Source organism: Procambarus clarkii, chromosome 39 (genome assembly GCF_040958095.1).
Source record: "Procambarus clarkii isolate CNS0578487 chromosome 39, FALCON_Pclarkii_2.0, whole genome shotgun sequence".
Classification (NCBI taxonomy): domain Eukaryota; kingdom Metazoa; phylum Arthropoda; class Malacostraca; order Decapoda; family Cambaridae; genus Procambarus; species Procambarus clarkii.
The window spans coordinates 5,772,135-5,889,472 of NC_091188.1; the positions used below are offsets into that span (position 1 = coordinate 5,772,135).

Here is a 117,338-nt window from a genome sequence, read left to right on the forward strand (position 1 = left end):
ATTAATAATGGCAGGTACAGAGCTTCTACTCCTTTCTTTAGTATCCATGGTGAGATTCCATCCGGCGCCACAGGTCCTATGAGGTTGACGTGATTTTGTTTTGCATCATAGGTGTTATAAGGTTGAGGTGCTCACATCTCACAATTGAGGGATCACAGACTACATAATGAACGTCTCATTCCTTAGTCGGGGAATACTTGAACAGACCAAGAGCTGGGACATGATGACGAAGTACCAACACCGGATGAACGGTACCAACCCTTTTGCACCATTGGGGAATCGAACACCGATCTTACAACAATCGAGGCAATGACTCTACTGACCATGGTGGCATCAGTGATAAATTAATGAATTTCACCTGATTATTACTCACACTACATAAGATCATTTTCTTAAATATCTCTGATTCTATTATATTACCTGACTCATATAAATGATTCCACAGGTGAAGGATGATGACTGGCTGGGTGACCTTCCTGGCGTGGGTGGTTGTGTTGCTGCTCTGTGGCGCTCCCTCACCGGCTCTGTCTGGTAGCTACCCTAATGCATCTGTCCTCTTATATGTTGCCGTAATATAGCAACAAAAGTTATAACCATACGATATGCATCTGTTTTCAAATCTTACAAAAAGTGCTAATGTAATATTAGTAAATGTAGATTTATATTAGCTTTCACCGTAACCTTCTCTATAACACCGATGTTAACACTGATGTCTCCTGCTCCCAGACGAGCCGCAGGAGATACAGGTGATCGTACGTGTCATCTCTCTCTCTCTCTCTCTTCCTTACAGAGAAGGTAGGGCGGCCAGGAATTCCTGGAGGCGGCGCCAGGCGGGCCAGACACGCCCAGATCAGTGGTGCACGCCGTCGTTCTGATGATCCTCATCTTTTGTATAAAAATAGTATTAGTTGTATTAGAGGTGGAGATGATGCCTGCGAACCGATCGCGGTAATATTGCAGTGTCTTTCTTGTAGACATATATTATTGACTATAATACAAGGAGGGGGGTTGTCCCAATGTTTCTAGCACGAATCTTTTCTATGCTTTTAATGTTCTTCACTAGAGAAGGAAGTTAAAAAATAAACTCTCCAAAGTTCCTTTTACAATCTTATACTGTTTGCCGCTATACAAGAGAGTGAATGATGGACTGTAAGGAAAACACAAATGATGCTAGGTTAAAAATTTGTTGAAATATCGCCTACTAAATTGATATTATTATTATTATCATCTCCATGCACTGTTAGTATGTTTGGGGATTTGATCTTTTCATGTGTGTTTATTTTCTTTCCAGGGAGCGGCATTTACTTTGAAGTTAGACAATGAGCCTGTTCGGATACCTCCAATCAGGTTTGGGCCCAGTACTCCATCCAGGCCAAGGTTTCCGTTGTGGCACTGGGACTAACTTCACGTCATCTGGCTGAGGCGTCACCTGGCTGATGGCGTTACCTGGCTGAGGGCATCACCTGGCTGATGGCGTCACCTGGCTGAGGGCATCACCTGGCTGATGGCGTCACCTGGCTGAGGGCATCACCTGGCTGATGGCGTCACCTGGCTGAGGGCATCACCTGGCTAATGACATATACTCAACACTTGCGGAGTTCAGAACAAGCAAAACTCCTCCAACATTGCATTTTCTATATATATAAATAAAACATAATAAAACGATACATTTCCCGTTTCTTTATTTGTGGTGAAGGTGGACCTGCCGGAGGGCGCCGCTGTTAGGCCAGTGTACTGTTGTTAGGCCAGAGTACTGTTGATAGGCCAGAGTACTGTTGATAGCCCAGAGTACTCTTGTTAGGCCAGAGTACTGTTGATAGGCCAGAGTACTGTTGATAGCCCAGAGTACTGTTGTTAGGCCAGAGTACTGTTGTTAGGCCAGAGTACTGTTGATAGGCAAGAGTACTGTTGTTAGGCCAGAGTACTGTTGTTAGGCCAGAGTACTGTATCTAGTACACAAGGCAACTATGAATTGTCCCCACCGTCTCATAAGCGTCAAATTTTAAGTGGTTTTGTCTAACCAAAAGCTATAGACGACAGGGTCAAACGTCCACCACGGAGGATCAATATTATGGAACTTATACTTTCATAAAGCACTGGGAATATGACGCTGTGATCTATAGCGTATATATTGACGTGCGTTAAGTGTGAGGACAGGAGTCTTTATCACACTTGTCAGTATAGTGATGATGTTCATTAAGAACCTTGTGGTGTTTAGTGATGACCTGGTGGTGTTCAGTGATGACCTGGTGGTGTTCAGTGTGTTCAGTGACCTGGTGGTGTTCAGTGATGACCTGGTGGTGTTCAGTGTGTTCAGTGACCTGGTGGTGTTCAGTGATGACCTGGTGGTGTTCAGTGTGTTCAGTGACCTGGAGGTGAAAAACATCTTTTTTTTTTAGTTACACTCAAAATCTTCTTGGGACATATAGACCCCTTAAAACATTACATCCAGTACAAGGTGATGGGAAATTCCCTGAGAAACAAGATTGTAGAAAATCCGGAGAGACGAACACTAGCTAAGGTTTAACAACAACTAATATTGCCTCACAAACTTTATATAATTCTATGACTGAGAGACAGAGATCAGATGAGACAAAATTCAGATCTAGACAAATAATCTCCCAGAAGGAATGTACTACTTTCTCTCGATGTTTGCTGATGATGCAACAATTGTAAAGAGGAAACATATGGTGGAGAAGTATAATAAGCTACAAGATGATCTGGAAAAAATTGAAAAACGCGGTCCCCAAAAAGTGTAGCTTCTAGACTTTAACACAGGCAAGTGCAAATTAATGTTGAGGCAACATGAATCCAGACGCAAAGTATCAAGAATCGAACATAGAAAAGTCCTGAAGAGTTGATATAACATCGAACCTGTCACTCGAGGACCACATCGAACCTGTCACTCGAGGACCACATCAAACCTGTCACTCGAGGCCCACATCAAACCTGTCACTCGAGGCCCACATCAAACCTGTCACTCGAGGCCCACATCAAACCTGTCACTCGAGGCCCACATCAAACCTGTCACTCGAGGCCCACATCAAACCTGTCACTCGAGGCCCACATCAAACCTGTCACTCGAGGCCCACATCAAACCTGTCACTCGAGGCCCACATCAAACGAATATCATTAGCTGCACATACAAGACTGACCAACATAAAAACTTCCATCAGAAACCAAAATACAGATTGATTTAGGACCCTGCATACCACATACCTGCATACCACATACCTGCATACTACATATACATCAAACCAGTCAGGTTTGGAATATGTGGCGAGAGCATCTAGCGGTTATTTTGTTAAACACGCATTAAAAAAAAAGAAACTCCAGAGGCATACCGATAGACAAGTCGAAGAGTTGAGAGAAATGAATTATGAGGACAAAATAGAAGACTTAATCTATGTCACTGGAAAGACAGAAAAGTTAGGAAAGATATTTTTACAATAAATGTCTCATTGACAGTGACGAGGTAGAGACAAGGACATATACTTGGAATTGATGCTACACAAACACAGGGGACACAGCTCGAAACCAAGTACCCAAATATGAAAGACAAACAATTGAAAGAATTGTTCATTGTCAGAAACAGTAAACAAAAGGAATGGATTAGAAAGTAAAATAATGTATGCGAACTCTATTCGCTGCTTCAAATGTATATACAACATATGAGAGGCAAGACAAATTAGTTGAAACTTAATAAGGGAACACACAATTAGGTGAGTACACATATACACTCGCACAAACACACGGGGCCCCACGAGGCAGTGGGGGGTTTCGCGGCTGAGTGGATAGATCTAGGGGGGGGGGGGTTGTAGTCCTAAGGGCCCGGGTTCGATCCCCGGTGGAGGCGGAAACAAATGGGCAAAGTTTCTTTCACCCTGATGGCCTGTTCATCTATCAGTAAATAGGTACCTGGGAGTTAGACAGCTTATACGGGTCGCTTCCTGGGGATATGTGTGCGTGTGTTTGAGAGAAAAATATATGTAGTAGATATAAAAGAGAAAACAAGGTTGGTTAGAGAGGCGGGGGTCCAAGAGCTAATAGCTCGACATTGCAGGCACAAATAGTAAACACACACACACACACACACACACACACACACACACACACACACACACACACACACACACACACACACACACACACACACACACACACACACACCTATGGGGCCTCGTAGCCTGGTGGATAGCGCGCAGGACTCGTAATTCTGTGGCGCGGGTTCGATTCCCGCACGAGGCAGAAACAAATGGGCAAAGTTTCTTTCACCCTAAGTGCCCCTGTTACCTAGCAGTAAATAGGTACCTGGGAGTTAGTCAGCTGTCACGGGCTGCTTCCTGGGGTGTGTGTGTGTGTGGTGTGTGGGAAAAAAAAAAGTAGTTAGTAAACAGTTGATTGACAGTTGAGAGGCGGGCCGAAAGAGCAAAGCTCAACCATCGTAAAAACACAACTAGTAAACACAACTAGTAAACACACACACACACACACACACACACACACACACACACACACACACACACACACACACACACACACACACACACACACACACACACACACACACACACACACACACACACACACACTCGAGAACTGTGAAGAACTCAACAAGAGATTCCAGGAGGTCTTCACAATAGAACAAGGAGAAGCCCCTGCACTAAATGAGGAGAAGGCTAACCAAGCTACCTTGGAGGAACTTGACCTCACCAGTGATGAGGTCAAAAGGTGTCTGTTGGAGCAGGATGTGACAAAGGCTGTAGAGCCTGACAGAATCTCACCATGGATACTAAAGGAAAGTGCAGAAGCACTAAGTGTGCAACTCTCTATGGTGTATAACAGGTCACTGGAAACAGGAGACCTACCAGAAAGTTAGAAGACAACTAACGTAATCCCACTTATGTCAGACCAATCCTGGAATATGCAGCTCCAGCCTATAGTCCATACCTAGTTAAACAAAAGACAAAGTTAGAGAAGATTCACTGCTCCGTGGGACCCCGTGTGTTTGTGTGTCTGTATATGTGTACTCACCTAATTGTGCGTTCCCTTATTAAGATTCAACTCACTCGTCTTGCCTCTCATATGATGTATATACATTTGAAGCAGCGAATAGAGTTCGCATACATTATTTTACTTTCTAATCCATTCCTTTTGTTTACTGTTTCTGACAATGAACAATTCTTTCAATTGTTTGTCTTTCTTATTTCGGTACTTAGTTTCGAGCTGTGTCCCATGTGTTTGAGTAGCGCCCAATTCCAAGTATGTCCTTGTCTCTACCTTGTCACTATATTGTAAAAATATCTTACCTAACTTTTCTGTCTTTCCAGTGCAACCCGTTCTCGCACTTGCTTATAGTCAATATTGGCTTATTTAATAAGTGCACATGTGACATACTAAGTGATTGCGAATATTTTAGTTTACCTTGAAAAGCTTCATAGAAAACACCGACTTCACCTAAAATTCTTAGTATGTTAAGATAAGCATCTTATTGCTTCTTATTTACAATTATTACTTAACATATCAACGGTATAGGTTAAGTAATAATTGTAATTAAGAAGCAATAAGATGCTTATCTTAACATACTAAGAAGGTTAGGTGAGGACGGTGTTTTCTATAAAGCTTTTCAAGGTAAACTAAAATATTCACAATCAATTAGTATGTCACATATCCACTTATTGAATAAGCCAATATTGACTATAAGCAAGTGCGAGAACGGGTTGTCCAGTGACATAGATTAAGTCTGCTATTTTGTCCTCATAACTCATCTCTCTCAACTCTTCGACTTGTCTATCGGTATGCCTCTGGAGTTTTTTTTTAATGCGTGTTTAACAAACTAACCGCTCCATGCTCTCGCCACATATTCCAAACCTGACTGGTTTGGTGTATATGTGGTATGTAGGTATGTGGTATGCAGGGTCCTAAATCAATCTGTATTTTGGTTTCTGGTGGAAGTTCTTATGTTGGTCAATCTTACATGTGCAACTAATGATATTCGTTTGATGAGGGCCTCGAGTGACAGGTTTGATGTCGGCCTCGAGTGACAGGTTTGATATTGACCTCGAGTGACAGGTTCGATGTCATAATATAAACTCTCCAGGACTTTTCTATGTTCGATTCTTGATACTTTACGTAAATTTGTCCATTTCATTGTGTAGCTTAATATACTTCTCCACTAAATGTTTCCTCTCTATAATTGTTGCATCATCAGCAAACATCGAAAGGAAGTAGTACATTCCTTCTGGGAGATCACTTGTCTAGATCTGATCTTTGTCTCATCTGATCTCTGTCCCTCAGTCATAGAATTATATAAAGTTTGTGAGGCAATATTTGTTGTTCATTAACCTGCGCTGGTATTTGTCTCACCGGATATTCTACTATCTTTTTTCTCAAGGAATTTCTCATCACCTTGTACTGGATGTAATGTTTTAAGGGGCCTATATGTCCCAAGAGGTTTTTAAGTGTACTCTGTACGTAAGTGTTTTTAAGTGAACAGTACTCTGGCCTATCAACAGTACTCTGGCCTTTCAACAGTACTCTGGCTTATCAACAGTACTCTGGCCTAACAACAGTACTCTGGCCTAACAATAGTACTCCGGCCTAACAACAGTACTCTGGCCTATCAAAAGTACTCTGGGCTATCAACAGTACTCTGGCCTATCAACAGTACACTGGCCTAACAAGAGTACTCTGGGCTATCAACAGTACTCTGGCCTATCAACAGTACTCTGGCCTATCAAAAGTACTCTGGCCTAACAACAGTACTCTGGCCTATCAACAGTACTCTGGCCTAACAAGAGTACTCTGGGCTATCAACAGTACTCTGGCCTATCAACAGTACTCTGGCCTAACAACAGTACACTGGCCTAACAGCGGCGCCCTCCGGCAGGTCCACCTTCACCACAAATAAAGAAACGGGAAATGTATCGTTTTATTATGTTTTATTTATATATATAGAAAATGCAATGTTGGAGGAGTTTTGTTTGTTCTGAACTCCGCAAGTGTTGAGTATATGTCATTAGCAAGGTGATGCCCTCAGCCAGGTGACGCCATCAGCCAGGTGATGCCCTCAGCCAGGTAACGCCAACAGCCAGGTGACGCCATCAGCCAGGTGACGTCATCAGCCAGGTGAAGTGAAGTTAGCGTCTGTGCCAGGCCGAAGGCCGTGGCGGAAACCATTGCGCAAATCTGATTATAGGTCTTCTATTGTTACTGATGTCGTGCGAAAAATATACCGCTGCCTGGAAAGAAAATAAACACACATGAAAAGATCAAATCCTTGAACATACTAACAGTGCATGGAGATGATAATAATAATATCAATTTAATAGGCGATATTTCAACACATTTTTAACCTAGCATCATTTGTGTTTTCCTTACAGTCCATCATTCACTCTCCTGTATAGCGGCAAACAGTATAAGATTGTAAAAGGAACTTGGAGAGTTTAATTTTGAACTTCCTTCTGGAGTGAAGAACATTAAAAGCATAGAAAAGATTCGTGCTAGAAACATTGGGCTAACCCCCAACCCCCTTGTATCATAGTCAATAATATATGTCTACAAGAAAGACACTGCAATATTACCGAGCTCGGTCCGACGGCATCTTCTCCACCTATAGCTTGAACAAAAGCATCGTCCGGGGCCTGTCTAGCCAGCCTGGCGCCGCCTCCAGGAACACCCGGCCGCCCTACCTTCTCTGTAAGGAAGAGAGAGAGAGAGATGACACGTACGATCACCTGTATCTCCTGCGGCTCGTCTGGGAGCAGGAGACATCAGTGTTATAGAGAAAGTTACGGTGGAAAGCTAATATAAATCTACATTTACCAATATTACAATAACAATTTTTGTAAGATTTGAAAACAGATGTATATCGTATGGTTATAACTTTTGTTGCTATATTACGGCAACATATAAGAGGACAGAGGCATTAGGGTAGCTACCAGACAGAGCCGGTGAGGGAGCGCCACAGAGCAGCAACACAACCACCCACGCCACGAAGGTCACCCAGCCAGTCATCATCCTTCACCTGTGGAATCATTTATATGAGTCAGGTAATATAAAATAATCAGAGATATTTAAGAAAATGATCGTATGTAGTGTGAGTAATAATCAGGTGAAATGCATTTATTCATCACAGATGCCACAATGGTCAAAAGAGCCATTGCCTCGTTTGTTGCAAGTTCGGAGTTCGATTCCCCGATAGTGCTAGAGGGTTGGAACCATTCCATTACTCCGTCATCATGTCCCAGCTCTTGGTCCGTCCAGGTATTACTCGACAAAGGAATGAGACGCTCACTATGTAGTCTGTGATCCTTCAATTGTGAGATGTGAGCACCTCAGCCTCATAACACCTATGATGCAAGACAAAACCACGTCATCCTCATAGGACCTGTGGCGCTTCCGGCTGCACCACAGGTCTAACTCATCACACCTGTAGTGTAGTATGAAAGTGCGTCTACCTCTTAACACACATGGTGCAGGTGGCTATCTTCAGGTTATCTTCCGATGATTTCGGGGCTTTAGTGTCCCCACGGCCCGGTCCTCGACCAGGCCTCCACCCCTAGGAAGCAGCCCGTGACAGCTGATTAACTCCCATATACCTATTTACTGCTATGTCACAGGGGCATCAGGGCTAAAGAAACTCTGCCCATTGTTTCTCACCGGCGCCCGGGAACGAACCTGGGAACACAGGATCACGGGTTCAGTGTTCTGTCCGCTCAGCCGCCGTCTGTGCAAGCACAATTACCATATAACACATATGGTACAGGAACCAAGCACCTTCATCTCTTAATACTTGTGGTGCAGGACACAAGCTCGCTTACCTCGTATTACCTGTGGTGTAGAACACGAGCACTTCTACTACATAGCACCTTTGGTGCAAGACGCAGGCGCGTCTACCTAATAACACCTGTGGTACTGGACGCAGGCACGTCTACCTCATAACACCTGTGGTACTGGACGCAGGCACGTCTACCTAATAACACCTGTGGTACTGGACGCAGGCACGTCTACCTCATAACACCTGTGGTACAGGACGCAGGCACGTCTACCTCATAACACCTGTGGTACTGGACGCAGGCACGTCTACCTTATAACACCTGTGGTACAAGACGCAGGCACGTCTACCCTATAACACCTGTGGTAATGGACGCAGGCTCGTCTACCCTATAACACCTGTGGTACTGGACGCAGTCACGTCTACCCTATAACACCTGTGGTACAGGACGCAGGCACGTCTACCTTATAACACCTGTGGTACAGGACGCAGGTACGTCTACCTTATAACACCTGTGAGACTGAACGCAGGCACATCTACCTCATAACACCTGTGGTACCGGACGCAGGCACGCCTACCTCATAACACCTGTGGTACAGGACGCAGGCACGTCTACCCTATAACACCTGTGGTACTGGACGCAGGCACGTCTACCCTATAACACCTGTGGTACAGGACGCAGGCACGTCTACCTCATAACACCTGTGGTACAGGACGCAGGCACGTCTACCCTATAACACCTGTGGTACAGGACGCAGGCACGTCTACCTCATAACACCTGTGGTACAGGACGCAGGCACATCTACCGCATACCATCTGTGGTTCAAGATGCTTGTACGTCTACCACATCAAGGCTGTGTTGCAGGATGCAAGCACCAATAACATTACAACCTCTCCTCTCAACTATTACTCATTCTCATTCCGGTCGTTATGGTCCTCAACGTACAAATTACAAAGTACTATGAAAAGTTGTTAGCACACAACTATCCCCATCTTCTATGCATCGGCAGGAGAGGTTAGGTGGGGGGCATGAGTGCATTCGTTACTGGTTAGGTTAACACTTTATATATAAAACTTTGTGTTCAAGTAAGAGACCCGGGCAGACCACGAGCCACTTGCCCAGTGTCGTCCAACACCGCGAAAAGTTAATTTCTTAAGGTGAGGCCACGAGCAGTCGTGGCGGCCCCCGGAGCGAGCGTGGACGTCGTGCTCCAGGGAAGCCTAGCGAGGAGCATCCACTTTGAGGTATGCTCTTAACACTGGCACACCGCCCTACTGACTACCCACTAAAATGGAAAAATAGTGCTACTAAAAAGGAAAATATGTATGCACGAAGGTTTTAAAAAGTTAAGTTTACCTTTTATCGTTGGTAGTCAAGTTTTGATGCCACACTTTGGTCTGTGTGTGTGGGGAGCGACCTGCCGGCTTCACTGGCGTCTCTACCTGTACTGTGCTGGCTGGTCTTGTGCTTAAATGTCTTACCGTGGACGTCAGTAGGTGGAAAAACTCGTTTCACTACTTGAGTCTCGAGGTTTCATTTGTTACTACCTGCAAGAATTTTCTTGTTTTCTAAGATCTTGTCTGGTGCTTATATTCACTCACCCGACTTTCTTTTGTTTTCTCTCCCGTAATGTAAGCAATATGGAGGTGCGCGATCATCGTTTCCTATCAGCGTTTATTTTTGTTTGTGGTTCACAGAGCCGCTCAGTTTTCTGGTGTTCCTTCATCCTCTGTTCGTTTGCTGGTTCACTCTCACCACTCACGGGCATTATTACCTCGTCCTACAGTGTGACTTACAGATTTCCACAACTTCATTGAAATGAAACGATCTATGAATCTTTTTCTTACTATCTTCCATTTGTTTTCTTCCATCTCGTCTTTGTTTTACCCCGTACAAAAGGTTGAGTACAGATATTGGTACGAAATTGTACATTGTTACAATAAAAAAATATATATTTGTAACATGGCATTTTAGAGCATTGAACAGTGGAATCGGCCAACAATTTAATATTCGACCCGGCCAGGCCAGGACGGCATGTTTTGGTCCATTTTCGTACCTCCTGATTCCCCCCCATTCATGTAAGAGCAATAGGTACACCAGGGAGTTAGCCAGCTGTTGTGGGTTGCATCTTGAGGACTACCTGTCGCTGGGTTTGACGACTTCCAAGAGGCTAACAAGCTTTCTGTCGCCGACGTCGCGATACTAATCCAATTATATGATGTAAATTCAGACCCGAAAACTGTCCAATAATATTCATGTGAGTTCATTCTTAAGTATATTTTAGACTATAAAAATTCGCGAAATTGTGCTTCTAACTAAAAGTCAAAGATTGTACTTTCAATCGTACAGGAGTATAAAACAGATGTCGTTATACTACGGCAACATATAAGAGAACAGATGCATTAGGGTAGCTACCAGACAGAGCCGGTGAGGGAGCGCCACAGCGCAGCAACACAACCACCCACGCCAGGAAGGTCACCCAGCCAGCCATCATCCTTCACCTGTGATGAAGGTGAACATTCCCGCAGAGCGTCTTGTTGGCGAGCTTAGTGCTCTCCCTTACCACAGCTCACATTGAATGTGGGCACAGAGCGCTCCCTTCCCACAGCTCACCTTACGCTTGACTCTAATATGTAAAGAGCTTAGTCATGTTTAGTTCAGGGCTTTAACTACAGAATTCAAGTATGTTAAAAATAACTGCAGCTCTTACTTTTACTCATAACTCTTTTAACGAAGGATACACATAGACAGAAAATTATAAACATACAAATCTCGCCGTTTGGCCACATTTTTCAGTGATGTGTGCTTAGAAAAGAACTTGTTCTTCATTAGGTAAGTTGCAAACCTGATAAGTTACGCATCTCTGAGTCTCTAGCGATGACAACACATTCGCTTCTGTTCAGTAATTCACTAAGATGGCTGATATATTCAACTTTGTCACATAGAAGCATCATTAAGCAGACAGCTGAAGTGACCGGCGAGTACTGCACTACCGTGGCTACAATATATGAGACTAGAACTCATTATCTAATATGCAGTGACTTTGAATGAATAAAATATCAGCAAATTTTGACAACATATTAGTTAGTCCTAGTTTCCCCAGGAGCCGAGAGTATGAGGCTCATGCACACTGGAAACTATTCTTACCACAGAAAACGATATCTGTGTTGAGTCTAGGGGCGTCAATCTTATCAGAACGATATCTGTTTTCATGTTAAATATTCAGTTTATGGACGCCTCACTGACTCCATTTGTCCTAATTAAGTCCCAGATTTTTGGACGGCAAATTACGAACAACTGCGGCAGGAGCTGAAACAGACCACAACGGAATACTCGGCCGTGGAAGTTAATACAAGCCCGATTGGGGACCAGAATTTTGTGGTCTTTAGCACATGGAAACTTTGTTGAACTTATATATATATTTTCCGAAATAATATCACTAGCAAACAAAATAGATCAATTAACAATGATTTTTAATGAATGATAAGCAAAGTTAATAATTTAATTCGACAAGGAAGAGTACAGAAAAAAAATTAACTCAGAGCTACACTTGCTACTATAGGTAAGCTCGATGATAAGTTACTGTAATTTCTTAATTATTAAATTTCTTAATTCATTAAAAATTAAAATAACAGATCAAGCAGGAAATACGATAAGTCAAAAGAGCTTACGAAGCTAAGATAGCCGGAGATGCAAACTTGACAAATAAATGTTTTTTCCAATATATATATATATATATATATATATATATATATATATATATATATATATGTCGTACCTAGTAGCCAGAACGCACTTTTCAGCCTACTATGCAAGGCCCAATTTGCCTAATAAGCCAAGTTTTCATGAATTAATATATTTTCTCTAATTTTTTTCTTATGAAATGATAAAGCTACCCATTTCATTATGTATGAGGTCAATTTTTTTTTATTGGAGTTAAAAGTAACGTAGATATATGACCGAACCTAACCAACCCTACCTAACCTAACCTAACCTATCTTTATAAGTTAGGTTCGGTTAGGTAGCCGAAAAAGTTAGGTTAGGTTAGGTTAGGTAGGTTAGGTAGTCGAAAAACAATTAATTCATGAAAACTTGGCTTATTAGGCAAATCGGGCCTTGCATAGTAGGCTGAGAAGGGCGTTCTGGCTACTAGGTACGACATATATATATATATATATATATATATATATATATATATATATTTATATATATATATAACGAAGATAACACAAATGAGCATTATGCTCAACAATTTAATGTTATCACAAAGGTGGCGCTAAAAAAAAAATTTTAAATCCATGAAGACGTTGAAGAAAACAGACTGTGTAACAACGAACGACACACTTAAATAGTTCGAGAGACTAAAATCCATCAAATCTCCTGGTCCTGATGAGATATTCGAGAGAGCCCTTAAAGAAGGTAAGGTCGAACTGATTCTGTCCCAACTACCTGGAGGGTCACTTACCTGGTCGATCACTAAATTTAAGAAGTCGGGGGGATGTTGGTTAACTCTTGCTACTTAGGAAGGTCGAAGAACACGCCATCAGAAGAAACATGCTGAATTGGTTCGGAGAATGCCTCACAGACATCAAACAAAGGGTTAATATGAATGAGTGAAGTGAGAGAGAATGGATGCTACTAGCGGTGTTCCGCAGGTCTCTAGATGCTGCAGTTACCAGTAATATCAGCAAGTATGCGGACCACAAAGAGATAGAGCGTGTTGTAAACATGAAAGAAGACCGATGAACTCAAAGGAACCCCACGGCCAATCACTAACCCTTTCCAGGAATAAACCGTCAACAGTTACCTTGTACTCAGGAACATATTTAGTGTTGGGTGAACAGGAATCATTTTTTAAGTTTTCTCAGAGCTCATTAATGCTTAATTCTTATGCAGTGCCTAGTAACTTGAGAAGTGCTTGCATCTTCCCTGCTCCAGACCTGTGTTCCAGTCTTTACTGAGCTCAAGATTAAATACGCAGCATGTTCGTTGCCTGGTTGTTTATCCCTCCAAGCTGTGTACTCTCAGAGCTTCGCATCCAATAAGTTTTATTTATTTAGTTCCATTTGTCTGGAACAGGAGAGTTCTTGAGTCACCTTAATCGAAGCAGCTCCACTGACAGTTAATAACAATATTTTGGTGTGAAGACTCGGAGATATCGATGCTGCAGACGAGAGCCTCAGGTTCACATTACACGCTATTCATGCCCGTGCCACCTCTTGGGGAGGCTTAATCTTCATCAATCAGGCTCACAACACCGAGGGTCAAGGTCAGTCACGCTAAGTCTCAACCATATATTCAGTCTTAGGTTGAGAACAGAAATATATAAAAAACTAATTAAATTATTTGAGCATTACCCAGAATCATGCTCAGTTCTTCTTCTGGAAAAGCCCGAATAAAAATAATTGCGTTAAAGATAGTCTTTACCTTGCGATTAGCAAATACAATTTTTTGTTGAAACCAGATATGTCAATTTGTAGCTTATTATCAAGATCAAATTACCTCACCATTAGCTAAAATCTGAGAAAGAAAAGGCTTAGAAATTTTCGTTTGGATCATGTTCTTGCCGTTGTCAAAATAAAGGGTTGTGAGGTTCAAAACTTATAAGTCAAATATTGACTACAAAAACTCTATAATAAGTTAGTATTTGAAGTTATAATCCACCTCGCCATGTTCAAGGCTGTGCTTCGTTCACCTTCAGCCTGTAGTGTAAACACTCCTTAAATCAACGTCACCACACCACCTAACCTAACCTAGACCTAACTATACATAAACCCACAAAGTAAATAATATTAATTTACACTTCAGAAAACAAATAGTTTGTTACTCTAATGTATGGAAGATACATCCTGTCAGTTAGTTGGTTGCTGATTAAGTCAAACATTGCAATAATTTGGTAGAAACAAAGCCAGAATTTAACTTTTTGCTTGGACTGGAGGAAAGGTTGCGCTCCCACCTGTGGCTGGAAATACATCGGGTTTTCCCTGGATGATTACACTGCCAGCACGACTATATAAACATGGCGCCGCCCGGCAGAGTGAGTATACTTTAAAAGGAGCAGCACGTAGTAACATCTCCTTGGTAGATGATTCCAGCGTCTTCAAACACAGTCTACAGCAGTGTAGTTGACTCCAGTGATTTCACATACACTCTTCTGCAGTGTCGTTGATTCCAGTGACTTCACAAAGTCTTGAGACTGGCTGGACCCAAAAACTGCAAACTCTACACAGGTGATATACTCAACGCAAATGCCTTTCGCTGTTCCTCAAGTAACCTGTTCTGTAGAGCTACACTATTCAAATATATTGTTGAATAAAAGGCTTTCAATAATCATGCTTGCCAGTACAGAAGCAGTACAAATTACATTCACAAGAACAAAAGAAACAGGAAAAATGCAGAAGGCCTGTTTGATGAGACGAGGGAACTAGTATTTATACTTAACATTGTTATTTTTATACATTTCTAAGCTGGGGTTGTAACAATCCTGCGATCACGTGTTTATTTGTACAGCCTTTAATTTATTTCGTAAATTGAATAGGACCTCATCATGAGATACGTGAATTCCTTCATCACAAGAGTTTGACCTGAGCTTAATAACAGTTTGTATCATGTAATCAAGACATAAGCTGTAATTTGTAAATAAGATGCGGAACTTATTTGATTAGACGTTGAGATGTAAGTCTCGTCCTAATCATACACTCAGACCTTGATAAAGCATTTAGGAGAGTGCGAAAGACGTTATGTAAATTCCTTTCATAAATTTCACATATACGCAAATGTTGATTTTTTATCCAATGAGGGAGAGTTATGAAGGAGTATTAGGAGAGGGATGCGAGGGAGGGGAGATGTGATTGCCGGTCCGGGAGGCTGTTTGGGGTAACTGAGAGGAGGATACAAAGGTGGAACAATGGTTAATTGCTCTCTGTAAGCCCGACTGGTTGATTGTAACTGCCCCACTGACTGATCTTGCTGGATTCTGTCAATCTCTTGCATCCATGTGGCGTCATTTATCCGTGTTCGACGCTCTGGAGGCTGCTGGGAAGTTCTCTTCCACGTGCTGATGGCCTCTCTCTCTCTCTCTCTTCCTCTCTACCATCAACTCCTCTTCCCTCCTCTTTGTTTTTCCTCTACATTGGTTTTGGTTCGTTTCCTTGCATCTGATGCCTCGGCTCATGTAGAAAAAAATATTGATATCATAGAGGTATAGCAACTGTTGACTGTTGTTGCCGGAGGCTGGTAGTGTATTGTGCATCCCTTACTCATCCTGTAAGTGGTAGTGTATTGTGCATCCCTTACTTATCCTGTAAGTGGTAGTGTATTGTGCATCCCTTACTCATCCTGTGACTGGTAGTGTATTGTGCATCCCTTACTCATCCTGTAAGTGGTAGTGTATTGTGCATCCCTTACTTATCCTGTAAGTGGTAGTGTATTGTGCATTCCTTACTCATCCTGCGAGTGATACTGTATTGTGCATCCCTTACTTATCCTGTGAGTGGTAGTGTATTGTGCATCCCTTACTTATCCTGTAAGTGGTAGTGTATTGTGCATCCCTTACTTATCCTGTAAGTGGTAGTGTATTGTGCATCCCTTACTTATCCTGTAAGTGGTAGTGTATTGTGCATCCCTTACTTATCCTATAAGTGGTAGTGTATTGTGCATTCCTTACTCATCCTGCGAGTGATACTGTATTGTGCATTCCTTACTTATCCTGTGAGTGGTAATGTATTGTGCATTCCTTACTCATCCTGTGAGTGGTAGTGTATTGTGCATCCTTTACTCATCCTGTGAGCGGTAGTGTATTGTGCATTCCTTACTCATCCTGTCAGCAGTTTACTATGCGTCGCTTACTCATCGTGTGAGCGGTAGCGTCCTGGGGGAAAGTAAAATCGTTGGCATAGGAGATAAAGAAAAAGGCATCCGGCACCTCACATGTTTAGTATGGCTTGCATAACCTTTGGTTCCTTCAAATATTTAATGTGTTAACAGTAACAGTAACCAAGCTGATGTTTCATCTCCACAGTGAGTGATGGCTGGCTCCCCAACCTGCCTGATGCTGGTGGTGCTAGTGCTCTCTCTCTGCTGGACGCCCTCGCTCCTTGAAGACCGTTAGTATATGTGTGTGCATGGGGGTAGAAATAGCCTAAGCTACTCTATCCCTTTGAGATGTATTTCTTTCTTATCTCAATAAACATATTTGAACTTGTGTGTGCAATATTTTATGACAGTGTTAGCGTGCATTTTTCCTGTCTTTCAGTCACATTAAATGATCCAATGAGTGTGTCTGTGCTTGCTTGAGTATATACTCAAGCAAGTACAGACAGTGTGTGTGCGAGTTGCTTACACACACTGTGTGAGCAAGCTCAGTGTGTTTTTATTATAGTTAATCAACCCCCTCCCCATTTCCCCCTTCTATTAAGTTAACAATGGAAATTTAACAAATCAGTTCTTTGGCATCTTTACATGTATCTGTGTATAAATTTGATTATAACTTTAAGGTTTTTCTATACTGAAAAACAGCAGGTTTTCCTTCTTAAGAACCCTTTTACTCATCCCATCATGATGGAGTAAAACGAAATGCATTTTCTTCAATGTTTTTGCGAACTGTAAGGATATGTTGTTCTGAATATGTAGATCAAGAAATTAGTGTCATATATCGTAAAGCCTTTATTACAAAACTCCCTTGAATAAAATTGGTTCACTTCATCATTCGACTCACTGGACCAATTCATGTACTGAATGTACATCTGTTATTTCAAGAAATTTTATTAAATCGTTGAATAAAAAATCCAAAATTAATTAATAATATAAATTTAACTCCAGATTTGTATAATTTAGACAGCTCCATATTGATCAGATTTGCTATATATATAAAAAATTATGTATAATCTATATGTATAATCGCCTGTATATATATATATATATATATATATATATATATATATATATATATATATATATATATATATTTATATATATATTTATATATATATATATATATATATATATATATATATATATGTCGTACCTAGTAGCCAGAACTCACTTCTCAGCCTACTATTCAAGGCCCGATTTGCCTAATAAGCCAAGTTTTCCTGAATTAATATATTTACTATAATTTTTTTCTTATGAAATGATAAAGCAACCCTTTTCTCTATGTATGAGGTCAATTTTTTTTTATTGGAGTTAAAATTAACGTAGATATATGACCGAACCTAACCAACCCTACCTAACCTAACCTAACCTATATTTATAGGTAAGGTTAGGTTAGGTAGCCAAAAAAAGCTAGGTTAGGTTAGGTTAGGTAGGTTAGGTAGACGAAAAAACATTAATTCATGAAAACTTGGCTTATTAGGCAAATCGGGCCTTGAATAGTAGGCTGAGAAGTGCGTTCTGGCTATTAGGTACGACATATATATATATATATATATATATATATATATATATATATATATATATCGTACCTAGTAGCCAGAACTCACTTCTCAGCCTACTATGCGAGGCCCGATTTGCCTAATAAGCCAAGTTTTACTGAATTAATATATTTTCTCTAATTTTTTTCTTATGAAATGATAAAGCTACCCATTTCATTATGTATGAGGTCAATTTTTTTTTATTGGAGTTAAAATTAACGTAGATATATGACCGAACCTAACCAACCCTACCTAACCTAACCTAACCTATCTTTATAGGTTAGGTTAGGTTAGGTAGCCGAAAACGTTAGGTTAGGTTAGGTTAGGTAGGTTAGGTTGTCGAAAAAACATTAATTCATGAAAACTAGGCTTATTAGGCAAATCGGGCCATGCATAGTAGGCTGAGAAGTGAGTTCTGGCTACTAGGTACGACATATATATATATATATATATATATATATATATATATATATATATATATATATATATATATATATATATATATATATATATATATATATATATGTCGTACCTAGTAGCCAGAACGCACTTCTCAGCCTACTATGCAAGGCCCAATTTGCCTAATATGCCAAGTTTTCATGAATTAATTGTTTTTCGACTACCTAACCTACCTAACCTAACCTAACCTAACTTTTTCGGCTACCTAACCAAACCTAACCTATAAAGATAGGTTAGGTTAGGTTAGGTAGGGTTGGTTAGGTTCGGTCATATATCTACGTTAATTTTAACTCCAATAAAAAAAAATTGACCTCATACATAATGAAATGGGTAGCTTTATCATTTCATAAGAAAAAAATTTGAAAAAATATATTAATTCAGGAAAACTTGGCTTATTAGGCAAATCGGGCCTTGAATAGTAGGCCAAAAAGTGAGTTCTGGCTACTAGGTACGACATATATATATATATATATATATATATATATATATATATATATATATATATATATATATATATATATATATATATATATATATCCGAATGTCTTCACGAACAGAAAGGGGGAGGGCCGAGGGAGGACGTTCCGCCGAAAGTCCCCACACGGTAATGTAGACAGCATACGTTGCCATGTGTTTGTTCTTATATATCACATATAAACATAAATACACATCAGGAAACATGTGAGAACATTAGATCCACAAGGAAGTGAGGGTACTGCTAAGTGATGCTAGCAGCAACCCAACTGTTTATGCTGTATGAGCAACCCGTCCTCTTAAAAATAACGTCACTTTTGGCTGGTATGCGCTCTATGGCCAAATTTGGACGTAATTTGAAATGAAATCGACTCACAAAAGTAACGTACTGTTCCGTTTTCTGTTTGAGTCGTCTGGCTTACTCGGCAAGCTTAGAAGAGGAAACTTTCCATTAACGTTTTTCATACCGTTTTGAAACTTTATGAGAATTTCCTGCCCACCTAACCTATCAGAGGACCCTTAACTTACTATTGTTAAAAAAAAAATCCCAAATTTATCTACATTTTTTTTCATTTTCAAATTACGTCCATATTCGTCCATACGGGCAAACGGCCAAAAGCGACGTTCTTTTTAAGAGGACAAATTGCAATGAGTGTTCTCACCGACTGTTTATGCTGTATAAGTGATCTCACCGACTGTTTATGTTGTATGGGTGTTCTCAACCAACTGTTTATGCTGTATGGGTGTTCTCGTCAACTGTTTATTCTGTATGGGTGTTCTCACTAAACTGTTTATGCTGTATGGGTGTTCTCACCGACTGTTTATGCTGTATGGGTGTTCTCATCAACTTTTTATGCTGTATGGGTGTTCTCACCGACTGTTTATGCTGTATGGGTGTTCTCATCAACTTTTTATGCTGTATGGGTGTTCTCATCAACTGTTTATGCTGTATGGGTGTTCTCACCTACTTTTTATGCTGTATGGGTGTTCTCATCAACTTTTTATGTTGTATGGGTGTTCTCACCGACTGTTTATGCTGTATGGGTGTTCTCATCACTTTTTATGCTGTATGGGTGTTCTCATCAACTGTTTATGCTGTATGGGTGTTCTCACCGACTTTTTATGCTGTATGGGTGTTCTCATCAACTTTTTATGCTGTATGGGTGTTCTCACCGACTGTTTATGCTGTATGGGTGTTCTCATCAACTTTTTATGCTGTATGGGTGTTCTCATCAACTGTTTATGCTGTATGGGTGTTCTCACCGACTTTTTATGCTGGATGAGTGTTCTCACCCAACTGTTTATGCTGTATGGGTGTTCTCACCCAACTGTTTATGCTGTATGGGTGTTATCACCGAGTATTTATACTGTACTGTTATTATCACCCAACTATTTTGGGAGTAAATAAACGGCAACCAACAGACAGACCAGATAAACAAGGACGAGGAGTAGGTAAAATAATTGCTGAGGTGAAAACTTTTTTTTTTTTTAGTTTTTTATGAATTTACTTTCTAGAGTGACGAAATAAGACTTCCTTTACCCATTTTGCAGGGAGCGTTGATAGCTTTGAACAAATATAGCCGTTCACCGCGTGTGAGTTTTGGTCCCCAATTCAGGCGAGGCAGATGAAGCCTTGATCAACACTGTCGTCGATGTTAACACCCAGGAAGAGATTCAGCTCCAGATGTGAATTAACTTTGAGAAAGTTTTCTGTTAAGTTTATGTACAATTGCTAACGAACGTTTCCATTCTATATCAGGAATAAATTCGCCATATGTACATGAAATAAATTAAATTATAAGGATTTTTCTGTATAATGTTTGTACCTCTCTACACTTTATCCAGCAAACAATTAGTTTTTTTTTATCGTTAATGTAAGCTGAAGTTCGCCTGATCAACTGTGATATTACTGAAAGTTGAGAATGTTCCGCTTATGCTCAAGACTAACCATCCCTGCAGTTGTCGTCTTAAACTGAAACAAGAAGGTTGATTTGCATCATAAAATGTGCGTTTAATACAAGAATTCTCATGATTTTGGCATCATCGGCAAACATTGAGAGCAATGCGTCTATATCCTTAGGAAGATCGTTTGTATATATCATAAACAGGATGGGTCCAAGTGCAGATGCCTGTGGGACTCCGCTGGTGACATCTTGACACTCTGAGGTCTTCCCCACTCATAGTAACTTTGTATTTTTGTTGCTACGATACTCCCTTATCCACTGGAGCTCCTTACCTGTTATTCATGTGTGTTTTTTTTCCAACTTCTGTACCAGCCTCATATGGGTATTGTGTCAAAGGCTTTCTGGCAGCCTAAGAAAATGCAATTTGCCCACATCTTTCTTTCTGATCATATTTTTATAATAAAATTTTATTAAACCTGTGAGGCATGATAATCCCTGAACCTATGCTGGTGGTGTGTTACAAAGTTCCTCTCTAGATGTTCTACGAGCTTTTTCCTAACAATCTTTCCTTTCACAATCTTTCAAATCTTTCCTACTTAACAGAACAACAACAACAAGGCCAGTTAGAACCCGGGGTGGGGAATATATAAGGGTTTTGCCACGGGAAAATTCCCCGATAGGCTGTACACATATAACAGTTGTCAGACTCTTAAAATGAATATATAAGAACAGATCTGGAGGCCTTATACACTTGCACAAGTAACGCTGGTGAGTGCGTATACGCTCACGCAAGTCAGGCTGGTGAGTGCATATACGCTCACGCAAACACTAAAGACTGCAGACGAACCAGCAAACTACTGCTTCTTTAAACTCCTAGGAGGTAAAAAAAATAATTTTCATGCAAATTTACTACATATTCTTTTTGCAAATATTTATCATAACTCTATTATATAATTTTTGTCTAATTTTGTCTGTCTTCATACCAAGATTTTCAGTTTTGTCATTTTTTTAAAGTTCTGCATAAGAATGTGACGGCCTATGGGGGGGGGGAGAGATCCCTGACGTCACTATATTGTGGTGGCATGTGTGGAGTGATCTCTGACGTCACTATGTTGTGGTGGCATGTGTGGAGTGATCTCTGACGTCACTATGTTATGGTGGCATGTGTGGAGTGATCTCTGACGTCACTATGTTATGGTGGCATGTGTGGAGTGATCTCTGACGTCACTATGTTGTGGTGGCATGTGTGGAGTGATCTCTGACGTCACTATGTTATGGTGGCATGTGTGGAGTGATCTCTGACGTCACTATGTTGTGGTGGCATGTGTGCAGTGATCCCTCTGACATCTCAATGTTGTAGTGACGCGTAAAATATATATTTAGTTGAGCTTTTCAGGTAAACTCAAATATTCACAATAAATTAGTATATCAAATATGTACTTATTCATAAGCAAAATATTGATTATAAGAAACTTCGAGACCGGGTTAGACACAGAGCCCCTCCGGCGAGCATACTTCCTCAGGACCACGATCAAATCACGAGCCCCACCAACCTCCCCTTCAGGGTGGACCACCCCCAACACCAGGGAACCGGAACACACGGATGCGTGTGAGGCACCCGAAGCAGGAAACAAAGTCCCCGCACTAGCCCCCACCCCCACAACAGGGTCAGCAGTCACCAAACCCGCCCACGCCACTCGCCGGTACCACACAAGCCCCCATCACACCATCATCGCACTCCATAGAGATAGAGCTCGTAGAGTTCTTAAAGTTTCGCTCGTCAACCCACGCACAAGGGGGCGACACACTCTGAACCCTCCTGGATCATTTGAACACAGGCTGTTGATCGTCAAAACTGTTGCACCTCCTAGGTAGCACACCAGGAGAGTCTCTGGGCGGCCGTACCACACCATGCAAGGCACGACTCCGAATCACAGCAGGATCGACGACCGGGGTCACAAGTTCACAATCTAAGGGCTACACCGGAACCGTATACGGGGCAGGCAGAGCCAGCGGCGGGGACGGGCTTCATGCACTACCATCTCCACACCTACACCACCAACCTCAACGTTGTCCGTGCAGGCGGCAAAACTCGGCAACACCACAGAGGCATCAGATGGCAGGGAAGCCTCCCCCACCACACCATCACAAAGCAACAGGTCCGGGGCCACCAACCGGGGAAAAGTTCTCCTCCCGGAACAAATTGACCGGAGCTGCCACCACACCACTGCAGACCGCCACCTATAGCCCCTCAAGGCCACACCGGAAAAATGTCCAGGGGTGCCCAGCGTAGAAGGCACGTATGGTGTAACCAAGCAACGTGACAGTAGACGGAACAGGAGACTGGAGACGTAGAGAGACGGTCTAGGTCCTGTTCGAGACCCCCTCCCCCACCACCTGCCGGAAGAAACAAAGTTCGTCCGGTGGGACGCCACTGCACCCTATTTTCCAAAGTAAAGGCGTAGCAAACTGTCCGGGAACTCAAACGGAACCCTATGAAGCCCCACATACGTGAGAGTACAGCAGCAGTCTGAAACAGTGACGGTACCACCATCATCAGTGAGTGGGAACAACAACCATCGTAGCGGGACACTAAATCCCTGTAAATGGCCAAAGAGCCGAGCTTACCAAGCGCACGGTGAGTCGTTAAGAGCTGCACTCCACAGACGTCTGCTATCTCAACTCGCAGCATATCCAGAACCTCCACTGAGAGTTACGACGCCCGTCCAGAGAATTCTAATCCAATTGTCTCCGAATGGCAGACAGTGGGAAGGGGGTGCCCCGTGTCGCTAGCAAACGGCTGGAGGGCCGCGCCCACCGGTCTGGACACACCGACAGCTAGGACAAGACCAAAAAATGACACTAAAACTTTACGAATATTTCAGAATCACTAACAATTGGTGCAGCTTTAGGTATTTCGTGTTATGGGGACTATAGGAAGGTACTGGCCTGGACATGGGCACATGGGTGGCTGGAATGTACTGCAATCTAGTATTATTGATATAGATTTTAGAGTATGGTATGTGTTTTTAAACGTAGACTATATGTTAGAACTTAAGGCCAGAATAAATACGATTTGCCTGTACAATTAAGCTTAGGATATAAACATCTCTTCAAAATGTATGCATAAGCTGTACCAGAGCCTTAGAGAAAAGAAAAGGGAACATGAATGCATTAGAAAAAGTTTGATAATATGTATATTAAAGCTGACAGTCAACTCACATAGTTGAACCAAGAGATACTGGTATACGGGAGGTAGCAACTGTTGACTGCTAGTGTATGGTGCATCCCTTACTCATCCTGTGAACGGTAATGTATTGTGCAGTCCCTTAGGTACAGACTGGGTAGACATATAAGAGAGATTGGGGTGGGTTGAGGCGGGTCGCGCTTAGTGTGGGTCGTGGGCATGGTGCGGGGCTTCCTAATTCTTATGTTTTACGGTTATCAAGGTCCCCATATCCTAGGGCCTAGGCCAATCACTGACCCTTTCCAGGAATAAACCATCAACAGTTACCTTGTACTCAAGAACCTATATAGTGTTGGGTGAACAGTTGCATTGGGTGTAAGGAAACGTGCCCAAACACCATTTCCTTTTCCGACATATAAATTGGATCTACTTAGTTGTGAGCTGACTGTCCACTTTAACATACATATTATCAAACTTCTTCTAATGCATTCATAGTCCATTTTCTTTGCTCTAAGGCTCTGGTACAGCTACTGCATACATTTTGAAGAGATGTTTATATCCTAAGCTTAATTGCACAGGCAAATCGTATTTATTCTGGACCTAAGCTCTAGCTTATAGTCTATCCTTAAAAACAAATACCATACTCTAACCCACTAAGATAAGCACCTTAATCTACCTATTGTCTGCAAATGCGTATTTGTAAATGTTTCTCAGACAGTCAGATTCTAAACAATAATATCTTCATTTTAGTAACCAAATATGATAAAACGCTTTGGAAATAAGTAATGAGTCATTTTGGAAGTTTCTTAGTGCTCATTAATGTATAATTCTTATGCAGAGCCTAGTAACTTGAGGAGTGCCTGCATCTTCCCTGCTCCAGACCTGTGTTCCAGTCTTTACTGAGCTCAAGCTTAAATACGCAGCATGTTCGTTGCCTGGTTGTTTATCCCTCCAAGCTGTTTACTCTCAGAGCTTCGCATCCAATAAGTTTTATTTATTTAGTTCCATTTGTCTGGAACAGGAGAGTTCTTGAGTCACCTTAATCGAAGCAGCTCCACTGACAGTTAGTAACAATATTTTAGTGTGAAGACTCGGTGATATCAATGCTGTAGACGCGAGCCTCAAGTTCACATTACGGGCTATTCATGCCCGTGCCACCTCTTGGGGTGGTGTAATCTTCATCAATCAGGCTCACAACACCGAGGGTCAAGGTCAGTCACGCTAAGTCTCAACCATATATTCAGTCTTAGGTTGAGAACAGAAGTATATAAAACACCAATTAAATTAATTAAACATTATCCAGAATTACACTCAGTTCTTCTTCGGGAAAATCCGAATAAAAATACATGCGTTAAAGATAGTCTTTATCTTGAGATTAGCAAATACAATTTTTTGTCGAAACGAGATATGTTTATTTGTAGCTCATTCTCAAGATCAAATTACTTCATCATTTGCTGAAATCTGAGAGAGAAAAGGTTTAGAAATTTTCGTTTGGGTCATGTTCTTGCCATTGTCACAAATAAAGGGTTGTGAGGTTCACAACCTATATGTCAAACACGGACTACAAAAACTCTACATAATAAGTTAGTATTTGGAGTTACAGTCCACCTCGCCATGTTCAAGGCTGTGACTCGATACGTGTTTCTTTCACCTACAGCCTGTAGTGTAAACACTTCGTAAATCAACGTAACCACACTACCTAACCTAACCAAGACCTAACTATACATAAACCTACAAATTATAATAATATTAATTTACACTTCAGAAAAAAATAGATTGTTACTCTAATGTATGGAAGATGCATTCTGTCAGTTGGTTGGTTGATTAATAAGTAAAAAACTGGAATAATTTGGTAGAACCAAAGTCAGTATTTAACTTTTTGCTTGGACTGGAGGAAAGGTTGTGCTATCACCTGTGGCTGGGAATACATGGGGGTTTTCCGGGATGATTATACTGCCAGTACGACTATATAAACATAGCGCCGCCTGGCAGAGTGAGTATACTTCAAAAGGAGCAGCACGTAGTAACATCTCCTTGGTAGATGATTCCAGTGTCTTCATACACAGTCTACAGCAGTGTCGTTGAATCTAGTGACTTCACAGGCAGTCTACAGCAGTGTCGTTGATTCCAGTGACTTCACAAAGTCTTGAGACTGGTTGGATCCGAAAGCTGCAAACTCTACACAGGTGCTTTTCCTTATACCTTCCGCTGTTCCTCAAGTAACCTGTTCTGTAGAAATACACTATTAAAATATATTGTTGTATAAAAGGCTTTCAATAATCACGCTTGCCAGTACAGAAGCAGTACAAACTACAAGAATAAAAGAAACAGGAAAAATGCAGAAGGCTTGTTTGATGAAACGAGGTTGCTAGAATTTATACTTAAATTGTCATTCCGTACATATCTAACCTGTGGTTGAAACAATCCAGTGATCACGTGTATGTTTGTACAGCCGTAAATATGTTCCGGATAAGACCTGATCTTGATATACATGAATCCCTTCATCACAAGAGTATGACCTGATGCTAATAACAGTTTGTATCATGTAATCAAGACATAAGCTGTAATTTGTATATAAGATGCGGAACTTATTTGATTAGACGTTGAGATGTTAAGTCTCGTCTTAATCCCGCACTCAGACCTTGATAAAGCACTCAGGAGAGTGCGAAAGACTTGGTTTAAATTCCTTACATAAATTTCATATATACGCAGGTGTGGAACTTTTATCCAATGGAGGAAAGTTAGGAAGGAGTATTAGGAGAGGGATGCGATGACGGGAGATGTGATTGCCGGTCCAAGAGGCCGATTGGGCTTACTGAGAGGAGGATACAGAGGTGGAGCAATGATTTATTGCTCCCTGCAAGCACGACTGGTTGATTATAACTGCCTCACTGCATCGCTGCTTATGCTGCATTCTGTCAATCTCTTGCGTCCATGCTGCGTCATTAATCCGTGTTCCACGCTCTGGAGGCTGCTGGTAAGTTCTCATCCCCGTGCTGATGGCTTCTCTTTCTCTTCCTCTCTACCTTTAGCTCCTCTTCCCTCCCTTTGTTTTTCCACTACATTGGTTTTGATTTGATTCCTTTCATCTCATGCCTCGGCTCATGTAGTAAAGTATTGGTATCCGGGAGGTATAGCAACTGTTGTCGCCGGAGACTGCAAGTGTATTCTGCATCCCTTACTCATCCTGTGAGCGGTAGTGTATTGTGCATCCCTTACTCATCATGTGAGCGGTAGTGTATTGTGCATCCTTTACTCATTCTGTGAGCAGCAGTTTACTTTCCCTAACGTACTCATCCTTTGAGCCGTAGCGTCCTGAAGGAAAGTAAAATCGTTGGCATAGGAGATAATGAAAGAGGCATCCGGCACCTCACATGTTTAGTACGGCTTGCATAACCTTTAGTTCCTTCAAATATTTAATTTAAGTGTTAACAGTAACAGTAACCAAGATGTTTCATCTCCACAGTGAGTGATGGCAGGCACCAAGACCTGCCTGATGCTGGTGGTGCTGGTGCTCTCTCTCTGCTGGACGCCCTCGCTCCTTGAAGCGAGTGAGTATATGTGACCAATATTTCATCTCATTTTAAGCTCTGTGTTAGTGTGCATTTTTTTCTGTCTCTCAGTCACATTAAATGATCCAGTGTGTCTGTGCTTGCGTGAGCACATGCTCAAGCAAGTACAGACAGTGTGTGTGTGAGCTGTTTACACACACTGTGTGAGCAAGCTCAGTGTGTTTTTATTATAGTTAATCAACACCCCCCCCCCCTTTCTATTAAGTTAACAATGAAAATTTAACAAATCAGTTCTTTACCATCTTTACATGTATCTGTGTATAAATTTGATTATAACTTTAAGTTTTTTCTATATAGAAAAACAGCAGATTTTCCTTCTTAAGAACCCTTTTACTCATCCCATCATGATAGAGTAAAACGAGCTGCATTTTCTTCAATGTTTTTGCGAGCTGTAAAGGATAAGTTGTTCTGAATATGTAGATCAAGAAATTAGTGTCATATATCGTATAGGCTTTATTACAAAACTCCCTTAAATAAAATTGGTTCACTTCATCATTTAACTGACTGAACTAATTTATGAACTGAATGTACATCTGTTACTTCAAGAAATTGTATACATATATATATATATATATATATATATATATATATATTTTTATATATATATATATATATATATATATATATATATATATATATATATATATATATATATATATATATATATATATTTTTATATATATATATATATATATATATATATATATATATATATATATATATATATATATATATATATATATATATATATATATATATATATATATATGAATGTCTTCACAAACAGGAAGTTTGGCCTCTGGCAGGGACTATATCAGGATCAGAGGAGGACATAACGCCAACAGACCCCTCACGGTAATGTAGACAGCATACGTTTCCATGTGTTTGTTCTAATATATATCACATATAGACATAATATATAAGTGTATATAAATAAGTGTAATACATTCTATAGTAATTCACTTTTTTCTTCACCTTGAAATTACGAAAATTAGTTTTGGAAAACTCCTCTTTCAGCTACGCCCTGATGCCAAGAAAATAGTTAGAGGGATAGAAGCCCTAAATCAGAAGATAGTAAATACAGAATATGCGGTCATATTCAATGAGACATGTTTAAAAGAAAACTTGCTGCCAGTATACACCAATATATAGACATAGATACACATCAGGGAACATGTGAGAACATTAGATCCACAAGGAGGCGAGGGGACTTGTAGGTGATGCTAGCAGGAACACAACTGTTTATGCTGTGTGGGTGTTTTCACCGACTGTTTATGCTGTACTGTTATTATCACCCGACTTTTTGGGTGTAAATAAACGTCAACAAACAGACACGCCAGATAAACAGGGACGAGAAGTAGGCAAAATAATTATTGAGGTGAAACAATTTCTTTTTTTTTTATGAATTTACTGTTTAGAGTGACGAAATAAGACTTCCTTTACCCATTTTGCAGGGATCGTTGATAGCTGGGAACAGAAAAAGGCCTCCACCGCCTGTGAGGTTTGGTCACAGATTCTGGCGAGGCAGATGAAGCCTTGATCAACACTGTCGTCGATGTTAACACTCAGGAAGAGATTCACCTCCAGATGTGAATTAACTTATAGAAAGTTTTCTGTTAAATTTATGTACAATTGCTAACGAACGTTTTCATACCATCTCAGGAATAAATTCGCCATATGTACTAGAAATAAATTAAATTATAAGGATTTTTCTGTATAATGTTTGTACCCCTCTAGTCTTTATCCAGCAAATAATAATTTTATCATTAATGTAAGCTGAAGTTCGCATGATCAACTGTGTTATTACTAAAGGTTGAGAATGTTCCGCTTATGCTCAAGACTGACCATCCCTGCAGCTGTGGTCTTTAATTGAAACGAGAAGGTTGATTTGCATCTCAAAATGTGTTTTTAATACAAGTTTCATACCACCTGAACTGAACGAAGCTAAACAATTTCTCAAAATCACTGAAATGTGCCCGAAACGCTATGCGTGTTAGTGACTTCGCAAAAAAATGTAAAAACAGCAATGTTATGTACTCACAAAAACTCATTGTACCTTCTTGTAAATGAATAAATAAATATATTGTAGGCCTTAGACTTAAATTGTAGGTGGTGATCATGTCTCCCCTAACTCTTCCGTCTCCCACGGATATGAGTTTTAATTCCCGTAGCCTTTCCTCGTAGCTCATACCTCTCGGCTTTGAGACTAGTCTGGTGGCATACCTCTGAATCTTCTCTAACTTTGTCTTGTGTTTAACAAGGTATGGACTCCAGGCTGGAGTTGCATACCTAGGATTGGTCTGACAAATGTTGAGAACAAGGTTCTGAACTTGTGTTCGGCTTCCTGCTCCATTTGTTAAATTTCATTATTTTACACTTACTTGAGTAGCCAAGACTTTAGTAGCCACTTTCTGGACAATTCGTCCAGTTTGTCAGTTCGTCTTGTAGACTCTTTCTATCTTCCTTTGTCTTTATTCTTCTCGTGAATTTGGGCATCATCAGCAAACATTGAGAGCAATGCGACCTTTGGAAGATCGTTTACGTATATCAGAAATAGGATGGGTCTAAGTACAGAGCCCTGTGGGACTCCGCTGGTGACATCTTGACACTCTGAGTTCTTCCCTCCTCACAGTAACTCTGTTTTTTGTTGCTTAGATACTCCCTTATCCACTGGAGCACCTTACCTGTTATTCCTCTCTGTTATTCCAACTTCTGTACCATTGTCATATGGAGTACTGTGTCAAAGGCTTTCTGACAGCATAAGAAAATGCAGTTTATCCACATCTCTCTTTCCTGTCTAATTTTTGTCATAAAATTTTGTTAAACCTGATATGCATGATATACCATCCCTGAACCTATGGTGGTGGTGTTACAAAGCTCCTCTCTAGATGTTCCACGAGCTTTTTCCTCGTGATCTTTCCTTTCACAATCTTTCAAATCCTTCCTATGTAACAGAAAAACAACAACAATCTGGCCAGTTAGAACCCGGGGTGGGGAATATATAAGGGTTTTGCCCCGTGAAGATTCCCCAACAGGATGTACACATATAACAGCTGCTAGATTCTTAAAGGGAATATATAAGAACAGATCCGGAGGCCCCATACACTTGCGCAAGTAACGCGGGTGAGTGCATTTGCGCTCACGATAGTATCGCTGGTGAGTGCATTTGCGCTCACGCAAACACGCAAGATTGCAGACGAACCAGCAAGCTACTGCTTCTTGAAAAAAAAGTAATTATATGCAAATTTCCTACATATTCTTTTTACAAATATTATGTATAACTCTATTATACAATTTTGGTCTAATTTTGTCTGTCTTCATACCAAGATTTTCAGTTTTGTCATTGTTTTAAAGTTCTTCATAAGAATGTGACGGCCTATGGGGAGGGGGGGGGGAGATCCCTGGCGTCACTATATTCTGGTGGCATGTGTGGAGTGATCTCTCTGACATCTATGTTGTAGAGACGTGTAAAATATATATTTATATATAAAATTGCACATTGGAGTCAATTTACAAGTTTGGATTTAGCTTACTTTTGTATCAAAATATTATCAAATTCTTGTTGAAACCTGGTTCGTTCTTTTGAATCTCTCTCTCTCTCTCTCTCTCTCTCTCTCTCTCTCTCTCTCTCTCTCTCTCTCTCTCTCTCTCTCTCTCTCTCTCTCTCTCTCTCTCTCTCTCTCTCTCTCTCTCTCTCTCTCTCTCTCTCTCTCTCTCTCTCTCTCTCTCTCTCTCTCTCTCTCTCTCTCTCTCTCTCTCTCTCTGTATATATATATATATATATATATATATACAGAGAGAGAGAGAGAGAGAGAGAGAGAGAGAGAGAGAGAGATTATTATTATATAATATATATATATATATATATATATATATATATATATATATATATATATATATATATATATATATATATATATATATATAATTGTTTAGAAAACTATCTACAAACTAGCAGATGAGCAGTGAGTGTGTGATGGGTTCCTACCATCCCTGGACTACCATTTTGAACACGTCCCCTCAACAAGTATTTACTCGTGAGGTCAAGTCCAAAAATACACCTTACGAACGCTCTGGTACGCAGTTCCCTCCTGCTTCTCCGTGCTTCTACTTTGTCACTTAACATTAAATAAAGTGAATATGTAATGACAAATAATGAATCACTATAAGGGCCAGTATCAAGGGCCGGGCTTCAAATGAAGTGATACACGATAAAAAATTTCAGTTCGAGGTATTAACATTGAACCATCAGTGTCTTGACTATTAACACATGAGAGAGAGTGATAAACATGTGTAACTTTGGTAGTATATCTTTCCTGTGTAACAGAACAATAATAACAACCTGGCCAGTCAGGACTCATGGTGGGAAAAACATGGGTTTTCCCCCCGGGAAGATTCCCCAACAGGATAGATGTACATAAGTGATTTCTCGCCGCCAGGCTCCTAAATGGAATATATAAGAACAGATCGGGAGGACCCAAAGACTTAAGCACGTAACGCCGGTGAGTGCGTACACGCTCACGCAGTACAACGCCTGTGAGTGTGTATACGATCACGCAGTATAACGCCGTGAGTGCATATACGGTTACGCAAAATTACGCTTACGCTAACACTCAAGCCGACCAAGCACCGCAAACTGCTGCTTCCTTAAACTCCAAATAGGTAAAAAAAAAAACTAGATATTTTTATGCAAATTACCTAAAACTTACTTTTTACAAATGTTTTGCATAGCTCTGTTAAACATTATTTTAAATTTTATCTTTGTTTTCAATCAACGATTTTTATTTTTGCAATTATTATTTTTCAAAAGTTCTTGATAAGAATGAGGTAAAATGTACGAAATGATCCCTCTGACGTCATAATATTATAGCAGCAAGGAAAAATGAAGTGTCCACTTATAATACAAAAAGGCAATATTCCAAAACACACACACAGTGTATACCTGAATAATATGGCAAGTTGATTTCTTTTCAAAAAACTACCTTAGTGTTGTAGAAACAGCTATGATGATAATGAAAACATAAGGGAGTTCCAGCACTATTAACCTTTAGCGGGAAGCGGGTGTTTTTTCCTGCTCACTTTCGTCTGAGGATATATTTACACCTCCACGTCCACGGGAGACATCTCCCGTCAGGCAGGGTGCAGTCGCACCTTCACAGATCTCCAGTATCAGCTCTTGATACTGGTAATGGCTCAAAAGGGCCACCACTTACGGGCTATTCATGCCCGTGCCACCTTTTGGGTGGCTTAATCTTCATCAATCAATCACCTCCCCGTCACACAGTTCTCATTATGACGCATGCACCTAGAGTGTCAGATATGCCAAGTCCCGCGTCACATTGTAGGCGCTGTGGCGCATGCGCGTCTGGGGTTTCTATTCCACCCCCCCTCCCTCCTTTTGTCACGCCATACGCGCTATAGCAGGCTTATCTTTATATATATGCCTATTTTATGCTGTCTTTGTATTAACCTTACCCTCAGTATACTCCATTGCTTGGTGTGTATACACTGGAGGTTCACTTTAGTCCTGAACTATGTTCAGGACTAAATTATACTTGCTGATAGGTCATTAAGCTTTTGTTGTCTTGATAATTTTCTCGAGGTTGGTAGGCTGTAAGGCAGCACTACAATGATGTCCTAATCCATCAAACATAGCAAAATTATAAATTTATTTATTTATTTATTTATTTACTTATATACAAGAAGTTACATTGGGGGTTAACAGAGAATATAGAAAATAAGTTGAATTAACATTCTTGTAAAGCCACTCAAGTCTCCATATGCCCATGTTACCTAGCAGTAAAATAGGTACCTGGGTGTTTAGTCAGCTGTCACGGGCTGCTTCCTGGGGTGGAGGCCTGGTCGAGGACCGGGCCTCGGGGACACTAAAAGCCCCGAAATCATCTCAAGATAACACTGTTTTCAACTAAATGTTTTGCACAATAAAAGCATACGACGTCGTGTTGTACACTGTAACATGGATAATGTAAATTTATATATGAAATTGCATATATATATATATATATATATATATATATATATGAGTCGGTATTCATTTTTAGACGCATAGAGCCCCGCTCCTATACCAGCTAAGTCCACTACGGGCTCACCATAGACCGTGCTACTTGGACTTTTGTTCCAAGTGGCTGAATCTAAAACAACAACAACAATCAAGTTTAGAGTTAGTTTTGTATTTAAATGTAATGAAATTTATGAGTAAGGATCGTTCACCATTTTAAATCTTCAGTAATTAGTAATGCAACATATGATTTAAGCTTAACTTTGTCTTATTAGAAAGGAAAAATAAATCAGTGTATGGTTAAAACAACATAATAATTTTTTCGGTTATATTTGCCTACTAAAATACTTAAACTTCCTATGTAAAACATTGATGAATTTACACGTATATTCGTTTACTCTATAAACACGTATGAAATGATATTCAGTTGCTTAAAATTGGAGACCTGCATCACTATTTTTGGAACAATATTTAACGATTCTAAACTATTTACATATATTTTAATTTTAGGGAGACTGTCTACAGAAAGCATTTGCTTAAGGCTTTTCCATGGTATGTATAGAATTATTATCATTATTCGTATATAATTATCAAGCAGGCGAGCAGCGTGTGATGGCTTCCTACATGACCTGGACGACGCTGATACTGGTGGTGGTGGTGGCGCTGTGGTGGACGGCCGCCCCTGTTGTTGCTGGTCAGTGTCTCCGTAAACGTTGTTTGTGGAAGCGGTTGTGCATATGTGCTCTTACATGAGGGATTATTTAGAGAGGTTGAGCTCAAGCTCATGGGTCCTTTGCTTTTGGCTAATGATCCTCAGGTATAATTACTTCAGATCTTTCTCTATAATATTACTTAGCCCAAATCACACATGTATTAGTTATGTTGGGTGTATCTGTGGCATGTGTGACCTGGGTCATGTCAAGTGTGACCTGAGTCATGTCAAGTGTGACCTGGGTCATGTCAAATGTGACCTGGGTCATGTCAAATGTGACCTGGGTCATGTCAAATGTGACCTGGGTCATGTCAAATGTGACCTGGGTCATGTCAAATGTGACCTGGGTCATGTCAAATGTGACCTGGGTCATGTCAAATGTGACCTGGGTCATGTCAAAGGTCTCTTATGTTCCATCAACCTTTGTTATTATAACCAATTGATATAAATAATCTACTGTAGGTCTAATATTAACATTAACACAAATCTTTCTTTGTAGTAAAGCATATAATATTCCTGAAAATAAATCAGCTACATATAAAAACATTTTGTTGCGTTTTTCAGAGGCCCAAGGCGTCCCGCTCCTACCTAATCGCTTTGCCGCTGGAGGCAAGAACGCAAAGAGACCGTCCGCGGTAATGTAGTGAAGCTGTCTATGTTATTTTAAGTTTCACAACTGTATAGTTCTCACCCTTCCCTCACACGCACTACACACACAAAGGGAGTGTGTGTGCCCCCCCATCCTGGGGGCTAAGCGGACAGCACTCCGGGGTCGTAGTCCTAAAGGCCCGGGTTCAATTCCCGGCCGAGGTGGAAACAAATGGCCAGAGTTTCTTTCACCCCTGATGTACCTGTTCACCTATCAGTAAATAGATACCTGGGAGTTAGACACTTAGGGGCTGCTTCCTGGGTGTGTGTATGTGTGTGTATGTGTGTACTCACCTATTTGTACTCACCTATTTGTGCTTGCGGGGGTTGAGCTTTGGCTCTTTGGTCCCGCCTCTCAACTGTCAATCAACTGGTGTACAGATTCCTGAGCCTACATATAGGCTCATATCACACACACACACACAGTGTGTGTGTGTGTGTGTGTGTGTGTGTGTGTGTGTGTGTGTGTGTGTGTGTGTGTGTGTGTGTGTGTGTGTGTGTGTGTGTGTGTGTGTGTGTGTGTGTGTGTGTGTGTGTGTGTGTGTGTGTGTGTGTGTGTGTGTGTGTGTGCACGTATGTGTTAGAGAGAAATATACATTTACAAAAAATTCCTTGTAAGGACTGTAATAGGTTTTATGTAGGGCAAACATAAAAAAAATGAAATTTAGAATTTCGCAACATATATACTCTGTAGGACATCACCAATTGTCTAATGCTTTGTTAATTCATTTGTCAGAAAGTTCTCACCAAATTGATTGGGAAACGGCTTCTTCAATAACGAATTGTATAAGGATTTTCAATTGGAACATTATTGAATCTGCTTTAATACAGATTACAAAAATCATGTAATTTGAATATTACCTGTGGTTTGTATAATTTAGATCCATTTTTGATTGCTCAGTTAAAAGACGATTTCAGTAGGATCATTGATACACATTTATCTCACTAATACCTTATTAATATACCACTATCTCATTCCAAACATTGTACCTCACCTCACCTCACCTCTTTCCTGCCTATATATCCACACCTTTCATAGATGTATTATTAAATGTGAAAATACTTAAGAAAATTCCTGTCTTAATCTTTCCTTAATAACACTACCTTAATGATAGTGTCACCCTGAGAGTCGAGACACAATAACAAGTCCGTTAAACATAGACACAAACAATAAAATTGAGAATTTCAAATGAAAAAAATATATATACACAATACTACCCATAAGACACAAAATAAATGTTGTTCGTAAGTTATAGACTGACTCTACACATTATTACAATGAGTTGGATCCAGAAGAGTGACAAGGGGATTCCCTTGATAGTGGTACACTGCGAAGGGTGGAAATACTCCTATGCACTAGTTGATTATATATTTAATTGTGCTCTGCTATAACACTTGGATTCACATTTTCTAGAATGAATTATAATATGTTGATTTTCTGTTTATCTTGCAGGGATCTCTGTTTAGAGCTTCAGGTATACGTAGGAGAGTACCAATATCGTTTGGTAGTAGGTTTCGTAGGCCTAGAGGACGCGGGTAGGTGATGTGCCAACACTTCCGCCGATGGCCTGACCAAACAAGGCCATCCACAGCATATCTCAGGTATTGGAACAGCATATCTCAGGTATTGGGAAGTCTTGCGCGCAATACCTGTATCAGTGATGACGAATTTTCTTAATGTTATCTGACGATATATTTCTTATTTAACTTTAATATATATTTCTTATTTAACTTTAATATATATATATATATATATATATATATATATATATATATATATATATATATATATATATATATATATATATATATATATATATATATATATATATATATAGCAGCACAAGCGTACATCGCCAGCATCTCTGACCCAGAGGCCCTGATCAAACTAGACTTTAACATTGCCTTTAACATGGTCAGAAGTGATGTGGTTCTTTGCTGTGTACGTCGCCATTTCCTACCTCTCTACCCATTCATCATATCGTGGTACCGTGAGGAATCAAAATTTCTCTTTGCTGACCACGAAGTCAGAACAAGTGAAGGTGTCCAGCAAGACGAGCCTCTAGCTCCTCATCTTTTCTGCTTAGCCTTGAAAGGAATCCCCTAAAGTTTGTCCCGCGAGTTCAACATCTAGTTTTTGGACGATGGCACTATAGTTAGCCCCCTAGACCCCTGTCTTGGACAATATCAGAAAAATTTCGGAGCAAGAATTAAACCTTGGTGTCTCCATAAACCCCTCCAAGTGTGAAGTAGTCTCATCAAACTAAAATTTCATAGAGCAAAATCTGTTTTGACCGGAGTCCATATCATCAGACCTGCAGCAGTCAGCACTATCCTTGAATCATCCTTCGGATCTAACGCCACTGACAAGATCCTAGATAAGAAAATCTCGAACCTAAGGAGGATGGAAGATAGGATTGGCAACATCGATGCCCATGATTATTTTTATAATGAGCGTTGCTGACATGATTAGGTAATCATGCCTGACCTGCTGGCATTTCTTCCCCAAGCAGGTCTAACGGATCTAATGAATCAGTTCCTGCTGGCAGAGTTTACACACACACATAGAGTGCTGAGGATTGTGAGAATCGTCACCCGAACCTAACCTGACACAGATAAACGATGCCGAGCCTAATTGTTCTTATTACTGTCTTGCACTATCTGGTATTGTTGTGGTGTTGTTATATAAGTGTCGGGCCTAAGACCAAGCACAAGTTTAAATTCTAGTACTTTATGGGGGGGTTTGAGAGTTTGTGATTTGTTCTATCAGAAGGTACTCCTGAAAGGTATTCCTGAGAAGTACCCATGAAAGGGAGTCCTCATGTTTATAAATAATGATAGTCGTGTGATTTAGAATTAAACTAAATTCATATAAACTTCTTTGAAGGTGAAGGAAAGACCCAGTATATGTGTGTGTGTATTAAAATCAAATTTTCGGACGTAACCTTCATTCTTTCTCAAGGTACTGCATGCGATGTATAGCAAAACATTGTATACAGTACCTTGAGAAAGGATGTAGCTGACATTCGTAAAATTTTGTTTTTAATATACTTACAAATATATTGGTCTTTCCTTCAACTTCATTCAAACACTACGACAATGTAGTCAGTTTGTCAATAAACTTATTTGTCATTACATTGTTTCTTTTCTCTCAATTTATAACTTTTGTGAATCTACACTTACATCATTTGATGTTATCTTTGATTACTGAAGGTATCTTTAATTAACAAATTAGAATTAATTATTTTTTTATTTCATTGCCCTAAAATAATACTCACGGCTCGTGATGACTGTGACAAAAGAAACTTGTACAACATCTTTAAACATTTCTTACGGCGAAATTTAGGAGTATGAAACCCTTGGGTTGAAACGCCATTTGCACAGGAGATAAATACTTTACAAGTCATTCAAGTGGATTTTAGATATATTTATTAAGTTAATATTATGTTCAAATATGTATCTTATGTTATTCATTGCATGAGTAATTTCTTCAACAGGTGAAATTTTTCTTGAGACTCGGATCAGTTGATTCTTCACAAGTGATCCCTGAAGGTGTATGGGGATTCAGGGGTCAATTTCTGAATAATTCTGGTGATTCTACCATCAGCAGCAGAACTGACTATGCATAGCGCCTGTACCATGGACGGCTGGTTGTAGGCCTGTCCCTGGGCTTGATCCTGCGCTTGGTCCTGCGCCTGCTACCGCGCCTGGAACTGGGCTTGGGCTTGGGTTTGGGCCTGGAACTGTCCTTGGGCTTGGGTTTGCGCGTGGAACTGTCCTTGGGCTTGGGTTTGGGCCTGGAACTGTCCTTGGGCTTGGGTTTGCGCGTGGAACTGTCCTTGGGCTTGGGTTTGCGCGTGGAACTGTCCTTGGGCTTGGGTTTGGGCGTGGAACTGTGCTTGGGCTTGGGTTTGGGCGTGGAACTGTCCTTGGGCTTGGGTTTGCGCGTGGCTCCAAACGACATTGGTGGTCTTATCAGAGCTCCCTGAAAGAGTGTGCAAACATTTATATCTAATCATTCTTTACAAAGGTAAACTAAAGAGAACTGAAATGAGTACACTGGTTTACAACAAGGCTGCACCATAAACTTCCTGGCCTGAACTACAAAGAAGGGTTTTATGTTTGACCTCACAATATTCGGGAATAAAAGAGAGAGTGGGGGACATGATCATGATATAAAAGGTTTTGAAAGAAATTTAATTATCTGACGACGCCAAGAGACTTAACATAAGAAGAGCTAAAACAATAAGGCATAACAGTAGTCCCACTGACTTAACGAAGCAGGTTTTTACTAAGATAATATTATATAGGTGGAGGGATTAATAATAAAAAACATGATGAGCAGTTGCTCATGGCATCAGGTGATGGGCAAGATTTAACAGCTGCTGCCAGGTCATACTATCACAGCTCATAGCGGCCTGTTGGATATACGAGTGTCAAATAAAGGGAGTGCCACACTTTGAGACATATAGACATCTGGTCCCGGTGCGATTTTCATAAAGTCAAATTTGAAATGTTGCTTTTCTTATCCATAGACTTACAATATCTGGTTGATACCTGGTTGATGGGGTTCTGGGAGTTCTTCTACTCCCCAAGCCCGGCCCGAGGCCAGGCTCGATTTGTGAGAGTTTGGTCCACCAGGCTGTTGCTTGGAGCGGCCCGCAGGCCCACATACCCACCACAGCCCGGTTGGTCCGGCACTCCTTGGAGGTACAAATCTAGTTTCCTCTTGAAAATGTCCACGGTTGTTCCGGCAATATTTCTTATGCTTGCTGGGAGAACGTTGAACAACCGCGGACCTCTGATGTTTATACAGTGTTCTCTGATTGTGCCTATGGCACCTTTGCTCTTCACTGGTTCTATTCTACATTTTCTTCCATGTCGTTCACTCCAGTACGTTGTTATTTTACTGTGTAGATTTGGTACTTGGCCCTCCAGTATCTTCCAGTATATATTTTCAGTGCTAGTAATATAATTCTTCTGAGAGAAGGAGACAGGGATAAAGATAATAGAGAGAGATGAAAAGGAGAGGGAACAGACCCGGGCGCAGCCGGGTATCACCCCCTTTAGGTACATACACAAAACTAGTTCATAACATTACCACACCAGGCCTGATGGCGTCACGGCTTTTAGTAACATTTACATGAAACACTTGTCTCACAACGCGGCGTCCGTCGCCACCTCCTCCTGCAGCAGTGTCCAGCACCTCCCGCCCTGCGCACCAACCACCACAGATGAAAGGCAAGGGTTATTAGTGACAAGCCAAGCAGAGACACAATTCGTGGAAGCATCAGAGTTCTGAGTTAACAAATAGTCAGCAGCCACTGAGTGGCCCTGCTTTAATAGTGTAAAAAATAAGTATTGTAGCAATCTATAAAATATATTTAATTCAAATATGTAAATATATATCATTATTTATAATTTGGTGACGATATATAAGTAAATATAACTGGTAATAAAACCTTGACAGTTAATATATTAGCCATGATGTTTTAACGTTAAGTACTGGCATGATAACTGTAGGTCTATGTTATACCTGTAAGGGGATGCAACCCGTTCTCGCACTTGCTTATAGTCAATATCTTGCTTATGAATAAGTGCATATGTGACATACTAATTTATTGTGAATATTTGAGTTTATCTTGAAAAGCTGAATTGAAAACTACAACCTAACCTAACGGTCGTAGTATGTTAAGATATTATAATTAGAACTGAACCTATACATATATTGATATTACAGTTTTATCAAAATAATAAAACAAAACTAAAATATTTAAATAAATTGTAAAGTAACTCAGGATATTGTCAAATTTTGTATAAAATCTCTATTGTTTAATAAAACTGAGAGCAAAAGTTAGTGCCTTAAAAATAAGGCTTGGCATATGTTACATATTTACTTATTTACAAACGAAATAGTAACTATAAGTAATAAGTCATATATGTGCTGTCTTGTGCGAGCGGAGATTGCAAGATGTTGCTCTAAAGGGGGCGGGGTTAACCTGGTGTTGCTGAGTGTGTATTTATAGCTAGGCAATTAGTCTTTATATATTACTTCTGTTCTGGTGAAATTCTCCACATATTTTCTGAATGGTATTTGATTAAACCTATTATTGTAATAACTTACATTTCCCACGAATGATTGTGCTAAACAAACACACACATATAGGTATCTCACGGACAAGCTAACAGCGTTTGAGAGTCACAGTCCACGAACCAGAGTTCAATTCCCGACAGATGCCGATGCAAATAGACAGTTTCTTTCATCTGATGTCTCTGTTCACCTATCAGAAATAGTAATCTGGGAATTAGATAGCTACGTCCTTGTGTTTGTGTATTTACTATTTGTGCCCCTAGGATCGAGCTCTTAGCGCTTGGACCCCGACTTTCTAACCGTCAGTTGTCTAATGTACTAACTTGCGACCTAAGTGTCCTCTATCATATATATACCACATATTTCTCTTTCACACACATACACATCCCCAGGATGCAGCCCGTAGCAGCTGTCTAACTACGACCCCAGAGTGCTGTCCACTCGGCTGCGAGGACCTGTATGTGTGTTAATTAATATTGGTTCACAATTAGTGCAACTATGAAAGAACAAATATACTGACCAGCTTGAGCAGGAGCGGGCGTCCAGCAGAGCACTAGGAGCACCAGCCCCACCAGGCAGCCGGCCATCACACTCATCCTGTGTATTAAAATATAAATATAAACAAATTAAAACTTCAATTTCGCTGTTAAAAATTGAAAAAAGCAGGTAAATACTACATTTTACACCATTGAATAGACTTCGCTCCTGAATCAGTGGAAACCATGAAACCGGTTTCAAGATATTAGCTCTAGAAACAATGACACACTAGACTGCTTTCCTTGCACAAGAGGGCATGAAAGACACTGCTGATACACACTATAAGTAAATTTCGACGGAATATTTACACTCTCATGATGCACTCTGGGTTCTGAGCTGCAATCAATTGCAAGACTTTCTTCGACAATTAATCCCCGAAGGACTTACCATTCGTCAACACAGGAATTTCTGGTTTTAAACTTACTTGGTGCTGTAACTAAAGCTTATATTAGCCGGGTGATCCTTTCAAAGGATGATTGAAAGTAATATTATCTATCGGTATTGTTGATCGTGCACCAGACTTATCAACATTGTCCAAATTACAAACAAAAATTTAATATGTCCATTTTCTGTGATACATGAAATGTTAAGAGGTTATTCTTAGTATCCCCCTGAATAGACTTACAAAATAGCCAGCCAGTCAATGTAAATTTACAATTATCACCAGGTTAGTAAGGCAGTTACTTAAACGTTTTGCAAAGCAAAACACAACCACAGGCCTAATTCACAAGGTACACAACCACAGGATTAGATCATAAGGTACACTCACAACCGGGACCCAACGATAACAATGCGATCACAGAAGAACCAACCTCCATCCGAACTATCAACAAATCACAAAAAAAATGGTTTGATTTCACCACGTTCTTATTTTGCTTGGACTGGTGAACACAGATACACACTACACATTATGTAAACAAAATAACATTACTAATATTGCCAACAGTAATGATGATATAACAAAAAAAATTATCCCAAGAAATAATATGCACAAAAAGCAAGATAAAATGGAAATACTCCCACACGCGCCTCAATACGCTTGATCTTAGCTGAAACTCTATACTACCGCATAAGCTATACACTACATTAGTCACCCCATGCATTAAATTAGACACTCACATATTAAATGTAAACCACTTGGACGGTCGGGGATTGAACGTCGACCTGCATGAAGCGAGACCGTCGCTCTACCGTCCAGCCCAAGTGGTTGGAGCCAAAACAGGAGGATGCGCTGCCACCGCGCACCATACAACATGGACAAAAGTTATACAACCGTGGGATTCCACTTGGGAGTCCACAGGACGTCAGGAAAATCCCTACTGAAGCCAGTCGTGGTTTTACACATAATTCCCATGTACCCTGGTGTCGGTTAGTGTGATTTCCTTGTGTATTTGAAGGTGGAGTTTATGACGGCAGAACTCTTTTATCAACACCAGAGTGCAGGGGGATGTAAGATCAGTATTGCCTTCAGTAGAGGGGCTCCAGACGTCTTGTAGCCTCTGTAGCATCCCAGGTTGTATAGCTGTTGACCATGTCGTGGGCCAGAGGTAAGGTGCTCGGCTTAGAAGTGCCCAGGTCGAGGGTTCGAATCCCCCTCATTACTACCATTACTACAATTGATTTTATCATTAATATGAATGAAATCACCATAATATTTAATATATATTTCCATTCTGGAAATGCTGAAAATATATATATATATATATATATATATATATATATATATATATATATATATATATATATATATATATATATATATATATATATATATATATATATATATATATATATATATATAATTAGCTCTGAATTAATATGTATATGTTTCACGCTGGCATAATTAATCAAATTAAATAAGTTTCTTCACGCCTCTAAAACCAAAACACCACAACCACACCTTCACAACACTCCCACAACCACACATGCACAACCACACCATCACAACCACAACTTCACAACCGCACATCTGCAACCACAGGCAACAATGTTCTTCCATTTCCACCTAGTATTTCCCTCTGCAACATCATCAAGATGTTGACAGATCAAGATCAACAAGATGATCACTAAGCATGATGATCTTACAACGTCAGTACATTGATAATCTGACAACTTAAGCTTGCAACAGTTTCTGCTCATAAAAATATTTATAAATATATAATGCTAGGTACAGACAACTGCGTAAATAAATACATATGAATCACCTGTTTGGAGTTTCACAGTAGCGTTGATTGTTCAGCTCAGCTCCAGACTGTACGTAGGTGTGACTGTGTGGAAGCCAAGACTGTACGTAGAGGTGAGCCAACACCTTACGTGAGTGCGAGCCAAGACTGGGGATGTACTTGTTGAAGTCAACTATGACAATGATGCCGATTCGTGTTTGTAGTTGATAAACGCTACGACAGGGAATCCCAGTTAGATACTAGGAGGATGGGGAGCAAGTGAAGCACTCGCGAAGCTCTGAGGCTCAGAAGTGCTTCCCAGCTTAAATGTCTTCAAATTCCATTTCATAAATATAACTTGACAATGTAATAATGTTGGCCGAATGGTCACTTTAAAATCTCAATCTAGACCAGCAATCAATAACCAGCTAATACACAATAACACTCCACCCACTTCCAAACCCCGGGCCACCACAGAAGCTGGACTGAATGATCCTACAACAGGAACGGAAGCAGCCAGAACATAAGCTGTCAACATGTCACACTCTATGTTGATACATTTAATACCTTATTAATATCTCCCCATGTAATGTCCTTCATCCATTTGTCACCTATCACCTCACCATAAGAAGATATAACCAGGTAGAATTTGTCTAGACAGCCTACAGAAGGAATTATTCCTGTCCTCATCGAAGCCCCATTAGAGACATATTGACCCTCAGGTAAATTAAGGTATATGTAACTGTTTGTTAAATATCATCGCTATGCCCGAAACGCTATGCGTGTTAATGGCTTTACAATAATGTAACAACATCAATGCTATGTACTCTCATAAACCCAATGTATCTTCTTTATATATATATATATATATATATATATATATATATATATATATATATATATATATATATATATATATATATATATATATATATATATATATATATATATATATATATACATAAATAAGTAAATAAATCTCAGCCGACAGCCGTGACGAATGTTTTAGACTCTCCTGCAACACCCTTTTTGCATTTTACGTTTTCAATAATTAGTTTTAAATTATAGAGTTCGCTTGAGGGACTCATTTATACTCGTGAGGTGTTGTATCCATTATTTCGGTTGGCATATGTGCTCAGTGAGGTGTATCCCGCTTCTCAGTGTATGTAATCTGAGAGTTTACTTTTATTCTGAACTCTACTTGGCTGATAGCTGCAGCCTGTCCTCCTACAAAGAACGTCGCATTTCGCTCGTATGCGTTACTTAAGACCAAAAAAACTGTCGCACTAGAAAATGGAAGCGTCTCGCGAAAGTGACGTACTGTCCCGTATTCTGCTTTGGGTCCTCTGGCAGGTTAGGAGAGGACACTTTAAACTGTCCGTTTTTTGACGTTGGGAAACTTTAGGAGAACGGGCTGGATCAGTAAGCTATTGTGGTGGGCAGTCCACTCTCTCAAGCGTTCACAACGTCACTAAAATTGATGTACTAAATTGCCCGAAGCTAACCTACCCGTGGACCTACGAATAGAAAACGGGATATCATGTCAATTTTGCGAGGCGCTGTGATTTTGTAGTACATCAATTTATAGTCTTTGTGGGGGACGGAGTTATACGTCAAAATATGATGTACTATTGGACCAGCCACTGGTAGGTGTTGATATGGGCTGGCTGGTACTGGTGGTGGACTGGTTGGTGCGCATGGGGGGGGGGGGTAACTAGTGAGGGAGGTTCATTGGTACTAGGGTTTGTGGAACTGGTTGGGGGTTGATAAAGGTGGTTGGAACTGGTGGAGGGTAGAGTTGGGAGAGAGGGAGAGGGGGGGTTGTTCTGGTGAGGGCTGGTTGAAATGGTGGGAGGCGAGAGGTGGGGGGGGGGGGAGGGGGGAAAGCATGGAAGGAGATGGCACATTAGAGTTGACGTCATATGCTCCCCCCTCCCCCCCCCCCCCCCCCCAAATACACATTCACTATCTATCCTGTCAGTCAAGTTCCACAATTCATCTCACACTTACAATCAATAAAAAAACTTTCATTAAATATTTCCTGCATTTGATTATTTGCCTTTCTCCTCAACTTCCATACATATGTATTTGCTTTACTTCCCCTAACACAAGCTGACAAAATAAAATCAAATATTCATTGAAAATGTTCGACTACACCCAAGCTGTTTGGGGAGAGAGAGAGAGGTGAGGGGGGCTTTCCCCTTTCCTTGAAGTAGCAGAGATTCGAGGTAAGACCTTTCCCCCCCCCCACCTGACAGCTTTCTCCCAGCGGACTCTGGGTGACGCTGCTTCAGAAGCGGCGTATAACAGACTAGCGGGAGCAGCAGGTTACACAGTCTCGTGTTAGCGAGGAGGAGGAGGTGGTGGTGGGTGGGCATCAGGCAGTCTCGCTAACCAACGCCTTCCTTGTCTTTTAGCGCAACAGAGAGAGAGACGCTTCAACACTTCTTTTGGGTAAATATTTACGAAGTGTCCTGCTGACATCTGTTGACAGCTCAACTACTCTACGACTACTACTTAGTAGTAGTACTACTACTACTACTATTACTACTCTCACCCACACCTTTGAAATCCCGTCCACCGCTCATGTTGTTTATTATAACGTATCACCCACCTACACACACACACACACACACACACAAGCACAGACAAACACACCACCCACTTCAGCCCCATCCCGGACCTCCTGTGCTCTCCCCCACACTTTCTCCTCTCTCCGTCCTCTCTTTTCGTCTCTCCTTCTCTTGCTCTTCTTCTTAATTCTTCCCGACTGCCAGCCCCACCTGCCCGACAGCTAGCCCCATCTCCCACCTGCACCATTACAATCTAAAACCTGTAGTTATGAAAGTTATGACGTCATAGTGACGTCACATACTTCGAACATACCATAACTTGGTTTAAGTTAGGCTAAGATACGTTAAGTTAGACTAAGTCAGGTTAGGTTACATTAAATTAAAATTGGTTAGGTTAGATTAGCTTAAAATAAATTTGGTTAGGTTAGGATAAGTTGGGGGTTAGGTAAGGTTAGGTTAGGTTATGATAGGTTGGGGTTAGGTAAGGTTATGTTAGGTTAGGATAGGTTGGGGGTTAGGTAAAGTTAGGTTAGGTTATGATAGGTTGGGGTTAGGTAAGGTTATGTTAGGTTAGGATAGGTTGGGGGTTAGGTAAAGTTAGGTTACGTTATGATAGGTTGGAGTTAGGTAGGGCTATGTTAGGTTAGGATAGGTTGGGGGTTAGGTAAGGTTAGATTTGGTGTGTCAAAAGAGTTGAGATGATGTAAGGAAGGACATATCTTCTTTAGGTTATAGACCCTACCGGCCAGCGAACCTTCACCGTCAGTTCCAAGAAGAGGCAGCCTAGTGACGCTATGTGCCCTCCCATCCACCACACTGACCCCCCTCCACGGGTCAACCCCACTCCCTCCGTCACCACCCTTCCCCCTCCCACATCTTCGTTTATGCCACCATCTCCACATCCCCAACCCTCCACCACCCTCTCCACATCCCCAACCCTCCACCACCACCATCTCCACATCCCCAACCCTCCACCACCACCACCACCATCTCCACATCCCCAACCCTCCACCACCACCATCTCCACATCCCCAACCCTCCACCACCACCACCACCATCTCCACATCCCCAACCCTCCACCACCACCATCTCCACATCCCCAACCCTCCACCACCACCATCTCCACATCCCCAACCCTCCACCACCACCATCTCCACATCCCCAACCCTCCACCACCACCATCTCCACATCCCCAACCCTCCACCACCACCATCTCCACATCCCCAACCCTCCACCACCACCATCTCCACATCCCCAACCCTCCACCACCACCATCTCCACATCCCCAACCCTCCACCACCACCATCTCCACATCCCCAACCCTCCACCACCACCATCTCCACATCCCCAACCCTCCACCACCACCATCTCCACATCCCCAACCCTCCAGCATCAACATGTAAACAAAGCCTGAGCCCTTCTGGAGAGAGTGAGAGGGAAAGTTGTGTGGGTGTGTGTGATGGTTGGTGAGGACCGGCCGGGCACCAGTTAGTCCAGCGGGCAGTCCCGTGCCATTACCTGGTGAGTTAGGACCAGCACCTGTACCGGTGCTGGAAACACAACTACTGGAAAGTCCTCGCTACGGTGCTGATGGAAATATTATCATCCTTTTCGAAGAGGTTTAGTTGTACACTGAGCGAACCGAGGTTCTGAAATCTGTGCTACAGAGGTAAGGAGGAATTCTCAAGAGAAAGCACTAAGCCATTACGGTTATACAGCATTTGGAGAGGATTAGAATATTGGACAGGACGGAGGAAAGGAATGGTGCCCCAGGCACTTGGACGGTGTGCTTTACAGAGAAAATGGAATAGTGACTCATCAAAACTTTATTCTGGCACGCCAACCATTTTTTGCTGTGACTGTACAGTGATAAGATATCAGGCACTCTATATGTGAGACCCCAACCTGTCCTCTTAAAAAGAACGTCGCTTTCGGCCGTTTGCCCGTATGGCCGAATTTGGACGTAATTTGAAAATGAAAAAAAATTGAAAATAAATTTGGGATTTTTTTTTTCAACAACGGTAAGTTAAGGGTCCTCTGATAGGTTAGGTGGGCAGGAAATTCTCATAAAGTTTCAAAACGTTATGAAAAACGTTAATTTAAAGTGTCCTCTTATAACCTCTGCGCGTACGCCGGACGACTCAAATAGAAAACGGAACAGAACGTCACTTTTGTGAGTCGATTTCATTTCAAATTACGTCCAAAGTTGGCCACAGTGCGCATACGAGCCAAAAGTGACGTTATTTTTAAGAGGACGGGTTGTGTCATGAACCAATATAATCCGTGTAATTAAACACACACTTAACGGCTGAGTGGACAGCGCTCGGGATTAGTATTCTTAAGGGTTCGGGTTCGATACCCGACGTAGCCGGAAACAAATAAGCAGATTTTCTTTCACCCTGATGAGTCTGTTCACCAAGCAGTAAATAGGTACCTGGGAGTTAGACAGCTGCTACGGGCTGCTTCCTGAGGATGTGTACCTGTGTGTTAGAAAGAAATATATGTAGTTACAATGCATCCTCCGATTAGACTACATTTTGATATTAAATATAATAAGTACATTTCTTACAGTCTGCATTATACATTAACACACTCAATTGACCAGTCACATTCCCATATATTCTCCTCATTTTCTGTTAAAACACTCAAAATTTTTAAGTGTAATCAAAATTATAGTTATAAGAACACAAGTTTTAAATATAAAAAATTTCTTTTTCAGTTTTATTAAACAACGGAGATTTTATACAAAATTAGAAAATATCCTGAATTATTTTATAATTTATTGAAAGATTTTAGTTTTCTTTTATTAGTTTAATAATACCTTAATATCAATATAGCTATAGATTAAGTACTAATTTTAATTAAGAAGCAATAAAATGCTTGTCCTACACTAAGGTGTAGGTTTTTTTTTAAGGTTGTGGTTTTCTATACAGCTTTTCAGGTAAACTCTAATATTCACAATATTTTGCTGCGATTCTGGTAATTAAGTGTATTTATGTACTAAGCCGGTAGTCAGGATTGTACTTATTACATTTAATATTAAAACGTACTGTCTATTCGGAGGAGGGGCTGGTAGTAGACATAATCAGGAAAAATAAATTAGGTAGAATGGCGGGGTCGAAGAGCTAATAGCTCGATTCTGCAGTTACATATGGTAAATACACACACACACACGCACACAGTTGATTGATTGATTGACAGTTGAGAGGCGGGCCGAAAGAGCCAGAGCTCAACCCCCGCAAGCACAATTATGTGAATACACACACATGTGACCACCTGGGGACCACCTTGGGACTACCTGGGGATCACCTGGGGACCACCTGGAGACCACCTGAGGACCACCTGGGGACTACCATGGACACATAGATCTGTACTCTCCGATGTATAATTTTTTTACCGCTCTGGTTAGTTATTTATATGCTCTAATAGAGGGGAGGACTGGCTCTATGGTAGGTTTAGGGAACGTCTTTAAACGGACCTCGCAGAGCGGTGTCCTGTATAAGGCATATGTATACTGTGATTTATTCCCAGTATTTATTTGATGAGACTATATTTGCTGAGACTATATTTGCTGAGACTATATTTTCCAGAGTATATTTGCTGAGACTATATTTGCTGAGACTATATTTTCCAGAGTATATTTGCTGAGACTATATTTTCCAGAGTATATTTGCTGAGACAATATTTTCCAAGACTATATTGGCTGTCAGTATATTTGCTAAGACTATATTTGCTGAGAGTATATTAGCTGAGAGTATAATGGCTTAGAGAATAATGGCTGAGAGTATATTTGCTGAGAGTATATTGGCTGAGAGTAAGATAGTTTCACGAGCTCAATAACCCTACCGGTTGATTGGCCTAAACTCTACACCAAACGAAGACGTAGCGGGTCGTCCTCCACCAAAAGGGGTCGTCCTCCAGCTAAAGGGGTAGTCCTCCAGCTAAAGGGGTCGTTACTATAGCTGTAGTTACCTTATCTCTCACCCACTTTGGCCTCGGGTCCAGCACCTGACGCTTCAAAACACACTGAATAACCTCGCTTCTTGCATGTCGGCGTTCGATGCCCTTTTGAGCGCCGTTCCTTCACTCATTCCTCTTTCAGCTTCTCTCCCATCTTCACTTTCCTTCCTTTCCCATACTAAACTTCGAAATTTGTATCCCCAATCCTTTAGTTTTCAAACTTTACCTAACACTTAAATATCTTTGTTGGATGGTCAATACACTTTATGACTGTCGTGGTTTGCAGGCTCAAAGATAAACATAACCAAGATACTGCACATGTCCCGGTAGGTAAAGCTAAATATAAACAAACTAAAAGCAGTAAGAACGTAAAAAAACATATAGAGAAAGTAGCGATCCAGTACATCTACATTTGAGCAAAAAAAAAATGAATACATGGCAGTCAGAGGAGAAAGGCAGATACTGTGTGAGAATGACGCAGTTTATGAAGAAAAAAAACTAAATCAAGTCTAAACTGCATCTCATTTCTTTTATAAGCAACACGTCTGTGAGTGATTTGCTAATCTGGCTAAGTAAAGAAAGGATTCGTAGTTGAAGATGTGAGTAGCATTTAAGATACAAGAGGTCCGAGGGCCTGAATGCCTTCGGACCCTGGAGAGGCACTCAGATAATAACTGGCTAAGCAAAACCGGAGTGAGACCTGCAGAGGAAGGTAACCAGATGGGTTGGATGTGGTGAAGGTCTGATAGGCAAACATACCTTCATACCTTCGATACAACATAGGCGGCTGAGGTCCCATTATATGCAATTTGAAATACCTAAGTAGGAAATTTTAATTACCAGCTATATGGAAAGCCTCCATTGTTGCATCTCTTTTCAAGAGAAGAGTGAGCAATATCCATTTAAAATATTCACCCCAAAATTAGAGACATATAAAATAAATTCTTGGAGCATATAGTAAAATAAATTTTATCACAGAACACTATCAATAATTCAGTGAAAGGAATCAATTTCTGACAAATGTTCTAGTGAGAAAAGAAAGTCTTGGGCAGACTATTTTTTTCCAACTAGCAAAGATCATTTGACATCGTTCTCGCACAGAGGACGCTTGAGAAACTAACTGGTGTAACTGGGGAAAAAAAATAGCCAACGGGAGGAAGCAGACAGTTGCAATGAGAGAGGAAATATCTGAGTAAATAGTCTGAATACCAACATTTGTGGATGTTGCAAAGGATAGGGAGGAGAATTAGACCAATGGCTTCATTGGTAATGAAATAGGAGTTAGACACATTATAGAAAGTCTGAGAAACGATTACTGATCTTTAATGACTACCTATGTTAGGTTGCAATAACAAGCAACTTCCCATTGTCACGGGAATCCTGAGACCAAACTGCCTTCAGAATTCTACATAGAACTGATGTAAGACTCCTCGAATGATAAGAAAGTATGCAAAGAGCCAGGAATATATTTACATGCACGTAGTATAACTGTTATCCCGATACAAGGATGATGAGCATTTACTGAGGCCATGAGAGTTACAAACTAATTTGCGATATGGAATTCACTTCAAATGGCGTTACAATTAATTGTCTTCCATCTTGCTCGACAGGAGTGATGCCCACACAAGGCACCTTCCTGACGTGGGTGGCACTGTTGGCACTCTCCTGCACGCCCACACCTGCGCACTCTGGTGAGTACATTTCATTTGGTTAATATGTTATATATGAGTGTTGATTTGAATACAATATAAAGGAGCCATCAACAATTTAATGGGTTTATCTTTAATGGTGCAAAATCTTCCATGAGTGAGGGTAAAGTCTAATAGATATTTTGCTGACCATCTCTGTAGATTAGTTCATGTGCTTCAGGACCCTTCAAGTCTGATTGCCTCATTCGTTTAGCATCGTCAGTAAACATGGATATGAAGGAGTTTGCTTCCTCTGTGCAAAGTATGTTCCTATGAACTTCCTCTTTTCTGTGTATGAATGCATATGGGCGTGTGTGTGTGTGTGTGTGTGTGCGCGCGCTTATGTGTGATTTTTGTGTGTATTCTTACTGAGATATTTACACTCCAATCTCATAAAATACACAGGTAGTGTGAGACGGCAGGCACCACTGGACCCTTCACCTTCCTCTCTTCTCCAGTACCTCTCTACCCTCATATCACCAAGGCCAGCATCCCCCAACACCTGTCCCTGGCCTCTCAGCATCATCTGCGCCTGGCTGCCCGCAGCCTGGACCAGGTTCGAGCACTCGAGACAATTGGACATCCAAATGCACTTCTGAGATGAAACGTGGGGAGAGGCAAGAGCATCATCTGATGAGATGCTGTGTGAGGAAAGATTCGACAGGATTTGTCCATTTAAGGGAAAACCTGTGATAGTATCAAGTGAAGTAAGAGCTTAGGTTAATGTTTCAGCTTGACGCACTTTAAGCAAGAGGCAAGTGTCATGGCTTGTTTCTTAAGGGTTTTGTTAGTGATGATACTTTAATCACAAACTTTTAATGTTCGCGATTAAATATAATATCCCTCTGAATAATTCCTGATGTACATGAACAAATGACTGTATATTAATTATTAAGCTCAACTGATTATATATATATATATATATATATATATATATATATATATATATATATATATATATATATATATATATATATATATATATATATATATATATATATATATATATATATTACACCTTGTTATGTAATTATATTTTTGTAGAATAAAAATAAATTATTATTATTATTATTGTTTTACTATTGTTATTATTTTTAATATTTGCATTCTTACTTTTCTTAATATGCTACATATCTGATGTGTGTATATATAGTATGTAGTTATTATACGGAGCAACAACTAGCATTTCGGGCGATTCAAAAGACAAAATTAAAAAAAATGTTCAAGTCTCTCTAATTGCAAACAAAATATATTTTTGTATATCAATATACTTTTCTAATATATATATATATATATATATATATATATATATATATATATATATATATATATATATATATATATATATATTATTAAATATGACCGAAAAAGTAAGATTAATAATTCTAACACGAATTTTCTCAATCTTTCGTACATTTCTTTTCACTGTTGGAGGTAAATCAAAAATCAATTCTCCAAAATTCATTTTTATTTCTAGTCTGACGCGACACGAGCGCGTTTCGTAAAACTTATTACATTTTCAAAGACTTTAGTTCACAAATACACAACTGAATAGAACTTACGCATCTCCGATTTTATATCTGCACAACTATATTCTACCCACCTCAAGACTCCGCTCCAATATAGAAGCATCAAGAAATATGGACCAATAGGCTTTCTACAAACACTTCTATTCAATATCCATTGTTTCGTGTTCTGTCTTGTGTTGATGAAATTAATACCCTATTAATACCACCTTTTGTTCTGTCTTGTGTTGATGAAATTAATACCCTATTAATGCCACCACTTGTTCTGTCTTGTGTTAATGCCACATCACCCCTTCCACCTCACTCAAATGTAGATATAAAATCGGAGATGCGTAAATTCTATTCAGTTGTGTATTTGTGAACTAAAGTCTTTGAAAATGTAATAAGTTTTACGAAACGCGCTCGTGTCGCGTCAGACTAGAAATAAAAATGAATTTTGGAGAATTGATTTTTGATTTACCTCCAACAGTGAAAAGAAATGTACGAAAGATTGAGAAAATTCGTGTTAGAATTATTAATCTTACTTTTTCGGTCATATTTAATAATATATGTCTACAGGAAAGACTGCTACCAAAAAATACTAATATATATATATATATATATATATATATATATATAATTCATTGTGTTTCGGAGGACAGGCAGCCAGTATACAGTCTTTAGGGAAACTTTAACAAGCCGCCAGCTTCCTGTCCTCGTCGAGACTACTAGATAGTGGCCCCCCTCAGGTCAATTGGACGAGTTTCTCAGGTAACTTCGAGTGTGTAACGACCGTCCGTGTACCTTGGTTCATCGTCGCTGCCTTGGTCTCCTCCCAAGGTGATTCATGACCCCCTCAAGCGAACAACCTGCTCCCGGAACGTCTTCCCTTCAGCGGTAAGAGACAGTTGCTGGTTACTGGAAGCGTTAACTGTCGGTAACGACTCATCGACTCATAACTGGAAAACGACTCATCGACTTATAACTAGAAAACGACTCATGGACATAACTGGAAAAATATTCAATGCCCCTCAATTTTTTTTTTGTTTTCGCACTTGGTTACAGGAACAGACAACTTCTGATTCCTGTTAGCAGGCTGAGAGCTTTCCCTTCCCATAGCTCACAGTAAACCTTATCCAATAGTTTTCCCTGGAACACAACCCACATATCGGTTAACAACCAGGTACCAAATTACTGCTGGGTGAACAGAGGCGAACAGTTAATGATTGACACTCAGACAATCCTCCCCGGCCAGGGCTCGAACCCTAAATATCTAAAGGCGCCACAGAGGCATTAGAAAGACATGGGTTCAGTGTCAGGACATTGACCAAAATGTCACTGTTAAAAAAACGAAGTGGTGGAGGCAGACTCCATTCACAGCTTTTAAGTGAAGATATGACTTAATAGACTCTGGAATCTAATCTGCAGTCGATTAGTTGTGGGTTGAGAAACGAGACCCCAAGAGCCGTAGATCAACCCTTATAAATGCAACTAGGTGAGTTGAATTAGTTGAGTACGATCCATCAGGTGAATGTTTAACCAGAAAGCATCGGAGACACCCGACAGGTGAGTGCTTAATCACCGCCCACCTGATGTAATTATAGGTGACACCTTATAGACACAAATAACACGTGGGTTTTCCCCCCATTGATGACGCCATCATCACCACCTGAGCTACAGGTGGCCAGGAGCGGCCTGGACAGTCGGGCTGGCGACACCTGTGAAGGCAGTGCGGGCTTGTGAGCCGTCATATGGTGCCGGGCAGTGTTTACTGGTGACCCAACGACCACGGTGAGCTTGTTTAATGAATTAGTTCATCATTTAGGCTTGTATCGCAATGGCTCATACGTAGTGGTGGATTATTGATGTTTTTATGGCTGAAACTTAGCTCAGGTGTTCAATCATAATTAATCCACAAACACGTATGAGCAATGGCGATACAAGCCAATGTATCGTCAATGAGTGATACATTCACAATATATTGTTAATGAGTGATACTTCGATTTAAGCTTGATAGCTTTCGATGCATTTTTTTGGCAAAATTTTAGTTTTTAAAATATGGTACATTTGCTTACAAATGTTGTTTGCTTCAATGTTTTATTTTGTTTGTTTTGTTTTTATGAAGGGAATTTGTCGCTGATCTTTCAGTTTGAATGTTTTACCCAATGTGCATTATTTATTAAACATTTATTTGTAGTAAAAAAAAGTATCTAGATTATTTGTAATTGTCAGCCGTTCAGACATTGTCAGGAGACTATCCTGACAATGATTCAATATAAAGCGTCATCCTTGGCACCTTTTCCCCTTTTTTCTAATAAATATCTTTCGGTTTTCTTAAAGATTGCTCAGAATAAACAATATGTTTAGGACTTGGTATTCTGAGTATCCCGCCAGAAAACCCTGTGGTCTGGGAATCTCCAGATCTTATCTACTTGTAAAGAAGTCCTTTAAAAAACCCGTGAGAAAAAAAATAAATCCATAAATCACCCAAAAAAGCCACTAGATTAGCCACAGGGTGTGCTAAGACACTCATACACCCTCCTGATAACATCAGCCAACTTTCTTTTTACCACATCCCGACCTTATCATGGCCAATACCTTCATGTTGAGATTATTACTCCAATGTTGCGATCGTCTATAAGGGACAGTTAACAGTACCTTCTGAAGCGCCTGTATTGACCAAAAGTGAGAAGTGAGATGAAAGCCAGACCTTGTGATCTTTCTGTCACTCTCGTATATGATACTGTGAGACCAGGATATGCCCCGAGGGAGGGGGGGGGGTCCTTCGTCTGTGAGATGAGTCTGTCTAGGACCTGCAACTTTTGGCAGGCAACCCTCTCTTTTGGTCTGGGTTAAACTGGAGGTGACTCCAGTTTAACCCAGACTGATTTGGTGAGACTGTCCCTGCAGTCTGGCCAGATTAGTCCCTGCAGTCTGGCCAGATTAGTCCCTGGAGTCTGGCCAGATTAGTCCCTGGAGTCTGGCCAGATTAGTCCCTGGAGTCTGGCCAGATCAGTCCCTGGAGTCTGGCCAGATTAGTCCCTGGAGTCTGGCCAGATTAGTCCCTGGAGTCTGGCCAGATGTCACAATGGTGACGGGTGCACACACCCTCCCTGCTGGTCTTGGGGAAGTTGCTGTACTTCCCCATGTTGTAATGTCTGGCAGTACAAGACAGTAAGGCTCTTTTTAATGTATACCCATCGTTTTTGTCAAGTATTTTCATATTATTTGTCTTAAATTCCAATTTAACTATTATCTCCGTATATTTACTGGCAGGTTACACTAACATCACTGCTAACATCACTTCAGTTACATGACAAGGAAGACATCTCTAGTTCTCTATAAACTGTTGTAAATAAAACTGTAATATAGTTAAATTCACAAAGTGCAGCGTGGTAGAGGGAAGCTGTTGTTGGACGGGTGTCATGAAACGTACTCAGGCGTTCCATCCAGCCCGGGAGTCGAACCCAGGATCAATCGCCTATGAACAGACTGTGCTAATCACTGGAAGCGTTACAGAGTAGGCTTAAGGGGTGTGTGGGGGGGGGAAGCACCCTTGGGCATGCTCGGGCCTCTCCTCCCCCTCCCCTTGGGCATGTTAGGGGGGCACCCTTGGGCACGCTGGGAGGGGGGCACCCTTGGGCACGCTGGGAGGGGGGGGCACCCTTGGGCACGCTGCGCTATTTGAAGGCAGGAAAGCATAATATAACTAAATACAGCTCGAAAACAAACGTGAGGCTCCTTGAGGATTCACACGTTATATAAGATGATTAATATGTCGTATAATTTGACTGATGGGTGTCAATTAAAAATAAATTTAGTTTTTCTTAAATTGATTGAAAATTACAGTTTTTTTTTCCTGGAATCAGGAGCGTTTATGTACTTGATGACTGTCAGATGACTGGCGACTGGGACTCTACGAACATCAAAGGAATAGTTGTTGTTTTTCCTGGTCAGGAGTTGTGTTACTACCCAGGTGTTTAAAGCTGGAGTATCGTGCACACCAGAGGTGTTTGGTGGGAGTCAGTAGTCTCTTCCATCACAAGAGCGCCTCTAACCTTAAGAAAGCGCGTCGCCGACAATGTTGCACTAGGTCTGCACAGACCTAGTGTGCAGGAATAGTTTCTTCTACTTAATGTTACACCTTAAAATATGCATAAAGTTTGTAGCTCAAATATAAATAGTTACATTTACCTGACTCATATAAATTGATTCCACAGGTGAAGGATGATGACTGGCTGGGTGACCATCCTGGCGTGGGTGGTTGTGTTGCTGCTCTGTGGCGCTCCCTCGCCGGCTCTGTCTGGTAGCTACCCTAATGCCTCTGTCCTCTTATATGTTGCCGTAATATAGCAATATCTGTTGTATACGGCTGTCAAATTTGGAGATAGATAGATAGATAGATAGATAGATAGATAGATAGATAGATAGATAGATAGATAGATAGATAGATAGATAGATAGATAGGTAGATAGATAGATAGATAGATAGATAGATAGATAGATAGATAGATAGATAGATAGATAGATAGATAGATAGATAGATAGATAGATAGATAGATAGATAGATAGATAGATAGATAGATTATTGAACATGTCAGAAAGGGTGAGATTAGTGTCTCTAAGACGAATCTTCTCTATATTTCTTATCTTTTTCTTTACCTAAGAACGAAGTTAGAAAATTAACTCCCAAAGTCCATTTTACAGTTTTATTATGGCCTAACACGAAGAGATGCGTTTCGCTGATTCAGTCAACATTTTCAAAGTCAGAACAGAAAATTCTATTTAGTTGAAGCAGCCGGATATATAACCGAGAGTGAGGTGCAGTAAGGTGTTCCATAGGCATATATGCCTTATGTAGTTCCTTATTTCCTGCAACCCACCACAAACTCCTTTGGATACTTAAGGCTGAAAGTCTGTGGCTAATGATGGGTCGAAGTGAGTGTCCAGGTGTGTGGGGTCTTGAGAGCCCCATGTGCATATCCAGGTTTGTATTCTCCAGTAGCTTTCGCCAGGTGTAGTGCAGACTTGTTGACATCATGAGTTTTAACCAATCTGTTTACCTTCGTTTTCAAATTCATTCGGAATTTAGTTTGACTAGAGAGGATGAGGTTTATTTTCTCAGTATTTTAATCCATTTTGAGAATGACGTATAATGGCGACTTATCACCTCTTATGGCAGCTATATTCACATGAAAGTCCTGAGCTGCCGCTGTGAATTCTTGACACACCATGGCGCTTCTTTTCACACTTTATAAATCTGTGATTACTGATTATATTATTGATTTAAACAATTTTCCCCAGTTGACGTCAAACTAACGTCATCGTACGATAGTTCGAACAAGATGAACTATCCATCTTAAAAACAGTTAAACATCCTTAGTCCTCCACGACCACTGTACTCTATTCGTCTCAAACTACATATCCTCCAAAACCAAAGTTAACACGTTTAATTTTTCCATTCTCTAAGGACCCTCAAGAAATATTTTGCGAGTCCATGGGGGGGACTCAATGAGTTTAACATTTTCGATTCGTTTAAGAACTTTTCACTACTTCTTTCGCAGATAACAAAGTCATTATCACTCATGTCTACTGACATGAGTCGCTCCCATGTTGTGTTTCTCACCTCTGTCGTCCCTCACAGAGAGCTTCGGGAGCCCGGCTGCTCCTGAAGGCGGCGTCAGGCTGGCGAGACAAGCCCAGTTTGGTGGACAACCTGGACGCGGACGCCTCAGTGCTGAAGATGATGATGAAGCAATCAGACCTAGCTCGGTAATATTGAAAAATCTCATGTTTTACCTACCTCTAGTTTATATATCTCTCTTTAGTCAACTACCAACAGGCCACAAGTGACGACCTTTTGGCGCTTGACGAGATCACATCTGATACAGAGACGAGTGAGGTATGCAAGGAGTACCAGTTGGTTTGGGCAGCAGGAGTAGGCAGCTGACAGGGTTGACAGAAGGTTGGGAGCAGCAGGAAGCAGCTGACAGAAGCTTTAGGGCAGCTGACAGCTGGGTGGGGGGGGGTAGCAGGAGGATTTAGTACTATGCTAAAATATTTCTTGACATGTCGTACCAATATTACAAATTGTGTGTGTGATTTCCCTTAATGTTTCAGGGAGCAATACTCAAGACCCCAGGCAGTGGAAGACCCCCAATCAACTTCGGGCCCTGGCTTAGACCTAGCCCCTAACTCCACCTCACCTTATTAGTTTCGTGGATCTAACTTACATTTTGTCCAACAGATTTTATATATGACGTGAACAAAGATCCAAAATTAGTTAGTATTAATATTATGAACAATATCATTATACAACATCTACTGTTGTTTTATTTTCCTATCCTTTAAGTGCAAAACAATACTGGTAATTATGACAATATTAAAGTTAGACTTTTATGGTGATGATGATGAGGGAGACACAGTTGTGTGTGTTGGTGGGGAAGACACAGCTGTGTGTGTTGGTGGGGGAGACACAGCTGTGTGTGTTGGTGGGGGAGACACAGCTGTGTGTGTTGGTGGGGGAGACACAGCTGTGTGTGTGTTGGTGGGGGAGACACAGCTGTGTGTGTTGGTGGGGGAGACACAGCTGTGTGTGTTGGTGGGGGAGACACAGCTGTGTGTGTTGGTGGGGGAGACACAGCTGTGTGTGTTGGTGGGGGAGACACAGCATCAGTCACATGTGTAACTGGTGCAGAAGTCTATGTCGAAGGCTTTCTGACAATCCAAAAATAACAGTCGGCCCTCGCTTCTAGAGAGAAATGAAGAGAAATATGTCATTTCTCCAGTTACAGGAAGAACCCGAGGATAACTAGTCTTCAAGACAGTTACAGGTAGAACCCGAGGATAACCAGTCTTCAAGACAGTTACAGGTAGAACCCGAGGATAACCAGTCTTCAAGACAGTTACAGGTAGAACCAGAGGATAACCAATCCACACGACACATTGAAAGTACAATATTTGACTTTTAGTTAGAAGCACAATTTCACGAATTGTTATAAAGGGTCTAAAATGTACTTAAGAATGTACTCACATGAATATTATGGGACAATTTTTGGGTCAGAATTTACATCATATAATTGGATTAGTATCGCAAAGTCGGCGACAGAAAGCTTGTTAGCCTCTTGGAAGTCGTCCAACCCAGCGACAGGTAGTCCCCAAGATGCAGCCCACAAGAGCTGGCTAACTCCCTGGTATACCTATTGCTCTTACATGAATGGGGGGGGGCGGTACGAAAAGGGACCAAAACATGCCGTCCTGGCCTGGCCGGGTCGAATATTAAATTGTTGGCCTATTCCACTGTTCACTGCTCTAAAATGCCATGTTACAAAAATATATTTTTTTATTGTAACAATGTACAATTTCTTACCAATATCTGTACTCAACCTTTTGTACGGGGTAAAACGAGGACGAGATGGAGGAAAACAAATGGAAGATAGTAAGAAAAAGATTCATAGATTGTTTCATCTCAATGAAGTTGTGGTAATCTGTAAGTCACACTGTAGGACGGGATAATAATGACCGTGGGTGGTGAGAGTGACCCAGAGTCGGGTGAGTGTATATAAGCACCAGACAAGGCCGTAGAAAACAGGAAAATTCTTGCCGGTAGTAAAAAATGAAACCTCGAGACTCAAGTAGTGAAACGAGTTTTTCCACCTACTGACGTCCACGGTAAGACATTTAAGCGCAAGACCAGCGAGAACAGTACAGTTAGAGACGCCAGTGAAGCCGGCAGGTCGCTCTCACACACACACAGACCAAAGTGTGGCATCAAAACTTGACTACCAACGATAAAAGGTGAACTTTACTTTTTAAAACCTTCGTGCATACATATTTTCCTTTTTAGTAGCACTATTTTTCCTTTTTAGTGGCTGGTCAGTAGGGCGGTGTGCCAGTGTTAAGAGCATACCTCAAAGTGGATGCTCCTCGCTAGGCTTCCCTGGAGCACGACGTCCACGCTCCGGGGGCCGCCACGACCGCTCGTGGCCTCACCTTAAGAAATTTACTTTTCCCGGTGTTGGACGACACTGGGCAAGTGGCTCGTGGTCTGCCCGGGTCTCTTACTTGAACACAACGTATTATATACAAAGTGTTAACCTAACCAACAACGAATGCACCCATGCCACCCACCTAACCTCTCATGTCGATGCATAGATAATGGGGATATTTGTGTACCATTACTATTCATAGTACTTTGTAATTTGTACGTTGAGGACCTTAACGAACGGAATGAGACGTATTAGTTGAGAGGAGAGGTTGTAATGTTATTGGTGCTTGCATCCTGCAACACAGCCTTGATGTGGTAGACGTACAAGCATCTTGAACCACAGATGGTATGCGGTAGATGTGCCTGCGTCCTGTACCACAGGTATTATTAGGCACGTGCCTGCGTCCTGTATCACAGGTGTTATGAGGTAGACGTGCCTGCATCCTGTACCACAGGTGTTATAAGGTAGACGCGCCTGCCTCCTGTACCACAGGTGTTATAAGGTAGACGTGCCTGCCTCCTGTACCACAGGTGTTATGAGGTAGACGTGCCTGCATCCTGTACCACAGGTATTATGAGGTAGACGTACCTGCATCCTGTACCACAGGTGTTATAAGGTAGACGTGCCTGCATCCTGTACCACAGGTGTTATAAGGTAGACGTGCCTGCCTCCTGTACCACAGGTGTTATGAGCTAGTAGTGCCTGCGTCCTGTACCACAGGTGTTATAAGGTAGACGTGCCTGCGTCTTGCACCAAAGGTGCTATGTAGTAGAAGTGCTCGTATTCTACACCACAGGTAATACGAGGTAAGCATGCTTGCGTCCTGTACCTTATGAATTTGTGGTAAATGTGCTTGCATCCCACACCAAACGTATTATGTGGTAAGCGAGCTTGTGTCCTGCACCACAAGTATTAAGAGATGAAGGTGCTTGGCTCCTGTACCATATGTGTTATGTGGTAATTGTACTTGCACAGCCGGCGGCTGAGCGGACAGAACACTGGACCCGTGATAGTGTGTTCCCAGGTTCGTTCCCGGGCGCCGGCGAGAAACAATGGGCAGAGTTTCTTTCACCCTGATGCACCTGTTGCCTAGCAGTAAATAGATACCTGGGAGTTAGTCAGCTGTCACGGGCTGCTTCCTGGGGATGGAGGACTGGTCGAGGACCGGGCCGTGGGGGCACTAAAGCCCCGAAACCATCTGAAGATAACCTGAAGATAGCCACCTGCACCATGTGTGTTAAGAGGTAGACGCACTCTCTTACTACACTACAGGTGTGATGAGTTAGACCTGTGGTGCAGCCGGACGCGCCACAGGTCCTATGAGGATGACGTGGTTTTGTCTTGCATCATAGGTGTTATGAGGTTGAGGTGCTCACATCTCACAATTGAGGGATCACAGACTACACAGTGAGAATCTCATTCCTTTGTCGAGTAATACCTGGACGGACCAAGAGCTGGGACATGATGACGGAGTAATGGAATGGTGCCAACCCTCTAGCACTATCGGGGAATCGAGCTCCGAACTTGCAACAAACGAGGCAATGGCTCTTCTGACCATTGTGGCATCTGTGATGAATAAATGCATTTCACCTGATTATTTCACACACTACATAAGATCATTTTCTTAAATATCTCTGATTATTTTATATTACCTGACTCATATAAATGATTCCACAGGTGAAGGATGATGACTGGCTGGGTGACCTTCCTGGCGTGGGTGGTTGTGTTGCTGCTCTGTGGCGCTCCCTCACCGGCTCTGTCTGGTAGCTACCCTAATGCATCTGTCCTCTTATATGTTGCCGTAATATAGCAACAAAAGTTATAACCATACGATATACATCTGTTTTCAAATCTTACAAAAATTTATATTGTAATATTTCTAAATGTAGATTTACATTAGCTTTTCACCGTAACACTGATGTCTCCTGCTCCCAGACGAGCCGCAGGAGACCACAGGTGATCGCACGTGTCATCTCTCTCTTCCTTACAGAGAGCGTCGGGAGGTTGGGTGTTCCTGGAGGCGGCGCCAGGCAGGCCAGAGAGGCCCCGGTCCAAATTGTTTTTGCAACTGGTGGACAAAATGCCGTCAGACCGAGCACGGTAATATTGCAGTGTCTTTCTTGTAGACATATATTATTGACTATGATACAAGGGGGGGGGGGGTTAGCCCAATGTTTCTAGCACGAATCTTTTCTATGCTTTTAATGTTCTTCACTCGAGAAGGAAGTTCAAAATTAAACTCTCCAAAGTTCCTTTTACAATCTTATACTGTTTGCCGCTATACAAGAGAGTGAATGATGGACTGTAAGGAAAACACAAATGACGCTAGGTTAAAAATTTATTGCAATATCGCCTATGAAATTGATATTATTATTGTTATCATCTCCATGCACTGTGAGTATGTTTAAGGATTTGATCTTTTCATGTGTGTTTATTTTCTTTCCAGGGAGCGTTATTTAGTAATTCCTTTTGGAGACCTCGAATCAGGTATGCGCTATCCAGGCCATTCTTTCTGCCCTGGAACAGGGGCTAACTTCACTTCACCTGGCTGATGGCGTCACCTGGCTGAGGGCATCACCTGGCTGATGGCGTCACCTGGCTGAGGGCATCACCTGGCTAATGACATTTACTCAACACTTGCGGAGTTCAGAACAAGCAAAACTCCTCCAACATTGCATTTTCTATATATGTAAATAAAACATAATAAAACGATACATTTCCCGTTTCTTTATTTGTGGTGAAGGTGGACCTGCCGGAGGGCGCCGCTGTTAGGCCAGTGTACTGTTGTTAGGCCAGAGTACTGTTGATAGGCAAGAATACTGTTGTTAGGCCAGTGTACTGTTGTTAGGCCAGAGTACTGTATCTAGTACACAAGGCCACTATGAATTATCCCCACCGTCTCATATGCGTCAAATTTTAAGTGGTTTTGTCGAACCAAAAGCTATAGACGACAGGGTCAAACGTCCACCACGGAGGATCAATATTATGGAACTTATACTTTCATAAAGCACTTGGAATATGACGCTGTGATCTATAGCGTATATATTGACGTGCGTTAAGTGTGAGGACAGGAGTCTTTATCACACGTGTGTCTATATCATGAGACAAGAGGCACTGAACTACAGGCCAGTGTCCTTAACTTGTATACCATGCAAGGTGATAGAGAAGATTGTGAGAAAAACCTAGTAACACATCTGGAGAGAAGAGACTTCGTGACAACCCATCAACATGGGTTCAGGGAGGGTAAATTTTGCCTTACAGGCTTGATAGAATTCTACGATCAGGTGACAAAGATTAAGCAAGAAAGAGAAGGATGGGCGGACTGCATTTTTTTGGACTGTTGGAAAGCCTTTGACACAGTACCCCATAAAAGGTTGATGCATAAGCTGGAGAAACAGGCAGGAGTAACTGGTAGGGCGCTCCAGTGGATAAGGGAGTACCTAAGCAATAGGAAGCAGAGAGTTACAGTGAGGGGTGAGACCTCAGAATGGCGTGAAGTCACCAGTGGAGTCTCACAGGGCTCTGTACTTGGACCTATCCTCTTTCTGATATACGTAAATGATCTCCCAGAGGGTATAGACTCATTCCTCTCAATGTTTGCTGACGACGCCAAAATTGTGAGAAGGATTAAGACAGAGGAGGACAGCTTGAGGCTTCAAGAAGACCTGGACAAGCTGCAGGAATGGTCGAACAAATGGCTGTTAGAGTTTAACCCAAGCAAATGTAATGTAATGAAGATAGGGGTAGGAAGCAGGTGACCAGATACAAGGAATCATTTGGGAGATGAAATACTTCAAGAGTCAGAGAGAGAGAGAAAAACCTGGGGGTTGATATCACGCCAGACCTGTCCCCTGAAGCTAATATCAAGAGGATAACATCAGCAGCATATGCCAGGTTGGCTAACATAAGAACGGCCTTTAGAAACTTGTGTAAGGAATCTTTCAGAACATTATATACCACATATGTCAGACCAATCTTAGAGTATGCGGCTCCAGCATGGAGTCCATATCTAGTCAAGCATAAGACTAAACTGGAAAAGGTTCAAAGGTTTACCACCAGATTAGTACCCGAGCAGAGAGGTATGAGCTACGAGGAGAGATTGCGGGAATTAAACCTCACTTCGTTTGAAGACAGAAGAGTTAGGGGGGACATGATCACCACATTCAAGATTCTCAAGGGAATTGACAGGGTTGATAAAGACAGGCTATTTAACACAAGGGGCACACGCACTAGTGGACACAGGTGCAAACTGAGTGCCCAAATGAGCCACAGAGATATTAGAAAGAACTTTTTTAGTGTCAGAGTGGTTGACAAATGGAATGCATTAGGAAGTGATGTGGTGGAGGCTGACTCCATACACAGTTTCAAGTGTAGATATGATAGAGCCCAATAGGCTCAGGAACCTGTACAACTGTTGATTGATGGTTGAGAGGCGGGACCAAAGAGCCGGAGCTCAACCCCCGCAAGCACAACTAGGTGAGTACACGTACTGTGTACACGTATGTGTGTGTGTGTGTGTGTGTGTGTGTGTGTGTGTGTGTGTGTGTGTGTGTGTGTGTGTGTGTGTGTGTGTGTGTGTGTGTGTGTGTGTGTGTTATATTCATATAACTTTCGGTGTTAATTTTCCAGGACAGAGTGTGATGGCTGCCTACCTGACCTTTCTGATGGTGGTGGTGGCTCTCTGGTGGACCCTCTCACCCGTTCACGCCGGTGGGTACCCCACATGTGCCACGCTTGATATATTTATGTGTAATAAGGTTTCAAAAATTTACAACAACAACAAAAACACTTGGGCTGCAGAATGTAAATTGTGATGTATAATCGAGTCATAACAGCTTGTTCCCTCGTAACTCGATAGTAATTGGAGGACATCGTTGTAAACTGATAGGCGAGGTGGTGTTCCAGCGGGAGCTGTTCTAGGGGTAAGGTTTAGGATTACCTATGGAAAGGAAAAAGAGCTAATCCTTTCAGCAAGAGTTAGAATGTATCTACGCCTGTGCCATTTATCTGTATTTTTTTTTTTTTTTTTTTTACAAAATATCAATTTACAATTTACAATTGTCAAACGACAGTTGGCTTCGTTACCGACACATACTCGGAGGGGACCCGGGTTCTAACTGTTGGGTCAACTCGTTCTCGCACATGCTTATAGTAAATATTGACTTATTAATAAGTGCATATGTGACATACTAATTTATTGTGAATATTTGAGTTTACCTTGAAAATCTGAATAAAAAAACACCGACCTAACCTAACCTTCTTAGTATGTTAAGATAAGCATCTTATTGCTTCTTAATTACAATTAGTACTAAACTTATACCTATATTGATATTACAGTTTTATAAAAATAATAAAACAAAACTAAAATATTTAAATAAATTGTAAAGTAACTCATGATATTGTCAAAATTTTGTATAAAATCTCTATTGTTTAATGAAACTGAAAAAGAAATTCATAAAATTAAAAGTGGTGAACAGCAAATCGGTATGAAGAGTTAATACCTTGAAACCCAAATATAATTTAGAATATGCCATATATGTACTTATTAATATACCAAATATTGACTAAGCAATAAGTCATATATGTACTGTCTCGTGCGAGAGCGGGTAGGTTGGATGGGAGATGTTAGCATCATCTTTGTCTGTCATCCGTCACAGAGAACGTCAGAGGGGTGACTGCTCCAGAGCGCGGCGCCAGCCTCATCACACAACCTCCGCTAGAAAGAAGTAAGAGAAGAATCGCTGGTGGACGCGACGCTTCCAAACCTGCCGTGGTAATGTTAATACACACTACCGTCTGTTGCGCCCTCTGTCTAGCTATGTGCTACAGCTTTTATATTTATCTTAAGACCTGGAAAAATAAATATTCTAACCCATTCTCCCAAAATACCTTTTTTTTTTTTGTCGGGAACAGGAAGCCTGTGTAAACAGTCTCCGTGGTGTAGTGGTAAGACACTCGCCAGGCGTTCCGCGAGCGCAATGTCATGGGTTCGTATCCTGGCCGGAGAGGATTTACTGGGCGAAATTCCTTAACTGTAGCCTCTGTTTAACACAACAGTAAAATGTGTACTTGGATGAAAAAACGATTCTTCGCGGCAGGGGATCGTATTCCAGGGACCTGCCCGAAACGCTACGCGTACTATTGGCTGTACAAGAATGTAACAACTCTTGTATATATCTAAAAAAAAAAATATATATACTTTAGGCTTTCATCAAGGTCGAACTACTGAACCTACCCAGGATGCAACCCTACAACAGTTGTCTACCTTCAGTGTACCTTTGTACTGTTAAGTGAACAGAGGCATTGAATGAAATAAAACGTGGAAGATTTAAGTCACTGGAGAGTCACTTATAAAGCTGTGATAAGGAAAAATTGCAAATAGGCACTTAATAAGGTGCAGATAGTGGCCAAAGAAAGGGTGATAATAGTAAAGGTAGTCACTTAATAAGAGGAGGTAATTATAATAATAATAATAATATTTTATGCAAGAAAATATACAGAAGCAGCGATACAGTGCATTAATCAAAAGTTTCATAAACAATGCAGTATAAACAGCGAGTCAGCAAGAAGTGTAAAAATAAGTCCAACATCTTGTCTAATTCTTCAATAAAGAAAATATGTATTTAGTAATGTCATTTATTGTATTAATAGTTCAGAGTGAATAATATTTTAACGTTTCTTGCAGGGAGCATTACTGAGAGCTTCAGGCAGTGTCAGCAACCGTCGTCCAACTGTGGCATTTGGTCGCAGGCGCTAGCCCCATCTCACGCAGCCCTGCAATACAGACCCACTTCATACACAGTCCCACCTACAGGCGATGAATCACAATAACGTGGCTGAAGTATGATGACCAGACCACACACTAGAAGGTGAAGGGACGACGACGTTTGGGTCCGTCCTGGACCATTCTCAATCCACTTGAGAATGGTCCAGGACGGACCGGAACGTCGTCGTCGTCCCTTCACCTTCTAGTGTGTGTGGTCTGGTCAATAGACCCACCTCTCACACAGCCCCAATTGTCTTAGATTCGCCAAACGACCTGCACCTCGTATATACACACACCCACCTCACAGACCAGCCGCACATAGCTGGTGTCGAAGTTAAATTAACAAATTAAATTTGATCAGTGTCACTCATCCCATCCATTATGGCTACATTATGTCCATCTCAAGCATTTGATCTACTATCAACTCCAACCTTGGCTTATGGTACATTCTGGTATGTCAGCCTTGAACTGTTTTCATCTCGTATTATGTTGCAGCAAATAATGAGTGTATTTTATTTAGTAAAATACATTTCATTTTAGTTTCAAAATATTTAGAATAATCATTGATATTAATAATTCTGTAATGTATTAATCTCTGTCGTTCTTATAAACAATACCTGAGAGTATGTTTGTGTTCCTCACCATGCACTCTCCTTCCTCTGGTGTTGCTGCGAGTTCAGTAATACTCACATGGGGTATGACTAACGTTAAGGAGCACTCTCCCCTCTCCACTGGACATCAGTTGTACATCAGTTGATTGACGGTTGAGAGGCGGGACCAAAGAGCCAGAGCTCAACCCCCGCAAGCACAATTAGGTGAGGTGAGTACTGTTCCTGTTAATTCATCAGTAAGTTTATCAAAAGTCATGTTAATTTAAGAAGGTAACCATACAAACTTTAGCATATAAAATTGTATATGAATTTCACATTTATTGTGTCATCGACAATAATGTTAATGGTATTTCTACAATTTGGTTGAATAAAGCTGACGCTAAGTATGATGATACTAACGAGGTGATTCTTGCTTTAAATTTAACCCATTCATGATTTCAGCTACAAGATTAGTCCAGTTCATCCTCAGAAACGATGCCCTGCGACTTGGACTGGTCAGTAGAGAGACACTTTCCCTTCTTGCATGATCGGGGTTCGATTCTCGATGGTTCCAAGTTGTAGCACACCGAACCTCACTCCATCCTCATTTGCTAGTTCCTTGAATTCATATTCCTTACACATGCTATATATATATATATATATATATATATATATATATATATATATATATATATATATATATATATATATATATATATATATATATATATATATATAAATATATATATATATATATATATATATATATATATAAATATATATATATATATATATATATATATATATATATATATATATATATATATATATACCCATACTGGCTTAGCACTTTTACCTATTAGTCACCTTACCTCGTGTGGCGCCTTATTAACTTCCTTTTCTTTCCTGTCCTTAATGATTACTCAGTAACCCGCCAAACACACACCGAAACTACGACGTTGGTACAACGTTCGAACAAGTTTTAACGCCTCCTAACCAGTTATAACAACCAATATAGCAAGTTGTAACAACGTTCTAATACGTCATAAACACGTTAAGCCAAGATGTAACAACTTTATTACAAGTTGTAACAAGCGGAAAATGGAGACAGTTTCGGTTTGTGTTTCCAGGGAAAACAGCTTTATAAGCATATAATAACAAGCTTGGCAGCAGGATGCTGCTTCTGGTAACTTTCCTTTTTAAGACTGTTCATAACCCAGTCGACAGAGCTACTGCGTCACACACACGTGGGGTCCTCACACACACGTGGGGTCCTCACACACACGTGGGGTCCTCACACACACGTGGGGTCCTCACACTCGCGTGGGGTCCTCACGGTCCTCCCCGAGACCCATGCAGTCCAGGTATATGGAATATAATAACAATATTATTCACTTGAGCAGGGGTAGGCTTTAGCATGTTTATCTCTGAGAGAAACACATACATATTTAGCCGTAAGATTCACACTGATGTTATGAGGAGATAATATGAGAGGCTACCGAGGTTAATTAGAACGTGAGAACGGCATGACTCGACTGGCCCATGTCTGCCTCAGCCTGACTCCAGCTGGCTTATGTCTGCCTCAGCCTGACAACCGACGTCATGCTTATGTCTGCGTCAGCCTGACTCCAGCCGGCTCATGTCTGCCTGAGCCTGACTCCAACCGGCTCATGTCTGCCTCAACCTATATACCACGGTAAATAATGTCTCAGGATTTCACTAATATATTACAAAGATTGTTACACATTTACAATAGAATTAGTAAAACTATTCGGCAATTAATAAGTTTATTCATGTAGCCAATGGCGGTAAATGCAACGTTTGCATTTACAACCAATTGCTACCTATGTTTAAAAGCTCGAAATTACACGAAGTTAGAAACCTTAGACCACACACGGGACAAGCTGCACAATAGTCTCCTGAAGGTGCATGAGACTAACACCTTCACACGTTATTGCATTATGTCAGTGAAAGGAATCCTTCACTCTCAGCACAACTGTATTATCCTCGATACTTGATTGAGTGACAACAACTGTATTATTCCTGCAACTGCAGAGGACTGGTAGTGTCATCATTATCACATATGAAAGTGACAGTTGTACCGAGAACACAAACAAGACTGGCAGTATGACCCGCAGTACACCCACCCGCGAGCTACACCCGCAGTACATCCACCCGCGAGCTACACCATTAAAAACACCACGAAGGGGCCGCCACCTCAGCTTCAGCGCGAGGCGCTAACCTAGGCCCTAACTCCATCTCACCTCATTAGTTTCGTGGATCTAACTTACATTTTGTCCAAAGGATTTTAAATATGACGTGAACAAAGATCCAAAATTAGTTATTATTAATATTATGAACAATATCATTAATGCAACATCTATTGTCGTTTTATTTTCATATCCTTTAAGTGCAAAACAATACTTGTAATTATGACAATATTAAAAATAGGCTCTTATTGTAATGTTTGTGGAGGAGACACAGCTGTGTGTGTTGGTGGGGGAGACACAGCTGTGTGTGTTGGTGGGGGAGACACAGCTGTGTGTGTTGGTGGGGGAGACACAGCTGTGTGTGTTGGTGGGGGAGACACAGCTGTGTGTGTTGGTGGGGGAGACACAGCTGTGTGTGTTAGTGAGGGAGATACAGCTGTGTGTGTTGGTGGGGGAGACACAGCTGTGTGTGTTGGTGGGGGAGACACGGCACCAGTCACATGTGTAACTGGTGCAGAAGTCTATGTCGAAGGCTTTCTGACAATCCAAAAATAACAGTCGGCCCTCGCTTCTAGAGAGAAATGAAGAGAAATATGTCATTTCTCCAGTTACAGGAAGAACCCGAGGATAACTAGTCTTCAAGACAGTTACAGGTAGAACCAGAGGATAACCAATTCACACGACACATTGAAAGTACAATATTTGACTTTCAGTTAGAAGCACAATTTCACGAATTGTTATAAAGGGTCTAAAATGTACTTAAGAATGTACTCACATGAATATTATGGGACAGTTTTTGGGTCAGAATTTACATCATATAATTGGATTAGTATCGCAAAGTCGGCGACAGAAAGCTTATTAGCCTCTTGGAAGTCGTCCAACTCAGCGACAGGTAGTCCCCAAGATGCAGCCCACAACAGCTGGCTAACTCCCTGGTGTACCTATTGCTGCTAGATGAATGGGGGGCATCAGGAGGTAGGAAAAGGGACCAAAACATGCCGTCCTGGCCTGGCCGGATCGAATATTAAACTGTTGGCCGATTCCACTGTTCACTGCTCTAAAATGCCATGTTACAAAAATATATTTTTTTATTGTAACAATGTACAATTTCATATCAATATCTGTACTCAACCTTTTGTACGGGGTAAAACGAAGACGAGATGGAAGAAAACAAATGGAAGATAGTAAGAAAAAGATTCATAGATCGTTTCATCTCAATAAAGTTGTGGGAAGCTGTAAGTCACACTAATGAGGTAATAATGCCCGCGGGTGGTGAGAGTGAACCAGCAAACGAACAGAGGATGAAGGAACACCAGAAAACTGAGCGGCTCTGTGAACCACAAACAAAAATAAACGCTGATAGGAAACGATGATCGCGCACCTCCATATTGCTTACATTACGAGAGAGAAAACAAAAGAGAGTCGGGTGAGTGAATATAAGCACCAGACAAGACCTCAGAAAACAGGAAAAATTTTGCCGGTAGTAACAAATGAAACCTCGAGACTCAAGGAGTGAAACGAGTTTTTTCACCTACTGACGTCCATGGTAAGACATTTAAGCACATGACCAGCCAGCACAGTACAGGTAGAGACGCCAGTGAAGCCGGCAGGTCGCTCCCCACACACACAGACCAAAGTGTGGCATCAAAACTTGACTAGCAACGATAAAAGGTAAACTATACTTTTTAAAACCTTCGTGCATACATATTTTTCTTTTTAGTAGCACTATTTTTCCTTTTTAGTGGTTGGTCAGTAGGGCAGTGTGCCAGTGTTAAGAGCATACCTCAAAGTAGATGCTCCTCGCTAGGCTCCCCTGGAGCACGACGTCCACGCTCCGGGGGCCGCCACGACCGCTCGTGGCCTCACCTTAAGAAATTAACTTTTCCCGGTGTTGGACGACACTGGGCAAGTGGCTCGTGGTCTGCCCGGGTCTCTTACTTGAACACAACGTATTATATACAAAGTGTTAACCTAACCAGCAACGAATGCACCCATGCAACCCACCTAACCTCTCCTGCCGATGCATGGATAATGGGGATATTTGTGTACCATTACTTTTCATAGTACTTTGTAATTTGTACGTTGAGGACCTTAACGAACGGAATGAGACGTATTAGTTGAGAGGAGAGGTTGTAATGTTATTGGTGCTTGCATCCTGCAACACAGCCTTGATGTGGTAGACGTACAAGCATCTTGAACCACAGATGGTATGCGGTAGATGTGCCTGCGTCCTGCACCACAGGTATTATGAGGTAGACGTGCCTGCGTCCAGTACCACAGGTGTTATGAGGTAGAAGTGTCTGCGCCCTGTACCACAGGTGTTATGAGGTAGACGTGCCTGCGTCCTGTACCACAGGTGTTATGAGGTAGAAGTGTCTGCGCCCTGTACCACAGGTGTTATGAGGTAGACGTGCCTGCGTCTTGTACCACAGGTGTTATGAGGTAGACGTGCCTGCGTCCTGCACCACAGGTGTTATGAGGAAGACGCGCCTGCGTCTTGCACCAAAGGTGCTATGTAGTAGAAGTGCTCGTATTGTACACCACAGGTAATACGAGGTAAGCATGCTTGCGTCCTTTTCCTTATGTATTTTGTCGTAAATGTGCTTGCATCCCACACCAAACGTATTATGTGGTAAGCGAGCTTGTGTCCTGCACCACAAGTATTAAGAGATGAAGGTGCTTGGCTCCTGTACCATATGTATTATGTGGTAATTGTGCTTGCACAGCCGGCGGCTGAGCGGACAGAACACTGGTCCCGTGATCCTGTGGTCCCGGGTTCGTCCCCGGGCGCCGGCGAGAAACAATAGGCGAAGTTTCTTTTACCCTGATGTCCCTGTTACCTAGCAGTAAATAGGTACCTGGGAGTTAGTCAGCTGTCACGGGCTGCTTCCTGGGGGTGGAGGCTTGGTCGAGGACCGGGCCGCGGGGACACTAAAGCCCCGAAATCATCGGAAGATAACCTCAAGATAGCCACCTGCACCATGTGTGTTAAGAAGTAGACGCACTCTCATACTACACTACAGGTGTGATGAGTTAGACCTGTGGTGCAGCCGGACGCGCAACAGGTCCTGTGAGGATGACGTGGTTTTGTCTTGCATCATAGGTGTTATAAGGTTGAGGTGCTCACATCTCATAATTGAAGGATCACAGACTACATAGTGAACGTCTCATTCGAACTCCGAACTTGCAACAAACGAGGCAATGGCTCTTTTTACCATTGTGGCATCTGTGATGAATAAATGCATTTCACCTGATTATTACTCACACTACATACGATCATTTTCTTAAATATCTCTGATTATTTTATATTACCTGACTCATATAAATGATTCCACAGGTGAAGGATGATGACTGGCTGGGTGACCTTCCTGGCGTGGGTGGTTGTGTTGCTGCTCTGTGACGCTCCCTCACCGGCTCTGTCTGGTAGCTACCCTAATGCATCTGTCCTCTTATATGTTGCCGTAATATAGCAACAAAAGTTATAACCATACGATATACATCTGTTTTCAAATCTTACAAAAATTTATATTGTAATATAAATGATAAATGAATAAATGTAGATAAATGATAAATGGTAAATGTAGATTTATATTAGCTTTCCACCGTAACACTGATGTCTCCTGCTCCCAGACGAGCCGCAGGAGACCACAGGTGATCGCACTTGTCAAATCTTTTTCTCTCTCTTCCTTACAGAGAGCGTCGGGCGGCCGGGTGTTCCTGGAGGCAGCGCCAGGCTGGCCAGACACGCCCAGTTCGGTGGTTTTGGTGCACGTGGAAGTGGTAGTTTTGGTGGAGGTTTTGGTGCACATGGAAGTGGTAGTTTTGGTGGAGGTTTTGGTGCACGTGGAAGTGGTAGTTTTGGTGGAGGTTTTGGTGCACGTGGTTCAGGTGGACGAAATGCCTTCTACCCGAGCGCGGTATTATTGCAGTGTCATTCTTGTAGACATATATTATTGACTATGATACAAGGGGGGGGGGGTTAGCCCAATGTTTCTAGCACGAATCTTTTCTATGCTTTTAATGTTCTTCACTCAAGAAGGAAGTTCAAAAATAAACTCTCCAAAGTTCCTTTTACAATCTTATACTGTTTGCCGCTATACAGGAGAGTGAATGATGGACTGTAATGGAAAACACAAATGATGCAAGGTTAAAACTTTATTGCAATATCGCATATGAAATTGATATTATTATTGTTATCATCTCCATGCACTGTTAGTATGTTTAAGGATTTGATCTTTTCATGTGTGTTTATTTTCTTTCCAGGGAGCGGCATTTACTTCTTGGTCAGGCAGAAATTCCTTTTGGAGACCTCGAACCAGATTTGGGCTATCCGGGCGATTCTTTTGACAATGGTACAGGGGTTAACTTCACTTCACCTGGCTGATGGCGTCACCTGGCTGATGACGTCACCTGGCTGATGGCGTCACCTGGCTGATGGCGTCACCTGGCTGATGACGTCACCTGGCTGATGGCGTCACCTGGCTGATGGCGTCACCTGACTGATGACGTCACCTGCCTGATGGCGTCACCTGGCTGATGGCGTCACCTGGCTGAGGGCATCACCTGGCTGATGGCGTCACCTTCCTGAGGGCATCACCTGGCTAATGACATATACTCAACACTTGCGGAGTTCAGAACAAGCAAAACTCCTCCAACATTGCATTTTCTATATATATAAATAAAACATAATAAAACGATACATTTCCCGTTTCTTTATTTGTGGTGAAGGTGGACCTGCCGGAGGGCGCCGCTGTTAGGCCAGTGTACTGTTGTTAGGCCAGAGTACTGTTGATAGGCCAGAGTACTGTTGATAGGCCAGAGTACTGTTGTTAGGCCAGAGTACTGTTGTTTGGCCAGAGTACTGTTGTTAGGCCAGAGTACAGTTGTTAGGCCAGAGTACTGTTGTTAGGCCAGAGTACTGTTGATAGGCCAGAGTACTGTTGATAGGCCGGAGTACTGTTGTTAGGCCAGAGTACTGTTGATAGGCCAGAGTACTGTTGATAGGCCGGAGTACTGTTGTTAGGCCAGAGTACTGTTGATAGGCCAGAGTACTGTTGTTAGGCCAGAGTACTGTTGTTTGGCCAGAGTACTGTTGTTAGGCCAGAGTACAGTTGTTAGGCCAGAGTACTGTTGTTAGGCCAGAGTACTGTTGATAGGCCAGAGTACTGTTGTTAGGCCAGAGTACTGTTGTTTGGCCAGAGTACTGTTGTTAGGCCAGAGTACAGTTGTTAGGCCAGAGTACTGTTGTTAGGCCAGAGTACTGTTGATAGGCCAGAGTACTGTTGATAGGCCAGAGTACTGTTGTTAGGCCAGAGTACTGTTGTTTGGCCAGAGTACTGTTGTTAGGCCAGAGTACAGTTGTTAGGCCAGAGTACTGTTGTTAGGCCAGAGTACTGTTGATAGGCCAGAGTACTGTTGTTAGGCCAGAGTACTGTTGTTAGGCCAGAGTACTGTTGTTAGGCCAAAGTGCTGTTGTTTGGCCAGAGTACTGTTGTTAGGCCAGAGTACTGTTGTTAGGCCAGAGTACTGTTGATAGGCCAGAGTACTGTTGTTAGGCCAGAGTACTGTTGTTAGGCCAGAGTACTGTTGATAGGCCAGAGTACTGTTGTTAGGCCAGAGTACTGTTGTTAGGCCGGAGTACTGTTGATAGGCCAGAGTACTGTTGTTAGGCCAGAGTACTGTTGATAGGCCAGAGTACTGTTGTTAGGCCAGAGTACAGTTGTTAGGCCAGAGTACTGTTGTTAGGCCAGAGTACTGTTGATAGGCCAGAGTACTGTTGTTAGGCCAGAGTACAGTTGTTAGGCCAGAGTACTGTTGTTAGGCCAGAGTACTGTTGATAGGCAAGAGTACTGTTGTTAGGCAAGAGTACTGTTATTAGGCCAGAGTACTGTTGTTAGGCCAGAGTTCTGTATCTAGTACACAAGGCAACTATGAATTGTCCCCACCGTCTCATAAGCGTCAAATTTTAAGTGGTTTTGTCGAACCAAAAGCTATAGACGACAGGGTCAAACGTCCACCACGGAGGATCAATATTATGGAACTTATACTATCATAAAGCACTGGGAATATGACGCTGTGATCTATAGCGTATATAATGACGTGCGTTAAGTGTGAGGACAGGAGTCTTTATCACACGTGTGTCTATATCAAGAGACAAGAGGCACTGAACTACAGGCCAGTGTCCTTAACTTGTATACCATGCAAGGTGATAGAGAAGATTGTGAGAAAAACCTAGTAACACATCTGGAGAAAAGAGACTTCGTGACAACCCATCAACATGGGTTCAGGGAGGGTAAATCTTGCCTTACAGGCTTGATAGAATTCTACGAACAGGTGACAAAGATTAAGCAAGAAAGAGAAGTATGGGCGGACTGCATTTTTTTGGACTTTCGGAAAGCCTTTGACACAGTACCCCAAAAAAGGTTGATGCATAAGCTGGAGAAACAGGCAGGAGTAACTGGTAGGGCGCTCCAGTGGATAAGGGAGTACCTAAGCAATAGGAAGCAGAGAGTTACAGTGAGGGGTGAGACCTCAGAATGGCGTGAAGTCACCAGTGGAGTCTCACAGGGCTCTGTACTTGGACCTATCCTGTTTCTGATATACGTAAATGATCTCCCAGAGGGTATAGACTCATTCCTCTCAATGTTTGCTGACGACGCCAAAATTGTGAGAAGGATTAAGATAGAGGAGGACAGCTTGAGGCTTCAAGAAGACCTGGACAAGCTGCAGGAATGGTCGAACAAATGGCTGTTAGAGTTTAACCCAAGCAAATGTAATGTAATGAAGATAGGGGTAGGAAGCAGGTGACCAGATACAAGGTATCATCTGGGAGATGAAATACTTCAAGAGTCAGAGAGAGAGAGAAAAACCTGGGGGTTGATATCACGCCAGACCTGTCCCCTGAAGCTAATATCAAGAGGATAACATCAGCAGCATATGCCAGGTTGGCTAACATAAGAACGGCCTTTAGAAACTTGTGTAAGGAATCTTTCAGAACATTATATACCACATATGTCAGACCAATCTTAGAGTATGCGGCTCCAGCATGGAGTCCATATCTAGTCAAGCATAAGACTAAACTGGAATAGGTTCAAAGGTTTGCCACCAGACTAGTACCCGAGCAGAGAGGTATGAGCTACGAGGAGAGATTACGGGAATTAAACCTCACTTCATTTGAAGACAGAAGAGTTACGGGGGACATGGTCACCACATTCAAGATTCTCAAGGGAATTGACAAGATTAATAAAGACAGGATATTTAACACAAGGGGCACACGCACTAGGGGACACAGGTGGAAACTGAGTGCCCAAATGAGCCACAGAGATATTAGAAAGAACTTTTTTAGTGTCAGAGTGGTTGACAAATGGAATGCATTAGGAAGTGATGTGGTGGAGGCTGACTCCATACACAGTTTCAAGTGTAGATATGATAGAGCCCAATAGGCTCAGGAACCTGTACAACTGTTGATTGATGGTTGAGAGGCGGGACCAAAGAGCCGGAGCTCAACCCCCGCAAGCACAACTAGGTGAGTAACTAGGTGAGTACACGTCTCAATAACGTGATGATGTTCATTAAGAACCTGGTGGTGTTCAGTGATGACCTGGTGGTGTTCAGTGATGACCTGGTGGTGTTCAGTGCCCTGGTTGTGTTCAGTAACCTGGTGGTGTTCAGTGACCTAGTTGTTTTCAGTGATGACCTGTGGTGTTCAGTGATGACCTGTGGTGTTCAATGATGACCTGTGGTGGTCAGTGATGACCTGGCGGTGTTCAGTGCCCTCGTTGTGTTCAGTAACCTGGTGGTGTTCAGTGACCTGGTGGTGTTCAGTGACCTGGTGGTGTTCAGTAACCTGGTGGTGTTCAGTGACCTAGTTGTTTTCAGTGATGACCTGTGGTGTTCAGTGATGACCTGTGGTGGTCAGTGATGACCTGGTGGTGTTCAGTGATGACCTGGTGGTGTTCAGTGATGACCTGGTGGTGTTCAGTGATGACCTGGTGGTGTTCAGTGACCTGGCGGTGTTCAGTGACGACCTGGTGGTGTTCAGTGACCTGGTGGTGTTCAGTGACCTAGCGGTGTTCAGTGACCTGGCGGTGTTCAGTGACGACCTGGTGGTGTTCAGTGACCTGGTGGTGTTCAGCGACCTGGTGGTGTTCAGTGACCTGGTGGTGTTCAGTAACATGGTGGTGTTCAGTAACCTGGTGGTGTTTAGTAACCTGGTGGTGTTCAGCGACCTGGTGGTGTTCAGTGACCTGGTGGTGTTCAGTGATGACCTGGTGGTGTTCAGTGATGACCTGGTGGTGTTCAGTGACCTGGTGGTGTTCAGTAACCTGGTGGTGTTCAGTGACCTGGTGGTGTTCAGTGTGTTCAGTAACCTGGTGGTGTTCAGTGACCTGGTGGTGTTTAGTGTGTTCAGGGACCTTGTGGTGTTCAGTAACCTGGTGGTGTTCAGTGACCTGGTGGTGTTCAGTGACCTGGTGGTGTTCAGTGTGTTCAGTAACCTGGTGGTGTTTAGTGTGTTCAGTGACCTGGTGGTGTTCAGTGTGTTCAGTAACCTGGTGGTGTTCAGTGACCTGGTGGTGTTCAGTAACCTGGTGGTGTTCAGTGACCTGGTGGTGTTCAGTGACCTGGTGGTGTTCAGTGTGTTCAGTAACCTGGTGGTGTTTAGTGTGTTCAGTGACCTGGTGGTGTTCAGTGTGTTCAGTAACCTGGTGGTGTTCAGTGACCTGGTGGTGTTCAGTGACCTGGTGGTGTTCAGTAACCTGGTGGTGTTCAGTGACCTGGTGGTGTTCAGTGTGTTCAGTAACCTGGTGGTGTTCAGTAACCTGGTGGTGTTTAGTGTGTTCAGTGACCTGGTGGTGTTCAGTGTGTTCAGTAACCTGGTGGTGTTCAGTAACCTGGTGGTGTTCAGTAACCTGGTGGTGTTCAGTAACCTGGTGGTGTTCAGTAACCTGGTGGTGTTCAGTGACCTGGTGGTGTTCAGTGTGTTCAGTAACCTGGTGGTGTTCAGTAACCTGGTGGTGTTTAGTGTGTTCAGTAACCTGGTGGTGTTCAGTGACCTGGTGGTGTTCAGTAACCTGGTGGTGTTCAGTGACCTGGTGGTGTTCAGTGTGTTCAGTAACCTGGTGGTGTTCAGTGTGTTCAGTAACCTGGTGGTGTTCAGTGACCTGGTGGTGTTCAGTAACCTGGTGGTGTTCAGTGTGTTCAGTAACCTGGTGGTGTTCAGTGACCTGGTGGTGTTCAGTAACCTGGTGGTGTTCTGTGACCTGGTGGTGTTCAGTATGTTCAGTAACCTGGTGGTGTTCAGTGACCTGGTGGTGTTCAGTGTGTTCAGTAACCTGGTGGTGTTCAGTGACCTGGTGGTGTTCAGTAACCTGGTGGTGTTCAGTGACCTGGTGGTGTTCAGTAACCTGGTGGTGTTCAGTGACCTTGCGGTGTTCAGTAACCTGGTGGTGTTCAGTGACCTGGTGGTGTTCAGTGTGTTCAGTAACCTGGTGGTGTTCAGTAACCTGGTGGTGTTTAGTGTGTTCAGTAACCTGGTGGTGTTCAGTGACCTGGTGGTGTTCAGTAACCTGGTGGTGTTCAGTGACCTGGTGGTGTTCAGTGTGTTCAGTAACCTGGTGGTGTTCAGTGACCTGGTGGTGTTCAGTAACCTGGTGGTGTTCAGTGTGTTCAGTAACCTGGTGGTGTTCAGTGACCTGGTGGTGTTCAGTAACCTGGTGGTGTTCTGTGACCTGGTGGTGTTCAGTGTGTTCAGTAACCTGGTGGTGTTCAGTGACCTGGTGGTGTTCAGTGTGTTCAGTAACCTGGTGGTGTTCAGTGACCTGGTGGTGTTCAGTAACCTGGTGGTGTTCAGTAACCTGGTGGTGTTCAGTAACCTGGTGGTGTTCAGTAACCTGGTGGTGTTCAGTAACCTGGTGGTGTTCAGTGTGTTCAGTAACCTGGTGGTGTTCAGTGACCTGGTGGTGTTCAGTGTGTTCAGTAACCTGGTGGTGTTCAGTAACCTGGTGGTGTTTAGTGTGTTCAGTGACCTGGTGGTGTTCAGTGTGTTCAGTAACCTGGTGGTGTTCAGTAACCTGGTGGTGTTCAGTGTGTTCAGTGACCTGGTGGTGTTCAGTAACCTGGTGGTGTTCAGTAACCTGGTGGTGTTCAGTAACCTGGTGGTGTTCAGTGACCTGGTGGTGTTCAGTGTGTTCAGTAACCTGGTGGTGTTCAGTGACCTGGTGGTGTTCAGTGACCTGGTGGTGTTCAGTAACCTGGTGGTGTTCAGTGTGTTCAGTAACCTGGTGGTGTTCAGTAACCTGGTGGTGTTCAGTAACCTGGTGGTGTTCAGTGTGTTCAGTGACCTGGAGATGAAAAACATTTTTTTTAGTAACACTCAAAAAGCTCTTGGGACATATAGGCCCCTTAATACCTTACATCCAAAACAAGGTGATGGGAAATTCCCTGAGAAACAAGATAGTAGAATATCCGGTGAGACGAACACCAGCGAAGGTTAATGAACAACAAATATTGCCTCACAAACTTTATATAATTCTGTGACTGAGAGACAGAGATCAGATGAGACAATATTCAGATTAAGACAAATGATCTCCCAGAAGGAATGTACTACTTTCTCTCGATGTTTGCTGATAATGCATCAATATAAAGAGGAAACATATAGTGGAGAAGTATAATAAGCTACACGATGACTTGGAAAAATTTAAAAAACGCGGTCCCTAAAAAGTGGCTACTAGACTTTAACTAAGGCAAGTGTAAATTAATGTTAAGGCAACATGAAACCAGATGCAAAGCATCAAGAATCGAACATAGAAAAATCCTGGAGAGTTGATATGATATCATTAGCTGCACCTGCAAGACTGACCAACATAAAAACTTCCATCAGAAACCAAAATACAGATTGATTTAGGACCCTGCATACCACATACCTGCATACCACATACCTGCATACCACATACCTGCATACCACATACCTGCATACCACATACCTGCATACCACATACCTGCATACCACATACCTGCATACCACATACCTGCATACCACATACACATCACACCAATCAGGTTTGGAGTATGTGGCGAGCGCATGAGGCGGTTATATCGTTAAACACGCACACACTCACAAACTCCAGAGGCACACCGGATAGATAAATCGAAGAGTTGATGGAGATGAATTATGAGAAAATAGAGGAATTAATCTATAACTGTAAAGTCAGAAGAGTTAGGTAAGATATTTTTCCAATAAATGTCTCATTGGCAGTGACGAGGTAGAGACAAGGACAGATACTTGGAACTGATGCTACACAAACACACGGGACACAGCTCGAAACCAAGTACCCAAATAAGAAAGACAAACAATTGAAAGAATTTTTCATTGTCGGAAACAGTAAACAGAAGGAATGGGGAAAAAAGTAAAATAATGTATGCGAAGTCTGTTCACTGCTTTAAATGAATATATGACATGTGAGATGCATGACGAATGAGTTGAATCTTAATGAGTGAACGCACAATTAGGCGAGTACACACACACACACACACACACACACACACACACACACACACACACACACACACACACACACACACACACACACACACACACACACACACACACACACACACACACACACACACACACACACACACACACACACACACACACACACACACACACACACACACACACACAACATGCTTACAACATACACACAACATACTTTTTGAAACGGACAGAAAGATCTAGGAATTGATATCACACCAAACCTGTCTCCTGAAGCCCACATAAAAAGAATAACGTCTGCGGCATATGCGAGGCTGGCTAACATTAGAACAGCCTTCAGGAACCTGTGTAAGGAATCATTCAGAATCTTGTATATCACATATGTAAGACCAATCCTGGAGTATGCGGCCCCTGTATGGAGCCCGTACCTTGTCAAGCACAAGACGAAGCTGGAAAAAGTTCAGAGGTATGCCACTGGACTAGTCCCAGAATTAAGAGGCATGATTTACGAGGAAAGGCTGCGGGAAATGCACCTTACGACACTGGAAGACAGAAGAGTAAGGGGAGACATGATCACTACCTACAAAATCCTCAGGGGAATTGACAGGGTAGACAGGGATAAACTATTCAACACTTGTGGTACGCGAACAAGAGGACACAGGTGGAAACTGAGTACCCAAATGAGCCAAAGAGACGTTAGAAAGATCTTTTTCAGTGTCAGAGTAGTTAAAAGGTGGAATGCATTAGGCAGTGATGTGGTGGAGGCTGACTCCATACACAGTTTCAAATGTAGATATGATAGAGCCCAGTAGGGTCAGGAATCTGTACACCAGTTGATTGACAGTTGAGAGGCAGGACCAAAGAGCCAAAGCTCAACCTCCGAAAGCACAAATAGGTGAGTACACATTTATCAGAAGGAAAACACCTGCTGGGATACCTCTCGCGAAGGCACTATAGAGCTATGTACTCACAACCAGGTGAGTACACAGCTGCAGTGTCTTTGCGAGGAGAATCCCAGCAGGTGTTTCCCTTCTGATAACGTCAACCGTCTTTTAAACCACAGAACCTGAAGGCAGTCAGCGTGGTGACGCAGTTGAACACAGTCAGTGACGCCGAGTGAACAAACGTGAACAAGGTGACTATCATTTATCACGTGCATGAACCTCGCCAGTGCTAGGGCAGAGACCCTCCCCATCAGTCCTAGTAGTACTTACCTTGTCAATAACGCTCAGCAAATGTGATAACCCCCCCCCCCCACACACACACACACACGCTGTATATTGTTTAGTTTTAGGCAACTTGGTTCCCAGTAAAGACATGTTGTCCACTCACAGTTTACCTGTGGTTGATTTCGAGTGTTTCAAGTTTGGGCAGCCCCCCCCCCCCCCCATCGCTTCCCTGGTGATGGTCTGATTGGTGAGGATGATTATCTCAGTATCCCGGAGGTCCAGATAGCTATCACAGCCTGGCTGATCTAGTAAATCTAGAATTAAGGTATTAAATTCCCTCTTAATAAAAGCATCAGTCTTTGTTACATAAATATGTGTTATGTTTGCTGGCTGGTGACAGCAGAGTCGAGGACCTCCGACGTCTACACTGTTCTCTAACAGCGCTCAATATGGCTCCCAGACATTTTACTGGATTTATTTTGTTATATCTTTATTATCTCTCAATCCACCACGTTGTGATTTTATTGAACAGGGAAGGAGGCTGACCTGCAAATATTTTTGTGCAAATTACGAAACAAATCGTCTCGGTTCCAAAGAAGTAAGTCCCCAGGAGAAGTAGGTTCCCAGCCGGACACTCGTCGTCAAGGATGGACTATGAGTCCCCTCACCAGGAGACGTAACCTCACACGGAAGTTCACGGACCACGTGTGACGCGCACGTGTGACGCGCACGTGTGACGCGTACGTGTGACGAGGTCATCTGGTTGCTGGTGTGTGTGTGTTCACTCCCCTCAGTTGTGCTTGCGGGGGTTGAGCTTTAACTCTTTAGTCCCGCCTCATCAACCGGCAATCTACTGGTGTACAGATTCCTGAGCTTCATATCTATATTTCAAACTGCATATGGAGTCGGCCTCCACTTCATCATTTCGTAGTGCATTCTATTTACTAACTACGCTGACGCTGAAAATGCTTTCTAATGTCTCCATGGCTCATTTGGGTACTCACCTTCCCCTTGTGCGTGTACCACCCGTGTTATTTCATCCTTGTCTACCCTGTCAATTCCCCTGAGGATTTTATGTGTAGTGATCATGTCCCCCGAGCTCTTCTGTCTTCCAGCGATGTGAGGTGCAATTCATGCATCCTTTCCTGTGTGTGTGTGTATTCACCTAGTTGTATTCACCTAGTTGTTGTTGCGGGGGTTGAGCTCTGCTCTTTCGGCCCGCCTCTCAACTGTCAATTAGTCAACTGTAACTAACTACTAACTAACTAATTAATGTTTTTTTCGCACGCACGCACACACACACACACACACACACACACACACACACACACACACACACACACACACACACACACACACACACACACACACACACACACACACACACACACACACACACACACACACACACACACACACACACAAACACACATTCACACAAGAACCAGCTCCGTAACAGCTGTCTAACTCCCAGGTACCTATTTACCGCTAGGAGCATCAGGATGAAAGAAACTTTTCCCATTTGTTTCTGCCTGGTCCGGGAATCGAACCCGGGCCACAGAATAACGAGTCCTGCATGCGTTCCGATCCCCCTACCAGACCCCCCCCCCCCCTTCCCCTCCCCCTAACATTACATTCCATTTTTACGTTACGTCTTAACAGAACGTAACGTAGCGTACCTAACTTAATCTAACGTACCTCTTAACATAACGTTTTACTACTTTCCTCCTATGTTTTAGGAGGTTACGTCTCCTGGTGAGGGGAGTCATAGTCCATCCTTGATGATGTCGTGTGTGTGTGTGTGTGTGTGTGTGTGTGTGTGTGTGTGTGTGTGTGTGTGTGTGTGTGTGTGTGTGTGTGTGTGTGTGTGTGTGTGTGTGTGTGTGTGTGTGTGTGTGTGTGTTATATTCATATAACTTTCGGTGTTAATTTTCCAGGACAGAGTGTGATGGCTGCCTACCTGACCTTTCTGATGGTGGTGGTGGTGGCTCTCTGCTGGACCCTCTCACCCGTTCACGCCGGTGGGTACCCCACATGTGCCACGCTTGATATATTTATGTGTAATAAGGTTTCAAAAATTTACAACAACAACAAAAACACTTGGGCTGCAGAATGTAAATTGTGATGTATAATCGAGTCATAACAGCTTGTTCCCTCGTAACTCGATAGTAATTGGAGGACATCGTTGTAAACTGATAGGCGAGGTGGTGTTCCAGCGGGAGCTGTTCTAGGGGTAAGGTTTAGGATTACCTATGGAAAGGAAAAAGAGCTAATCCTTTCAGCAAGAGTTAGAATGTATCTACGCCTGTGCCATTTATCTGTATTTTTTTTTTTTTTTTTTTACAAAATATCAATTTACAATTTACAATTGTCAAACGACAGTTGGCTTCGTTACCGACACATAATCGGAGGGGACCCGGGTTCTAACTGTTGGGTCAACTCGTTCTCGCACATGCTTATAGTAAATATTGACTTATTAATAAGTGCATATGTGACATACTAATTTATTGTGAATATTTGAGTTTACCTTGAAAATCTGAATAAAAAAACACCGACCTAACCTAACCTTCTTAGTATGTTAAGATAAGCATCTTATTGCTTCTTAATTACAATTAGTACTAAACTTATACCTATATTGATATTACAGTTTTATAAAAATAATAAAACAAAACTAAAATATTTAAATAAATTGTAAAGTAACTCATGATATTGTCAAAATTTTGTATAAAATCTCTATTGTTTAATAAAACTGAAAAAGAAATTCATAAAATTAAAAGTGGTGAACAGCAAATCGGTATGAAGAGTTAATACCTTGAAACCCAAATATAATTTAGAATATGCCATATATGTACTTATTAATATACCAAATATTGACTAAGCAATAAGTCATATATGTACTGTCTCGTGCGAGAGCGGGTAGGTTGGATGGGAGATGTTAGCATCATCTTTGTCTGTCATCCGTCACAGAGAACGTCAGAGGGGTGACTGCTCCAGAGCGCGGCGCCAGCCTCATCACACAACCTCCGCTAGAAAGAAGTAAGAGAAGAATCGCTGGTGGACATAACGCTTCCAAACCTGCCGTGGTAATGTTAATACACACTACCGTCTGTTGCGCCCTCTGTCTAGCTATGTGCTACAGCTTTTATATTTATCTTAAGACCTGGAAAAATAAATATTCTAACCCATTCTCCCAAAATACCTTTTTTTTTTTGTCGGGAACAGGAAGCCTGTGTAAACAGTCTCCGTGGTGTAGTGGTAAGACACTCGCCTGGCGTTCCGCGAGCGCTATGTCATGGGTTCGTATCCTGGCCGGAGAGGATTTACTGGGCGCAATTCCTTAACTGTAGCCTCTGTTTAACACAACAGTAAAATGTGTACTTGGATGAAAAAACGATTCTTCGCGGCAGGGGATCGTATTCCAGGGACCTGCCCGAAACGCTACGCGTACTATTGGCTGTACAAGAATGTAACAACTCTTGTATATATCTAAAAAAAAAAATATATATACTTTAGGCTTTCATCAAGGTCGAACTACTGAACCTACCCAGGATGCAACCCTACAACAGTTGTCTACCTTCAGTGTACCTTTGTACTGTTAAGTGAACAGAGGCATTGAATGAAATAAAACGTGGAAGATTTAAGTCACTGGAGAGTCACTTATAAAGCTGTGATAAGGAAAAATTGCAAATAGGCACTTAATAAGGTGCAGATAGTGGCCAAAGAAAGGGTGATAATAGTAAAGGTAGTCACTTAATAAGAGGAGGTAATTATAATAATAATAATAATATTTTATGCAAGAAAATATACAGAAGCAGCGATACAGTGCATTAATCAAAAGTTTCATAAACAATGCAGTATAAACAGCGAGTCAGCAAGAAGTGTAAAAATAAGTCCAACATCTTGTCTAATTCTTCAATAAAGAAAATATGTATTTAGTAATGTCATTTATTGTATTAATAGTTCAGAGTGAATAATATTTTAACGTTTCTTGCAGGGAGCATTACTGAGAGCTTCAGGCAGTGTCAGCAACCGTCGTCCAACTGTGGCATTTGGTCGCAGGCGCTAGCCTCATCTCACGCAGCCCTGCAATACAGACCCACTTCATACACAGTCCCACCTACAGGCGATGAATCACAATAACGTGGCTGAAGTATGATGACCAGACCACACACTAGAAGGTGAAGGGACGACGACGTTTCGGTCCGTCCTGGACCATTCTCAATCCACTTGAGAATGGTCCAGGACGGACCGGAACGTCGTCGTCGTCCCTTCACCTTCTAGTGTGTGTGGTCTGGTCAATAGACCCACCTCTCACACAGCCCCAATTGTCTTAGATTCGCCAAACGACCTGCACCTCGTATATACACACACCCACCTCACAGACCAGCCGCACATAGCTGGTGTCGAAGTTAAATTAACAAATTAAATTTGATCAGTGTCACTCATCCCATCCATTATGGCTACATTATGTCCATCTCAAGCATTTGATCTACTATCAACTCCAACCTTGGCTTATGGTACATTCTGGTATGTCAGCCTTGAACTGTTTTCATCTCGTATTATGTTGCAGCAAATAATGAGTGTATTTTATTTAGTAAAATACATTTCATTTTAGTTTCAAAATATTTAGAATAATCATTGATATTAATAATTCTGTAATGTATTAATCTCTGTCGTTCTTATAAACAATACCTGAGAGTATGTTTGTGTTCCTCACCATGCACTCTCCTTCCTCTGGTGTTGCTGCGAGTTCAGTAATACTCACATGGGGTATGACTAACGTTAAGGAGCACTCTCCCCTCTCCACTGGACATCAGTTGTACATCAGTTGATTGACGGTTGAGAGGCGGGACCAAAGAGCCAGAGCTCAACCCCCGCAAGCACAATTAGGTGAGGTGAGTACTGTTCCTGTTAATTCATCAGTAAGTTTATCAAAAGTCATGTTAATTTAAGAAGGTAACCATACAAACTTTAGCATATAAAATTGTATATGAATTTCACATTTATTGTGTCATCGACAATAATGTTAATGGTATTTCTACAATTTGGTTGAATAAAGCTGACGCTAAGTATGATGATACTAACGAGGTGATTCTTGCTTTAAATTTAACCCATTCATGATTTCAGCTACAAGATTAGTCCAGTTCATCCTCAGAAACGATGCCCTGCGACTTGGACTGGTCAGTAGAGAGACACTTTCCCTTCTTGCATGATCGGGGTTCGATTCTCGATGGTTCCAAGTTGTAGCACACCGAACCTCACTCCATCCTCATTTGCTAGTTCCTTGAATTCATATTCCTTACACATGCTATATATATATATATATATATATATATATATATATATATATATATATATATATATATATATATATATATATATATATATATATATATATATATATATATATAAATATATATATATATATATATATATATATATATATATATATATAAATATATATATATATATATATATATATATATATATATATATATATATATATATATATATATATATATATACCCATACTGGCTTAGCACTTTTACCTATTAGTCACCTTACCTCGTGTGGCGCCTTATTAACTTCCTTTTCTTTCCTGTCCTTAATGATTACTCAGTAACCCGCCAAACACACACCGAAACTACGACGTTGGTACAACGTTCGAACAAGTTTTAACGCCTCCTAACCAGTTATAACAACCAATATAGCAAGTTGTAACAACGTTCTAATACGTCATAAACACGTTAAGCCAAGATGTAACAACTTTATTACAAGTTGTAACAAGCGGAAAATGGAGACAGTTTCGGTTTGTGTTTCCAGGGAAAACAGCTTTATAAGCATATAATAACAAGCTTGGCAGCAGGATGCTGCTTCTGGTAACTTTCCTTTTTAAGACTGTTCATAACCCAGTCGACAGAGCTACTGCGTCACACACACGTGGGGTCCTCACACACACGTGGGGTCCTCACACACACGTGGGGTCCTCACACACACGTGGGGTCCTCACACTCGCGTGGGGTCCTCACGGTCCTCCCCGAGACCCATGCAGTCCAGGTATATGGAATATAATAACAATATTATTCACTTGAGCAGGGGTAGGCTTTAGCATGTTTATCTCTGAGAGAAACACATACATATTTAGCCGTAAGATTCACACTGATGTTATGAGGAGATAATATGAGAGGCTACCGAGGTTAATTAGAACGTGAGAACGGCATGACTCGACTGGCCCATGTCTGCCTCAGCCTGACAACCGACGTCATGCTTATGTCTGCCTCAGCCTGACTCCAGCCGGCTCATGTCTGCCTGAGCCTGACTCCAACCGGCTCATGTCTGCCTCAACCTATATACCACGGTAAATAATGTCTCAGGATTTCACTAATATATTACAAAGATTGTTACACATTTACAATAGAATTAGTAAAACTATTCGGCAATTAATAAGTTTATTCATGTAGCCAATGGCGGTAAATGCAACGTTTGCATTTCCAACCAATTGCTACCTATGTTTAAAAGCTCGAAATTACACGAAGTTAACAAACCTTAGACCACACACGGGACAAGCTGCACAATAGTCTCCTGAAGGTGCATGAGACTAACACCTTCACACGTTATTGCATTATGTCAGTGAAAGGAATCCTTCACTCTCAGCACAACTGTATTATCCTCGATACTTGATTGAGTGACAACAACTGTATTATTCCTGCAACTGCAGAGGACTGGTAGTGTCATCATTATCACATATGAAAGTGACAGTTGTACCGAGAACACAAACAAGACTGGCAGTATGACCCGCAGTACACCCACCCGCGAGCTACACCCGCAGTACATCCACCCGCGAGCTACACCATTAAAAACACCACGAAGGGGCCGCCACCTCAGCTTCAGCGCGAGGCGCTAACCTAGGCCCTAACTCCATCTCACCTCATTAGTTTCGTGGATCTAACTTACATTTTGTCCAAAGGATTTTAAATATGACGTGAACAAAGATCCAAAATTAGTTATTATTAATATTATGAACAATATCATTAATGCAACATCTATTGTCGTTTTATTTTCATATCCTTTAAGTGCAAAACAATACTTGTAATTATGACAATATTAAAAATAGGCTCTTATTGTAATGTTTGTGGAGGAGACACAGCTGTGTGTGTTGGTGGGGGAGACACAGCTGTGTGTGTTGGTGGGGGAGACACAGCTGTGTGTGTTGGTGGGGGAGACACAGCTGTGTGTGTTGGTGGGGGAGACACAGCTGTGTGTGTTGGTGGGGGAGACACAGCTGTGTGTGTTAGTGAGGGAGATACAGCTGTGTGTGTTGGTGGGGGAGACACAGCTGTGTGTGTTGGTGGGGGAGACACGGCACCAGTCACATGTGTAACTGGTGCAGAAGTCTATGTCGAAGGCTTTCTGACAATCCAAAAATAACAGTCGGCCCTCGCTTCTAGAGAGAAATGAAGAGAAATATGTCATTTCTCCAGTTACAGGAAGAACCCGAGGATAACTAGTCTTCAAGACAGTTACAGGTAGAACCAGAGGATAACCAATTCACACGACACATTGAAAGTACAATATTTGACTTTCAGTTAGAAGCACAATTTCACGAATTGTTATAAAGGGTCTAAAATGTACTTAAGAATGTACTCACATGAATATTATGGGACAGTTTTTGGGTCAGAATTTACATCATATAATTGGATTAGTATCGCAAAGTCGGCGACAGAAAGCTTATTAGCCTCTTGGAAGTCGTCCAACTCAGCGACAGGTAGTCCCCAAGATGCAGCCCACAACAGCTGGCTAACTCCCTGGTGTACCTATTGCTGCTAGATGAATGGGGGGCATCAGGAGGTAGGAAAAGGGACCAAAACATGCCGTCCTGGCCTGGCCGGATCGAATATTAAACTGTTGGCCGATTCCACTGTTCACTGCTCTAAAATGCCATGTTACAAATATATATTTTTTTATTGTAACAATGTACAATTTCATATCAATATCTGTACTCAACCTTTTGTACGGGGTAAAACGAAGACGAGATGGAAGAAAACAAATGGAAGATAGTAAGAAAAAGATTCATAGATCGTTTCATCTCAATAAAGTTGTGGGAAGCTGTAAGTCACACTAATGAGGTAATAATGCCCGCGGGTGGTGAGAGTGAACCAGCAAACGAACAGAGGATGAAGGAACACCAGAAAACTGAGCGGCTCTGTGAACCACAAACAAAAATAAACGTTGACAGGAAACAATGATGATCGCGCTCACTCGCGCCCTCTCCATATTGCTTACATTACGAGAGAGAAAACAAAAGAGAGTCGGGTGAGTGAATATAAGCACCAGACAAGACCTCAGAAAACAGGAAAAATTTTGCCGGTAGTAACAAATGAAACCTCGAGACTCAAGGAGTGAAACGAGTTTTTCCACCTACTGACGTCCATGGTAAGACATTTAAGCACATGACCAGCCAGCACAGTACAGGTAGAGACGCCAGTGAAGCCGGCAGGTCGCTCCCCACACACACAGACCAAAGTGTGGCATCAAAACTTGACTAGCAACGATAAAAGGTAAACTATACTTTTTAAAACCTTCGTGCATACATATTTTTCTTTTTAGTAGCACTATTTTTCCTTTTTAGTGGTTGGTCAGTAGGGCAGTGTGCCAGTGTTAAGAGCATACCTCAAAGTAGATGCTCCTCGCTAGGCTCCCCTGGAGCACGACGTCCACGCTCCGGGGGCCGCCACGACCGCTCGTGGCCTCACCTTAAGAAATTAACTTTTCCCGGTGTTGGACGACACTGGGCAAGTGGCTCGTGGTCTGCCCGGGTCTCTTACTTGAACACAACGTATTATATACAAAGTGTTAACCTAACCAGCAACGAATGCAGCCATGCAACCCACCTAACCTCTCCTGCCGATGCATGGATAATGGGGATATTTGTGTACCATTACTTTTCATAGTACTTTGTAATTTGTACGTTGAGGACCTTAACGAACGGAATGAGACGTATTAGTTGAGAGGAGAGGTTGTAATGTTATTGGTGCTTGCATCCTGCAACACAGCCTTGATGTGGTAGACGTACAAGCATCTTGAACCACAGATGGTATGCGGTAGATGTGCCTGCGTCCTGCACCACAGGTATTATGAGGTAGACGTGCCTGCGTCCAGTACCACAGGTGTTATGAGGTAGAAGTGTCTGCGCCCTGTACCACAGGTGTTATGAGGTAGACGTGCCTGCGTCCTGTACCACAGGTGTTATGAGGTAGAAGTGTCTGCGCCCTGTACCACAGGTGTTATGAGGTAGACGTGCCTGCGTCTTGTACCACAGGTGTTATGAGGTAGACGTGCCTGCGTCCTGCACCACAGGTGTTATGAGGAAGACGCGCCTGCGTCTTGCACCAAAGGTGCTATGTAGTAGAAGTGCTCGTATTGTACACCACAGGTAATACGAGGTAAGCATGCTTGCGTCCTTTTCCTTATGTATTTTGTCGTAAATGTGCTTGCATCCCACACCAAACGTATTATGTGGTAAGCGAGCTTGTGTCCTGCACCACAAGTATTAAGAGATGAAGGTGCTTGGCTCCTGTACCATATGTATTGTGGTAATTGTGCTTGCACAGCCGGCGGCTGAGCGGACAGAACACTGGTCCCGTGATCCTGTGGTCCCGGGTTCGTCCCCGGGCGCCGGCGAGAAACAATAGGCGAAGTTTCTTTTACCCTGATGTCCCTGTTACCTAGCAGTAAATAGGTACCTGGGAGTTAGTCAGCTGTCACGGGCTGCTTCCTGGGGGTGGAGGCTTGGTCGAGGACCGGGCCGCGGGGACACTAAAGCCCCGAAATCATCGGAAGATAACCTCAAGATAGCCACCTGCACCATGTGTTAAGAGGTAGACGCACTCTCATACTACACTACAGGTGTGATGAGTTAGACCTGTGGTGCAGCCGGACGCGCAACAGGTCCTGTGAGGATGACGTGGTTTTGTCTTGCATCATAGGTGTTATAAGGTTGAGGTGCTCACATCTCATAATTGAAGGATCACAGACTACATAGTGAACGTCTCATTCGAACTCCGAACTTGCAACAAACGAGGCAATGGCTCTTTTTACCATTGTGGCATCTGTGATGAATAAATGCATTTCACCTGATTATTACTCACACTACATACGATCATTTTCTTAAATATCTCTGATTATTTTATATTACCTGACTCATATAAATGATTCCACAGGTGAAGGATGATGACTGGCTGGGTGACCTTCCTGGCGTGGGTGGTTGTGTTGCTGCTCTGTGGCGCTCCCTCACCGGCTCTGTCTGGTAGCTACCCTAATGCACCTGTCCTCTTATATGTTGCCGTAATATAGCAACAAAAGTTATAACCATACGATATACATCTGTTTTCAAATCTTACAAAAATTTATATTGTAATATAAATGATAAATGAATAAATGTAGATAAATGATAAATGGTAAATGTAGATTTATATTAGCTTTCCACCGTAACACTGATGTCTCCTGCTCCCAGACGAGCCGCAGGAGACCACAGGTGATCGCACTTGTCAAATCTTTTTCTCTCTCTTCCTTACAGAGAGCGTCGGGCGGCCGGGTGTTCCTGGAGGCAGCGCCAGGCTGGCCAGACACGCCCAGTTCGGTAGTTTTGGTGCACGTGGAAGTGGTAGTTTTGGTGGAGGTTTTGGTGCACGTGGAAGTGGTAGTTTTGGTGGAGGTTTTGGTGCACGTGGTTCAGGTGGACGAAATGCCTTCTACCCGAGCGCGGTATTATTGCAGTGTCATTCTTGTAGACATATATTATTGACTATGATACAAGGGGGGGGGGGGTTAGCCCAATGTTTCTAGCACGAATCTTTTCTATGCTTTTAATGTTCTTCACTCAAGAAGGAAGTTCAAAAATAAACTCTCCAAAGTTCCTTTTACAATCTTATACTGTTTGCCGCTATACAGGAGAGTGAATGATGGACTGTAATGGAAAACACAAATGATGCAAGGTTAAAAATTTGTTGAAATATCGCCTATGAAATTGATATTATTATTGTTATCATCTCCATGCACTGTTAGTATGTTTAAGGATTTGATCTTTTCATGTGTGTTTATTTTCTTTCCAGGGAGCGGCATTTACTTCTTGGTCAGGCAGAAATTCCTTTTGGAGACCTCGAACCAGATTTGGGCTATCCGGGCGATTCTTTTGACAATGGTACAGGGGTTAACTTCACTTCACCTGGCTGATGGCGTCACCTGGCTGATGACGTCACCTGGCTGATGGCGTCACCTGGCTGATGGCGTCACCTGGCTGATGACGTCACCTGGCTGATGGCGTCACCTGGCTGATGGCGTCACCTGACTGATGACGTCACCTGCCTGATGGCGTCACCTGGCTGATGGCGTCACCTGGCTGAGGGCATCACCTGGCTGATGGCGTCACCTTCCTGAGGGCATCACCTGGCTAATGACATATACTCAACACTTGCGGAGTTCAGAACAAGCAAAACTCCTCCAACATTGCATTTTCTATATATATAAATAAAACATAATAAAACGATACATTTCCCGTTTCTTTATTTGTGGTGAAGGTGGACCTGCCGGAGGGCGCCGCTGTTAGGCCAGTGTACTGTTGTTAGGCCAGAGTACTGTTGATAGGCCAGAGTACTGTTGATAGCCCAGAGTACTCTTGTTAGGCCAGAGTACTGTTGATAGGCCAGAGTACTGTTGTTAGGCCAGAGTACTGTTGTTAGGCCAGAGTACTGTTGATAGCCCAGAGTACTGTTGATAGGCAAGAGTACGGTTGTTAGGCCAGAGTACTGTATCTAGTACACAAGGCAACTATGAATTGTCCCCACAGTCTCATAAGCGTCAAATTTTAAGTGGTTTTGTCGAACCAAAAGCTATAGACGACAGGGTCAAACGTCCACCACGGAGGATCAATATTATGGAACTTATACTATCATAAAGCAATTGGAATATGACGCTGTGATCTATAGCGTATATATTGACGTGCGTTAAGTGTGAGGACAGGAGTCTTTATCACACGTGTGTCTATATCAAGAGACAAGAGGCACTGAACTGCAGGCCAGTGTCCTTAACTTGTATACCATGCAAGGTGATAGAGAAGATTGTGAGAAAAACCTAGTAACACATCTGGAGAGAAGAGTCTTCGTGACAACCCATCAACATGGGTTTAGGGAGGGTAAATCTTGCCTTACAGGCTTGATAGAATTCTACGATCAGGTGACAAAGATTAAGCAAGAAAGAGAAGGATGGGCGGACTGCATTTTTTTGGACTGTTGGAAAGCCTTTGACACAGTACCCCATAAAAGGTTGATGCATAAGCTGGAGAAACAGGCAGGAGTAACTGGTAGGGCGCTCCAGTGGATAAGGGAGTACCTAAGCAATAGGAAGCTGAGAGTTACAGTGAGGGGTGAGACCTCAGAATGGCGTGAAATCACCAGTGGAGTCTCACAGGGCTCTGTACTTGGACCTATCCTGTTTCTGATATACGTAAATGATCTCCCAGAGGGTATAGACTCATTCCTCTCAATGTTTGCTGACGACGCCAAAATTGTGAGAAGGATTAAGACAGAGGAGGACAGCTTGAGGCTTCAAGAAGACCTGGACAAGCTGCAGGAATGGTCGAACAAATGGTTGTTAGAGTTTAACCCAAGCAAATGTAATGTAATGACGATAGGGGTGGGAAGCAGGTGACCAGATACAAGGTATCATTTGGGAGATGAAATACTTCAAGAGTCAGAGAGAGAGAGAAAGACCTAGGGGTTGATATCACGCCAAACCTGTCCCCTGAAGCTAATATCAAGAGGATAACATCAGCAGCATATGCCAGGTTGGCTAACATAAGAACGGTCTTTAGAAACTTGTGTAAGGAATCTTTCAGAACATTATATACAACATATGTCAGACCAATCCTGGAGTATGCGGCTCCAGCATGGAGTCCATATCTAGTCAAGCATAAGACTAAACTGGAAAAGGTTCAAAGGTTTGCCACCAGACTAGTACTCGAGCAGAGAGGTATGAGCTACGAGGAGAGATTACGGGAATTAAACCTCACTTCGTTGGAAGACAGAAGAGTTACGGGGGACATGATCACCACATTCAAGATTCTCAAGGGAATTGACAGGGTTGATAAAGACAGGCTATTTAACACAAGGGGCACACGCACTAGGGGACACAGGTGGAAACTGAGTGCCCAAATGAGCCACAGAGATATTAGAAAGAACTTTTTTAGTGTCAGAGTGGTTGACAAATGGAATGCATTAGGAAGTGATGTGGTGGAGGCTGACTCCATACACAGTTTCAAGTGTAGATATGATAGAGCCCAATAGGCTCAGGAACCTGTACAACTGTTGATTGACGGTTAAGAGGCGGGACCAAAGAGCCGGAGCTCAACCCCCGCAAGCACAACTAGGTGAGTAACTAGGTGAGTACACGTCTCAATAACGTGATGATGTTCATTAAGAACCTGGTGGTGTTCAGTGACATGGCGGTGTTCAGTGATGACCTGTGGTGTTCAGTGATGACCTGGCGGTGTTCAGTGATGACCTGTGGTGTTCAGTGATGACCTGGTGGTGTTCAGTGATGACCTGGTGGTGTTCAGTGATGACCTGGTGGTGTTCAGTGACCTGGTGATGTTCAGTGATGACCTGGTGGTGTTCAGTGATGAGCTGGTGGTGTTCAGTGACCTGGTGATGTTCAGTGATGACCTGTGGTGTTCAGTGATGCCCTGGCGGTGTTCAGTGATGACCTGTGGTGTTCAGTGATGACCTGGCGGTGTTCAGTGATGACCTGTGGTGTTCAATGATGACCTGGTGGTGTTCAGTGACCTGGTGATGTTCAGTGATGACCTGTGGTGTTCAGTGATGACCTGGCGGTGTTCAGTGATGACCTGTGGTGTTCAGTGATGACCTGGTGGTGTTCAGTGATGACCTGGTGATGTTCAGTGATGACCTGGTGGTGTTCAGTGACCTGGTGATGTTCAGTGATGACCTGGTGGTGTTCAGTGACCTGGTGGTGTTCAGTGACCTGGTGGTGTTCAGTGATGACCTGGTGGTGTTCAGTGACCTGGTGGTGTTCAGTGATGACCTGGTGGTGTTCAGTGATCTGGCGGTGTTCAGTGACCTGGCGGTGTTCAGTGACGACCTGGCGGTGTTCAGTGACGACCTGGTGGTGTTCAGTGATCTGGCGGTGTTCAGTGACCTGGCGGTGTTCAGTGACGACCTGGCGGTGTTCAGTGACGACCTGGCGGTGTTCAGTGACTTGCTGGTGTTCAGCGACCTGGTGGTGTTCAGTGATGACCTGGTGGTGTTCAGTGCCCTGGTGGTGTTCAGTGATGACCTGGTGGTGTTCAGTGATGACCTGGTGGTGTTCAGTGACCTGGTGGTGTTCAGTGACCTGGTGGTGTTCAGTGATGACCTGGTGGTGTTCAGTGATGACCTGGTGGTGTTCAGTGACCTGGTGGTGTTCAGTGACCTGGTGGTGTTAAGTGATGACCTGGTGGTGTTCAGTGACCTGGTGGTGTTCAGTGACCTGGTGGTGTTCAGTGATGACCTGGTGGTGTTCAGTGATGACCTGGTGGTGTTCAGTGATGACCTGGTGGTGTTCAGTGATGACCTGGTGGTGTTCAGTGATGACCTGGTGGTGTTCAGTGATGACCTGGTGGTGTTCAGTGATGACCTGGTGGTGTTCAGTGACGACTTGGTGGTGTTCAGTGATGACCTGGTGGTGTTCAGTGATGAACTGGTGGTGTTCAGTGACCTGGTGGTGTTCAGCGACCTGATGGTGTTCAGTGTGTTCAGTGACCTGGAGATGAAAAACATTTTTTTTAGTAACACTCAAAAAGCTCTTGGGACATATAGGCCCCTTAATACCTTACATCCAAAACAAGGTGATGGGAAATTCCCTGAGAAAGAAGATAATAGAATATCCGGTGAGACGAACACCAGCGAAGGTTAATGAACAACAAATATTGCCTCACAAACTTTATATAATTCTGGGACTGAGAGACAGAGATCAGACGAGACAAAGATCAGATCTAGACAAGTGATCTCCCAGAAGGAATGTACTACTTTCTCTCGATGTTTGCTGATAATGCATCAATATAAAGAGGAAACATATAGTGGAGAAGTATAATAAGCTACACGATGACCTGGAAAAATTTAAAAAACGCGGTCCCTAAAAAGTGGCTACTAGACTTTAACTAAGGCAAGTGTAAATTAATGTTGAGGCAACATGAAACCAGATGCAAAGTATCAAGAATCGAATATAGAAAAATCCTGGAGAGTTGATATGATATCATTAGCTGCACCTGCAAGACTGACCAACATAAAAACTTCCATCAGAAACCAAAATACAGATTGATTTAGGACCCTGCATACCACATACCTGCATACCACATACCTGCATACCACATACCTGCATACCACATACCTGCATACCACATACCTGCATACCACATACTTGCATACCACATACACATCACACCAATCAGGTTTGGAGTATGTGGCGAGCGCATGAGGCGGTTATATCGTTAAACACGCACACACTCACAAACTCCAGAGGCATACCGGATAGATAAATCGAAGAGTTGATAGAGATGAATTATGAGAAAATAGAGGAATTAATCTACAACTGTAAAGTCAGAAGAGTTAGGTAAGATATTTTTCCAATAAATGTCTCATTGACAGTGACGAGGTAGAGACAAGGACAGATACTTGGAATTGGTGCTACACAAACACAGGGGGACACAGCTCGAAACCAAGTACCCAAACAAGAAAGGCAAACAATTGAAATAATTTTTCATTGTCGGAAACAGTAAACAGAAGGAATGGGAAAAAAAGTAAAATAATGTATGCGAAGTCTGTTCACTGCTTCAAATGAATATACGACATGTGAGATGCATGACGAATGAGTTGAATCTTAATGAGTGAACGCACAATTAGGCGAGTACACACACACACACACACACACACACACACACACACACACACACACACACACACACACACACACACACACACACACACACACACACAAGGTACCATCTGGGAGAGGAAATCCTTCAGGAGTCAGAGAAAGAAAAAGACTTGGGAGTTGATATCACGCCAGACCTGTCTCCTGCAGCACATATCAATAGGATAACTTCAGCGGCATATGCCAGGCTGGCCAACATACGAACGGCATTCAGAAATTTGTGTAAAGAATCATTCAGAACTTTGTATACCACATATGTCAGGCCAATTCTGGAGTATGCAGCCCCAGCATGGTGTCCATATCTAGTCAAGGATAAGACTAAACTGGAAAAGGTTCAAAGATTTGCCACCAGACTAGTACCCGAGCTGAGAGGTATGAGCTACGAGGAGAGACTGCGCTACATTCAAGATTCTCAAGGGAATTGATAGGGTAGATAAAGACAGGCTATTTAACACAAGGGGCACACGCACTAGGGGACATAGGTGGAAACTGAGCGCCCAAATGAGCCACAGAGATATTAGAAAGAACTTTTTTAGTGTCAGAGTGGTTGACAAATGGAATGCATTAGGAAGTGATGTGGTGGAGGCTGACTCCATACACAGTTTCAAGTGTAGATATGATAGAGCCCAATAGGCTCAGGAATCTGTACACCTGTTGATTGACGGTTGAGAGGCGGGACCAAAGAGCCAGAGCTCAACCCCCGCAAACACAACTAGGCGAGTACAAGTAGGTGAGTACACACACACAGGAACCAGCTCCGTAACAGCTGTCTAACTCCCAGGTACCTATTTACCGCTAGGAGCATCAGGGTGAAAGAAACTTTGCCCATTTGTTTCTGCCTAGTCCGGGAATCGAACCCGGGTCACAGAATTACTAGTCCTGCATGCGTTCCGCTCCCCTACCAGACCCCACCTTCCCCTCCCCCTAACATTACATTCCATTTTACGTTACGTCTTAACATAACGTAACGTAGCGTACCTAACTTAATCTAATGTACCTCTTAACATAACGTTTTACTACTTTCCTCCTATGTTTTAGGAGGTTACGTCTCCTGGTGAGGGGAGTCATAGTCCATCCTTGATGATGTCGTGTGTGTGTGTGTGTGTGTGTGTGTGTGTGTGTGTGTGTGTGTGTGTGTGTGTGTGTGTGTGTGTGTGTGTGTGTGTGTGTGTGTTTGTGTGTGTGTTATATTCATATAACTTTCGGTGTTAATTTTCCAGGACAGAGTGTGATGGCTGCCTACCTGACCTTTCTGATGTTGGTGGTGGCTCTCTGGTGGACCCTCTCACCCGTTCACGCCGGTGGGTACCCCACTTGTGCTAAGCTTGATATATTTATGTGTAATAAGGTTTCAAAAATTTACAACAACAACAAAAACACTTGGGCTGCAGAATATAAATTGTGATGTATAATCGATTCTTAAAAGCTTATCCTCTCGTAACTCAGTAGTAATTGGAGGACAGTGTTTATAACTGATAGGCGAGGTGGTGTTCCAGCGGGAGCTGTTCTAGGGTAAGGTTTAGGATTACCTATGGAAAGGAAAAGAGCTAATCCTTTCAACAAGAGTTAAAATGTATCTACGCCTGTGCCATTTATCTGTATTTTTTTTTACAAAATATCAATTTACAATTTACAACTATCAAATGACAGTTGGCTTCGTTACCGACATATAATCGGAGGGGACCCGGGTTCTAACTGTTAGGTGGGGAATGTTGGCATCATCTTTGTCTGTCATCCGTCACAGAGAACGTCGGAGGGGTGACTGCTCCAGAGCGCGGCGCTAGCCTCATCACACAACCTCCGCTAGAAAGAAGTAAGAGAAGAATCGCCGGTGGACGCGACGCTTCCAAACCTGCCGTGGTAATGTTAATACACACTGCCGTCTGTTGCGCCCTCTGTCTAGCTATGTGTTACAGCTTTTATATTTATCTTAAGACCTGAACACATGAACATTCTAACCCATTCTCCCAAAATATCTTTTTTTGTCTTTTGCCGGGAACAGGAAGCCTGTGTAAACATATACTTTAGGCTTTCATCAAGGTCGAACTACTGAACCTACCCAGGATGCAACCCCACAACAGTTGCCTAACTCCAGTGTACCTATGTAGTGTTAAGTGAACAGAGGCATTGAATGAAATAAAACGTGGCAGAATTAAGTCACTGGAGAGTCACTTATAAAGCTGTGGTAAGGATAAATTGCAAATAGGCACTTATAAAGGGGCAGATAGTGGCCTAAGAAAGGGTGATAATATTAAAGGTAGTCACTTAATAAAAGGAGGTAATTATAACAATAATAATATTTTATGCAAGAAAATATACAGAAGTAGCGATACAGTGCATTAATCAAAAGTTTCATAAACAATGCAGTAAAAACAGCGAGTCAGCAAGAAGTGTGAAAATAAGTCCAACATCTTGTCTAATTCTTCAATAAAGAAAATATGTATTTAGTAATATCATTTATTGTATTAATAGTTCAGAGTGAATAATGTTCTAACGTTTCTTGCAGGGAGCATTACTGAGAGCTTCAGGCAGTATCAGAAACCGACGTCCAACTGTGGTATATGGTCGCAGGCGCTAGCCTCGTCTCACGCAGCCCTGCAATACAGACCCACTTCATACACAGCCCCACCTGCAGGCGATGAGTCACAATAACGTGGCTGAAGTATGATGACCAGACCACACACTAGAAGGTGAAGGGACGACGACGTTTCGGTCCGTCCTGGACCATTCTCAATCCACGTGAGAATGGTCCAGGATTGACCGAAACGTCGTCGTCCCTTCACCTTCTAGTGTGTGGTCTGGCCAATAAACCCACCTCTCACACAACCCCACTTGTCTTAGATTCACCAAACGACCTGCACCTCGTATATACACACACCCACCTCACAGACCAGCCGCACATAGCTGGTGTCGAAGTTAACAAATTAAATTTGATCAGCGTCACTCATCCCATCCATTATGGCTACATTATGTCCATCTCAAGCATTTGATCTACTATCAACTCCAACCTTGGCTGATGGTACATTTTGATATGTCAGCCTTGAATTGTTTTCATCTCGTATTATGTTGCAGCAAATAATGAGTGTATTTTATTTAGTAAAATGCATCTCATTTTAGTTTCAAATTATTTAGAATAATCATTGATGTTAATAATTCTGTAATGTATTAATCTCTGTCGTTCTTATAAACAATACCTGAGAGTATGTTTGTGTTGCTCACCATGCACTCTCCTTCCTCTGGTGTTGCTGCGAGTTCAGTAATACTCACATGGGGTATGACTAACGTTAAGGACCACTCTCCTCTCTCCACTGTACATCAGTTGTACATCAATTGATTGACGGTTGAGAAGCGGGACCAAAGAGCCAGAGCTCAACCCCCGCAAGCACAATTAGGTGAGTACTGTTCCTGTTAATTCATCAGTAAGTTTATCAAAAGTCATGTTAATTTAAGAAGGTAACCATACAAACTTTAGCATATAAAATTGTATATGAATTTCACATTTATTGTGTCATCGACAATAATGTTAATGGTATTTCTGCAGTTTTGTTGACTAAAGCTGACGCTAAGTATGATGATAGTAACGAGGTGATTCTTGCTTTAAATTTAAATCCCATTTATGATTTCAACTACAAGATTAGTCCAGTTCATCCTCAGAAGCGATGCCCTTCGACTTGGACTGGTCAGTAGAGAGACACTTTCCCTTCTTGCATGATCGGGGTTCGATTCCCGATGGTTCCAAGTTGTAGGGCACCGAACCTCACTCCATCCTCATTTGCTACTTCCTTGTCTTCATATTCCTTACACATGCTATATATATATATAGCCATACTGGCTTAGCACTTTTACCTATTAGTCACCTTACCTCGTGTGGCGCCTCATTAACTTCCTTTTCTTTCCTGCCCTTAATAATTACTCAGTAAAACAGCTTTATAAGCATATAATAACAAGCTTGGCAGCAGGATGCTGCTTCTGGAACCTTTCCTTTTCAAGACTGTTCATAACCCAGTCGACAGGGCTACTGCCTCACACACACGTGCGGTCCTCACACTCGCGTGGGGTCCTCACACACGCGTGGGGTCCTCACACACGCGTGGAGTCCTCACGGTCCTCCCGAGACCCATGCAATCCAGGTGTATGGAATATAATTACAATATTATTCACTTGAGCAGGGGTAGGCTTTACCATGATTATCTCTGAGAGAAACACGTACAAATTTAGTCGTAAGATTTACACTGATGTTATGAGGAGATAATATGAGAGGCTACCGAGGTTAATTAGAACGTGAGAATGGCATGACTCGACTGGCCCATGTCTGCCTCAGCCTGACTCCAGCTGGCTTATGTCTGCCTCAGCCTGACTCCAACCGGCTCATGTCTGCCTCAGCCTGACTCCAGCCGGCTCATGTCTGCCTCACCCTGACCCCCAGCCGGCTTATGTCTGCCTCAACCTATGTACAAGGGTAAATAATGTCTCAGGATTTCATTAATATATAACAAAGATTGTTAAACATTTACAATAGAATTAGTAAAACTAATCGGCAATTAATAAGTTTATTCATGTAGCCAATGGCGGTAAATGCAACGTTTGCATTTACAACCAATTGCTACCTATGTTTAAAAGCTCGAAATTACACGAAGTTAACAAACCTGAGACCACACACGGGACAAGCTGCACAATAGTCTCCTGAAGGTGCATGAGACTAACACCTTCACACGTTATTGCACTATGTCAGTGAAAGGAATCCTTCACTCTCAGCACAACTGTATTATCCTCGATACTTGGTTGAGTGACAACAACTGTATTATTCCTGCAACTGCAGAGGACTGGTAGTGTCATCATTATCACATATGAAAGTGACAGTTGTACCGAGAACACAAACAAGACTGGCAGTATGACCCGCAGTAGACCCGCAGTACACCCACCCGCGAGCTACACCCGCAGTACACCCACCCGCGAGCTACACCTGCAGTACACCCACCCGGGAGCTACACCATTAAGAACACCACGAAGGGGCCGCCACCTCAGCTTCAGCGCGAGGCGCTAACCTAGGCCCTAACTCCATCTCACTACATTAGTTTCGTGGATCTAACTTACATTTTGTCCAACAGATTTTAAATACAACGTGGACAAAGATCCAAAATTAGTTATTATTAATATTGTGAACAATATCATTATACAACATCTATTGTCGTTTTATTTTCATATCCTTTAAGTGCAAAACAATGCTTGTAATTATGACAATATTAAAAATAGGCTCTTATTGTAATGTTTGTGAAGGAGACACAGCTGTGTGTGTTGGTGGGGGAGACACAGCTGTGTGTGTTGGTGGGGGAGACACAGCTGTGTGTGTTGGTGGGGGAGACACAGCTGTGTGTGTTGGTGGGGGAGACACAGCTGTGTGTGTTGGTGGGGGAGACACAGCTGTGTGTGTTGGTGGGGGAGACACAGCTGTGTGTGTTGGTGGGGGAGACACAGCTGTGTGTGTTGGTGGGGGAGACACAGCTGTGTGTGTTGGTGGAGGAGACACAGCTGTGTGTGTGTTGGTGGGGGAGACACAGCTGTGTGTGTTGGAAGGGGAAAACACAGCACCAGTTACATGTGTAACTGGTGCAGAAGTCTATGTCGAAGGCTTTCTGACAATCCAAAAATAACAGTCGGCCCTCGCTTCTAGAGAGAAATGAAGAGAAATATGTCATTTCTCCAGTTACAGGAAGACCCCGAGGATAAATAGTCTTCAAGACAGTTACAGGTAGAACCCGAGGATAACCAATCCACACGACACATTGAAAGTACAATATTTGACTTTCAGTTAGAAGCACAATTTCACGAATTGTTATAAAGGGTCTGAAATGTACTTAAGAATGTACTCACATGAATATTATGGGACAATTTTTGGGTCAGAATTTACATCATATAATTGGATTAGTATCGCAAAGTCGGCGACAGAAAGCTTATTAGCCTCTTGGAAGTCGTCCAACTCAGCGACAGGTAGTCCCCAAGATGCAGCCCACAACAGCTGGCTAACTCCCTGGTGTACCTATTGCTGCTAGATGAATGGGGGCATCAGGAGGTACGAAAAGGGACCAAAACATGCCGTCCTGGCCTGGCCGGATCGAATATTAAATTGTTGGCCGATTCCACTGTTTACTGTGCTAAAATGCCATGTTACAAATATATATTTTTTTATTGTAACAATGTACAATTTCTTATCAATATCTGTACTCAACCTTTTGCACAGGGTAAAACGAAGACGAGATGGAAGAAAACAAATGGAAGATAGTAAGAAAAAGATTCATAGATCGTTTCATCTCAATAAAGTTGTGGGAAGCTGTAAGTCACACTCATTAGGTAATAATGCCCGCGGGTGGTGAGAGTGAACCAGCAAACGAACAGAGGATGAAGGAACACCAGAAAACTGAGCGGCTCTGTGAACCACAAACAAAAATAAACGTTGACAGGAAACAATGATGATCGCGCTCACTCGCGCACCTCCATATTGCTTACATTACGGGAGAGAAAACAAAAGAAAGTCGGGTAAGTAAATATAAGCACCAGACAAGACTTTAGAAAACAGGAAAATTCTTGCCGGTAGGTACAAATGAAACCTCGAGATTCAAGTAGTGGAACGAGTTTTTCCACCTACTGACGTCCACGGTAAGACATTTAAGCGCAAGACCAGCGAGCACAGTACAGTTAGAGACGCCAGTGAAGCCGGCAGGTCGCTCCCCACACACACAGACCAAAGTGTGGCATCAAAACTTGACTACCAACGATAAAAGGTAAACTTTACTTTTTAAAACCTTCGTGCATACATATTTTCCTTTTTAGTAGCACTATTTTTCCTTTTTAGTGGCTGGTCAGTAGGGCGGTGTGCCAGTGTTAAGAGCATACCTCAAAGTGGATGCTCCTCGCTAGGCTCCCCTGGAGCACGACGTCCACGCTCCGGGGGCCGCCACGACCGCTCGTGGCCTCACCTTAAGAAATTAACTTTTCGCGGTGTTGGACGACACTGGGCAAGTGGCTCGTGGTCTGCCCGGGTCTCTTACTTGAACACAACGTATTATATACAAAGTGTTAACCTAACCAGCAACGAATGCACCCATGCCACCCACCTAACCTCTCCTGCCGATGCATAGATAATGGGGATATTTGTGTACCATTACTTTTCATAGTACTTTGTAATTTGTACGTTGAGGACCTTAACGAACGGAATGAGACGTATTAGTTGAGAGGAGAGGTTGTAATGTTATTGGTGCTTGCATCCTGCAAAAAAAGCTTGATGTGGTAGACGTACAAGCATCTTGAACCAGAGATGGTATGCGGTAGATGTGCCTGCGTCCTGCACCACAGGTATTATTAGGTAGACGTGCCTGCGTCCAGTACCACAGGTGTTATGAGGTAGAAGTGTCTGCGCCCTGTACCACAAGTGTTATGAGGAAGACGCGCCTGCGTCTTGCAGCAAAGGTGCTATGTAGTAGAAGTGCTCGTGTTCTACACCACAGGTAATACGAGGTAAGCATGCTTGCGTCCTGTACCTTATGTATTTTGTCGTAAATGTGCTTGCATCCCACACCAAACGTATTATGTGGTAAGCGAGCTTGTGTCCTGCACCACAAGTATTAAGAGATGAAGGTGCTTGGCTCCTGTCCTATATGTGTTATGTGGTAATTGTGCTTGCACAGCCGGCGGCTGAGCGGACAGAACACTGGTCCCGTGATCCTGTGGTCCCGGGTTCGTCCCCGGGCGCCGGCGAGAAACAATAGGCGAAGTTTCTTTCACCCTGATGTCCCTGTTACCTAGCAGTAAATAGATACCTCAGAGTTAGTCAGTTGTCACGGGCTGCTTCCTGGGGGTGGAGGCCTGGTCGAGGACCGGGCCGCGGGGACACTAAAGCCCCGAAATCATCTGAAGATAACCTCAAGATAGCCACCTGCACCATGTGTTAAGAGGTAGACGCACTCTCATACTACACTACAGGTGTGATGAGTTAGACCTGTGGTGCAGCCGGACGCGCAACAGGTCCTGTGAGGATGACGTGGTTTTGTCTTGCATCATAGGTGTTATGAGGTTGAGGTGCTCACATCTCACTATTGAGGGATCACAGACTACATAGTGAACGTCTCATTCCTTTGTCGGGTAATACTTGGACGGACCAAGAGCTGGGACATGATGACGGAGTAATGGAAAGGTGCCAACCCTCTAGCACTATCGGGGAATCGAACTCCGAACTTGTAACAAAAGAGGCAATGGCTCTTTTGACCATTGTGACATCTGTGATGAATTAATTCATTTCACCTGATTATTACTCACACTACATACGATCATTTTCTTAAATATCTCTGATTATTTTATATTACCTGACTCATATAAATGATTCCACAGGTGAAGGATGATGACTGGCTGGGTGACCATCCTGGCGTGGGTGGTTGTGTTGCTGCTCTGTGGCGCTCCCTCACCGGCTCTGTCTGGTAGCTACCCTAATGCATCTGTCCTCTTATATGTTGCCGTAATATAGCAACAAAAGTTATAACCATACGATATGCATCTGTTTTCAAATCTTATAAAAATTGCTATTGTAATATTGGTAAATGTAGATTTATATTAGCTTTCCACCGTAACACTGATGTCTCCTGCTCCCAGACGAGCCGCAGGAGACCACAGGTGATCGCACTTGTCATCTCTTTTTCTCTCTCTTCCTTACAGAGAGCGTCGGGCGGCCGGGTGTTCCTGGAGGCAGCGCCAGGCTGGCCAGACACGCCCAGTTCGGTGGTTTTGGTGCACATGGAAGTGGTAGTTTTGGTGGAGGTTTTGGTTCAGGTGGATGGGATGCCTTCTACCCGAGCGCGGTATTATTGCAGTGTCTTTCTTGTAGACATATATTATTGACTATGATACAAAGAGGGGGGGGGGTTAGCCCAATCTTTCTAGCACGAATCTTTTCTATGCTTTTAATGTTCTTCACTCAAGAAGGAAGTTCAAAAATAAACTCTCCAAAGTTCCTTTTACAATCTTATACTGTTTGCCGCTATACAGGAGAGTGAATGATGGACTGTAATGGAAAACACAAATGATGCTAGGTTAAAACTTTATTGCAATATCGCATATGAAATTGATATTATTATTGTTATCATCTCCATGCACTGTTAGTATGTTTAAGGATTTGATCTTTTCATGTGTGTTTATTTTCTTTCCAGGGAGCGGCATTTACTTCTTGGTCAGGCAGTAATACCGTTTGGAGACCTCCAATCAGATTTGGGCTATCCGGGCCATTCTTTTGACAATGGTACAGGGGCTAACTTCACTTCACCTGGCTGATGGCGTCACCTGGCTGATGACGTCACCTGGCTGATGGCGTCACCTGGCTGATGGCGTCACCTGGCTCAGGGCATTACCTGGCTGATGGCGTCACCTTCCTGAGGGCATCACCTGGCTAATGACATATACTCAACACTTGCGGAGTTCAGAACAAGCAAAACTCCTCCAACATTGCATTTTCTATATATATAAATAAAACATAATAAAACGATACATTTCCCGTTTCTTTATTTGTGGTGAAAGTGGACCTGCCGGAGGGTGCCGCTGTTAGGCCAGTGTACAGTTGTTAGGCCAGAGTACTGTTGTTAGGCCAGAGTACTGTTGATAGCCCAGAGTACTGTTGTTAGGCCAGAGTACTGTTGATAGGCCAGAGTACTGTTGATAGCCCAGAGTACTGTTGTTAGGCCAGAGTACTGTTGATAGGCCAGAGTACTGTTGATAGGCCAGAGTACTGTTGATAGGCCAGAGTACTGTTGATAGCCCAGAGTACTGTTGTTAGGCCAGAGTACTGTTGATAGGCCAGAGTACTGTTGATAGCCCAGAGTACTGTTGTTAGGCCAGAGTACTGTTGATAGGCCAGAGTACTGTTGATAGGCCAGAGTACTGTTGATATCCCAGAGTACTCTTGTTAGGCCAGAGAACTGTTGATAGGCCAGAGTACTGTTGTTAGGCCAGAGTACTGTTGATAGCCCAGAGTACTGTTGTTAGGCCAGAGTACTGTTGTTAGGCCAGAGTACTGTTGATAGGCAAGAGTACTGTTGTTAGGCCAGAGTACTGTTGTTAGGCCAGAGTACTGTATCTAGTACACAAGGCAACTATGAATTGTCCCCACCGTCTCATAAGCGTCAAATTTTAAGTGGTTTTGTCGAACCAAAAGCTATAGACGACAGGGTCAAACGTCCACCACGGAGGATCAATATTATGGAACTTATACTTTCATAAAGCACTTGGAATATGACGCTGTGATCTATAGCGTATATATTGACGTGCGTTAAGTGTGAGGACAGGAGTCTTTATCACACGTGTGTCTATATCATGAGACAAGAGGCACTGAACTACAGGCCAGTGTCCTTAACTTGTATACCATGCAAGGTGATAGAGAAGATTGTGAGAAAAACCTAGTAACACATCTGGAGAGAAGAGACTTCGTGACAACCCATCAACATGGGTTCAGGGAGGGTAAATTTTGCCTTACAGGCTTGATAGAATTCTACGATCAGGTGACAAAGATTAAGCAAGAAAGAGAAGGATGGGCGGACTGCATTTTTTTGGACTGTTGGAAAGCCTTTGACACAGTACCCCATAAAAGGTTGATGCATAAGCTGGAGAAACAGGCAGGAGTAACTGGTAGGGCGCTCCAGTGGATAAGGGAGTACCTAAGCAATAGGAAGCAGAGAGTTACAGTGAGGGGTGAGACCTCAGAATGGCGTGAAGTCACCAGTGGAGTCTCACAGGGCTCTGTACTTGGACCTATCCTCTTTCTGATATACGTAAATGATCTCCCAGAGGGTATAGACTCATTCCTCTCAATGTTTGCTGACGACGCCAAAATTGTGAGAAGGATTAAGACAGGAGGACAGCTTGAGGCTTCAAGAAGACCTGGACAAGCTGCAGGAATGGTCGAACAAATGGCTATTAGAGTTTAACCCAAGCAAATGTATTGTAATGAAGATAGGGGTAGGAAGCAGGTGACCAGATACAAGGAATCATTTGGGAGATGAAATACTTCAAGAGTCAGAGAGAGAGAGAAAAACCTGGGGGTTGATATCACGCCAGACCTGTCCCCTGAAGCTAATATCAAGAGGATAACATCAGCAGCATATGCCAGGTTGGCTAACATAAGAACGGCCTTTAGAAACTTGTGTAAGGAATCTTTCAGAACATTATATACCACATATGTCAGACCAATCTTAGAGTATGCGGCTCCAGCATGGAGTCCATATCTAGTCAAGCATAAGACTAAACTGGAAAAGGTTCAAAGGTTTGCCACCAGATTAGTACCCGAGCAGAGAGGTATGAGGAGAGATTGCGGGAATTAAACCTCACTTCGTTTGAAGACAGAAGAGTTAGGGGGGACATGATCACCACATTCAAGATTCTCAAGGGAATTGACAGGATTAATAAAGACAGGCTATTTAACACAAGGGGCACACGCACTAGTGGACACAGGTGCAAACTGAGTGCCCAAATGAGCCACAGAGATATTAGAAAGAACTTTTTTAGTGTCAGAGTGGTTGACAAATGGAATGCATTAGGAAGTGATGTGGTGGAGGCTGACTCCATACACAGTTTCAAGTGTAGATATGATAGAGCCCAATAGGCTCAGGAACCTGTACAACTGTTGATTGATGGTTGAGAGGCGGGACCAAAGAGCCGGAGCTCAACCCCCGCAAGCACAACTAGGTGAGTACACGTACTGTGTACACGTATGTGTGTGTGTGTGTGTGTGTGTGTGTGTGTGTGTGTGTGTGTGTGTGTGTGTGTGTGTGTGTGTGTGTGTGTGTGTGTGTGTGTGTGTTTGTGTGTGTGTGTGTGTGTGTGTGTTATATTCATATAACTTTCGGTGTTAATCTTCCAGGACAGGGTGTGATGGCTGCCTACCTGACCTTTCTGATGGTGGTGGTGGCTCTCTGCTGCACCCTCTCACCCGTTCACGCCGGTGGGTACCCCACATGTGCCACGCTTGATATATTTATGTGTAATAAGGTTTCAAAAATTTACAACAACAACAAAAACACTTGGGCTGCAGAATGTAAATTGTGATGTATAATCGAGTCATAACAGCTTGTTCCCTCGTAACTCGATAGTAATTGGAGGACATCGTTGTAAACTGATAGGCGAGGTGGTGTTCCAGCGGGAGCTGTTCTAGGGGTAAGGTTTAGGATTACCTATGGAAAGGAAAAAGAGCTAATCCTTTCAGCAAGAGTTAGAATGTATCTACGCCTGTGCCATTTATCTGTATTTTTTTTTTTTTTTACAAAATATCAATTTACAATTTACAATTGTCAAACGACAGTTGGCTTCGTTACCGACACATAATCGGAGGGGACCCGGGTTCTAACTGTTGGGTCAACTCGTTCTCGCACATGCTTATAGTAAATATTGACTTATTAATAAGTGCATATGTGACATACTAATTTATTGTGAATATTTGAGTTTACCTTGAAAATCTGTATAAAAAAACACCGACCTAACCTAACCTTCTTAGTATGTTAAGATAAGCATCTTATTGCTTCTTAATTACAATTAGTACTTAACTTATACCTATATTGATATTACAGTTTTATAAAAATAATAAAACAAAACTAAAATATTTAAATAAATTGTACAGTAACTCATGATATTGTCAAAATTTTGTATAAAATCTCTATTGTTTAATAAAACTGAAAAAGAAATTCATAAAATTAAAAGTGGTGAACAGCAAATCGGTATGAAGAGTTAATACCTTGAAACCCAAATATAATTTAGAATATGCCATATATGTACTTATTAATATACCAAATATTGACTAAGCAATAAGTCATATATGTACTGTCTCGTGCGAGAGCGGGTAGGTTGGATGGGAGATGTTAGCATCATCTTTGTCTGTCATCCGTCACAGAGAACGTCGGAGGGGTGACTGCTCCAGAGCGTGGCGCCAGCCTCATCACACAACCTCCGCTAGAAAGAAGTAAGAGAAGAATCGCTGGTGGACGCAACGCTTCCAAACCTGCCGTGGTAATGTTAATACACACTACCGTCTGTTGCGCCCTCTGTCTAGCTATGTGCTACAGCTTTTATATTTATCTTAAGACCTGGAAAAATAAATATTCTAACCCATTCTCCCAAAATACCTTTTTTTTTTGTCGGGAACAGGAAGCCTGTGTAAACAGTCTCCGTGGTGTAGTGGTAAGACACTCGCCTGGCGTTCCGCGAGCGCTATGTCATGGGTTCGTATCCTGGCCGGGGAGGATTTACTGGGCGCAATTCCTTAACTGTAGCCTCTGTTTAACACAACAGTAAAATGTGTACTTGGATGAAAAAACGATTCTTCGCGGCAGGGGATCGTATTCCAGGGACCTGCCCGAAACGCTACGCGTACTATTGGCTGTACAAGAATGTAACAACTCTTGTATATATCTCAAAAAAAAAATATATATACTTTAGGCTTTCATCAAGGTCGAACTACTGAACCTACCCAGGATGCAACCCTACAACAGTTGTCTACCTTCAGTGTACCTTTGTACTGTTAAGTGAACAGAGGCATTGAATGAAATAAAACGTGGAAGATTTAAGTCACTGGAGAGTCACTTATAAAGCTGTGATAAGGAAAAATTGCAAATAGGCACTTAATAAGGTGCAGATAGTGGCCAAAGAAAGGGTGATAATAGTAAAGGTAGTCACTTAATAAGAGGAGGTAATTATAATAATAATAATAATATTTTATGCAAGAAAATATACAGAAGTAGCGATACAGTGCATTAATCAAAAGTTTCATAAACAATGCAGTATAAACAGCGAGTCAGCAAGAAGTGTAAAAATAAGTCCAACATCTTGTCTAATTCTTCAATAAAGAAAATATGTATTTAGTAATGTCATTTATTGTATTAATAGTTCAGAGTGAATAATATTTTAACGTTTCTTGCAGGGAGCATTACTGAGAGCTTCAGGCAGTGTCAGCAACCGTCGTCCAACTGTGGCATTTGGTCGCAGGCGCTAGCCTCGTCTCACGCAGCCCTGCAATACAGACCCACTTCATACACAGCCCCACCTGCAGGCGATGAGTCACAATAACGTGGCTGAAGTATGATGACCAGACCACACACTAGAAGGTGAAGGGACGACGACGTTTCGGTCCGTCCTGGACCATTCTCAATCCACGTGAGAATGGTCCAGGATTGACCGAAACGTCGTCGTCCCTTCACCTTCTAGTGTGTGGTCTGGCCAATAAACCCACCTCTCACACAACCCCACTTGTCTTAGATTCACCAAACGACCTGCACCTCGTATATACACACACCCACCTCACAGACCAGCCGCACATAGCTGGTGTCGAAGTTAACAAATTAAATTTGATCAGCGTCACTCATCCAATCCATTATGGCTACATTATATCCATCTCAAGCATTTGATCTACTATCAACTATAACCTTGGCTGATGGTACATTCTGGTATGTCAGCCTTGAATTGTTTTCATCTCGTATTATGTTGCAGCAAATAATGAGTGTATTTTATTTAGTAAAATGCATCTCATTTTAGTTTCAAATTATTTAGAATAATCATTAATGTTAATAATTCTGTAATGTATTAATCTCTGTCGTTCTTATAAACAATACCTGAGAGTATGTTTGTGTTCCTCACCATGCACTCTCCTTCCTCTGGTGTTGCTGCGAGTTCAGTAATACTCACATGGGGTATGACTAACGTTAAGAAGCACTCTCCCCTCTCCACTGTACATCAGTTGATTGACGGTTGAGAGGCGGGACCAAAGAGCCAGAGCTCAACCCCCGCAAGCACAATTAGGTGAGGTGAGTACTGTTCCTGTTAATTCATCAGTAAGTTTATCAAAAGTCATGTTAATTTAAGAAGATAACCATACAAACTTTAGCATATAAAATTGTATATGAATTTCACATTTATTGTGTCATCGACAATAATGTTAATGGTATTTCTGCAGTTTTGTTGAATAAAGCTGACGCTAAGTATGATGATAGTAACGAGGTGATTCTTGCTTTAAATTTAACCCATTTAAGATTTCAGCTGCAAGATTAGTCCAGTTCATCCTCAGAAACGATGCCCTTCGACTTGGAATGGTCAGTAGAGAGACACTTTCCCTTCTTGCATGATCGGGGTTCGATTCCCGATTGTTCCAAGTTGTAGGGCACCGAACCTCACTCCATCCTCATTTGCTAGTTCCTTGTCTTCATATTCCTTACACATGCTATATATATATATAGCCATACTGGCTTAGCACTTTTACCTATTAATCACCATACCTCGTGTGGCGCCTCATTAACTTCCTTTTCTTTCCTGTCCTTAATAATTACTCAGTAAAACAGCTTAAAAAGTATATAATAACAAGCTTGGCAGCAGGATGCTGCTTCTGGAAACTTTCCTTTTTATGACTGTTCATAACCCAGTCGACAGAGCTACTGCCTCACACACACGTGGGGTCCTCACACACACGTGGGGTCCTCACACACACGTGGGGTCCTCACACTCGCGTGGGGTCCTCACACACACGTGGGGTCCTCACACACACGTGGGGTCCTCACACTCGCGTGGGGTCCTCACACACACGTGGGGTCCTCACACTCGCGTGGGGTCCTCACACACACGTGGGGTCCTCACACTCGCGTGGGGTCCTCACACACACGTGGGGTCCTCACACTCGCGTGGGGTCCTCACACACACGTGGGGTCCTCACACTCGCGTGGGGTCCTCACACACACGTGGGGTCCTCACACTCGCGTGGGGTCCTCACACACACGTGGGGTCCTCACACACACGTGGGGTCCTCACACACACGTGGGGTCCTCACACACACGTGGGGTCCTCACACACTCGTGGAGTCCTCACGGTCCTCCCCGAGACCCATGCAGTCCAGGTGTATGGAATATAATAACAATATTATTCACTTGAGCAGGGGTAGGCTTTACCATGGTTTTCTCTGAGAAAAACACATACATATTTAGCCGTAAGATTCACACTGATGTTATGAGGAGATAATATGAGAGGCTACCGAGGTTAATTAGAACGTGAGAACGGCATGACTCGACTGGCCCATGTCTGCCTCAGCCTGACTTCAGCCGGCTCATGTCTGCCTCAGCCTGACTCCAACCGGCTCATGTCTGCCTCAACCTAAATACCACGGTAAATAATGTCTCAGGATTTCACTAATATATTACAAAGATTGTTACACATTTACAATAGAATTAGTAAAACTAATCGGCAATTAATAAGTTTATTCATGTAGCCAATGGCGGTAAATGCAACGTTTGCATTTACAACCAATTGCTACCTATGTTTAAAAGCTCGAAATTACACGAAGTTAACAAACCTGAGACCACACACGGGACAAGCTGCACAATAGTCTCCTGAAGGTGCATGAGACTAACACCTTCACACGTTATTGCACTATGTCAGTGAAAGGAATCCTTCACTCTCAGCGCAACTGTATTATCCTCGATACTTGGTTGAGTGACAACAACTGTATTATTCCTGCAACTGCAGAGGACTGGTAGTGTCATCATTATCACATATGAAAGTGACAGTTGTACCGAGAACACAAACAAGACTGGCAGTATGACCCGCAGTAGACCCGCAGTACACCCACCCGCGAGCTACACCCGCAGTACACCCACCCGGGAACTACACCATTAAGAACACCACGAAGGGGCCGCCACCTCAGCTTCAGCGCGAGGCGCTAACCTAGGCCCTAACTCCATCTCACCTCATTATTTTCGTGGATCTAACTTACATTTTGTCCAACAGATTTTAAATATGACGTGAACAAAGATCCAAAATTAGTTATTATTAATATTATGAACAATATCATTATGCAACATCTATTGTCGTTTTATTTTCATATCCTTTAAGTGCAAAACAATACTTGTAATTATGACAATATTAAAAATAGGCTCTTATTGTAATGTTTGTGGAGGAGACACAGCTGTGTGTGTTGGTGGGGGAGACACAGCTGTGTGTGTTGGTGGGGGAGACACAGCTGTGTGTGTTGGTGGGGGAGACACAGCATCAGTCACATGTGTAACTGGTACAGAAGTCTATGTCGAAGGCTTTCTGACAATCCAAAAATAACAGTCGGCCCTCGCTTCTAGAGAGAAATGAAGAGAAATATGTCATTTCTCCAGTTACAGGAAGAACCCGAGGATAACTAGTCTTCAAGACAGTTACAGGTAGAACCAGAGGATAACCAATCCACACGACACATTGAAAGTACAATATTTGACTTTCAGTTAGAAGCACAATTTCACGAATTGTTATAAAGGGTCTAAAATGTACTTAAGAATGTACTCACATGAATATTATGGGACAGTTTTTGGGTCAGAATTTACATCATATAATTGGATTAGTATCGCAAAGTCGGCGACAGAAAACTTATTAGCCTCTTGGAAGTCGTCCAACTCAGCGACAGGTAGTCCCCAA

At 42.3% G+C, this 117,338-nt stretch overlaps 2 protein-coding genes and 10 long non-coding RNA genes across 16 annotated transcripts; 9 read left to right on the forward strand and 3 right to left on the reverse strand.

Annotated features, from left to right (window-relative positions):
* Nucleotides 1-6,924: 6,924 nt before the first annotated feature.
* LOC138372507 (uncharacterized) lies at nucleotides 6,925-10,251 on the reverse strand. The gene is made up of 4 exons (XR_011230878.1): nucleotides 10,134-10,251; nucleotides 7,941-8,026; nucleotides 7,584-7,696; nucleotides 6,925-7,241 (listed from the first exon to the last, which is right to left on the reverse strand). It is a non-coding gene; the product is annotated as an uncharacterized lncRNA (long non-coding RNA).
* A 4,578-nt stretch (nucleotides 10,252-14,829) lies between these two features.
* LOC138372743 (uncharacterized) lies at nucleotides 14,830-29,494 on the forward strand. Its single transcript, XR_011230920.1, has 7 exons — nucleotides 14,830-15,007; nucleotides 16,798-16,882; nucleotides 19,204-19,250; nucleotides 20,672-21,904; nucleotides 27,678-27,762; nucleotides 28,571-28,638; nucleotides 29,238-29,494. It is a non-coding gene; the product is annotated as an uncharacterized lncRNA (long non-coding RNA).
* Nucleotides 29,495-32,244: 2,750 nt separating this feature from the next.
* Nucleotides 32,245-38,295, forward strand: LOC138372740 (uncharacterized). Its single transcript, XR_011230916.1, has 5 exons — nucleotides 32,245-32,445; nucleotides 34,398-34,496; nucleotides 35,079-35,149; nucleotides 36,616-36,764; nucleotides 37,673-38,295. It is a non-coding gene; the product is annotated as an uncharacterized lncRNA (long non-coding RNA).
* A 270-nt stretch (nucleotides 38,296-38,565) lies between these two features.
* LOC138372739 (uncharacterized) lies at nucleotides 38,566-44,179 on the reverse strand. The gene is made up of 4 exons (XM_069338342.1): nucleotides 43,995-44,179; nucleotides 41,774-41,850; nucleotides 40,264-40,376; nucleotides 38,566-39,147 (listed from the first exon to the last, which is right to left on the reverse strand). The coding sequence occupies exons 2-4, from the start codon at nucleotides 41,847-41,849 to the stop codon at nucleotides 38,782-38,784; spliced, it is 555 nt and encodes a 184-aa protein (XP_069194443.1). The 5' UTR covers nucleotide 41,850; nucleotides 43,995-44,179; the 3' UTR covers nucleotides 38,566-38,781.
* A 2,093-nt stretch (nucleotides 44,180-46,272) lies between these two features.
* Nucleotides 46,273-53,082, forward strand: LOC138372508 (uncharacterized). 2 transcript variants are annotated; one of them, XR_011230880.1, is made up of 3 exons: nucleotides 46,273-46,406; nucleotides 52,096-52,176; nucleotides 52,579-53,082. It is a non-coding gene; the product is annotated as an uncharacterized lncRNA (long non-coding RNA). The 2 variants fall into 2 exon arrangements; XR_011230879.1 differs by lacking the exon at nucleotides 46,273-46,406 and adding an exon at nucleotides 48,030-48,194.
* An 11,041-nt stretch (nucleotides 53,083-64,123) lies between these two features.
* Nucleotides 64,124-75,927, reverse strand: LOC138372748 (uncharacterized). 3 transcript variants are annotated; one of them, XR_011230926.1, is made up of 4 exons: nucleotides 75,829-75,927; nucleotides 75,761-75,794; nucleotides 75,608-75,709; nucleotides 64,124-64,226 (listed from the first exon to the last, which is right to left on the reverse strand). It is a non-coding gene; the product is annotated as an uncharacterized lncRNA (long non-coding RNA). The 3 variants fall into 3 exon arrangements; XR_011230927.1 differs by lacking the exon at nucleotides 75,761-75,794 and having other exon boundaries at nucleotides 75,608-75,692; nucleotides 75,829-75,916; XR_011230925.1 differs by having other exon boundaries at nucleotides 75,761-75,881.
* A 2,865-nt stretch (nucleotides 75,928-78,792) lies between these two features.
* On the forward strand, nucleotides 78,793-82,129 carry LOC138372481 (uncharacterized). The gene is made up of 4 exons (XM_069337950.1): nucleotides 78,793-78,878; nucleotides 79,150-79,527; nucleotides 79,678-80,333; nucleotides 81,996-82,129. The coding sequence occupies exons 1-4, from the start codon at nucleotides 78,793-78,795 to the stop codon at nucleotides 82,127-82,129; spliced, it is 1,254 nt and encodes a 417-aa protein (XP_069194051.1).
* A 1,651-nt stretch (nucleotides 82,130-83,780) lies between these two features.
* On the forward strand, nucleotides 83,781-89,197 carry LOC138372750 (uncharacterized). 2 transcript variants are annotated; one of them, XR_011230930.1, is made up of 5 exons: nucleotides 83,781-83,860; nucleotides 85,832-85,915; nucleotides 86,862-86,977; nucleotides 87,889-88,789; nucleotides 89,022-89,197. It is a non-coding gene; the product is annotated as an uncharacterized lncRNA (long non-coding RNA). The 2 variants fall into 2 exon arrangements; XR_011230929.1 differs by having other exon boundaries at nucleotides 83,782-83,860; nucleotides 87,889-89,197.
* Nucleotides 89,198-92,267: 3,070 nt separating this feature from the next.
* LOC138372749 (uncharacterized) lies at nucleotides 92,268-95,447 on the forward strand. Its single transcript, XR_011230928.1, has 4 exons — nucleotides 92,268-92,452; nucleotides 94,115-94,200; nucleotides 94,471-94,658; nucleotides 95,006-95,447. It is a non-coding gene; the product is annotated as an uncharacterized lncRNA (long non-coding RNA).
* A 5,631-nt stretch (nucleotides 95,448-101,078) lies between these two features.
* Nucleotides 101,079-103,079, forward strand: LOC138372751 (uncharacterized). The gene is made up of 3 exons (XR_011230931.1): nucleotides 101,079-101,179; nucleotides 101,623-101,738; nucleotides 102,385-103,079. It is a non-coding gene; the product is annotated as an uncharacterized lncRNA (long non-coding RNA).
* Nucleotides 103,080-106,526: 3,447 nt separating this feature from the next.
* LOC138372509 (uncharacterized) lies at nucleotides 106,527-109,406 on the forward strand. Its single transcript, XR_011230881.1, has 4 exons — nucleotides 106,527-106,657; nucleotides 108,261-108,346; nucleotides 108,582-108,724; nucleotides 109,073-109,406. It is a non-coding gene; the product is annotated as an uncharacterized lncRNA (long non-coding RNA).
* A 2,362-nt stretch (nucleotides 109,407-111,768) lies between these two features.
* LOC138372510 (uncharacterized) lies at nucleotides 111,769-114,513 on the forward strand. Its single transcript, XR_011230882.1, has 3 exons — nucleotides 111,769-111,852; nucleotides 112,795-112,910; nucleotides 113,821-114,513. It is a non-coding gene; the product is annotated as an uncharacterized lncRNA (long non-coding RNA).
* The last annotated feature ends 2,825 nt before the right edge of the window (nucleotides 114,514-117,338 follow it).

Bases quoted from the DNA above. Each gene is read 5' to 3' on its own strand.
- LOC138372739 (XM_069338342.1), bottom strand. From the start codon at position 41,849: ATGAGTGTGATGGCCGGCTGCCTGGTGGGGCTGGTGCTCCTAGTGCTC. The intron at 40,377-41,773 runs GTCAGTATATTT...GTTGGTGCGCAG, and splicing joins GCCCGCTCCTGCTCAAGCTG to GGCGGGAGGTGCTGGACACT. The intron at 39,148-40,263 runs GTAATGTTATGA...ACACTCTTTCAG, and splicing joins ACGCCATCAGGCCTGGTGTG to GGAGCTCTGATAAGACCACC.
- LOC138372481 (XM_069337950.1), top strand. From the start codon at position 78,793: ATGATGTTCATTAAGAACCTGGTGGTGTTCAGTGATGACCTGGTGGTG. The intron at 78,879-79,149 runs GTTCAGTAACCT...TGTGGTGGTCAG, and splicing joins GTGTTCAGTGCCCTGGTTGT to TGATGACCTGGTGGTGTTCA. The intron at 79,528-79,677 runs GTTCAGTGACCT...GGTGGTGTTCAG, and splicing joins TTCAGTGATGACCTGGTGGT to TGACCTGGTGGTGTTCAGTG.